Genomic DNA, 144,179 nt, shown 5'->3' with positions numbered 1-144,179 from the left:
GTCTCAAGACTACTGGGGTCGGGGAGTGGGGTGTGGTACTTTGAATGAGATGACCTCCATAGTCCAGGCATTTGAATACTTGGTCCTAGTTGGTGCCTCTTTGGGCTAGATTAGGAGATGTGGCTTGCTGGAGGAAGTGTGTCACTGGGGGTGGGTTTTGAGGTTTCAAAAGACCAGCACCATTTTGAGTTCTCTCTGCTTGTTGCTTGTGGTTAGATCTGTGTGCTCTCAGCTGCCTGACTACTGCCACTCTTTCCCACTGTGATGGGATGGAATCTTCTCCCTCTGGAACTGTAAGCCCCAACAAATCCTTTCTTTCCGTGTAAGTTGCCTTGGTCAAGGTAACCTATCACAGCAATAGAGGAAGAACTATGACAACTGTGTGTGTAATTAACAGGATCTGCATTTAATTGTTCTCCCAGGTTCCACCCATACTAAAAGGGAAAGGGACCATTCTGAAGACATGAAAGGCTGGGGTCCGGAGCGGGAGTCGTAAAGCTCTTCCTGCCGGACTCCACTTCTCTGTAGCTATTCTAAAGTTGATGTAGCAAGGTAAGTGGCAGGATAGTAGTTTCCTCACACCCAGGTGTTAGCAGATTCACAGGCACTGGCAAATCCCCGGACCTTGTATCATAACAGCGGTCGTCTACTTAGATAGATGGCTGGCAATTGGTAGTTAGCTCTGGTGTTTGCCATGTTTCCCGTGGAATTCATCTGTGAAAGTCTGGCCAGTGAGACACTGTCATTCAGGTCCTGGCCACATCTCTCACTCTTTGTTGTTACTGCTAGTTTGTTTATTTGGTTCTTGTTGCCTCTAGATGCTGTTTCTTCCACTGCTGCCACCACTAACTGTGGATGTGAGAGAATACTTCTGCACTGCTCTAAAGAGTTATTAACTTGGTAGTATTCAGTACCCATTTCCCTGTGTTTTTACTGTTTGGCATATGTGTTGGTCACAAGTCCCATACATATCTGCATTCAGGCAGCACTAGGCACAATAAGGAGTAAGCCCTTGTATCTCAGTGGCTTTGTACATCCATAGTCAATTTCTAGTTTATAGACTAGTCTCATGTGGATCTTTCTGAGGGGTGGCTCCCTTCCTTGTAGTGATTCAGGGGCTCAATAATCTACTCTGTCATCACCTAGCAATAGTGGTTCTCAAATTTTAGGGAACATGGGATTGTTATGAATGGCTTGCTAGATCCGGTTGCTGAACTCTGCCCTCAGAGTATTTGATTTAGTAAGTCTGGAGTGAGGCCTAGGGATGTGCATTTGTCTGCATTTGTCTTGAGAGGAAGCTTGCTGTCTAGTCCAGGCTGGCCTTGAACTCATGTTTCTCTTTCTTTCACCTCCCAACTGCCAGCATTGCAGGTGTGTGCACAAGTATACTAAACATGAGTGGATATTATGTTTTTGGACCCACATTGACAACCACTGTTCAGCACTTATTTTTCAAGCGTAAAAGTGAAAGTGTAAGCACAGGGAAGGCAGGCATGTATTCTTAAATGTAGAACTCACTCCTTTGCTAGCAGAAAGAATAGTCACATGCCATCTGAAAGTAACTGGAAATACGTGCACTCCTGTGTATCAATGTCAAATGTGTACTGTGCAAGTAGAGGGACACAAATTTTGATTGCACAGTTAGCTCTCTCTGTTTTTCCTCCTAAACTGGAGTTGTTGTGAATTTGCCAAGTCATGTGACCCAAAAGACTCAAGTGGATATTACTATCAAGGCTCAAGGCTCAAAGGTGGAACTATTCATCTTATGCCTGGAAATCCACAGCACAACAACTTCTAGACTGACTGTGAGCTGTCCTACTTAGCCTGAAACTATGGGCTTCTATACTCTGATTACAAGTTCTGAAGGGCATGTGTTTCTTGACTGTTAGAACAAGACCCACTAATTTCAGGACATAGCCTCAAACCAATAGCCAGACACATCCCCAAGAGCACATCAGAGTGGATACCCACCTTATGTAGCCAGGTCCCAGGTCCCAGCCACCCACACTTCTGATGCCATGCCAGGCAACAGTGACATGGTGGCCTTATGTTTATTTACTCTCAGCCTCCCATTCTTCTCTAGACCTGCTGAGCGCCTGGCTGAGCTTGGGAGACTAGACACCTTTGCCAAGATCCATCACATTACCAGTCCATTGTTGGTGACTCACATTTGCTTTTTCCTTGGAGGAAACAGGTCTCGATGAGCCTCTGCCTCTTGTTCCAACCTCTTTTTCTTCTTGATGAATGTCATTTATCACTCAAGTCCGTGGTCCCTGCATCGTAGAAAGTATGGAGATTGTCACTCATGGTGGAAGGGTTGCCAGCTTCCTAGGAGTGATAAACCAGCCAGGAATGAAAGGCAGGTGCATTTCCATTCCTCATGTGGAGAAAATATTAAAAGCATATAAGAATTGTAATGCCACGAGCATAATTAGGGCCACTGCTAGCAGGGATCCAGAATGTGAAAAAAGTCTAATTCAGGCTTAGAATTCATAGCACATAAGGTCAGGTAATGGCAAGACAGCTCTTCATTACTGTTCTTCATTATTTCATCGAGCGCAGTTTTTCAACTCAGCTATGTAACGCTGAGTCATGAGGCTCCCTGGAAAGCTTCAATTGATAGGTTTACAGGACCATAGAAACAGAGTGGAGGGGGAATGATTAACCATGGTGATTTGGCGGCCTTCCAGATACAAACTGATTATACCAGAAGGTTTGTTGCAACTTGTGTCATGTGGTCAGTGAAAATGACTCCTGGCGTCAGAAACCCTGGCTGTGGAGCTCAACATTGTCAGTTAGTGATGGGGTGGGGTGGTTAGCTTTCCTCTCTGAGCCTTACACTGCTAATCTTGGGGAGTTCCAAGGTCCCTATTTAGTTCTCATATCCTCTAGATTGGTTATATTTCAATTACAAATTTACAAATAACCTTACCTTTCCTGCTAGTATCTTCGAGCTAACAATCAGGTAGCTGCAGCCATGGTCCACTTTGTAGCTGAAATAAATAAGGCGCTCTTGTTGGTTATGGAGGTTTAAAATTAAATTTATTATCATTAATATTTATTATTATTATCATAGTGTGTTTGTGTGCTTTTTTTTGTGTGTGTGTGTGTTTATGTGTGTGTGTAAGCAGAAGTCAGAAAACAGCTTTTCAGTTCTCTCATTCTATTTAGGTTCTGGGGATTGAAATTAGGTTGTTAGCCTCGACAGCAAGTCCCTTTACCCACTGAGCCATCTTGGTGACCCCAGCATGGAGATTCAAATTAACATGACTGTTCAGTAAATGGCCAGAAGTATATAAAATGGAAGAATTTCACGAATGCTAAGAAAATGAAACAGATAGTGGTAATGAGACAGAAAAACTCATAATTAAAGGAATACTATCTTAGCCATTGTGAATGATGTTGGTAGAGGCAAACTTACAACATTAAAGGAAACACATCAGAAATGGATTGAATAATAAGGGCCAGTGAGATGGTTCCATGGGTAAAGCATGCACATACACAAATGCTAAATAAAAATAAGAAGCTATTCATAAGTTCACTTTGTGACAGGTGCTTTATAAACTTCCTTTCTAATTCTAACCTCAGCCCTTTTGTGATGGTTCTGAGGGATTCCTAGGTAGCTGGGAAGATACCATTTCTGCAAATGTCTGTGAGAGAGAACTGGCATGTGGTGGGTGGACTGAGTGAGGAAAGTACAAGTCTTCACTGTGGGCTGGGCCTCAAGCAATCAGCAGTGGCCCTGTAGAACAGAGTCAAAGGAAGGCAGATTCACTGTCTTTCTCTTCTGAGGCAGGATCCCCCTCTGCTCTTGGACATCAGACTCCATCTTTGGACTAGAAGGTTTGCATCAGCAGCCCTCCAGTCAGGCCCTTTGCTGTTAGGGTAAAGGTTACGTGATTGACTCCTTGGCTCTCAGGCCTTCGGACTCACTGAGGCTCTGATTTTCTAGCTTGTAGATGGCAAGCTACTTTCCCTAATAAGTCGTCTGTGTCTGTCTGTCTGTCTGTCTGTCTGTCTCTCTCTCTCTCTCTCTCTATATATATATATATATATATTTCTATCTCTATCATCTGTCTGTCTATCTATTGATCTCATTTATTGTTAGCATACTTGTAAAATAGTTTATTTTAGTTTCTAATGCCTCTACCTCCCTTCTCCTCCCCTATCCCTCTCAACCCTAGATAGGAGAGAAAGAAGGTTAGTGGAGAGAAGGGACATAGTTCTCTTTGGCTACTTCTTGCTGGTTAGGGTTGTTGGGTTCTCTGGGGGCAAGTCTAATCTTCGTTTCAGGATTTCTCTGATTTCTCATTAAACTGCAACAACAGCAATCAGGAACAGCGAGGGTGGAGGGACAGCAGTAGCCTTCTTTCATGGATCCCCATTTCTCTCTCTGGGCTCTGGCATTTATTCCCTCTCCAGAGTCCTCAGAATTAATCTGTCTGTCAAAGAGCCCCTCTCAGAGCTTGCACCAGGCAAATAGTTTGCTGCTATGGACAATCTGAATCAGCCCAGTATTCCACACCTGGGATTAAAACAAAACAGTGTTTACATAACATAACTGAGCTTTTATTTTATTTTGTAATTAATTAATTACAATTTATTCACTTTGTATCCCAGCTATAGTCCCCTCCCTCTTCTCTTCCCAGTAACACCCATCCTCCCTCTTCTTCCCTTATGCCCCTTCCTTAGTCCACTGATAGGGGAGGACCTCCTCCCCTTCTATCTGACCCTAGACTATCAGGTATCATCAGGACTGGCTGCATCATATTTCTCTGTGGCCTGGCAAGGCTGCACCCCCAGGGGGAAGTGATCAAAGAGCTTGCCACTGAGTTCATGTCACAGACAACCCCTGTTCCCATTACTAGGAAACCCACTTGGAAACTGAGCAGCATGGTCCTTGGTTGAAGTATAGGTCTCTGCAGACCCCTATGGGCCCAGTATTTTTTGGCTCTGTTGGTCTCCTTGTGGAGTACCTGCCCCCTTCAGGTCTTTCTATCTCCCTCTTCTTCCATAAGGTTTCCTGCACTTTGCCCAAAGTGTGGCTATGAGCCTCTGTATGTCCTTCGACATCCTGATGGGTAGAGGCTTTCACATGCCCCCTGTGGAAGACTCCTGTCCTGTTCCTTGTCTTCTCCTACTTTCGATGTCTATCCTGTTTGCCCTTCTGAGTCAGGTTTCAGCCTCTTCCCTATTGTCCTCCTTGTTTAGCTTCTTTAGGACTACAGATTTTAGTATGTTTATCCTATACTATATGGCTAATATCCACTTATAAGTGAGTATATGCCATATTTTTTTTTTCCTGCTTCTGGATTACCTTACTCAGGAGGGTAACTGAGCTTTTAAAGACACCAAAACTTTCACTACACTTTATACCCTTGCTGCTATTGTTTCTGTCTCTCTGGAAAGCTACTCTTCTTTGACGTGGATAGTATCACTCCAGTTTACAGATGGGAATGTTGAGGCTCAGATTGAATAATTGATACAGGACACCTAACTGCGAAATGGTGAGGAAACATCTCCCTGATGCTGGAGCCCCTAAACATTCCTTGTACTCTATTCTGTGTTTGATTAATGATAATTGCACTACTGGAGTGTCAGGGTTTCAACCTAAAGCACACTCCCATGCTCATATGTTTGTATATTTGATCTTCTGCTGCTGTTACCGTTTTGGGAGGTTTACAGTCTTTGGGATTGGGAACTTAGTTGGTGGACATGGGTCTCTTGGGGTAGGCCTTGAATATTATACCCACGTCTGGCTCATATATGTACTTTTTGCTTCCTGGTAGGTTACAGTGCAGGAGCCACTACCGATGATCTTAACACTGTGTCTTCCCTGCCATGATGGGCTGAAAGCCTCTGAAATTGTGTATATTAACAAACCCTCTCTTTGATGTTGCTTATGCCAGATGTTTTGTCACAGTGATAAAGAATATAACTAATATAGGAAGTAAAAGCATGAATATTTTTCAGGTAAAGAGCAGCGGAAGAGACACACAATCACGGAGCAGTTCCATCCAGCACGCTCACTGTGTTTGTCAGGCATTTTTAACACACTGTGTAATGCAACTTAGGGCAGTGGCTAGCTCTTATGATTACAGCATTTTAAACTACAGCCAAAAAAAAAAAATGTACACCAGTGTATTTTCTGTCAGAGATACTTAGGAATGAATCTCAGTATCATGGCCAGGGATCTCAGCAACTGGTGGGCTTCATATTTGCTTATATAAATAAAATTTTATTTCTAGTTCTGATCAAGATAACTCCAAATCCCGTTTTCCACAGTTATCTAGAAATAAACAAATATTTATTTGAATGACTAGATGAGCACACAGGAAATTGACAGAGCCTGTGAATGGAAAGAGATTTGAGAACTAGGACAGCCTGTGCATTGTATAATGGGCTGAGAGCGAGTCTGAAAGAGATGAGACACTGACTCAGAATTCTAAGGCTGTAGACAATTTAATATCCACTTTGGGGGCTGGTGGTCAAGAACTGATGCCTTGAGTTCATGGAGAGCCAAAGTTGGACCTAAAAGCCATACTGTCAAGATGGAATCCTCTATGTGAGGCTAGATGAGGAAAAATCTGCCCACTGACCCAGAAGGGCTTGTCTGTTTTGTCCTAGACTAAATGGAAAAAGAAAATCTTTTGAGAAAATTTTGACCTATATGGTATAAAGGTTTAGAATTGAATATATATTACTTGTGTGGTCTAGGAAGCCTCAAGCTAAGAAATTTTTATAAGACTTGATAAGGAATCCCCCCGCCCCCCGAGCTGGTCAGAAATAAACAAATGTCACAGAAAGACATCCCATCAATTAGGCTTTATAATGTTTCTACACATAAAACCATACTTACGGTGAGTGCATGATTCAAAACTATAAAATCAAAGAAGAAACAATCTATTATGAGCAAGAACAGCAGGATTAAATACCCAAGAACTTTAGATAACAACGTATTAGAGACCATAAAATGAACACATTTTGAAATGACTCAAGGCACAGATGTAGAAACATGAAAAATAGTACGATAAAGAACCAGTATGTGTGAAAAGACTAAATAAACATATAATCATCCCGATATAAACGCCCATGTATGTGTTAAATAGAAATTACTAAACCAGTGATGTTGGAGAATTACCTCGGATGTAGCACGTGGAAATAAACTTAAGAGAGGGAGGTAAAAGTTAAGGAGGATAGGCTGGACTTTCCCATATACAACTGATAATAATCCAGAGAAAAAGATCAGAAAGTATGTGGGGGAGGCAATAATGACATGAGGGTTGTCAGAACTGATGGACATGGATTCAAAATTCACTAACCCCCAACAGGAGAAACAGAAGTAAATATACTAGTTCACACATTTATTTGATTTTAGCATTCAGGAGGCTGAGGCAGGCAGATCTATGAGTTCAAAGCCAGCCTGATCTACATAGAGAATTTCAGGCCAGCCAGGATTACATAGTGAGACCATTTAAAAAATATTAAAACATAACCACATTATAGTAAAATTTCTCAAAGAAAGAACATTTTTAAAGCAATAGGAAAGAAGAGAGAGATTACTGGGGAATAGAGATATGGTTCAGAGGTTAGCAGTATGCAGTGTTCTTGCAGAGGACCCAAGTCTTTTTTGCAGTACCCCTGTCACGTGGATCACAATTGCCTGTAACTCCTATACTCATGTGCATATACAATACACACAGAGACATGATAAAAATAAATAAATCTCAGTTCTAGAGAGATGGCTCAGCAAGTAAGAATGTGCTTTGCTCTTGTAGAAGGCTGGGGTTTGGTTCCCAGCAAGCACATGCTGGCTAACAGCTATCTGTAACTCCAGTTCCAGAGGATCTGGCACCCCTTCTGGACTCCACATGCCCTGTATGTACAACACAAGAAAAATACCCATACACAGAAGATAAAAACTAATAAGTCTGTTACAAATTAAAAAAAAAAAAACCCGCCAAAGAACAAAAATAAACCAAAAAACTCAAAAAAAAAAAAAAGAAAAATAATGACATTACATTGGCAGATTTTTTTTTTACCAGTAATAATAAAATCCAGAAGAAGGAATGATATCTTCAAATTACAGAGTGAAAACAATTTACCTAGAATCGCATAAATTGTTACATGATTAGTCAAGAAAAAAGGTGAAATTAACACATTTTCAGACAGATAAGAACTGTCTGCCATTAGCAGATCATTGTTGACAAGACTCTTAAAAGTTGTACCCCATACAAAAAAAGAAATTGATCCCAGAAAGTGTGTGATGTGGGATGCTCTGTTAAATAAATAGATTGGTGAGCATAGATTTGTGAGATAATAGCAGTGCCATGTAATTTTTAGGATTAAAACAAGATGGTATTGAAATGGCACATGAACCCTGAATGGAGATCACTAGAACAAAAGTGCTCCAAGATCTTCCTTGAGTTGTATAACAAGAGAGAGAACACATTAAACTTTGCTATGCCAAATACGTATATGAAAAATATCAGGGTCACATTACAATGTGGAAATAAAGTGCATGATTTCCAATCCAGTAGAGGTGGTAGAAAATAAAGAAAGGCCAAGAGCAGTGGTTAACCTTGGCTGTCAACTTGACACACCTGAAAGGAGGGGTACCTCCATGAAGGAATTACCTCCATTGGATTGGCTCATGGCCATGTCTGTAGGGCACTGTTTTGATGAATGATTGATGGGAAAATGAGCAGCCCACTGTGGGTGGTGCTACTCCTGGGCAGGTGGCCCTGGGCTACAATGAAAAGCTGGCTCATTGTGAGCAGGGAAAGCAGGCCAGTAAGCAGCATTTCTCCTTGGCCTCTGCTTCAGTTCCTGTCTCCAGTCTTGAGCTCCTGCCCTGACTTCTCTTGATGAAGGATGGTAACTCATAAGTTGTTGGGTTTTTTTTTTTTTGTTGTTGTTGTTTTGTTTTGTTTCTTTTTTGTCATAGGGTTTTTATCACAGTAACAGAATGCAAACTAGGACATCAAGTAATCTATCAGAAGAAATAGAGAATTGAAAAAGAATGGCAAATAGGACAAGATAAGATAGCACATACAAACATAGTAAATCACAGGTGAAAATAAATGGGTTCAATACTCTAGTCACAGCTCATCACTTTGGGATATCCCTGGCAGGTTGATCTCTAGAGCCCAGGGGTTTGGGGCCAGTCTGGGCGACAAAGTGAGAGTCCATTAGGATAACATCACCACCCCCCCCGCATGTGGTGGTGCTCATCATCTCAGCTTGCTCACTGAGTACTGGAAGCTGAGGTAGGAGCATCACTTGAGTTCACAACTTCTCCACCCACTAGACCTGTATATAGGGATCCGGCATCACACAGCCAAACAAATGATCCTCCCCCCCCCCCCGAACCTCCAGTGATGAAGTATGTGAAAGAAAGAATGACTTCATGACTTAGTAAGTATAACACTTCCTAAAAATCTGAGTGACCTCTTTCTTCTAAGTTACTCTTAAGCAAAGTTCTATAAGGAGAAACGGAGTAGTAGGGTAGTAGGTCAAAAACAGAAGGGTATTAGAGCATGCCATGGTACTGTTATTCCCCATCTTCCTCCTCCCCCTCCTTGTCTTCATTCCTCTCCTCCTTAACATTAGTTAATACAAAGTGTAAAATAAGTTGGCTAAATGAGTTCCTCGTGCCAATTATATATCATAAATATAAGGGGATCAAACTTCCTACTGTGTACTTTCCTCTCTTTCGTTTTCTTAATACTATAGAATAGAGTACTTCCCTGGTGATTCATGTTTTGCTTTCTGGAGTTTCAGTTACCTGTGATCATTCATGTTCTGTAAACATATGGAAGTAATAGGAATGAGTAATTCACGGGTTGGAGATTTCATGTTATTCTGAGTAGCATGATGAAATCTGAGCCTCCCTTCTCCATCCTGATCAGTGTGAAAAGCATCCTTTTGGCTAGCATGTTCACACTGTGTGCACTATCTGCCCATTAATCATCAGTGGCTGCCTCAGCTATCAGATGGACCCTGATGATATTGTGATACTTGTGTTCAAGTGACCCTCACGTGCAGTGTCACAGTGCTTGCATCTTTCACCTTGTTTGATTTCATCGTGAAGGCCTTGCATCATCTTTATCTGAGGATGACAATAGTATAATGAGATATTTTGAGAGAAAGCTAAAGCCCTGCCACACAACTTTTATTTACTACAGTATACTATTTAATGTTTCCATTTCATTAAGCAGTATTAGTCTCTTTCTGTAGCTTGTTTAGAAGTGGCACACATGTTTAAAAAATAGAGTAAATGCATGGTGTGGGTCTGCCTGTAGTAGCACTCACCCATTTGTCCCTCTTGGATAAGGGGAGAGTCGTACAGCTAAAAGTAAATGAATGGATTAAATCAAATGAAGTGGAAACTGAAAATTTAATATCTGACAAAATAGAATATTCAAGGCAATAGCTCCCCAAATGACAAAGGAAGGTGGGGTATACTGGGGAAAGGAAACATAGATTCAGAATACATAATAATTAATACTTGTATTTATTTAACAATTTTTGAAGTGCTTATGATAGTGCGGGCATTGTTCTTGGTTGGAATAATACAACACAGACCAAAACAGAGGGAGACATGTCTCTTCATCACAATATACAGTCTATGCAATTATCAACATAGCTGCAAGTATTCAAGCAACAATGGACAGGACTGGAGAATGAAACAGATAAATCAGGAAGTGTAGATAGAGATGTTAAGAGTTCTTTCTCTCTCTCTCTCTGAAAACTAGTGAAAAACAAAGAAGAAAGAAATCAAGCTGCTTGAAATTTGGACCATCCAGTAATGAAATTTAGTGGATTTCACGAAAAGCTGACATATTTTTTGAATGCACATAATATATTTCAAAAATAAGAGACGGGAACACAACATACCATGAAGAGAACAAGAGTAAATTATAGAGACTCAATTTCACTTAGAGTTCAGGCTCTTTGCCTTTTAGTCCAGGCAGTTTTTTGGGGGAGATCTTTTGGAAGGCAAACCAGGAGAAGATGTAATGACTATTCTCTGCAAGCACTCTGCCTTCTTGGAGCACAAGCACAATCAAAAATGGTAAGAAACACAGCCTAGAGCCACAAACATGACTGTCTCTCTCTGATCACAGGGCCATAGCTTATGCTGATCCCTGCTTCTTTTCATCTCTCATTTTGCCCAGGCTATGAACTTCTCCTCAGATGAAATAAAGTGGCTTCCAGCCAGGAAGGAGAAGCTTTCTTCCCCAAGCCCTTGGATAGGCCTTCCACCTGTACTTGGCTCTCAGAGTGTTTGTTTGGAGTAACAGGAGTGGTCTTAGTTGAAGTAAGGTTTTCCTTTTCACTGAGTTGGACTCTGCCATTTCAGATGGAGATTCTCTGCTTGGTGGGATGGCCCCTGTCAGAAGCCACCCCCTCACCTACCAGCTGCCAAAGGCATCACTGGATTCTTACTTCCAGAGGTTAGATACCCCTAAGCTAAGACATCTCAGATGTCTATAGGAGGAAATCTGCCTTCAGAAAGGCCTCTTGCGGGGGCTTCTGCCTCCTTCTTGAAGCATTGACATCAAAGTTCATCTCCAGGCTGTGGCTGTGGTTTGGTGGCAGTGCAGGAGCAGTAGGGAGGGGGTTGGAGAGAGAGCTCCATGCTTCTACTTGTAGAGACCCCTACAGAAGTGAAGCATGCATGCGTTCTTGGCTGTGCCACAGAAAGGAAATTCAGAACAAGTCAGTATGAGGCAGAGTTAGAGTTTCGTAAGAAGAGATTTTAATTAAGATTTTAGGTAAGGAAAGGGCACTGTACACCCAACTATGGGCATGGCCTTTATGAGTTGCACTTCAGTATCTTAATAGTTATACCACATGATTTTTTTCTTGGCTTCTAATTTACATTGTCCAAAAGGTTTCTGAAATTTTGGTTTCTTGTTTTTTGTTTTTGTTTTTCCCCAGTAAATGAGCTCAGAGGTGTGATGGATAAGTAATATTACAGCTGGAAACTAAAAGCACCGGTCACAGGGTTAAAGAAGAGGCCAAAACATGCTTTTCATTGTAAAAAACTGTTCATAATCTTGTTTGTGACATTCTCTGAAAATTGCAGAAAGTTTACCTATGCTTAGGCAAGTCTAACATTATTCTTTGAAATCTCTCTGTGAACAAAATCTTGTCACTGTGTCAGCAGCTTTCAGAGAATGTGTCGTTAATTGTGCTGTAATTCTATCCGTCCGTTTGTCCGTCCACCCGCCCATCCATCCATCCATCTATCTATCTATCTATCATCTATCTATCTATCTATCTATCTATCATCTATCTATCTATCTATCTACCTACCTACCTATCTATCTTTGTGCATGTGCATGCCTGAGTACATGTATGTGCACCAAGTTGTACAGGTCAGAAGAGGCATCAGATTCTCGGGGACTGGAGTTACAGAAGGTTATGAGTTGCCATGTGGGTGCTTGGAGCTGAATTCGGGTTATCTGAAAGAGCAATAAATTCTCTTAACCACTGAACCATCTCTTCAGCCCCAGTATTCTGGAATTCTTGACTCTTAGCTGGTGAGAGGCTTCAACCAGACTCTGAGGGAAGAGATTCCTTTCCCTTTCCCCTTAATTTTCTCTATCTTTCTATCCTGCCCCAGTATAATATTTGCTTAGCATGCACTGACTCCTAGGTTCAACCACTGGTACTTAGAATACAATAAAATAAAATTTCACTCCAAGCATAAATTATTGTTCCATTTAGAGCATAAACTTGGACTTAAAAATAGCCCCCCATATCTATTTATTTTAATTTTGAACATTCTATCTCTGTTCCCCAAACCTAGTGTTGATAGCTATTTTAAGGTCATATCTGAGTGATTTTCTTCCCTTCATCTCAATTTTTTATCTTGAAAAAATTTCACAAATATGGAACCATTAAAAAATAAAAAAGTAACATGTTCCTCCTCACTTTCTTCATGGGAAACACATCAAACCAAGACAGAAACAAAACCCACAAAATGAAGCTGCAGCTGAAGCAGACAAACAAAAGTTCAAAATCGACAGGATGAATCCATGCTTATTCCTGGATAACCGCCTTTCAGATGTGCCGCTCAGTCCTCACCCACATACTTAAAAAAATAAATGAATCCTTTGATTGGCATTTGGAGTATTGGAATCTGAACCCAGGCTTTATTTTTAAAGCCTGTTCCCATTTGTATTCACGGGCAAGCTCTGCTCTCTGGCTCCATCCCTGCCTTTTGACATTTAGATGTTACCCATGGTAATAAGTGGGCCCAGATTTGCGCTCTGAGGTGGAGGTGGGTTACCTCGTCTTGGGTTATGGCTGGTGCTCTTTCACACATACCACTCTGTTACTTAATGGTATGGAGTAGTTAATTTAGTCTCACGGCTGAACACCTAAGGAAAAAGGTATTCAGTTGCTGTAGAAGCTTCTTGCAAGTGTTCCTGGAAGAATGGGCCTCAGCTAAAGCATCCATTTTCACAGCTGTTGAGCACTTACTGGGACCCGAGGTGTCTGTGTTTGTGGCCCTCAGCCTTCCTTGTGGTTGTGGGCAAAAATTTCTACGTCGTTCTCTCTTTCAATTTTTGTTTGGAGAGATGTCAAACCTTCAGAAAAACAGAAAGAGTAGGACGTTGCGCACCTATGTACACTACATCCTGCTTTATGAATTATAGTTTTGTAATGGTTGCTCATCTGTCTGTGTAATTGTTTATTTGTTTCCTAACCCACTAGGAAAAAAAAATTAACTCTAAGCAAATTGTATGGTAACGCTCAGGAGGCAGACAGGAATGAGACACCCCCACCCCGTGTCTCTCTCTGTCTGTGTGTGGTGGGGGCAAGGGTCAGTAGAGAGAAAGAGGGAGAGGTGAGGGAGAGGGAGGGAGAAAAAGAGAGAACAGGAGAATGAATTTACCAGGCATCATGCCATTTCTCATCTAAATATTGCAGCCTGAACTGAACCACAAGACCATTTTCACATGCAGGGAATTTATACCAATAAAAAAAAAATGCCCTGCTCACACTCCCATTTTGCCAATAGTTCCTACACTGACTGTTCATTTCCTAATTCGGAATGCAACCTAGGATCGATACTGCATTTACTTGTCGTGTCTTTCCAGCCTCCTTCAGTCTGTTTCCTCACACTCAGTATTCTCTCTCTGCCCCATCACCTGCTAACTCACGAGGGCACTGTGGGTGAGAGGTACAGTAAATGAATTGGAAGGCAGACAGCCCTGGGATCATTGCCCCCCACCGTTGCCCACATGCTGTCTAGAAACTCCCCAAATTTCCAGTAAGTTCTGAATAAACTTGAGGAGCCTGTTTTGTCCACCATTAAAATGGAGCCATTGCACTAAGCTTTCAGCGCTGGGGTAAAGAGTAATGGAGGTAACCCGGGTCAAGTTCTCTGTGCGTTCATCTTCAGAATCTATGTCTTGAGCATTCCTTCCGCTGTGCTACAAGGTGGAGATGAACAAGTGGACAGCACTGGGCTTGACTGCAGTTCTTGGACAGCTTAGTTACCGCTGGGTGGGGGACTCACATATACAATGACTATTTGTTCCAGTTAAGATGCTCTGGATGGGGCTGAAGAGACGGTTCAGTATTTGTTCTTACAGAGAGAGGGCCTGGGTTCAATTCCCAGTACCCATAGGGGGGTGCCTCAAAACAGCCTGCAACTCCAGTTCAAGGGGATCCACCGCCCTCTTCTGGACTCCACAGGCGCTGTATGCACCACATGGTGTATGGACATTCATGCAAGCAAAACACCCATACATACAAAAATTGAGATTAAGAAAAAAAAAGGCACTCTACCCAGGCCTGGTGGCACATGCCTTTAACTCCAGTACAGGGGAGGCAGAAGCAGGTAGATCTCCGAGTTTGACACTACAGAGTGAGGTCTAGGATAGCCATGACTTGACTGAGAAACCCAGTCTCGAAACCTGCCTCTGCCCCGCCACAGCCAAACCGTACTCTGTAGAGAAAGGCAGACCCCCTATCTCATTGATTTCAGTAACTTCAATGCTTCCTGCTGCACCTGAACACACACTAGCAAATACTGACTGGATTATTTTAGTAATGACTTTGAGGACTAGGACACTTCTTGGAAACTCTCATTCTCCTTGCTTCCCTAGTAGTATTCTGGAACGGAGTGAACTCTGGAATGGATCTCTTTTGAGGAACAGCCTGGCTTGCCAGGATTGAAAAGATATCCACCAGCGATTTCCAATGAAACCACAAATCGAGGCCCATGTTTTACTTATTAGTCAGCTAGCAAGTATTTTCTGAGAAATGCCTAAGTGTAAGATGCGGTAGAATGGGAAAGGCAAAGAAGTGGGAGGCTTGAAGGGGAGAGGAGAACTGGGATCACAGATCCCTGGAAAAAAGGCTGCAGGTCACTATGAAGAGCCTGATGGTGGTGAGGAAGGTGAATTCTTCAAGGGTTGACGGGTTTGAGTGGGGACAAAATGATCATTAGTTTGCCTAAGGGATGCTGTATGTGGGGTCGGGTGGGTAGTATAAGGAACTGTCTGAGCAAAGATGTGGAGCTGGGACTTCTAGTGAGTTAGGATACTAGGTGTGGGTCACCCATCTTGTCAAGTTCAAAGAATGTCACCCATGTACAAACAGATCTCTCTTCCATGACGCATGGGCAGTAGGTGCCAGATTACACAGAGTATCGTTAGATGCTCTGTGTAGGGGCTGGGGAAACAGCTCAGTGGTAGAGCCCTGGCTTCAAGCCCCAGCAATATAAACAACAACAACAAAAGCACGTAGTTGGGATGATGGCTAAAAGTGCTGGCCTTTGGGGGGAATTGAACGTAGGCCTGAAGTATGCTGGATGAGTCTTCTGTCACTGAACTCTAGTCTTAGGCTTCTTCTTGTTTGTTTTGACAGGGGCATCACTATGTAGACCAGACTGATCTTGAACTTGGGATCCTCCTGCCTCAACCTCCTGAATAGCTGAGATTACAGGCCTCTGTTGTCAGGCCCAGGTGAGAGAGAAAGAGAGAGAGAGAGAGAGAGAATGTTCTCTTTACAAAGAGACAGGTAAGATGGCTCTGGCAAGTTGAAACAGGCTTAGTTAGGCCACCTTGTGCAGTGGAGCAAAACATGTTGGTCCACAGCTGATTTACCTGTGTGACCCTAGGCAGGGTACTTAACTTCTCTGAGGTTCAGCTTCTTCCCTAGTAACCTGTAGAGGGTATCTTACCTGAGAGGCTGGTGGGTGGCATAAGTGTGGTCACATAATTGTAGGCAGTGTGAGAACCTACTAGTTTAATGAAATGCCACATCTTATCCACATACTGTATTTCCCAAGCGCGGGCCCCTGAGCTCAGCATCAGTACCCAGAGACACACAGGTCTCTAGCCGAGGAATTGGGCTCTTGTGCTCAGTTCCTCCATCAACAGCGGCTCTCTGCCTGAAAGCAGGTGGTCGGGAGAGGCAGACAAAGCCAGGCTGGAGAAGCAGCAGCAACTTGCTTCTGAACCAGCTGACAACCCCCCTCTTCCCTCGCAGCCTCACCCTAGGCCAGGATCGCTTGCTGGGAAGAGGATTAAATCAATGGCAATTCACATCTCTCCAGAAACCGGCTCCCTGATCCGAACTAATAAGCAAATCATTAGTGAATTAGGGCTGGGGAGGGCTCAGCGCAGCGTTCCTTATACTCCAGCTGTACGACAGGCGTCAAAACCCCAACCGTTTTCCTAGGCTACCTCAAAATGATCACACCACAGAGATTTGTGTGCGTGTTCGCTAAAACAATCACGCTACCCCCTTCCCCAACTCAGCCAGATCCCAGAACCCTCGGGGACCACTATAGGCAACCTGGACCTTTCTTCCTCTTATTGCAGCTTACCAGAGCCAATGGCACAAAACCTTTCCTCCCTTACCAGGCTGCAACTCCTGAGTGTTTTTTTTCTCTAATTTTTTTCTTTTTCTTTTTCTTTCTTTCTTTTTTTTTTTTTTTTTTTTGCATCAGTGAGGCCAACCAGAAGCCAAAATGTACCGCCCCCCCAGCCCTGGGCACAAACTTGGCCCCCTTGCTTATTTCCTGGTGAAAGCCCATTATCTCTCATTTACATCTAAACTAGCTTTTCATACTATTTTAAAGGCCGCTCCTCCCCTTCTGTAATCTCCCTGTGCATGAATTAAAAGTTGATTCTTGAAACACACAAATCTTGGGGGCAGTTTCTTTTTCCTTCTTATTTGCATACGCTGTTTTGGACTAACCCTTTTATTTCCTCCCAATTATGATTTCTGGTGTGTTTTCCAGAGCTTTACAACATGGCATCTGATTATACATACACAAAGCTTCAGAATAAAGCCCTGTTTTTCCCTTCATTAACGACACAAAGGATGGCTGTGCGATCCACACAGCACTTTGTGATTTAATACAGCTTACGCTCTAAATCGCACCCGGCTTGGGCAAAGCAGATTTGGGAGTGAATCATTTTCTTGCTGCCAGGAGCTCCCTTGCAGATTCCAGCAAATTCTTTCACCACACGGAATTAGCATTTGATTAAGCTCTGCAGACACGTTCAAACTTTTACCACTGAGTCCTGGCAGGGCTGTAGCAATCTGCCTAGAGAGGGAGAGGCATCTAGAACAGCCACCACTTCCTGGCCTGTCTCCTACAGATTGAGGGAGAGGGTACCTGAAAAGTGAGAGAATGCTGGGTGTGTGTGTGACTGATGGCGAGGGACATCAGGTGCCAACTTGAGTTGGGACCTTTCTTTCCTACACTAATTCTAGACAAGCTTTCTCACTCAATGTACTTTCCAACAGAGCACTCAGATAGTTGTGATTTCAGAACTCACAGAGGCAATGACTTTCAACTAGAACCTGCCTGGCCTCAGGTCTGAGGAAATGGGAAGACCCTTTCTCAGCATCCCTAGTAAGCTCCAAGGTCCTGTCGGCAGGGTTTGATATCTCTCTAGCCATCTCCACTTAGCTGAGCTAGATTTGCTTCTAGGAGTTAAGCCTCCCAGCAGCTTGGGTTAGAAAATCTCTTCTATTTCCATTATGCAAATATGAGAAGCGGAAGTTTATCAAACTGGGGCTTTGTATGTAGAAAGTGGGTGTGCCAGCATGGGGGGCTATAAAGGCTTTATTGTCACAACTTTGGGGTGATTGCTTCTCTTGCAAATGCCAGGAACACGACTGAATTATGCAGGTCTTCCAAACAGGTGGCAATAAAAACTTTACAATCTCCCACACCATCACATATTTTGTTTATGCCTCTTAGGTGTCTTATTTTGTTAGAGTTTTTTTTTTTTTTTTAACTCTTGTTACTATGGAAACAAAAATAGGTGGAGATGTTTCTGAGTACCTGTTTTGTTAGATGGAAGGGTACTCTGATTGATGGAATAAATGAGGTTTGGGGAGGGTGGGAACTGATTAGTTCTAGAACATCATAGCTGTTTAAATCCTTTCTTTGGGGAAGATAGGGAGTGAGGGGGAACATGTCCATTTCACAGATGGTGAAACAGAGGAATAAAACACATCTTTCTTGAAGTCAGCAAGCTTGCCACACCAGAAGGAAATAGTAAAATCGGCCAAGAAACTTTGTGTCTGGTTTTCCTAGGGCTTCAAAGCCAAAATTAGTGGTGCCCTTTTGGTAACCTGAGGTCAGGCTACAGTGACATCTGCTGGCAGAGACAGAAGTGACCCTAGCAGGATTTTCTGTTACAGGCAACTGCCAGGACAGAAACTTGTGGGTCTGTCTAAGTCTCCAGTGTGGGCTCCTAGATGGCTTGGTTGGGAAAGAGAGTTACACAACCCCCATTTGTCCTGATCAAGATAAATAAAAGCAGGCAGAGATGGTGAGTCGTGGGTGTCATGAGGACTTGGGGAGGGGGTTCCAGATCCCAGATTCCCTCCCTATTCTAGAAGGTTCAAGTCACCAGTGGGTGGAAGGAAGTATCCAAGATGGGTCTGTTGGTTCTTGTTGCCAACTAATGGGTTTTCTCACTTGGGATCCTGTCTCTTCTTTTGGAGAGGTTCCAACTCTTCTTTTTCACGAAAAAAAAAAAAAGGAGTAAAGGGGGCAGTTAAGAGGGTTCAGAGGAATCTGAATGATATTCATTGACATTGTTAGCAACTGCAGAGAATAGGAGAGGAGCCCCCAAAGGGAGAACATATCCCTTGGGGACACTCATGTAAACAATAGCATCCTCACTAGAATGAGAAGGCTGGTGGGAGAGCTCACTGATGTTAAGGAATATCTTAGTTCATCACCTCCTTGTGAACTTGAAAAACACCCTGGGTCTTAGCTTCCCCATTTGAGGAAGCATGAACATACTAGCGTCTTAGTTCTGACCATTGGAGATGTGATAATCTTCAGTATCTATAGACTAGAACACTCAACAAAGGGCTGTCAGACATTCCTATTTTCCTGGGATGTCCTACTTCATTGACATCCTTTTGTCTGTTTTGGATAACAGACATGTTAGGCCTAGGAAGCTCTGTCGAACCATGTTAGAGTCCTTTATAGCAGTGATTCACCAACAGTGTGCAGACCTGGGCTGGTTCAGCAGTAGCTTGGTGACAACCTAATGCAGAAATCAAGAATAAATATTTTAGAATTTGTACGCGTCAGAGCCAGTCTATTGAATCCAAATGCCGTTAAAAACTTTAGGCTTACAAATATGTGATACCCTTCCCATAATTCATTTTTTTGTTGTTGTTTTTGTATTTTATCAGAGATTTGTCTGTGGCAGCTGGGGAGAAAAACAAGAGCGAGCAGATCCTTCAGCACAAATAATTTCAGAACCACTGTTCTGTGGAGTCCTTCGGCTTTCTATAGCATCCCTGCCCCTGGGATGGCACTTGGGCAGCTAGGCACAGCTAGCTACTTTCTTGACCAATCAAATTATTAATAGGCATCTCTGCCAGCAAGGCCTGTTCCATGCTGCTGGCCGGGTTGGCCAAGGTTTATGAAGGATATCCATCCAATTGTTGGTGCTGACTCTAGTCTCTCAGGCTCACTGGGCCACACCTCCTCCCAAGGGAGCTCCTGAGATCTGTTCCATCCATCTTCACATGCTTTGAAGGCTGGGTGAGAGAATAAAAAAAAAAAGGCCTTCCCCCTGCTCCCTTTTCTTTCTGTCTGAAGTGAACCTGAGCAAATGGAAAGAGCTATTGAACAGGCAAATTAGCTTTCATGATCTAGTTCATTAGGCTGCGAATCCCTGGACCCGCCATCCATGGAAGCAATGTTTAGGCTTACTGTTCCTCTGTGTGCATCTGCTCCCTCCCCCTCTCTGTTAGACCCATTCCTGCAGACCTCTTTGCCCAGGTACCTTGCCCTGTAGTGCATTCTTTGTGCTGAACCTGCAAGGCTTTGGTGGAGAAATTAACCTTATAGCTTCCATGATCTTGTCTGTAATCTGGGGATTACAAAAATCTCCTTCATATGCTTGTCCTAGATTGAAAGAGATGATGCTGGGGAAAGGCATGGGGCGAGGACAGACCACATTATCTATTCTAGAGTTCTCAGCACTCTCCTTCCCCTTCTCACCCTAGAGGCTGGATCTTTAAGGGTTTTCCTACCCTGGCTTTGTGGATTTGCCCTTCTCTGGGAAAGGCCCATTTGCCGTGCTTCCCTGCTCCACTTCCACTTAGTGACTCAGATTAGTAGGCTGACCCAAGGTATTTTGTCTAGACAAATGGGTGCCGCCTTTTGGTACAGGTTGAGAGTGTTTGTGGATTTGTGTACATGGGTGGGTAGGTACCTTCCATTCCCTTGTCACGTGACCCAAGCTATCAATGCCAACAATAGCATTCCTTCCACTGAGCATTGCTAGCAAAGGCAGTTCAGTTGAGTGCACCCTCACACCACTTTAGTCACCCAACCTTTGGCTTCATTCAAACTATTGCATGACCTCACTTCCAAGGGGTTTCATTCAAACTTTTACATGACCTCATTTCCAACGCTGCCTGAAGCCACCGTATTTATCAAGTAGGCAGATAGTCTCTTTCCATCTATGTTGCTAATTTTATAAATAATATTCACATTTATTTTTTCTCCATTTCTATATTTACTGTCATTCCCACCCTCCCCCCTTTCTGATAGAACATCCTCCTCAGCTTTTTACCTTAGTCAGCCGGTTCGCACGATTCAACCATTAAAAAACAACCAAATAAATACAACCCAGAAGAGGAGTAGCAATAAATCAAGCCATTATATCAATTATTGTTATGATTGGAGTTCTCCAGAGCTGAAAGGCAATGCATATTTTAACACCTATTTAATGTCAAAATTGGTACTTTTAAAGCGCCTCTGCATTTTATTTGACTCTTCGCCCCCAGAAAAGTTCTTCAAGCCAGGGATCATTCTAGAAAGACCTGATATCCACTGAGTGGCTGCTAGACACTCAGCTCGCAACAGGAGGTCAGCTGCCATTTCCCCATGGTGCGCTAGAATTCACTGAAGGGTGGCGGCAAGCGCTGACTGCTTGCATCCTTTTAACTGTTAGTCATTTCTCCTGTTGCTGTGAGGAGACACCTGAGTAAAGCAGTGTAAAGAAGGGAGGGCTCATTTTGTCTCACCATGTGAGGGTTCAAGTCCATCACGGTGGGATGGCATGGTGGTGGCGCCTCACACAACGAGGCTGGTCCCAGTGCAACGGGAAGCAGGGAGTGATGAATACTAATGTTGAGTTCGCTTTCTCTGTAGTCCAGGACCCCACCTATCTCCAGGATGGGTTTTCCCCCTTCAGTGAAAGGTCTCTAGAAACACTTTCACAGACACACCCAGAGGTGTGTGTTGCCATGGTGATTCTAAATCCAGTCAAGTTGACAAAGAAGATTAACCAACGCACTTCCCAACCTCATGCCCCAGCATGCTTTGCAGCTGTGCCCTCTTTCAATAAAGCTTGGATGTTTACGGCCATACTCGGGATGTTTCAGGTACTACGGCTGCAAGACAAATTACTTTCAAACTTAGCAGCCGGAAACCATTTATTAAATCCTTACAGACATTGCTTGCTGGCGACTGAGACAGAAACCAACAGAAACGGCTTGTCTCTGCTTTAGGGTGCTTGGAGAGTCACCAGGAAGGCTCAGAGTCAGAGGGCTGAAGCTATTAGGAAACCTGGGGATGCCTAGTATCCTGTGGTTGAGTCTGGCTGCCAGCTGAGCTCTTAGTTGACATCTCAGGCAGCCCAGGCTTCCTCCTGAAGTGGTGATAGGGTTCCAAGGATGAGTGATGTAAGAGTCAGGCTACACAGTGTCACTTTCCTTTTATTTTGTTTGGCTTTTTTTGAGACAAGGCCTCTTTGTAGCCAAGATTGGCCTAGAACTCAAAATCCTCCTGTAGCAGACTCTCAAGAGCTGTGATTATTTGGGTCAAGGCCAGCTATGCAGGATCCTTTTCATGGAACATTCTTGGTAGGAATGGCTATGTAAAGTAGACTTCATCTTTATTTATTTATTTTTTTCATTTTTAGGTGTGTGTATGCGGATATACACGTACAGGCAAGCACAATGAGGTGGATGTGGAAGTCAAAGGACAACTTTTCTTCATCCAGCATGTGAGACCTGGTGTTGAACTCAGGTTGCCAGGCTTGGCTGCAAATGTCCCCCTATGGAGCCCCCTCATAGGCCCATGCCCTCCACCTTTTGATGGAAAGTGCAAGGTGCTAGAAGAGCATGAGACCTCTGCATGGATATTGTTGGAATAGAGACTTGAACTGTAACCCTGGCAGTATTCTACATGAAGAGAGTAGGCTTTAAACAAAACCATCCCTACAAAGTTTGGCTTCTTTCTCAATGTACATTGTTTTCTGACCAACAGTTTCCCTTGACTAGACACGTGGTTCTTTGGATTTTCCTCAGAGTATTTTGTTGTGACAGACAGCTGGGCCAGGAGAGCAAAGGAAAACCAGCTCCCACAAGTTCCTAGACCCCTTCCGCCCAACAGAAGTATAAAATGAGCTGTAAATATGAGTCATGTAAGTAATTTAAAATTTTCTGGTAGTTATCTTAAAAATAACAAGAAGCAGGTGACATTAATTATTAATATGTATAACACTATAGACTCAAGCTATTTTTCATTCCTTTTTTTTTTTGTATCTGGTCTGTGAAATTTGGTGTGTATTTTGGATTTATAGCATTCCCTGTTGGGGCTAGCCTCATTCCAAGCACTCAATAGCTGCTCGAGGCTGTTAACTGTAGCATATGACACTGCACACACCCAATATTGCCATCATCACAGAAACTAATATTTAAAGCCTAGTAAAATAGCCTAATGCCGGCAATCCCAGCACTTGGGAAGATAAGGCTGGAAGATTGCCACAAATTCTAGGCCAGTTTTGACAGCACAGTGAGTTCCAAGGTATCTTGGTCTATAGTATGAGACGCTGTCTCAAACGAACAAACAAACAAACAAACAAAAAACCCAAAAAAAAACCGAGATGGGGGTGGTGCAGCATGGACTGGTGAGATGACTTAGTGGGTAAAGGAACTTACCGCCACACCTGACAACCCCAGGACCCACATGATGGAAAGAGAGAACACAAGCTATTTTTCTTTTTTCTTTTCCCTTTCTTTCTTTCTTCCTTCCTTTCTTTCTTTCTTTCTTTCTTTCTTTCTTTCTTTCTTTCTTCCTTCCTTCCTTCCTTCCTTCCTTCCTTCCTTTCTTTCTTTCTTTCTTTCTCTCTCTCTCTCTCTCCCTTTTGTCTGTGAAATCTGGTATGTATTTTGCCCAATGTATTCCTTTTTGGGACTAACCTCATTTCAAGTAAAAGTTGTCTTCTGACCTCCACATGCATGTTGTGGCCTTGAATGCCCCTATACTTACACACGTACACACACACACACACACACACACACGTGCACACACATACTAAATAAATAATAGAAATTTTGCTTTTTTAGATTATTTTTATTATTTAGATTATTTTATTATTTTCAATTATTATATTATTATATAATAATATTTTAGATTATTTCTTTTATTATTTAATCTGAATTAGTGTTTTACCTGTATGTATGTATGTATGTGTATGCATGTATGTATGTATATCATGTATATGCTCAGTACTTGGCCAAGGTCAGAAGACATTGGATTCCCTGAGACTGGAGTGGCAGGTGGTTGTAAACAGCCAGGTGTGCTCTGGGAATCCAACCCAGGCCCTCTGCAAGAGTAACAAGTGATCTTACCTCCTGAGCCAACTCTCCAGCACCTTAAGACTAGAATACTTGTATTTGGTTAGCTCTGGTCCACAATGTATTTTCTATACCTGAAAGATGTAAGAAACAATCCTACATGTATTTGAGTGTCATATACAAGAGTTATCCCTAAGCAGTTGACTGTAAATTGAATTTTGTAGAGCTAAAGGATGCTTAAACACACTAGGAGCACTAACTGTACAAAAGAAACCTGGAGAAAATTGCAAAAGAAAGTCTTATTTGGAAAAAGCTTCAAGCTTACAGAGATGTTGGAGAGGAATGAGAGTACAAAGGATGCCCATCATCTTTTAGTCATAGTCACACCTTTGTCCCTTTTGCGACAGTTTTCACACTGTAGCCTAGACTGGTCCAGAACTCACTCTATAGTCAAGACCTGAAATTCACGGTGATCTTTCTGTGTTAGCCTTTTGAATATTGGGAATACAGGTGTGAACTGCCACACCTGGGTTCATATTCACATATTGCTATCATTGTGTATTTCATTTCATTATGCATCTTCTTTCTATATCTGTCTATGCACACACATGCCACATGTAAATGCACAGTCAATCTTCTGTATCCATGGATTCAAGCACTTGTAGGTTAACGTAGTTAGGAGCCTTGAGTGTCTATTTGAGTTGATAGAATGTCTTTCCGGCATGCACAAGGCTCTGGGTTCCATCCCCAGTCTGGTACGGTGATGCACATATGTAATCATAATACTTAAGAGATGGAGGCATGAGGATCAGAAATTCAAGGCTACCCTTGGTTACATAGTGAGTTCAAGGCTTTTTTGGACTACAGAAAACCCTGTCTCCGATGACAACAACAACCACAGTCACAACAACAACAACAACAAAACTCCCAAATGTAGTTAGCTAGAATGGTTGAGAGGGAGCCCTAAATGGTAAAAGTACATAACAACTGTTTACATAGCACTAATGCTGCCTTAGATATTATAAGCAGTATGGAGACAATTTAAAGTATAGATGGGCAGGCCACATGCAATCACTTTAGCATTTTATAAAAATTATTGAGACTCTTTCCAGATAAAACTGTTTTTCCACTTGCTCCAGTTTTCTTTTATATAGTTAGCCCTCCTGGCGTGTTTAATTTGCAGTCAACTGCTTGGAGCTAACCCTGACCTATGACACTCAAATCCATTTTGGATATTTTTCACATCTTTCAGGTATAACAAATACAGTGTGGACCAGAGCTGACCATTACAAGGTTTTCTAGTTTTGTATTTTCTTTTTAAAGAACAAATTATTTAATTTGGTGTGTGTGTGTGTGTGTGTGTGTGTGTATGTGAGTATGCGTATATGTATACACGTGTGTGTGCATGCACAGAATCCTGGGACCAATCCTCCACGGATCCCCAAAAATGACTGTATAAAATATTTTTCAAAATTGTTTTTTACATTGTTCCTGTTTTTATTAACTTGGATGGCTTTTAAACAAAAATAAAATTCTTTTTTTTTTTTTCATTTTTCTGGAGCCTGAGAAGTCCAAGGTCAGTACGTTAGCTTATCCAGTACTGACAATTTGCTTACCAGTTCCTAGAGGGCTGTAGTCTCTATTCTCATATGTACTTTGGGGTTCTTTTGGCCCTTTATAAACCAGAGTGCTAGAAGATTTGGTATCTGGTGAGGACCTACTTCTGGTTCACAGACAAATCTACTGTGTCCTATTCTGTCCTCACAGAAGTGACACATCCTCTTGCACTTTTTTCGAGACATGGTTTCTCTGTGTAACAGCTCTGACTGTCCTGGAGCTTGCTTTGTATACCAGGCTGGCCTTGAACGCTGAGATCCTCCTGCTTCTCTCAAGCATCTTTTATAAGGATATGCATCTCATTCATGAATTCCTGAAAGGCTCCATTCTAAGGGATTCATCTCTTCCCGAAGACCCTGGCTGCTAATACCATCACCTTGAGAGGTGGAATTTCAACATGAATTTACAGGGGGGACACGGGCATTCAGAGCACAGTTGTTGTTTGCTTCATGATTTTCCATTCTTAAATACGTCAGCCACAGTGTGGCTATCAGCTTCAGGAATTTTATCATCAATATAAGGTTTCATTTGGATTTAGAATTCATCTTGTAAATTTTATCAATTGCCCCGTGAGTATTTCCAATAGCCTTTCTCTGTGTATGGCGTAAGATACTGTCTAAGATCACATTTCCTATGTGGAGCATCACCAAGCCAACTCTTTTAAAGGGAAGAATTATTTATGAATCAAGTATTCCCTCGCTCTCTGTCCAGTGCATTTATTTTGTCAGTCTGAAGCTGGAATATATCGGATTGTCCTAAAGGCAGACCACTACTGTTTCTAGAAAACAGTACTGTTTCTAGTACGTGTGAGACAAGATGCTTCACCAGGACACCGAGCTATCTTTTTCCAGGTTGGGGTAAAAGCCTCAAACTCTAGTTCTAAGAAAATAGCCCCTAGGAATTCAGCCCTTCTAAACAGGGGTAGGGGGCGGGGGCAGGGGAAAGATGGGGATGGGTGGCACTGTTTTGCGAGGGGTTTGAAAGCTGATCATTTGCTGGAGGGATCAGGCCACAGTCCTGTTTTAGTTTCCCAACCACAGAGGCCCCCCCACGGGGTCTTGCTGATTGCTTTATCTTTCTCTGCCTCTCTGGGGACTTTCATGTATGCAGCCAGCCCACCAGGAAGGCACACAGCGGTTGCTTGGTGCTAGCTGCAAAGTCAGTGCTCCTACTCTGATTTAAGACCAGGCTCCTTCAGAAGTTCACATAACCCCCACTCCCATCTTCCACTCCCTATCCCCGACTCTCTAGATTTCAAAACCAGGCAAGAGTTCCCAAAACCTCCCTGGAGATCCAGGCCAGTTGTCTCGTTTGTTCAGTTACAGCAATAGACAGATTACAATGGAGGGAAATAGTAAATTAACCGTGACAGCCATTAATACGACTAGCTTGGTGGCAGCGACTGCGTTGGAAGATTGCAGATCCAATGGCTTTAACATGTTGGGAATGGGGGAATGGTACTGCCCCCATTGGCTCTTTAGTGGGCCTTGAACTTGCTGGAAAAGACCAGGCCTACACACAGGGCCCTGTAGCCATGGCAACAGGCTCTCTCTCAGCAAAAACACATAAAGATGATTCATTTTGTTTTCCTTTCCTTTCTTTCCACCCAAATTTTCATGTGGGTTGGAATCTATTTTTAATTTTTTTTTCCTTGGAGGAGAGGCTATTTTTGATTTTGTTACGTCCTTCCTGGGGACCTGCCAGGCCTCCATGTGAGTGGCCAAGGGATGTGGGCCCCACTGAGCCTGCAGTCTCAGAACTTCTCTAGGTTTTTTTTTCCTGGGTTTAAGGGAGAAAGGGATAAGGTGAGGTCCATGGAACATTGGTGCAGGGGTGGTCTTGGTATTCAAGCAGAGACCTTAAGAAAATGCCCTCCAACTCTTCTCCTCAAACTGGGGTTGCCCTTTCCAGTTTTCCAGTGAAGGGAGGCCTCCAGGACTCCCTAACAGTCTTGCCTTCAACACATCAGGCTCTTTTTTTCCAGCATGGAAAAAGGGGTGTGTGTGTGTGTGTGTGTGTGTGTGTGTGTGTGTGTGTTTGAGTGGACATGCCCATGTGTGTTTACATATGGAGACCGGCGTTGCTTTCTTCTGTTAGTTTTTGCCCTGTTTTGTTGAAGCAGATCTCTCACTGAACTCAGAGCTCACAATTTCAAGTTGACTTCTGGCTGGCCAGTGAGCCCCTGTAGGATCTGCCTGTGTCTGCCATCCCACCCCAGCTTTGGGGTTCCAAACCTGTTGTTGTGCCTAAGCTCTTAAAACAGACGCTGAGGCTCCAACCTCAGGTACTCGTGCTTACATGGCAAGCAATTTATGCATTGAGCCATCTCCCCAGCCTAAGAATGGATTTTCTCTGTTGATCGCTGAGGTATCTAGGTATGATAGAACCAACTGGCCTGTCTGTACCAGACCCCAGGTGAGTCAGGAATGTCATCCAGCTAACTGAGCAAGGGCAGAAACAATATGCACACTCCAGGGCTCCTTACAATCCTGCCTTCAACACATCAGGCCTCCAGGTCAAGTGCCTAAAGCTCTGGTGATCCCATTTCCCCCGTGTCTTTATTCACATTCCACCAGAAGCACGAAGAGGACCTGTTAGAGCAGTGGTTTTCAACCTTCCTAATGCTTTGACCTGTTAATACAGTTCCTCGTGCTGTGGTGATCCCTCAACAACCATAAAATTATTTTCGTTGCAGCCACTCAATTCAAGATGGCAGCTGCCACTAGCACCTGTTGGGATGCGGGGCCACCCCCAGGAACCTGAGAGACCCATAAAGGATTTGAGGAGAGACTCAGCAAAAGAGAATGAGCCTACAGACCGAGCAGTATCTCTAGAGCAATTTTTAAAAGGCAGATGGGAAGATGCTTTTAAAAACTGGTTTTATAGACTGTGGTGGGGGAAGGTGGCAGAACAGAGTAGTGTGTGAGGTGGAGAGAAGCAGAACCACAGAAGGAGCAGCTGGTCCTTGGGACAGGAGGCTTGTGCCACCGCTAGGATGGCCTGGTCTATTGTATGGAGCCGCTGCTGCTTCTACTGCTGATTATATGATTCACCTAGTGAGGAGCTATGGCGCTGCCCTCGAACTGCAAGCACAGTGGACAATGCCCAGAGTGATGCTGGGTTGCTGGTGCTGAGGGCAGGGTGTGCATAGCAGTCTGGAGCTTGCTGCCCCCTTAAGAGATCACCCTGCCTCTGAGCAGCAACAGGATATTTGAGATGAAGAACGGTTCCTTTTCTGAACTGAGCCTCCTTGAAGGACCTTTGTGGTTCGTGCTGCTGCCGGAGGCCATGTAGATGTCCATGGTTCGTGCTCGAAGCCATGTTGGTGTCCTTGGTATGTGCTGCCACCAGAGACCATGTTAGTGTCCATGTCCCATGCTGCCACCAGAAACCATGTGGAGGTCCATGCTCCGTGCTCCATGCTGATGCTGGTTGCTATGGGTAGGGAAGCTTTTGGTGACTGTGGATTACTGACTAAAAATGAGAGACATTGGGGAATGTCCCCCACCAAAAAATAAAAAAAAAAAAAGGAGAGAAACACTCCAGACAGGAAGCTATTGAAGAGATTCCTTTGGGATTGTGTTAGGGATACTGACGTGCAGCTCTTCACAGTTGATGGCTTCTGACAGGTTTGGGTTGGGGAAGGATTCAGTATTCTTTAAGGGGCTAGCCACTGAGATTTTTGACCTCGCTCCTAGGAGTAACACCAATTGGACTTGGTATGTTTTTCTTTTGGTGGGGGATACAAGGGTGGGTGGACCTGGGAGGAATGTGAAGTGAGTGTGACTAGGGTGCGCTGTATGAAATTCTCAAATAATTAATAAAAATATTATATCAGAAAATCATTTTCATTGTTACCTCATAACTGTAATTTTAGTACTGTTCTGAATCATAATGTAAATGTTTTTGGAGAGAGAGATTTGTCACAGGGAGAACCACTGTGTTAGGCAGCTAGGAGGATCTTGGACAACCGTAGAGCCACTTCACCAGGGCATCCAGTTGCATCCTGGGTAAATGTGGATGGTAAACACATCTTCTTTATTTCCGTTAACTTCCTAATGAGATTTCCCATTTCCTTCAATTATGAGCAGAGACTACAAACCGTGGAAGCCTTTTCAGAATCTGAGCCCAAGTCTCTAGTCAAATTCCCTGGTACTTCATCTCATATTACTCTGGTTACATAGACCACTAAATATCATTTTCACTTAACAGTTCTTTGAAATTACAGCAGTTATTAGGCTTGCCACTCTATCTTATTAATTACTGTGTTAATAAAGACACATATATATTACAATATCACAATGCTGTTTTTTTATTTTAATAACTGCATTTCAATATAATTGGGTTTTCTTTGTAATTGTGTTTTGTTTGTGCATTTACAAATCTTCATCTGAGATGCAGTCCATGGGTGCTATGGTTTGAATATGGTTTGTACCCTCTAAAACTCATGGTAAGATTCGATTACCATTGTAAGAGTACTGGGAGGTAGGGCCTGTCAAAGGGGATTAGGTTGTTAAAAGGATTGATGTCTTTATCATGAGAGTGGTTGCTATAAATACTTTGCTCTGTCTCTACTCTTTCAGCTTCCATTATGTCTGGACCCCTTCATTAGACACCATTATGCCCTTGAACTTCTCAGACTCCAGAACCACAAACCAAGATAAAGTACTTTCTTCTATAAATTACTAGTTCTCAGGTATTTTGTTATAGCAACAGAAAGTAGATTAGGACAAGAAACCTCACTAGATCATTAGACAAACCCATGGCACCAAGAGGTAAAAATCCTGGAAGCTTGTCCCAAATTGTCACACAGCTCATAAAGCTGATGGTAAAATCCCGATCTTGTGTACCTGACCTCAGCCCGTGTCTATTTGTCTGTAGCTTAGATTCTGGGTGGTAAGAATCCCTCTTCAGTCTACACGTTTAAAACTCTAGATTACTTTGTGCTGACAGAAACATTCTAGGTCTGTGCTGCCCAGTAGTCACCCATTGTAGGCAGCCACTGAGCCCTTGAAATTGTGTAATGTGACCAAAGAACTGAACTTTGGATACTGTTTTGTTTGAATTCGTTGAATTCGCCACCTATTAGTGGCTCCCATACAGGACAGTGTAGTTTTCTTCCAATGTTTGTCATACATGAGTGCGTTTCAGGGTAAAGTGGAAGGGCTGGACAAAGACTGAGACAGAATGCACAGGGCCTGTATGAGTCTGGACCAGGTCCTCTTTGTATATTATGACCTCCACGTTAGTGTTTGTATGGGGTTCCTGAGTGTGTGAATGAGTGGGTCTCTGTTTCTTGTACCTTCTGTTAGGCTCTTTTCCTTCTGTTTGTTTTGTTTTTCCAATTCTAATGTGTTAGTTTTTGTTTTATCTTTATTTTATTTTATTATTATACTAAAACAACCAACCAAATAAACTAAAAACTAAAAACAGTCCTTGCAAACATTAAGATCCGGTCCCCCAAACCAAACCAAGATAGAGAAAACAGCAAAGCAGTCTGATCTGAGCTCAAAAATCTGCCTGTCTGAGCTTGGTGTGTTGGAATACACCTTTAACCCTAGCACTCAGTAGGCAAAAGTAGATGAATCTCTAAGTTCGAGGCCAGCCTAGTCTACAGAGCAAGTTCCAGGTCAGCCAGGACTACACAGAGAAACCTTGTGTGGTGGTTTAAATAAAAATGGCTTCCATAGACCCATAGTAAGTGGTACTATCAAGAGCTGTAGCCTTGTTGGAGTAAGTGTGGCTTTGGTGGAGGAAATGTGTCACTAGGGGTTGGGCTTTGAGGTCTCAGAAGCTCAAGCCTGGCCAGTGTGTCACTGTCACTGGATATGCTGCCTACGTATCCAGATGTAGAACTCTCAGCTATCTGTTCATCACCATATCTGCGTGCATGCCAACATGTTTTCCACCGTGATGATAATGGACTAAACCTCTGAACTGTAAGCCAGCCCCAATTAAATGTTTATGAGTTGCCATAGTTATGGTGGTTTTTTTTTTTTTTTATCAGCAATAAAGCCCTAATTAAGACACCCTGTCTCAAAAAAAAAAAAAAAAAAGAATCTGTTTACTTAGGTTCCAGGTACTGTTGTCACCATCAAATGATCTCTCAGTGTACTGTTGCCATTTTGTGTCAGCTCATCCTTTGCTGTGGGGCTGTTCCCGTGCATTATAGTTGTTTAACATCATGCCCTCTCCAACTCTCATAACTCAAAATGTCTCCATATATTGTCAAATGTCCTCTGGGAAGAAAAATGTCGGCCAAGCCTCCATTTAAGAACTACTGGCTTATACACAGAGCAAAGCCTCATTTAGTTTTGTTTTACAGTGGGATCTGAATGTATTACTTTAGAAAACATAAACTGTCTTGAATTGAAATACGAACTTAATTTCTTCTTATGTTTGACTTCAAAAGTATCAAACAACAGCATATCATAAGGTTGGAGAGCTATTTTTTTTTTTTTTTTTTTTTTTTGCCTTTCAAAAAGAATTAGTCTTCTCTGTGACTGGGTATTCCAGGAGTGCTGTTTAGGTATGTTTTGTGCGGCTCTAATGCAATACCACAGACTGGCAAGTTATGAAGAATCAAAGTTTATGTGGCTCATGGATCTGGAGTATGGGTACTTCCAGAGTACAGCATCTGGTGAGAATCTTTGAGCGCACCCCAGAGACAAAGGGAATTGTGCTAAACTCATCCTTGCATAGCAAACTAGTCTCCAGTTAACTAACCCTATCCTCAGACAACAGCATTGATCCATTCATGAGGATTGAGTCTTTATGACTTAATCATCTCTTAGTTGTCTTATCTTTGTCTTTTATTTAAATTTTGAGACAGTCTCATGTTGCTCAGGCTAGCCTCTAATTCAATACATAACCTCGAATAACCTTGAACTTGTGATTCTACTGCCTCTGTTTTCCAAGTATTTCCAGCACACCCTGTTGTCTTGGGTATGAAAACCCAGGGCCAAAGTCTCGGCACTGGTGCTACATACCTTTAATCCCAGCACTCAGTAGGTAGAGACAGGTAAATCTCTGTGAGTTTGAGACCAGCCTGATCTGCAGAGTGAGCTCCAGGAAAGCCTGGTATATACAAAGAAATCATGTCACAAAAGAAGAAGAAGAAGACGAAGAGAAGAAAGAAAGAAACAAAATGAAAAGAAAACTCATATATTCAAGGCAAGGACTCAATCCCAGTTTTACCTTTTGATACTGCCCTACTTTGCTGGTTAGGGTCCCTCTTCTGTTTCCAGCTTTTCCTCCTTGCTTCTCAGTCATCCTTCCTTTGGGCCTCTACTTTCTTCCTTTTTGCCCTTTAGTCTCTTCACTGAGCCCCTTCTGCTCTTTCTGATCGCATCTTTTTTTTCCTGTGTGTCCCTTCCCTCTTCTCTTCACAGCACCCCCCATACCCTCCAACCCTATTCCTCCTCCTCAGCACAGCTCCACATGGAGAGTCTTGTTTTCCTAGCCTTCTCTGCTTTTATTTCTTACCTCTGCCTTTTCTGCCCTCCATCTGTGCTTCCTCCTCCTCTCTTTTGATCTCCAGTATCTCTTGAGCTGTCCAGGTTTGGCCTCTGGTCCCAAAGTTTCAGCCCTCTCTCACAGACTCAGCCCTGCTCTCTCCAATACCTCCCTTGCAAATCGGCAGCTCTTATCATGAGAAAGTGTGGCTTGGAATTGGAAGATTTTGTGAGCACTGAGAAGAAATAAACAGGCAAGGTTTGGTTGGCTCTGTGCCCGGAGTCACATCATGCCACCAAGCAGGAAAGGGCTGGGAATTTGTCAGGGCTTTTTTTAAATTAAGCATTTTGAAATTGTTGTCATTGTAGTTAGGGAAGGTAGGCAATAATCCATGTCAGTGGGACAACCGCACATGGCTTGGCATTTGTCCTGTGGAGAAGTCAAATATGTCAGATGCTGACATTCTCATATGGAGGTGACATTAAACAAACAAGATGGTGGGAAACTCTTTAAATCACCTGAAATATTGTGAACAGTCAATCAGTAGCTGTGACAAGCTAGGGCCACCCACTCTCTGTGACCATTGGGCTTGGCTTCTTACAGGAGCACTCTTGACAAGATCACTGCTGCTAATTTGGGCCACTACGTCTGTCTCCCCAGTTTGACTTTTCTACACTGTTGGTGAAGTTTTTTTTTTTAAATGACCTTTTAAAAGACCAGAGTGAAGACTATTTCAACCATGGCTGATTACTTGGAAATATTGGATTGTGGACCAATATTTCTGCTTTCAGCCACTTGTTTGGGTTGGTGTCAGAGGCATTAACTCATGAAAGTTCTGTTCCATTCTATTTAAATCCTTATTTATGAGAGTAAGGCTGGCTGGAGGAACCTACAGGAGGCTGGCTCCCAAAGGAGATCAGGAGCCATTGTGAAATGCCCTGCCCAGGGTATAAGCTTGATTCCTTCCAAGGCAAGAAAGAGAACTTAAATCCTATGTTCCTGGTAGACAGAGTAAAAATCTGGGGCTTTGAATCATGCTAAGTTCTAGGTCACTGATATTTAGAAAGTCATCTTTAAGGCTGAAGGTAAGCTTAGCTGCAGAATGCTTACCACTGTGAAAAAGGCTCTTCCTCCACTCCCAGCACCCAGAGCAAAAACCAAAGCCTCTTTTAGCCAGCTTTGTGTTGTGAAGGGGCTCTACTATAGAGTTCTGGTTGACCAAGAGTGGGCAGTAGTGTGGTAGAGAGAGAATGCCACACACCAAAATTGGTAGGGACAGCAGCTGGTACCAAATAAACTTTCTCTAGTATTCAAAAACACCACAGGAGCTAGCTGTTCTCCAGTGTGGAGCCAAGCATACTGAGCGGTACACCATTGTCTTCATGGAATTTGAGTGATGGGGCTGACTACTGAGGAGCCAAAGTAGTCTAAGAAGGGGCTGGGGAGGGAAAGGCAGAGACATGAAGTCAAGGACTGGCAGGAAGATACAGTGTAATGAATACCCGAAAAAGATGTCTTTGGGGAGGTGAAGCATATATTTAGGGTTCCTGGGATGGAACTCAGGTCATTAAGCTTAGCAGTGAGCACCTTTACCTGCTGAGCCATATCTACAGCCCTCACATACTGTTTAAAAAGAAGCGAACATTTGTATTTTAGGAAACAGAAAAATATAAGAAGCAAAGAATAAAGCCATCATTGTCACAAGTCACTTACAGTTTGATGAGTCCCACCTCGTAATACTGTCACATTGGAACCAGACACGGTGGCACATGCCTGTAATATTAATGACTCGGGAGGCTGGGGCAAGAAGATGGCAGTTTTGAGACCAGATTGAGCTACATATGTAGTGAGTCCAGGGCCAGAATGAGCAATATACTGAACCCCTGTCACAAAATAAAAATGAAAATGAATGGCACTGTACTTTAGAGGTATAGTGCTTGTCTATTGTACAGCAGGCCCTGGGTTCAAGCTTCAGTACTGCAGCAAAAAAGACAAGAACAGAACTAACAGAAAAACAAAAACAAAAACAAAAAATCTATCCACTGTCCATAAGGTTTCAATGTATGAAGTTGGGGGAACACATTTGGATCATAGTGGCATTCTGTTCACCTTTCAGATGGTAGTGTCTCAAATATTTTGGGAGACCTGGTCACATTTTCTATGGGTCTTTACCTTTGTCAGGACCATCAGCTGATCCTTATGTCCCAGAGGCCTAGTGAGCCTTCAGGTTTCTACTGTTCTCTTTTGGATGCATTCAAGTTTCTCAGCACTGATGGTCTGATGTACAAGGTTCTTGTTTCAACCAGCTAGTGCTGCATAGCAAGAAGCAAGCAATGTTCCAGAGAATGCAGAAGTGTGCTTGCTGGGACCAGCTCATCCAGGGTGAGCTTGGCTGGGAAATTCTGTGTGTCTTGACTGGAATTCCTTATATCTCTGGGGCAGCTGATCCAGGCTGGGCTCAGCTGGAGCCAAGCAGTCTGTACTAGGTGTCTTTCTTTTCTTCACGGGACCATTGGATTCGTGTGGTAGTCAGTTCTTTCTATCATGGTGACAAATTCCCAACAGAAGCAATTTAAGAGAGGAAAAGTTTATTTGGGTTCATGGTTTCATGGGTTTAAGTCCACAGGCAGTTGACACCATTGTTTCTGGAGCATGATGAGGCACAACACCACAGTAAAAGGGTGTGGCAGAACAGAGATGCTCACTTCATGGTGGCCAGGAAACAGAGAGATGGAATCGAGCCTCAGACAAAGTACCCTTTAAAGTTTCTGACCAACCTACTTTCTGCAACTGAGCATCACATCCAGAGTTTTTTTTTTTTATCACCTTTCCAAAGTGCCATGGATTTCTGAATCCATCGGTGGGTTCATTCACTGAAGAAGGCAGATCTTTCATGATCTAATCACTTCTCAGTGATTGACTCACCAGCTGGGAAGCAAACCTTCCACAGAAAATTTTTGTGGGGGACATTTCATAGTCAAGCCATCACAGCCAAGTTCAGAACTTCTTATTAAGATGGCAGATAACTAACTAGTCTAATTGTAGAAGTTTTTCTCTATCCTTTTGGTCCTGTCAAGATTTCTAGGATAAGTCATATAGCCAAAATCTATGGCCACTGTGGAGAGGGCAACCCTGACTCTCTGGTGGGAGAACTGTTAATGTCATGTGTCAAAGGGCATAAATAATGGAAGGCTGAAGAAATATGACCATGAGATGGTCAGTCCTGTTGACGCAACACAATAGAGACTCACCCAAGAACAGAGTTTCAGTTAGGGGTTGTTTAGTTCAGGTTGGCCTCTGGGCATGCCTGTGATTGCCTTAATGTGAGAGGACATAGCATGAAAGTGGTTGGCACCATTTCCAGGTTTTGGGCTCTAGACTTTAATAGTGGAGAGGGCTAGCTGAGCACAAAGCACGCATGCATTCATTTCTCTGTGTTTCACATCCCTGTGGATGTGATGTAACCAGCTGTTTCAAGTTCCTGCCTTGACTTTCTCAGTAATGATGGACTGCAGCCTGGGCTTGTGAGCTTTAGTCAGCTTTCTCCCTTGAAATTGCCTTTGGTGCTGTTGTTGTTAAGGTGTTTTATCGTAGCAACAGAAAGGAAACCAGGACAGACCACTAGTATCACTAACACAGGTTTATAGATTCCAAAATACCTGAATATTTTTCATTGACCTCAAGGAGCTAAGTGCAGACCGTTACATTTATCCCCATTCATTTTTTAAAAATGTCTTCTATTACCTGTAGTTTCCATTATGATGTCACCAGGGTTGCTTATTGGTGTTGAAGATAAAGATAAATACAGCCCCATGTCCTACTGTTGGAGACTGTTCTCTGTATTGTCAGGGATATGTTATTCCATTTCCCTTGTGATTTGTATATTTAAAACCCCCAATTCACCTAATTGACTCATCATCCAGTCTCCTTCATCTTGTCCCCAGGGATGTACAGAGAGGTGGGGCTTAGAGAGGATGCAGGATAGTAATGAGGCAAGCAGAGTGAGAGAGATCCCTAGATAGGGGTGTGTATGGCTGCATGAGTGTATAGGTGGGTATCTAGTCTTCAGGCTTGCACAAAAAGATGTATGACAGCCATGGGAAATGAGAGGCATAAGAGACAGGAGGACACAGAGAATCAGGATTCATATTATACATGGACTTGGATACCAGGATAAATAGTATCGAATTTTTCTGGTGAACTTTGCTTTTCAGAAACTTCTTCATCCTTTCTAGCTGGCTGGCTAGAGAACTTTGATCCTGAAGTGACACTAGAAGCCATTCATAGCAGAATAATATAATAGGAATACCCTGAGTCCTAATTATGTAAAATGCCCCAACAGTTGTGCCATGGCTATTATGGATTGCTTTTGCATTAGTGAGAAATTAAGTCCTTTCTGTGTTATGCTGAATGTATCTTATGCAGTCCTAGCTTCATACAAATGACCAAGAAACCAAGTGACTAGCTCCTTGGTTTTCTATTTTAGCTACTGAGGTTTGCCAAGAATCAAGGAAAACCATTCTCTGCTGTGGAGAGCCACAGAAGGGAGGAAATAGCAGTAGCTCCTGCTTTGAATACCACCAACAGGATTTTATGTGGGTGGGGCTGAAGAGATAGCTTAGCAGTAAAGAGCACTTGCTACTTGCAGAGGACCCAGGTTCAGTTAGTTCCTAGCACCAACATGGGGCTAACAACTGTCTGTAATTCTAGTTCTGGGATGTCTTAGCCTGTGCTGTGAAGAGACACCATGGTCAAGGCAAATCTCATAAAAGAGAACATTTAATTGGGCACTTGCTTACAGTTTCAGAGGGTCAGTTCACTATCATAATGGCAGGAAGCAGGGGGGCAAATATGATGTTGAAACAGTAGCTGAGAGCTACATCCTGACCCACAAGCAGAGGGGGCAGGGAGCCTAGTATAGGTTTTTGAAAACCTCAAAGCCCATCCCCAGAAATACACTTCCTCCAACAAGGCCACACCTACTTCAACAAGTCCACATCTCTTAATTCTTCTCAAATAGTATTACTCCCTGATAAACAACCATTCAAATACGTGAGCCTATTGGGGGCCATTCTTATTCAAACTACCACAAAGGGGATCTGAGTATGATATCCTTAGATCAATTAAATTTATGCTGCAAATGTACACACACACACACACACACACACACACCAGTGTTTTGTTATTATAAGCTATACCAGAGATAATCAATTTCTAAAGAGAAAAAGGTTATTTTGGCTCCTAGAGTTAGGGATTTCATTCAGAGTTTGGCCTGCTACTTTGGCCAGGGCAGTGTGCATCATGGAGTAGATGTGTGGTCTAGTAAAACCTCTCACCTCAAACCAAGGATTGACAAAAAGAAGAAGAAGAAGAAGAAGAAGAAGAAGAAGAAGAAGAAGAAGAAGAAGAAGAAGAAGAAGAAGAAGAAAGCATTGGAGGAGGAAGAGGAGGAAAAGGAAGAAAAGAAAGGGAAAAAGACCTATTATTCTCCAGAGTCATCTACCCAGTGACTCAAAAATCATTTAAGAGGCCCCACCTCCTAAAGGTTCTGTCCCTTTCTGATAATGCCACCTTGGTGATCAAGTTTGGGGGACATTTACAAGGCAAACTCTAGCAATGTGATTGTAGATTTGGAAGAACACTGCAGAAATTATTAATAGAGAGTAGCCATGAGCCCAAGAGAATGAGACAGGGGAAATATCTGTTGTTTATATTGAGTTTGGAATTTTCATCAGGATTAGCTGCTGATTTAAGCATCTTTAAAGTTAGCTTTTATTTTATGTGTATGAGTACTTTGTCTGTGGTGCCACATATGTGCAGTGTTCTCATAGATAAGAAGGGGGAGTTGGATCCCCTGAAACTGGAGTTATAGATTGCAAGCTGCCATGTGGATGGTGGGAATTAAACTCTGTCTTCACCTGGTGACTTTATAATTTAAAAAATACTAAAAGACAAAAAAGAAATGTCATCAGCAAGTGACTCAAGAGTATCAATCTATGTGAAGTTATTTCATTTGTACACACACACACACACACACACACAAAACACTCTGTTTTGTTACTTTTCTCTTGCTGTTAAGAGATACCATGACCAAGGCAACTTATAGAAGAGAGCATTTAATGGGGCTTATAGTTGCAGAGGGTTAGTTCATGACCATCATAGTGGGGATCTTGTTGGCAGGCAGGCAGCATGGCACTAGAGCACTAGCTGAGAGCTTACTTCCTGGTCTCCATGCAGGAGACAGAGAGCCAACTGAGAATGGCATGGACTTTTGAAACCTCAAAGACTGCCACCAGCAACACATCTCTTCTAACAAGTCTACCCCTCCTAATCCTTCTCAAACAGTTCCACTGACTGGAGACTAAGCAGTCAAACATATGCGCCTATGGGGGCCATTCTCATTAAAACCACTACAGTATTCAATTACTTCAGGATTTTTTGTCAGCATAAGTGCACTGAATTGAAGTTTTTCTATAGTAAGCATTTGTTGCATGTTAAAAACACTGCCTTTAAAGAAAAAAAATGCTTATTTACTTAGTTTCTGTATTAATTTCCCACCTACTTCCAAGAAATATTTCAAAGTCCTAAGGTAATGCATTAATTAAATGCTGCCAAGGCAGAATTTCCAGCCAAGTTAAGGAACCTGTATTACCACAGAGCTACATTTGCACATTTGGAAACTAAAACACCACCAAAAATATCTGACTGTAGCCAGAGTTCCTGGCTCAGCTTCACGGAACAGAGTTAATCTAGTTTGGGATCATGGTATCAGAATGCAGAGATGAAGATCTTTAACTGGAATTAAAAACAAAAACAAAAAACAAACAAAGAATCAAAGACTGGTTGCAGACACATGGCCGGCCACCAGAGCCTGAGAAGCCAAACTGAAGAGAATGGTGGCTTTGAATTTTAGTTCCAGGATCTGTTAAATCATTGCAGGTGCTAGTCTACACTAAAGTGTTCCAATTTGGACTCAGATGGCCATGGCTGGTTCTCCTGGATCCTGGATAACCATATAAGACAGTGTGGCATGTCACTGGCCTGTGCCATGTGGGCTACAGAGCTAGGCCTAGAACTTCTTCTCAGGCCATGAGAAATTCCAGCACGCTCCTGATTAACTACAGGCTCTTTCTACAGGGTATACGATGTGATGAAGACCTTGGTTTGAGACATTGTCACAACAGCCTGGGTGTGGGGGCTGTGGATGTGATGAGGACTTTGCAGCAAGACCTGTTGGAGCACAGAGGGGATGAGGCTAGGGGGTAACTGCCTTATAGAATTAACTTAAGGACAGTCTTGACATCAGGAACAGCCCTACTGCTTTAGTAACCCATATACTTATATAAAGACTTAAAGAACCGTGCCATTTCAACATGGTCACTGATTTCAGCGACTGACTGTCTGCAGTAAAGCTTTTTGGCTGGAAGCAGCATAGACCTGCTCACATTCGTTTAGTTAGAATGGCCTTTATTCAAAACACTCAAGGATAGCGTACAGGATGAGGAATAACCATTGAGAGGTTGGGGTTACTAAGAAACTGGTTAGGCTCCAGAACTGCTGACTTCTTTCTCTGTTCTGGGGTGACATAGTCTCTTCTCCATGTTCTTGCTTCCCTCCGGGTGGAGGGGGTCTTCTTTGCAGATGGGCTTCTTTTGTGTGTTACTCCATTAGGATTGATGAGCACCTCAGTTCAAGCAATCATGTCATACAGCTGAGATTTCTGTGTCTCCTAGTGCTATGGTCTGAATATATTCCCCACAATTCCTATATTGAAACTTAATAGCCAGTGTGATCAAATTAAGAAGTGAGTTTTTTTTTTTTTTTTTTTTTTTTTTTTTTTTTTTAGGAGGTGAGGACTCTGTCTCTTGGGGGTAGAGTTAGGTCTATTATAACAGAGCTTGAGGTGCTGAGGAGATGGTTTAATGAGTAAAAAAAAGCATTTGCTATGAAAGGAAGAGAACCTGAGCTCAAATCCCCAGCACTCGCATAAAAACTAATGCGTGCTGAAACTCCAGCGTTGAAGTGGTGCAAACAAGTGGATCCCAGGAGCTCCTTGGCTAGCCAGTCTAGCTGAAACAGTGAATTTCAGGGTCAATGGGAGATCCTCTTTCAGGAAAAAAAAAGGCTGTACGGAAAGAGCATACACAATGCACTCTAATGGTTTCCTTATGAGCACATTCCCACACATATAGCAACACACACACATACACACTACACATTCACACACACATACACCCCTACACACATAGCACCCACAGATACACACTACACACTCACCCCATATACACACCTAGCACATACCCACACATATAACGCACACACACATACACACTACACACTCTTACACCCGCACATACATACATACAGCACATACACATGACACACACACATATACACACTACATACTCTCACACTCACACATAGCACACACATACACACCTAACACACACACATACACACAATAAAAGTATCTTGGAGTGGCTTTATGGCTTTCTATTATGCAAGCCTCATGTTGGAAGCAGAGACTGGGTCTCAGAGAAATGGAATCTGTTGGCACCTTACTATTGCACTTTCTGTCCCTAGAACATTAAGAAAATAAAATTATATTCTTTATCAATAAACCAGTGGAACTTTTTTTTTTCTTATTGTTGTTGTCATTGTTACGGCAACACAAACAGGCTGACACTTGCTTTAAGGTTTTTGAGACCATGCTGATGATGGTTAATCTTGGTTGTCAACTTGTTTAGATTGGAAATCACCTAGGTGATTAGTAAAGCAAACCTCTGCCTGTGTTTTGGAGGACGTTTCCAGAGAACATGAACGGCAGCATCGATAAAGTGAGAGCTCAGAGGAACTAAATGAAGAAAGCCCACTTCAGGCATTCTCTCTCTCTCTCTCTCTCTCTCTCTCTCTCTCTCTCTCTCTCTCTCTCTCTCTCTCTCTTTCTCTCTCTCTCTCTCTTTTCTTGGCTGCTAAGCTGTGAGCTGCTCTATTCTGATGCGCTTTCTCCACAGTGATGAACGGAAACATCCAAAGCTGTGAACCTAAATAAATCCTTCTTCCATTAGTTGTTCATATTTGTCACAGCTATGCAAATTCTGCCACAGGAAATCGGTGTGAGACTATTCCTGATGATGTATAGTTAAGGAGTCTTCAGAAATTAGTTTGTATGAGGAATTTGGAAAAGATTGCAGAAGTGGACTAGACAAGCCTTAGAATGCTACAAACAGCATTTAATAGTTGATTTCTATGGGTGCTCAGAAGACCAGAATGCTAATAAGGTCATGGGCAGTAGACTGTGCTTACCAGGGTTCAGGTGGGAACAATGACTCTTTCACTGGCCTGGAGGCTGTTTGTCTGACTTTGTGTAGAAGAATTTGCCTACCTTTTGTTTGTGTCTGGAGACTTTGAAAGGCTGACTTTCAAAGTGATGAACAGAGGGTTGGAGGGCTAGCTCAGCAGTGAAGACTGCAGAGCATCAGAATTCAGTTCCCAGTATCCACACGAAATGTCTCGCAATAGGTTGGAACCCCAGCTATAGAGGTATCCGATATGTTCTTCTGGCCTTTTTGGGCAAGCACATGCATGCACGTGTGTACATACAACATACAGGTACACAAACATATGCACACATACACACACAAATAAAAATAAATCTTTTTTTAAAAAAGTGATGAATGGTCCAGAATGGTGGTGCATGCTTTTGATATCAGGACTCAGGAGGGAGAGGAAGGTAGCTTTTTATGAGTGTTAGGCCAGCCTGGTCTACATAATAAATTCTAGACCATTCAATGCTACATGGTGAGTCCCTGTCTCACTCACTCACTCACTCACTCACTCACTCACTCACTCAACATGATGAATGAATTAATCTGGTATAGAAAATTCCATGTAGCTCAGCATGCAGGTCATGGGATGGGCATAGCTAGTTGATTTTAGTCAGGTTATAGCAAGAATTAGAAGTAAAAAGCAGAGTGAAAAGATGTGAAAACTTATAGTGTGGTTTGGAGCTAAGAAAGTCCTGGCTTCTGAAGTTATTAGAGGCATTAAAAAGAATACAAGTATTTTGAACCAAGACACTGGGAAACATTGAGATCATTGGCTGGATGCAACCAGTCCTAGGTAGGATTGGATCTGGGATCAACTAAGAGAGATGCCTCTGGAAAGGTTTATGAAGGTGCTCTGGAGTTAGAGATTTGAGGTGCTGCTTTTGCCTTCCCACCTTTACTCCTTGCTGGTGAGTGTTTCTCCCCTGTTGCCGATGCTGCTGTTGCTGCTACCATCTCCTTCAGCCTGCCAATGTGGACTGAAGATCAGAGATGCTCCAGGAATCTCATGCCTTTAGTACCAGATCGGGAATGTTGAGGCATTCAGAGTCATGGAGTAAGTGGCTCGTGGGTTCCCAGGTTCTCCACTGTGCAGCTTGAAGCCACCGTTGCACTACCCAGCTCTAATCATGTAGGCCAATCCAATACCCCTCAACCTGGTTACATAAGTTAATCTATTTATTGTAGGCTAGAGATATTACAAATGAAAGTGCTTCCAGTAGTCTTTCAGTTTCTTCAGTCTTCTGATAGCAGACCCCACCAGCAGCTGTTTCCATACAGAAACCACAGTAACAGGTAGCCAATATCCATCTCTTCGTCTCAGTCTTGCCACGGAAGAACAAGAATAATTGTCATGCTGGCTAACTTCATTTTTCTTTACCATTTTCTGGAAGGAGGCACTGTATCTGCTCTCGTATTTACCCTCCTACTTGGTGCATTTAACCATGTGTCTGTGACCTAAGCCCAAATCCAAGCAGGCTAAATATCTTTCGTAATATATTCTATAAGTTCTGTTCCTCTAGAGAACTCTGAATAATATGATTGGTTTAAAAGTATGAACATGGGAATGGAGATACAGATCAGTTGTTAAGAGGATCAGAGTTCAGTTCCCACAACCCACATCAGGTGGCTCATCTCTACCTATCACTCCAGCTCCAGGGAAGCCTATGCCTCGGGTCTCTGTGCACACTTGCACTCACATGAACATAACCTCTACACAGAATAAACACATAAATTAAAACTAATGAAAGAAAATTCTGAAAATGAAATTATAAATACACTTGAACAACTTTTTCTTGTGAGCACTGTCTGGGAAGGGGACAGCTGCTTATGCAGTATCACCTAGGGAAGAGGATCTCCATGTCAAACCATCCATACAGTCAGAGTTTCTACAGATTGACTTCAGGGAGAGAGATTTAGAATTTGACCTTTTGAGTAGCGCTGGAACTTTTCAGACTGTGGTGATTCTTGGAGATGGACATGGGTCTTATGGGGTTCAGAGGTCAAATGCTTCAGTTTACGGAGATATGTTTGGGTATCCCATTGAGAAGGGCTGGACTTGTGATATTTACATTGTTTCTATGTCTGTCTCTGTCTGTTTCCCTCTCTCTCTCTCTCTCTCTCTCTCTCTCTCCCTCTCTCTGTGTATGTGTAGGACAAAAGGAAGCGTCAGTTATCATTCCCAAGGGACTGTCCACCTAGTCTTCCTCAGACAGAGTCTCTCATTGTCATGGAACTTGCTAAGTGAATTAGGCTGGCTGCCAATCCTCTACCTCACAGCCCTTTAGCCTACCATTTTGGTGCATTGTAGTCACATTGCTAATCCCTGGTTCTGACATTTATTTGCTTGATCGTTTGTCTGCCTACTGTGGGGCCTGGGAGTAGAAGCTATGGGTATGAATGATGAGTGACTGCTAAAAATTTCTATGCAAACACATCTGCAACTGGTCTAAGTGTAAAGAATAAGTGTCTGTGGGGGATCTCAGTCATAAATGGGTTACCCCTATGCCACTAAGGCTCAGGAAGCATTGTGGAAGAAGAGGAGAAAGATTGTAAGAGCCAGAGGTTAGGAGGGACTGGAGCTTTTGAAACAGTGTCTTCTGGGCATGACAAGACCCCTATATGCATGAACTCATAGCAGGTGTGGCTGCCTGCCGAAGGTCACATGAGTTAGCATTCCAGCTTGGATGGGGATGGCTCCACCAGGCCCTACCCCTAGTTGAGCAGTTATTGACAGCTGATGGCTGCTTAGGGGATGGGTAGTTATTTTTCTATAGGGGTGTGGTCCTTTGTGGTTGACCATGTTTCAGTAGATGGGCCCACACTATGGCATATATGAGTAGCATTGGACCTAATTGGACCTACTAGGTTGTTTTCAAAAAAAGGACATGAAGTTGGAAGGGGGAATATGGAATAGGAGTCATTAGGAGTTGGATGTGGGGAGTGGAAGATGACTGTAATGCAGATACATCATGTGTGTGTATGTGTGTGTGTGTGTGTGTATGTGATCCTCAAAGAAAAAAAAAGTGTGCAAACACTAGTTTTCCCTGTACCAGAGAAGTAGAGCAATACAACTGGCTAGGGACACAGTCTAGGGTGCAAATCACATGTGCCATGTTCTTTGATAGTCTGTCTTTGTCCCTTGGTGGGATGAGCCCAAGGCTTGTGTTCTACACTCTTCTCTGATGAGTCTGAACTTCAGTTAGCCACGGTGGTCATATATTGGCCTGTATTGGCTTTCTTCCTGCTCTCATTTTGGCCATTCATGAGCAGCTTATCTTGGGGCACTAATAACTCCCTAAAAATGACTTACACATGATGCTGGCCTAGTCTTCTGCTTTTAGGGCAACCTAGACTAAAGTCTAATTAGCTTTGACCAAGGTCTCTTGAATAGAAGGGACATCCTTAGAAGGAGATTGTGGGTAGAGTGGACATAGAAAGGTTGACTTCGCTCTTAAAAAGAAGCTGTGAGAAGGGGAGGTGGACTATCGGAACACAATATAAAGATTATTCCCACATGGGAGTTCACAGACCCAAGGGTGGGGCTCTGTGTTGGAAACCCTGTGGGTGGAGATCAAAGGCGAGGCAAATAGAAGTCATATTGTTGTAGCTGTATATTACAGGCTGCTGGGCCAGATGGGGGAGCTAATGATGGGCTCCTGACTGAGACCACACAATTGGCCCAGAGGCAAGAGGATTACAGATGGGAGCACCCCATACTATGTGGCTTGAGCAGAGCATACGCAAACCAGGCCTTGGCTTGCTTTCTTAATGGCCCATGAGGTATGGGATGGAGGTGTAACAAGGGGAATTGCTACTGTTGTGTTAAATCAAGCTAAGGTGAGACTGCTTGTTAAGGAGGTGAGATGGGATTTTGGAATCAGGTAAATCTGTTATCATACAATGAAGGTAACAGGTTTGGTCTGCTCTAGCTTCAAAAGGCTTAGAGCATTGGTTTGTAGGCTGGGAGTATAGTACACATACCATTAAGGAGAAATAACAGATCTTTTGCCTGTCCCCCTTTCCTGGGCCCTATGTCCCAGACTCTGAGGGGGGAGGTGAGAATCAAAAATGTTCAGTTTTTATAATGCAAGGGATCTCAGAAGACATTTTGAAAAAAGAATGCCCTAAAGAATAGGGAGGCCAGAACTCATGGCTTGAGACATTATTGAGACCGGGCCAAAGGTTGGAGGACTCAAAAATTACATTCCCAGTCAACTACCACAAAGGAGCCAAAAAAGAAGAGAAGAAGAACCAGATGAACCAGCTACAGTCACCCAGGGAAGAATTATTATGCAGAATATTTTGTAGAATAAAAAATGTAAATCACACAAAAATGATTCTGAGTAAGTAAATTGTTTGTTGCACAATCATGAGATCTTGAGTTTGATCACTGGAAACCATGTTTTTTTTTTTTTTTTTTTTTTTTTTTAATAGTCATGGTGGCATGTGCTTGTGATTCTAGCATTGAAGAAGTGGATAAGGTAGACCTTTGAGCTCCCTGGCCAACCAGTCTGGCTTAATTTAATTGGTGAGCACTGGATCAAAGACAAAGCCTGTCTTTTAAAAGAGTCGAGGTGGATAGCTCCTGAGGAATGACACCTTGGGGCCTCCACATGCATGGAGTGTGCACCTGCCCATACCGCCTCCCACACACAAATCATTGAAAAGAGGTGACAGATGGCTAATGATGAACAGGCAACAGTTGCAAAGAACTCTGAGAGTGGCCCCAGAAAGACCAAAGGGCCCTTTGAGCCTTACACCATGCCAAGGCTTTTTGAGTTATATTCTCCGCTTGAGGGTGTCTGCTCCCGGTTTTGGTGAGATGCTAGCAGATGACAGAGGAAGTGGCTCCCCTTCCTGTTTCCTATTGGTCTCTCAAGAATGACAATGGCCATTATTAGAAACGTCCTTCTGCACAAACTACTTTATTTAAATCTCACAACAGCCCTGCAAGGCAGACGTTCCTCAGACTAGTCATCTATCTGTTGCTCACAAGTGGAAGGAATCCCGCTCCAGTGAACTCGGGAAAAAAAAAAAAAAACAAAACAAAAAAAACAAAACAAAAAAAACAAACCAGAATTTATTTCTCCATGTACCTCAGAAGTGGAGTAATGATGTTGGTCATGGACATGATCTAGAATGCAAAGGACATGGGCCAGGTCCTTTCACATCCTCTTTCTGTGTCTCTTCTCTACGTGGGCCTCTCAGTCTTCTGGCAGACAGATTTCCTCCATATGCTGGCAAACACAGACAGCCAATGTCTGCTTTATATCTGTCTTATTCTGTCCTTAGGCTTAGGCCTTCTCTGCCAGTCTCAGCTGGAACAATCCCAGAGACAGCCCCCGGTTGGTCTACTTGGGCCATAATTCTATTCCTGAGGCAGAGTGCACAGGATTCTTTGGTTGGCAAGGCCCCAGGTCTGAGCGAAGGATATGAGGGAATGGGCTGGCAGAAGAAGGGAGTTTCATATGCGGCATCCCAGTTAATCTAAATCACAGCTAGAACTGTCTCATTGGCATCCCTATTTCACACATGTGGGAACAGAGCCTGGGGGAGACAAATCAATTGCCCAGCTGATGAGCAAGGCATGTTGTGAACACAGGACACAACCTGACATTTGCAGCCACCACACAGATCCCTCCTCTCCCTGCATACAGGGTTGGAAGACAATAGAGGTTAGAACTGGTTTTCTGTAAGATGGGAATAAAACCCAGGGTCTTGTGCATGCTAGGCAAGCATTCCACCACTGAGCTACAGTTCTAGTTCCACTGGCACTTATTTTTTAAAAGGATGTTTTAGAAGAAGTTAGTGATGCTCAGCTCCTTTTACTCATCCTCTAGCTATTGAGAATACTGGTTATAGACCCTGAACTGCCCCCTGCCCCCATCACCTGACCATTATTTTCTCAGTTTCACCAGAGCTTGGAAATACTACTACGATATGCCGGGGAGGCGTTTTCTCTCCTCATAGTGCCCAACAGCCAAAGGTTGCTGATATGGAAGTAGAGAGATCATACTCTACTTCCAGGTAGCTAGCCATTGGTAGCCATGGGACCCTCACATTCTACAGCACACCCACCATGGCCTCAAGCTGAAGTGAGCTTCCAACTGGATCCCTGTTTCTCTTGTGGTCTTCTCCCCTATGCTGCATCCCTCATTCCTTCTTAGGGCACATCTTCATTTATCCACTGCAAGAGAATCTCTGTCTCAGTTCCTGCATCAGGGGACTAAGACATATGTGGCAAGAGTTTGGCTCACAATCTGATTGACAGGTTAGGGACAGGAGCACAGCACAGTCAGGAAAGCAGGAAAGCTGAGGAGTGAGATGTTGCAAAAGGAGAAATGAATCAGGGCAGAGACTTTTTTTTTGAATTTTTCATTTTTGTGGTAAAATATACATGCCATCAGTTTTACATTTTAATCAACCTTACATGTCTAAGGTTGCAATGTTAAAGGGGGAATTGAACCTAGGGCCTCGTGCATGCTAGCCAAACATACTGCCATTGATCCACCCCAAACCCCAAGCTTTAATACTTCAAATCCATTAAGCACTCACTCTCTGCTTCCTTCTTACCTTACCCATTGCCACCCACAGCTCCACAATCTCTCTCTATGAATTTAAGTACTCTAGTGATCTCAGATATAAGTGGAATCACCTAAGACCTGTCCTTTTGCTCCTGGCTTCTTTTACAGTGTCGTCACTGTTTGCTCATGCTGTAGCTTGTACCAGCACTTCATTCTGCTTTGAGGCTGAGCAGAAACCCACTGCACAGTTCTTTGTGTCTCTAAGCAGTTTGAATTATGAATGCGGGTATACAAATATACCAATATCTGCTCAAACTCTCACTTTTCTTTTGGATATTGCAATAGTTTGCACGTGGACCATTCCTTAAATGACCACATGTTGTTAAATGCTTGGTTCCTATAGTGTCATTTTTGGGAGGTGGTGGAATTAGAAGGTGGGGCCTAGTGGGAGGTCCTTAAGGGCATTGGGGATGAACTGGTTATATATATATATATATATTTTTTTTTTCAGTCAATGTGACACAAGCTAGAGTCATCTGAGAAGAGAGAATCTAGTTGGAAAAAAATACTTTATTAGATTGCCCTGTAGGTAAGTAATTCTTGATTAATGATTACTGTGGGAGGTCCTATCCCACTAGGAGCAGTGCCCACCTTGAGCAGGCATGCCAGGATTGATAAGAAAGCAGGCTGAGCAAGCCGTGGGGAGTAAGCCAGTAAGCAGCACCCCTCCATGGCCTCTGCATCAGTTCCTACTTCTAGGTTCTTGCCTCGAGTTCCTACCCCATGTTTTCTTCATGATGGGCCATGATGGGAAAGTGTAAGCCAAATAAATCCTTCCCAGGTTGCTTTTGGCTATGCTGTTTATCACAACTAGAAAGCAAAGTCAGGTGAGAGGGGCCTGTGTGATTCTGGCTTTTCCTCTTTCTGTTTTGCTTCTGGCTTCCTCCAAACCTCCAGATGACAGTCACCATAACGGTGTGAGGTGGAACTGCCTTTGGAGGGAGTAGTCTGAGAAATTATTCTCAAGTGTTTGCAACAGTGCTGTGAGGGAAGGAGGACCGAAACAGGGTTATCACTAAGAGTACCTTAATGATGTCCAATAACAAGGACTCTGGACTCACCTCTACCTTCTCTATGGCCACAGATGCTGCAAGGGTGAAGTGCTTCACTGTCTTTATAGTATAGATTAAAAAAAATAGCATAACATGTACCCATTGCAGGGACACATAATTAGACAGATTTTAGTATATCCACAGCTTTCTGCAACCATCACCGGAGCTTTTTAGTTTTCAATTTTTGGTGTGTGTATGATGTCGGAGTGGGTGTGTTTACGTGTATACCTATTTGTGTGTATGAGTGTGAGTATGTGCATGCCACAGTGTATGTGTGGAGGTGAGAGGACAACCTCATGTGTTGGTTCCTGCTTTCTACCTTATTTAAGATAGAATCTCTTTGTTCGCTGCTATGTATGCTAGGCTAGCTAGTCCATGGGCTCCTGGGAATTCCCCTGTCGTTGTCTGCTATCTCTCTCTGTAGGTGCACTGGAAACACAGATACATGAGCCCACACAAATCTGGAAGTTTGAACTCAGGTAACAGGCAAGTGTTTCAGCCACTGAGACATCTTCCAGTCTCACGTTTTGAATATTTTATCATCTCAAGACCCTTTTGCTAACCTCCCCTATCATTTTCTGTTAGTCTCCTTCCTCCCAGGATTAAGGGGCCACGTGCTTTAGATTTTCCTTGCTCTTTCCCTAATCCCTTCCCGTTGGGGATATGGCCAGAACTCCACTGGGCTGAGAAGGAGGGTTTTGGTGACAGATTGCTGGATCCTCACAAGCAGTTCTGTTTGCCATTCTCTGTCTCCCCAGGCTGCTAGCCTGCAGGAAGCACCTGGGCACCTCGTGTTGAGTGTCTCTAAGTCCCTGGGCCTGCTTAGTCAGGGGGAACCTGAGGGTGAGCACAGCTGAGCGCTACGTGATTTCCTCCCACCTGTTGATTTGGTCTTATCCTCCAAAGCAGAATGAAGATATCAGAGGGTTTACTTGGGAGGAAGGCTCAGGAAACACAGTGAGAAACAAGATAAGGAGGGAAGAGAAGGAAGTCAAAATAATGGGGGAGGGGTGCCATCAAACCTCCCTCAGTAGACACTCTCAGAGACTTTGTGGAGCACGATTCAAAGTGGTGCTACCAAGAAAGAGACAGCCTTGTTGCCTGAGCTGTGCTCTGGAGCGTGCTGACAAGATGCAGACATGGGATGGGCATGCCGCTGTGGCCTGTGAATGCTCACAGGCAGAGACAGGGAGAGTAGTGGGTGTGCCACATCCATGAACACTGATGGCACCTGCTGCACTGTCCTTGACACTATGGAGGGGTGTGTCAGGCCTTTAGAGATGGTTCAGCAGGTAAAGGCACTTGCCACCAAAACCAACAAATTGTTTGGTTCTCAGAACCCACACGGCAGGACAGAACAGACTCACAGATTACCTCTGACCTCCTCTGACCTCCATGAGCATGCTGTGGCAAACACACACACACACACACACACACACACACAAATCTGAGGAAGCCCTATGTAGTGCAAAGGTGCTCTTTAGAGGATGGTGGAAGATGGGCAACCACAAGGATAACATACAAACCTGGGATCATTGTTGTGCACAGGCTCAAAACAATGAGAGGGTTTACCAGCTGCCAGATCCCAGGCTCAGAGGAGGTCTGCTGGTTAGTTTAATGTCAACTTGACACAAGATAGAGTCATTTTAGAAGAGGGAATCTCAATTGAGAAAATGTCTCCACAAGATTGGGTGCGTTTTTCTGGATTAGTGATTGATTTGGGAGGGCCTAGCTCACTGTGGGTGTTGCCATCCGGGGACTAGTGGTCCTGGGTTCTATAAGAAAGCAGGCTGAGCAAGCCATGAGGAGCAAGACAGTATGCAGAAATCCTCCTTGGTTTCTGCATCAACTCCGGCTTTCAGGCTCCTGAGTCCCTGATCTGACTTCCTTTGATAATGGACTGTGAGTGAAACAGCCCCCCACCCCCACCTGTTGCTGCTGCTGCCGCCACCACTGCCTTTTGGTTATTACAGCAACAGAAACTCTAAGATATGAGGGGTCTTTAGAGAAGAAGCCATCAGCATTGGCATAGAGTGAAGCTAGCTGGAGCCACCTGAAATGAAGAGAGGCAGGGGAAGGCATAAGTGCACTCTGCTCCCTCTTTTTGCCTCTAATCACTTTCTGGGACTCCTATTGGCTAGCTCTACCAAAACTATAGTGCATGGGGACAGTTAATGGAGCCTGATAAGTCAGCTGCTACAGCCTGAGCCAGAGGAAGGCAGAGAGTGATCTTGAGAAACATCAAGTTCAGATCCTTCCCTCCAGTTATCTAATAGACTTGGAGCTCCTTATATAGGCCAAGCTGGTCTTCGACTTGGGATCCTCCTGCCTCTGCCTCCTGAGTGCTGAGATGACAAGGGCTTCCTGTCACACTTGGTTTGGCTCTGATGCACAGAATGAATATTTGAACACTGGAAACCAGACTGCTGCTCAGGCTTACTGGATCTGGTGTTCTGTCCCTTCAAGGGGTGCTTCTCTGACACACTAAGTGTTGATGGCTTACTTTACTGCAAGGGGGACATTGATTTCCTAATTTTCCCAATGTTGGGGTGAGTAGTCGCTTTCTCTTCCACGTGTCCAAGTGTCGTGATGGAGAGAGGGGGTTCAACCAAGGTCTGGAGTGGTCTTGACAAGAAAGGGACGGAGAGGAATGTTTGGATCTGTAACTGTAACTTGAGGCAGGGTTTTGCTTACTTTTTTGAGTCCACTCCCCTCTCCATGACCACACTGCTCACTGTCTTTACATTTCCTCTCTCATCCAAGACTTTGCTAAGCTTCATCACTCACATCCTCTATCTGAGCCTGTGTTTTCTTGTTTTGCAGAACAGAACTCAGTACTGTTTCCTTCTTAACTGTTACCATTCCTTCATTTTAGACTGAACAGCTAGAGGTATATGAGCATTCTTGACTACTGTCTTCAACTTCTACTAGAACTGAACATGAATTTCACTTGTCCTATTTGCACGTTTTAGTTTAGTAGAGTCTGATTTCAGCAAGTCACCACGCTCTTTCGGAAGACAATGCAGAAGCACAGAAATACATGCATGCATAGCATTCTGACAGACTCATTCTGTTAGAGCAGTCTAGGAGACAACACCGGACATTAAATGAATTACCCTTCCAGCTTGGGGCAAGCTGGTATTTGATTAGTGTGTGTCTTCCATGGGTCCATGCAGAAGCCTGCTGAATAGGGCTGGGGTGGGGGGAAGCCCGGGAGGGGAGTTAGAAAGTGTGCGACTTCTTTTGATGTCAGGGGATTTTTCTCTAGCTCTCACCTCTCCCACCTGGCTCCAGCAGGGCGGGAAGACAAGGTCAGAGGGTGTCCAGAAAGGCACTTCCAACAAACCCAGAACCATCGCTCTTTAACACACTGCTTCCTCCGCTTCCCTCCACTGGTGCAGAAAACAGCAAGCATGCTGGAGGCTGGGCACAATCCCAGTCCCTGTGGCGGCTGGACGCTAGTGGACAGCGTGGTCTCTTGCTTACTGTGCAGGTTACCAGGGTACACATTTTATGATCACACGCTTCCTCTTTCTTCCTGCATTAAAATTTGATTCACCACCTGTCAGCTTGCTTATTAAGAATCTCCCAGGTGTTTCTTCCCTCCTCGCCTTGGCATCTGAGCTCTGGCCACTCTTTTCTCAGCAACCCTTTGTCCTGGTGCTAAAATGCCTCAGCTGGTTTTCAGAAAGCACAGCAGTGGGGCAGGGGTGGGTCTGGGTGGCAAAAGGTCACAGCATACAACATCCCCACCTTCCCTGGGAGCGTGGGTCTCACTCACTTTGCCCATCTCCTTTACCCTCCTCCCAGACAAATTGAGCCATCTCCCTGCCTGTGTTTACTCCCAGCTTCAAAAACCTTTCCTCTAATTCATTCCACATGTTAATTTCTTGGTCCTCCACCCGAGAGGCCAACCCTCAGGATTAACCCTCCATTTGCCATTCCAAGAAAGAACTTTATGTCTTCTGTGACCAGAGCTCGCTCTCTCTCTTTCTCTTTCTGTGTGTGTGTGCACATGTGTATACACACCAGACTACAACCTTTGATGTGTCATTAACCTTTGATGATGTCATCTTTATGCATACCTCCTACTTCCTTTGAGACAATAATCTCTCATTGCTTTGAAGTTCATCAATCAAGGTGGGCTGTCTGGTCAGTAAGCCCTCATGGACTCTCTCTTCTTTCTGCCTTCCCAGTGCTGATACTATAAGTGAATACCAAGCTGGCCTTTTTATGTAGGTGCTATGGGTGGAACTCAGGTCTTCATGCCTCTAAGACAAACACTTTACTGACTAAGCTAGCTTCTCAGACCAAAAGCAGAGTTTGTAACTGCTTCCCTGCCACAGCCATCTATGGAGGCCTGGGCCAGACTGTGCTGTCATTTCTAGCCAACTCTCAGGTGATGCTATCCAAAGATCACACTGGGCACAAGCTCCCTAAGGCTTTCAATACCTCCCCCTGCCCTGTGCTGGCCCCTTTCCTCCCCAAGTGCAGGGCACATCTGTGGTCAAAGAGATTCTACCAGTCACAGAGCATCCCAGGTATGTGTCCCATCTGCCTTGGCCTGATGAAGTTCATCAGCTTACAACAAATACTTTATAACTAAGAAATAGGAGCTGGCTATCTCCAAGCTATGAGTATGTGTTGGGGGAGATACTGCTCTTGCCCTCCTACCTTTCCAGGCTGTTCCATAAGAGAAAAAGGTGGGCATAGACAGGAGGAATAAAAAGAGGAGGAAGAAAGAAGAGGAGAAAAGAGGAGAGAGGAAAGTAGAGGGGAAGGAAGAGAAGAGGAGAGGAGAGAAGAGAAGAGAAAAGAAAGCCTACTGAGTGGGGATTGCTTAGAGGAATTGGCTTTCAGAAGCAAAGGAGTCTGGCTGGTTTCCAGGCAGTGAGATCAGACAAAGGACGCAGGCCTCCCTCCCTCCACATGACAGGTGTGCCCTAGGCAGGCACTAGACTCTGGGTGTGCCCTTTGCCCATTACTTAGGTAAACGAAGAAGAACTTGGAAGTTCACAGAATATCCAACCTCAGATATGCCCTAGGTAGTATGGAAGGACAGTCCTGTGGTGGAACTATGGCCATCCCCTGATGTTTTAGAAGAATCTACCTTTCCAAGCAAGCATCATGCCTTTCTTTCTCTCTCCATCTCTGTGAAGAGCTTGGCTTTAATTTAAATATTTTGCTCATTGAGCTCAGTGCTTGACCCTGGACAGATATTTACAAAGTCCTCGCATTGCAATTTCTAACTTCAACTATACTTTAACTAACCATCTCACTTGATTTTAAAATTATTTTTAAAAGAAGGAAGGAAGGAAAAAGGGAAGGAAGGAAGGAAGGAAGGAAGGAAGGAAGGAAAAATCTGCTTAGTTTTTGAGCTGTGTCCTTCCAGTGTGGTCTCAGTACCTGCAACATGGACACCCCCTGGGAAGTAGTGAAAAGTGGGGATTTCTGGTCCCAGCCCATACTTTTGGATTCAGATAGGAGGGTGGAGCCCCAGCAAGAAGCTTTCCGGGCATGCTCTGGGCAGCTGTTGGGGAAGCATGCCTACAGGGCAATGCAGAACCCACATGGGAGGGCTGTGTAATGTTCAAGTCTCGGGAGCTAGAGCCATGGGCAATCTTGTGGACACTGGTGTAGAAGACACACTACAATTCCAGATGCACATGCCTTAAAAACAGGTCCAGGCTACTGTAAGTTGGCAAAGGGTCCATACAAGAGAGCTCTCCATGGGAGAGGTACTCCTAGCTCCCACATTTATTGTCAGGAAACAGGTTGGGCTGTTGGGTACTAATAAGCTGTCTTGGTTCTTCTAACATGTTCGACATGATAAGAGCATGGAGGGATGAAATATCCGGAGTAGTTAAGTAATCAAGGCAGGAATAATTAGGTAGACTAAACCCCAACAGAAACAATCCATCTTTTGGAAAGAAATGACATTTTGAAAAATTTAGAAATCTTCATCAAGCTATTATTACTGCTGACATATAGAAGCACTTTACATTATGTTTTCTTTCCTTGCAACACGTGACACATAGGAGAGTAATTAAGGGATTTCAGTCTGTTCTGAGCATTTCATCTCAACGATGGTGACACTGGACACTGGGGACTAATATAAATAATTCATCAATTATCTTTCCTAAACAAATTGTCTATCTATTTAAAGACAGTAACAGTCTGAGACCAGGTATTTAAAAGCCTCATGCTAAATGTTCTGTGCCTTTTGTTTGTTTGTTTTGTTTTCTATCATTGGCTGAGTAGGGCGAGAAAAATGTGTCCCAGTTCAAAAGTTTGCAAGGGCTGTGGGGATCCTTTTCTCCCCTGTCTTCCTATTTCATCAGTTAAGATTCGTGAGGAACCTGCTGTATGAAATATGGGTGCTCTTACCCTGGGATGCAGGAGACAAGTACCCCTGATTATATCCCCTGTGAAAAATGGCCTTTGTCATCAGTGACTTGGAGAGGACACTGGTGTGCTGGGACTTACGGATTATCAAGGGGCATCCTGGTGAGAGATAAGACAGAGTGTTGGGCAGGGCTCCAGGAGTCCACAGTGTGACCTTGAACAAATGCATGGAATCTCAATGCCCTTGGTCCCCTTACGCCCGCAGTGAGTGGTGCAGGGAGGGTGTCATCAACTCCTAGATGTCCCTGTGTACCCTCCTCATTCAACAAGGATGGCGACTAGATGCTCAGATTAGCTACAAAATGACCCCCAAGAGAATAGTTGTTGAAACATAGTGTGTCCTTCTGGCCTGCATGTAGAAGAAGCAGACATTTGGGGGTTCTTGGTGATGCTCCCCCCTCACCTCTTTGAAAAGTTGCTCTGAGATTTTTCTTGGCTGAGGCCTTCTCTTCCCAACGGGGATGTAGACTGGCTGCATTATGATCCACCTGGCTTTAGGAAGCTGCCATCCGGGTAGCACATTTACTTCCTTCCAGTCGACACTGAGAGCAACTGGAGCGCAGAGTTGAAATGACTTCCCTCAAGTGCTGTGGGAATGCAGAGCAGAACAAACGGGGGGGGGGGGAGGGCTGTAGGCTTGGATTTCTCCACTTTCAGAGGCCAACTGCCAACTCCAGGTCCCTGCCTTGAGGTTCAGAGGATGTCACCCAAGGTCAGAAATTCTACTCTCCCAGGTGGCTCTTTATGGCAGCCTTTCCCCCTGGCAGAAGCATCTTGCTAAATCCCACATCAGCTGTCCACACGTCTGGTAATTTTCACAAGAGACTTAGTGGTCTCAGCCCACTTTTCAGCAAGATTTCATAGCACAAGACTGTCTCGAGGCCTCGAACTACCAGGAAGGGAAAAGTTTGCAAATCTGTGGTTTAGAGAACGATACCCTCAGAACAACAACTCAGATCTGAATTTACAGCCTGCAGATTTGCAGAGAAGGGGAATTCTAGCAAGATGGTAACTAATGGGGCTTTATCCCAAAGCCTAGTTTATTTCCTGCCCTTTGACTCCTTTGCTGCTGTGTCTTCAGCCACACAGCCTGTAACAGTAGAACAGATGCATACGTGAAGGGGATTATTTATTTATCTACTCATCTGTTCCACAAACACCTGATAAACAAAGACCACAGTCAGGTAGTGTTTATAGTCTTGAGAGTGATGGAGGAGTAAGATGTTGTCCCTGATGGGGAAACGGAATAGAGGGACACTATAAACCCTCAAAACCTTCCTGCAAAATTGTACTTCAAGGATCAAATCCCAGCCCGGAGACTGGCTTTTCTTGGCTTGCATAGCATTAAAAATGATATTTTGTTGGCCAGCAAGATTGCTCAGTGGGTAGAGGCTCTTGCCACCAAGCCTGGCAGCTTGAGTTCAATTCCCAGGGCCTGCATGGAAAGAGGGAACTGACTCCACACAAGTACCATGGCTCTTGTGTGCAGTCACACATACACATACATACACACAGAGAGACAAGCATGTGCATGCACGCACACACAAACTAGCCAATACACAGGTAAAATAAAAGCTAAATAATCCAACATTCATACATTGCAACAGCTCGTATAAGAGGGACTACAGAAGTAGTTGTCTTAGTAGAGTGCTTGTCTGGTATCCTTAAAGGCCTGCGTTCAACCCTGATCATCACATAAACCCAGAAAGGTGACACTTTCTCATATCACAGAGCTTGAGAGGTGGAGGCCACAGGTCCAGAAAGTCAAGGTCAGACAGCTCTAGACCTGATCTGGAGGCAACAGTAAACTAAAGGATGCCCAGAACACTCAAATTGTATACAAGCATAGACACCCTTGCTCACCAGCCCGGTCCAAGGCAGGAGCGTTTGCAGTTCATGGAGTTGAGGAGCACGGAAGGACAGACTCAGAACTGTTATCTCACCTAACTGGGTATCTTTGTGTTGTTGTCAGACTGAGTGAGCCCAGAAATTCTGCCAGCTCCTGCCTTCTTTCTCACTGCTGACTGTGGCTTTAGGTCCTTTAAGCCACACACTCACCCACACTTCTTAAAAAAGGGGCCTTGCTGTTTTATGCCTCTGTTCTCCTTGGTACCAGTAACTGTTGGCCACACAGGCAGATTTGAGTTTAAAGTAAAATGAATGAAAATATAATACAAGTTAAAATCCCATATTTTGTCACCCTCTCATCCTGGAGGGTGACACCCTCTCATCTTCTTCCAAATTGATTTTTCTGTATTCCCCTTCTTAGCATCATAAGAAAAAAAACCCTGATTTTTACATCAGTGGGTTAGTGGGGACTGTGTAATTCATGGCAAGTTTGTACCAGAACTTGGCCCAGGAGTAGATCTGTTAGCACATGCTAGATACTCAATAAATGTTTGGGGGATGAATGAGCAAGAGAGTGACTGGCACTGCAGACAGAGGGAAGGGTTAGGGCTTGTGGCCTGGGACCTAACCGACAGAAAGAGTGATGATGGAGAAGACACATACACAGAGATGATTGGTCCAATGGCCAAGAGCTAGAAAGCACGGTTGCCAGGGCTCAGACTTAGCGGTCCCAAAGGAGCACACAATGTTCCAGACCTGTCAGTAAGGCTAGAATGCTGGAGAACTCTTTTTACAAGCTCAGTCTTGGATAGCACATGCATTCACAACAATTTCCAGCTCAAGCGAGCTGTTACCGCAAACCTCTAAGAAGTCAGTGTCTCGCAACATTGAGCAATGAGCAGCAAGCCTTGTGGGGATGAACTCAGAGGAGTCCATGTTTATCAACTTGCCTTCCCCTCCCCCTCTCTTTTCTCTATTTCCTAGTTCGCCTGCCTGCCTGCCTCGTGGGCTCCCATCTGCCATCCCACTGCCTCTCACTTTCTCCCAGTCACAGGTAATTTATACCACCCCTGCCTACACTCAACGTGTCTGGGATTTTCAGGGCAAAGAATTAGAAACAGATAACACCGAGCAGAAACATCTATTAGAAAGGGGACTCATAATTAAAAATGATGAGGAACCGTGGGACAGCTGAGGGCCAGCAGCCATTGAGTTATTTTCTTTGTGGGAATGGAGTGTAAGTACTGGGTCTAAGGATTGGTGTCAGAGAAAGGGGACAACAGTGGGGGCTGTGACACAAAGGAAAACAGCCTGAAAGGTGGAAGGCAGCTCCTTGTGTTCTGCACACAGAGGGCTTTTTGTCTTGGAAAGGCACTTTTCTCAAATTTGGCCATAGATAAAAAGTAATTGGCTAGGGAGAGTCTTTCAGAGGCCCTCTATGGTAGGCTCCTGTCCTGTTTCTTGTTTTCTCCTACTTCCAATGTCCATCCCATTTTGCTAGGCCACAGAGGAGGACATTGCAGCCAGTCCTGATGAGACCTGATAAACTGGGGTCAGATGGAAGGAGAAGAGGGCCTCCCCTATCAGTGGACTTAGAGAGGGGCAGGGAGGAGATGAGGGAGGGAGGTTGGGATTAAGAGGGCATAAGGGAGGGGGCTACAGCTGGTAAAAAAATAAACTGTAATTAATATAAAAATAAAAATTTAATTAAAAAAAGTAATCGGCATTTCTCCTCAAATGCGATATGTGTTTTCAGTGGCTTCCCTGGGAATAGACTTTGAGATGGCGATGCCTTTTTATTAAAACACCTTTATTGAACTATGATTTGCATGCTAGAAAAATCCATTTGTTTTAAAGCATAGAGTCGGAAAATTTTCAGTAAATTTACTGAGGTATGGAAGCATCACCATGGTCTGTCCAACTTTAGAACATCCTCAAGAGGATCCCTGATGTTCTTAAGCAGCCACGGCCTCTTTCTACCCTCAAGTCCTCAGCAAACACCAACCTGTTTTCTTCAACTTCTCTATAGCTTTGCCTTTTCTGGATGTCTCAGGAAGATGGGAACGCATCGTATATGGTCTCTTGTCTGGCTGCATTTACCAAACATTATATTTTAAAGCTCACTGCAACATATATCACTACTTCATGCCTTTTTACTGTTGAATAATATTCCATTGTGTGCACAGGCTTCATTCTGTTTATCCATTTATCTGTTGGTGTATATTTCAGTTGCTTCTACTTTGGGGCTTTTGTGGATAATATTTTTAAGGACAGTCACATCCAAGTCTCTTGAGTATATACTTAGGAGTAGAATTCTTAGGTAGTAGGATAAATTTAGGGTTAGCTTAAAAATTGCCAAATGATTTTGCCAAAGTAATGATACCATTTTATATTCCCCACCAGCAATGTATGAGGAAGCCACTTTCTTCACAACCTCACCGATGCTGTTCCTGTCACACTTTAGAAAGTTTTAAAATGATTTCTTAATCTTTAATTTTATGTGCATTAGTGTTTGGCCTGCATGTATGTCTGTGTGAGGGCATTGAATCCCTTGGAACTGAAGTTATAGACAGTTGCGAGCTACCATGTGAGTACTGAGAACTGAATCCAGGGCCTGTGGAAAATCAGCCAGTGCTCCTAACTGCTAAGCCATCTCTCTAACCCCCATCCCTACCACCTTGTCAAACCTTTTGATTCTAGTGGTCTTAGATGAGTATAAAGCGCTGTTTGTGTGTTTGTATGTGACAACCTCAGGTGTCACATCTCAGGTGCTATCTATTTTTTAAAGTTTTTGAGACAGGATTTCTCTCTCTGTCTCTCTTTGTCTGTCTCTTTATCTGTATCTCTGTCTCCCCCTCTCTCCTGGAGGTTACCTAGAAGGATAAGGTGCATGTCCAGAGCTCCACACGAACTCACCTATTTCTGCCTTGCTTTGCCCTGGGATGACATGCATCAACACATCTGGCTTTTTTACATGGATTCTGGAAGTCAGACTGCATAGCAAGTACAATTTTCTGACAAAGCTGGCTCTGCAGTCCCAGCTTGTGGATTTTAGCTGTATTTCCCAGATAACTAAATGATGTCAAGTATCTTTTCTTATGTTCATTTGGCCCCTTAAATATTCTCTTTGAGGCAACACTTATTCAGTTTTTTTCTCCACTTAAAAAATTAACTTGTTTTGTCATTCTTGAAATTTAAGTTGCTCTCTCTCTCTCTCTCTCTCTAAAAGTTCTCTCTCTCTCTGTGTGGGTATGTGTGTGTGTATGCACGTACATGCATGAGAGAGAGAGAGAACACAAGACCTTTATATGATTTGTAATTCGCAGATATTTTGTTAGCCCATGGATTGTCTTTGTCATTTTCCTCCAGAGTGTGTTTGAAGTGCAAAAGATTTACTGTGATGTACTCCAGTTTACTAGTTTAGTATTGAGTGGATTGTACTTTCGGTGTCATAATTAAGAACTCTTTCCTTAATCCAAAGTCACAAGGATTTTCCTTATGCTTTTTCTTAAACATTTTTTATAATCTTTGATCTTATGTTTGGTCTGTGATCCGCTGTGGTTAATTTTTCTTTGTAGGTAAGGACCTACACCCACCCTTTTGCATGTGTCTAGCCAGTAGTCCCGTTACCTTTGAGTAGTCTTGACACCTAAGATGAAAAGGTGATAAATCATAACTATCAATATCATGATTCTTTCTGCATTCCAAAATTCATCGCATTGTTCTATATGTCTACACTTATAGATACCACACCATCTTGATGATTACAGCTTTGGAGTATATTTTTATAAATAAGATTTATTTACTTTAGTCTATGTGTATTAGTGCTTCACCTATGTATGTATGTATGTATGTATGTATGCCTTGTATGTGCCTGGTGACTGAAGAGGCCAGAAGAGGGTTTGAAATCCTTTGGAACTGGAGCTATCTACAGTCTATGAGTCACTATGTGGGTACTGGGACTTGAACCTGGGTCCTCTTGCAAGGGAAGCAAGTACTCTTAGTTGTTGCACTCTCTGTCCAGTGACAGAGTATGTTTTTTTTTTTTTGAGATTTAGTTTACTTTTAAATAATTACATTTCCTTGTGTGTGTATATGTTTGTGCACCAGTAAGTACATGTAAATGTAAGTGATGATAGAGACTGGAAAAGCCCCTCCCCCCACCGCTAGAGTTATAGGTAGGTGTGAACTAACAGGTGAGGCATTGTGGAAGTGAACTCTGGTCTTCTATAAGAGCCAAGTCATCTCTTGAGCTTCCAGTAGAATGTTTGAAACAAAAGAGCTATTGTTCTTTTCCAAGTTGTTTTGAATATTGGGGACAGGGCAGTTGGCTGTAGACAAGGGTAATGCCAAGGAAAGACCTAGCTCAGAGAGGTCAGTGATAACTCAAGGTGCTGAGATGAGAGCATTGGTCCTTACTTACACAGAACCCTGTCTGCTTGTATTGCTCAAATCCACCTGCTTCTTAGCAAAGTTGGATTCCATTTGGGAAGACTTTCTACAGGATTTTGAATAGCCTGATTTTTTGAGACACACACCACAGAAAGGTGAGGAGATTGTGTGGCCATTACTGATTCTTACCACTCCCTGCCCTGCTTATCCATTTCAGGGCCTCTCACACTCACCTCTATGCTGATCTTGCCAGATTTATTTTGGGGAGGGGGCGTGGGAAACCCATCATTTCCTGTGAATTGGAGCCTCTAGTTGCTCTTAGGCTATGGCAGCAATCTCCGTTAATCTATCATAAGACTGTGCATGAAAATGCCAAGGAGATTGGAGCAGAGAAATCTTTGAGCATTGGGTGCTCAGCTTTCTCACTCACCTCAGGAGGTTAGGATGGGCTGCTGCTGCTGACCCTGCTGCATGCCAAGTCTTTCATAGTCTGCATTCCCCTGCTGCTGACCTCCGTGCCACTGTTTACACTGGTTAGACAGACTTGGGGAGCTGTACTCAGTTATCTTCAATAGGAATGTGCAACCGGGTCACACAGAATCTAGAACAACCTCCCCTAGATCCAGAAATTCAGTGCAGCTACAGTTACTAGGGCTAAAATCAAAGTAAGCAACAACCACAACCCAAATCTGACCTTTACTTTTCAAACAATCACTGTTCTTAACCAATTGTCTCCTACAGGAAAAGTTCTGGAGAACCTAAAACCTGGGCTTCTTTGGTATCATGCACTTGTGATCCCAGCACAGGTGAACTGGACACAGGAAGATGTCTTTGGGCTTGCTGGCCAGCCAGTCTAGCCTGCTCAGTGAGTTCCAGGCTGGTAAGGAACCCTCTGTCAAATAAACAAAATGGATGGTGCTTGAGAAATTACCTCTGAGGTTGCTCTTTGGCTCAATACACATGCATGTATGTGCATACACACACACACACACACACACACACACACACACACACACACAGAAAGAAAGAGAGAGAAAGAAAGAAAGAAAGAGAGACAGAGAGAACTTTTAGACACAATCTCCACTTTTGAAAGCTGCCATTTACATTGGCAAATGATAAGCCACAAGATAATTCCAGCCAAGAGGGTTTAGAGAGACAGTATGACCCTCAAAGCTGAAATGTTACAATATAGTCAGGAAAACTCCAATAACTTCCATTAACAAAAAAAAAAAAAAACTGATTTAGCTATTAAGTGTCTGTGTATATGCTACAGCATATGTGTAGAGGCTACAGGGCAATTTGTGGGAGTCAGCTCCTTTCTTTCATCATGTGGGTCCTGGGCATTGGAGCTGGAACCCAGGTAATCATGAGGCTTGGTAGCAGGTCCCTACCTGCTGAGTTATTCCATCAGGATAAACTTCTGGTCTAAGAGATTAGTTAGTAATTGTTGCTGTAACAAACAAGTCCCAGGTCTAGTGCCTTTACACAAAGATTCTTACTGTCACAGATAAACTCAGGCTTAGCTCCATGGACACATGGGGCTACCATAGATGCTATTACATCATTTCCCCCCCACACTTCTCCTTCTTCAGACTGGTAGAGCCAACATACAGGTGGAATGTGGGCTATTAACTGTCCAGATATTTTCCCTAGTTGTAAAGATAGTCACTCTGTTCACAAATACCTGAGAGGCTCTGTAGCCTGAGGGCAGTTGACAACCAGTGGATTGATACAAGCCTGCAAAGACCTGTTTATTTGACTTCAGTTGGCCTTGTTCCAAGAGGTTATTCACTGGTGTTGGAGCCAGTCCCCAAGGGCTATCCGAGGCTAAACTTCAACTCAAGCTATCTATTCCCTTAGATTCTCCTCTTGTTTCAGTGGCCATTACTACTCCTTCACTGTTTTCATTTAGTACATCCTGTCAATAAAAGCCCTTGCAGGAAGCCTGCATCTCAAGTGTGGGACAAGGGCCTAGCACCTCCAGCTCCTATTGTGTTGTGGCTCTAGCATCTTCAAAATATGGTTTGAAGGTCACCCTGGGGTACCATCTAGGTAACAGAAAGTAAAGAAGAAGACAGGAGAGTAGAGACCTGATAGAAGCAGCTTAAGGGAGGAAGGATTCATTTTAGCTCATGGTTTCAGTTCATCATAGCAAGGAAGGTATGGTGGTGACAACACTGTCATGCTAACTCTCTCATCACCTTTACTCTACATGGTGGACGAAGGCATATGTCTCCTCAAGAAAACGAAAGGTTTTGAAATGAGCTTTAACCATACACCAAGACAGAAGAATTTGAGACAAGTTCTCATTCCGTCGCCTGACTGGCCTGGAACTCACGGTGCAGACAAGGCTGGCTTAAAACCTGGATTATTCCCCCTTCTTCTGCCTCTCACGTGCTGGGATAATTTGTATTCATCATCACACCTGACACAAAAGGACTTCTTTGGGCTTCTTTGGTATCATGCACTTGTGATCCCAGCACAGGTGAACTGGACACAGGAAGATGTCTTTGGGCTTGCTGGCCAGCCAGTCTAGCCTGCTCAGTGAGTTCCAGGCTGGTAAGGAACCCTTTGTCAAATAAACAAAATGGATGGTGCTTGAGAAATTACCTCTGAGGTTGCTCTTTGGCTCAATACACATGCATGTATGTGCATACACACACACACACACACACACAGAAAGAAAGAGAGAGAAAGAAAGAGAGAGAAACAGAGAGAACTTTTAGACACAATCTCCACTTTTGGAACCATTTCTGCCTGTCTTTGCTCTGTGGCACCAGATTGAAACAACCCTCAAGTAAAATTTTATAGCAAGGCCATGTTGATTTCGTTAGATCTTTCAAGGCAAGGGAAGGGCATTGCCGCTTATGTGCCTATCCAGTTCGTGGGACATAGAACATGGGGGCCATTATTTGGTGGGTAAAACCAGTGTTGATTGAGAATGGAATTCACTTCAGTCTGAGAATGTCCATGAAGATTTGCAAAGATGTAGAAAGGTGAGTGGTATCAGGCATAAATGGGGAATAATGATGTGGAAGAGATCTAGTTTTCAAACCCTACCTCCATAAGGATGGAAAGACTCCAGGCCCAAAGATACTCTTTTATGGTCCATCCGTCTTTTTCCTGATGGATCAAAGCCAGATCTACAAAACTCCAAATAAAGCGCCACCTCTGCCCCACCGACACAACAATCCTTGTTATTAGCAGTCGTAAATGTGACAAGATGGGTTGAGATTGAGTATTGCTATGTTTTTCAGGCTAGCCTCCAACTCTGCCTCAGCCTCCCAGGCCTTGTGCCACCAAGCCTGGCTTGCAAATGTTCTGATGGCATGCACGTTCCTCTCTGCTTTCTACCTTCCACCTCAGGTTGCCAAGGTGTCCTTCCTCCTTGGTCTTTTAGTCTCCCTGCCAGCTCATTAATTTCTAAGGCTGGATGTTTCCTGGCTTGACAATCAGCAGCCCCCTTGGCTGGGGGCTTGCCTGGCTCTCTTTAGTTGTTACAGTCCTTGTGTGGCTCACAGGGAACTCCCAAAGAAGTCATATTTGTAAGTATCTGCTGGAATGATTACAATGTGACCATATAGAAGTGAACAGAGCACAGTAATTAAAAACACTGCCTGGTCACCAACGGTGGCTTGGCCTTAATGAATCACATCAAGACAAGTTTCAAAGGGGGGTTGCCTTGGGAGCTGGGAGGATAGAAAGGAGCTGTATAGACTCTTAATGAAAACCAGGTGCTGTGGGTTTGAATCCACTGCTGTCTTCCTCAGCGTCTAATACTTAATTTTATGAAAGCCCCCACAGATGTCACCTTATTTGTCAGGGACAACTTGCTATCATTGGTGATGTCAGGCACTCAGATTTGCATGTCGGGCACTGGATCACAATTGTCTAACTATTGGCAAAATGTTTTGAATGCCAGTTTTGAAATTCCTACCGAACAAGTGTTGGCTGCCCTGGCAGAGCTGCTTCTGCCGTCTCAGAAACAGAGCAGTAAACAGGCAGCTTTCCCCCATTGCCAAGTGAAATACAACTTTGCTATCGAACTCTCTCGCTCTGCCTTTGGAAAAGCTGGGATTACATGTTCTTTTCTTCAGTGGATTAAAAAAAAAAAAGTAAGACATTGGCTTCAAATTCATTTCCAGAACTTTAAACTAAAATGAGCTTTCTTCCTAGGACATTATATTGAAAGACAGTGCAGCAGGCTGTCAGAGGCTAGAGCAGGAGAAGCCACAGGGTTTGTGCTCATGGTACACAGCAGAGGTGGACATGACCCCTGGAAAACATCTTTGTGTCTGGGGTTCCCCACTGGTATCCATCCAACCCACTACAGGTGACTTCATCCTGAGAGGCTTCATGGGCCTTTCTTGGGACAGTACAGTAAGTTAATGTTCCATGGGGAGTTCTAGAGAACCTGGTCCAATGTTCTTGCTTGGCCTCACTGAGCAAGTTTTCTGAAATTCTGAGTAAACACTTCTGCCAGAGAAGGGTTTGAGGAGGGAAGATAGGAGAGAGAAGGTTCTGTAAAATTGCATGGTCCTGGATAAAAGCATGTGTTGTTTCAAGCAAGTTCAAAGCTGCTTATATAAGGTTCGTTCTCATTCTGGGGCCATTTGAATAGCAGTCCCATAGAGTACCTAATGGGAACTTGCTTGCCTGAAAGAAGTCCCTGAAAAATCATCACTCACGAACCTTATTCCATTACTACAAAAGAAAAATGTGTAGGTGAATTGCTGTCCTTTGTTTAAGACCGTGGGCTTTGGGAGTCTGGGGGACACAGAGTTTGCTGGTGCCAGTTTTCCAGTGGTCACTGCCAACTCTACAGCTGGCCTTGTTCAGTGGCTCGTGAAACACTTTGCAAGCCTTGTTTTCTCTCCCCAGTGATGTCTGTGCCTATCACTCTCTACCAAGGGAGGAGCTATTTGTAAGGACAAAAGTTTCTGGGGGAATTAGAAAGCCTGAGAGAATAGAAGTGTGCCAGCCAGCTGCATTAAGATGGCAACTTTGAATTCCATGCTTTCATCTTTTTACTTCTAACGCCCTTCCTTGTACTCAGTGCCAAGGTGGCAACATTCAATGGTGATTTTCAAAAAGGCGCCAGGCTGCTACTCATTTGCAAACCATCATGTCTAATTTGCATAGCAGATCCAGGAGGCCCTAACTCTGCATATGGAAAGTGGAATACAGCATAAATGTGATAAACGGATGAGGTCAGTTGACGGCCAGTGTAGCCACAGCTGACCCATAGGTCCTGTGCACATGAACTACAGAGGTGGTTTGTCAATCAGCCAATTTTCTCTGGGAGCAGAGAAGCACTGTTCATGCTCACATATGGACTGGCTGGCAATCCCTACTGATAAATAGGCCGTCAAACAGTTCCTCCACTGGGTCAGGATAGCCTTGAAAACCCCAGGGGAAGATAAGTTTCTGCAGACCACCTGCATTCAATGAGCTCCTGTCAGAGAGCTTTTTGCCTGTGGACTCGGGTGGTCAATGGAAAGCCTGTCTCCTTGAACTTGATGACAAGTAGCCAGCAGCTCAACTGTTGAGAACAAGTTGCTGGAAGGAAGGATTCTGGGAGGCTTTCAGGCCTTCCTACCTGTCTTGTCTTTTAAGGGCCCTGCCATTCTGGGGGCAGTCAGTCGCCTGGGGTTGGTGGCCAGGCCTTGGCAGCTATATCTGGGGATACAGGAAGTCTGGGCTCCTGCTCAGTAGGTTAAACAATTGCCTTGGCAGCTGGCCACTTGCTTTTTTGTCTGCCACTCGAGTCTCTCTTTGGTCAGATACATGAATCCCCCTAGCTGACCCTCACCCCCTCAGGACACAGATCATCCATCATGGCAGTGCCATCTAGGGCAGTAGCAGGTGGCTTGTCATTTTTATCAGCGGAACTCAGGAAGTGAGGCAAAGGCGATGGGCCCGCTTCGGTGGATTAATATGATACAATGCGAGCACCTTTTGCAATTAGTTAATGGCTCAGCTATGTGGGGTAGGCTTCTTTGGCCTTCTGTCTCAGAATTAATAACCTAAGATGACAGATGGGAACCTAAAATGGCTTCAGAAAAGAAGACATGCCTGTGTGCAGGAGGAGGATGGGTGGAAACAGTAGTCCAACTTCTGGCGGCTGGGGTCGTGACAGGGAGGGAAAAGTAGCAAGTGGTTATTGAGCAAGGATGGGGTTGGGTCAAGGAAGTGGCTCATGTATGGCTGTACGGACTGAGATTTTACTAGGAGCTGCACTCAGATCAGGTGTGTGTGTGTGTGTGTGTAAGCATATGTATGTATGTGTATATATTCATGTTGATGACAATGTGTCTGTACACATAGAGGAGAATGTGGTGCTAATACGAGTGATGGCTACGTTTTAGTTGTGTACTATGTGTTGTTCATGGTCATGTATGTATGTATGTTTGCAGTTCATATTTATGTGTAGCATGAATGTCTGTGGATGTATGCATGCTCAGTTCTGTATGGACATACAGAGGATGAGCAGATTTCAATCTGTTGTTGAACTTACCAGGCAGGCCATTCTGTTAGCTTCTGGATGGCTTGGAGTTCAGGCGGCTAGGGCTGGTTCTAGGACTACACACCACAATGACCATTCTTTCTTTTTCAGTATTTTTCATTCTATTTCTTGCTGGACTGCTTTCATTCTACTGCTGCCCAAAGGTCTATCCATAGAGCATGAAAAGTTGGGGGTCTTCACAGCCTCCCAGTTTAGCAACTTGGAAGCAGAGCATCTATTTCTGTGGCTTGCAACATTTGCCAGTTTCTCTGAGGCACAGATATTCTCACCATGGTCCATTTCAAACCACTCTAAAGCAGCACATGTTTGGCTTTCCCAAGCTAGTAGGTGGCCTCCCACAAGCTGCTGTCCCTTGTCAGCACAGCCAATCTGATGCCCTTTCTTGCCACTAAGAGATAGCTCTTGTGCTGGATAATTCTTTTGTCAGCTTGATACAAGTTAGAGTCATATGGAAAGAGGGACCCTCGATTGAGAAAAATGCTACCATTAGATTGGCCTGTGGGCAAGACTGTGGGAAATCTTTTTGATTGACGATTGATGTGGGAGATCCCAGCCCTCTGCGGCTGGTACTACCCCTGGGATGGTAGTCTTGGATGTAAAATAAAGTACTCTGAGGAAACCATGAGGAGCAAGCCAGTAAGCAGCTCTTCTCTATGGCTTCTGAATCAGCTCCTGTCTTTAGGTTCCTGCCTTGAGTTCCTGTTCTGACTTATCTGAATGGTGCACTACAAGCTGTAAGATAAAAGAAGTCCTTCCATCCCCAAGTTGCTTTTGGTCATTCAGTTTATCACGATAATAGTATTCTTCTTTTTAAAATTTATTTAATTTATTTTATGTGCATTGGTGTAAAGATGTCAGGACTCGGAAGTTAGAGACAGTTGTGATCTGCCATGTGTTGCTGGAAATTGAACCTGGGTCCCTTGGAAGAGCTGACAGTTTCTTAACTACTGTGCCATCTCTTCAGCCCCAGACAATAATATTCTTTAATAGTGAGAGAAAGACTGCATCAGAGTGACGTTGAGCAGGGACAAGAAAGGTCAGATGCAAGCAGCTCTCTTCAAGATCTTGGCCCATTACAGCTCTGGGGAGGGGGCTTGGCTGGCCTGAGTTTTCCAGGGACCCAGCACTGTTCCATGTTCATGTTCCCTAAACCAAAGATGTCAGGGGAAGCCCCTGAATGTCAGTGCCAACTGCAGAGGGTCAATGTCAAATGACCAGGAATTGCCACCTGACCTCCTGACCTGAGTACAGAAGGTCAGGGGTAGGGGTGGAGGTGGTCCAGGAGGAGTGGTTGACTCCTTTTTTCCAGGCATCTAAGTATGGCTAAATGGGGAACATGTGTATGTGTGAGAGCTTGTTGGGCATTGGGAGTGACATCTGCAGAAATAGCCTGCTGGAGCTTCTCAAGATTAGGCAGAGGAGAAAGCCTGGGGAGAACAAAAACAGGATGGCAAAGATGAAAGGTGAGGACAAGGGGTGGCCAGGGTGCCGGGCAGGTTCATGACCATATGGTATGGCTGCAAGAGAGTGGGAGCTACTCTGGGGAGTTTGAGGGCTGTTGGTGGCAGAGCTGTCCTGTGGTGAAGTGGACCTGGTTAAATGTCCAGGAAGGAAGAGACGGGTAGTTGCTGACCAGAAGGCTTGTGTCAAGCTGATCTCCAGCACATGCTGATACCAGCCACAACAACATCATTTGGGAGCTAGTTAGAACTGTATACTCTCAGGCCTCACCTAGATCTAGAGCCACTTTGGGCAAGTGACCCAGCAATTGTTGTGTATCAAGCCCTTCAGCAAGTTCTGGAGTTTAATCAGTTATGAGACCCAATGTTGTCAAGAAGTAGCTGTTCGGGCACAGTGGGACATGACTGCAGTCCTAGTTATGGAGAGACAGCAGGATTTCTTGAGCCCGCAAATGTGAGGCCAGCAAGAAGTAAAGGAGCAGTGGAGATCCAGAAGTGTTTACAAAGGCAGTATTCTTGCTATAGTAATGTGCTGTTATCTTACTTGCCCTCTGAGAGCCACTTGTGGCCATTTTAGATCATGGCCATTTTAGTGCATAGATGAAGTTCTATGGACTGCCACACTGGGCTACCTTGATAGTTTTTAACTGGCCTTGGTCAATGGTTGGGCCGACTTTCAGTTGGCTTAAGCCAATAGTAGGAATGTCATTTGATTCATTTTTTCCAATGGGAGGGTGCATTTTCAGTTGATTTCGGGTAATAGGCGGTCTGAATTTCAGCTGTTTTTAACCAATGGCTGGGCTGACTTTCAATTGGCTTCAGTGAATGGCTGGACTTTCATTGGATTGGTTAACTATGAGTAAGAGACGAGAGACAATGGGAGCAAGAGGTCATGGTATTTTTTCTTTGCTCTCTTCCTGCTTTCCAACTTGCTAAGAAGAAAGCTACATACATTGTCTCCTCAGCTCCTAAGAGGTTCTACCATTCATTGAGCCTCCTAATTTCTTCACCTTGTTCCTGAAGATAGCAATGATTCTCCACCATCTTTAATTTCTGGGTGCCCCATCAATATCTTCTCATTTTTTTTCACCTTCTGGGACCTCTGTAAATGCATCTATCTTAAAAAACAAAACAAAACAAACAAACAACAGTGTATGCAATGCCTAAGAAATATCAGGTGGGACATAAGTAGATGCCACCTTCTAATGCATGTGCTGATGCTGTCACTGGCTGACGTTGGAGAAAGGACAGCTTCTTTGCTTCCTTTTGTGTTTTGAATGTAAAATGTTCCCCATGTGGTCCTGTAAATTTGGCCACCTGGACTCCATCTGAGGGTGCCAATTTTGAAGGTTGTTGAATCTTTAGGAGATGGAGCCTTGCCAGAGGAAGTGGGCCACGGAAGTCAGGCCTTGGGCTTTCATAGCCTAGCCCTATTTCCTGTCTGTCCTAGCTACAATATGATCAGCTGCCTCAGGCTGCCATGCTTTCTTGTCCATGATGGATAGACTGCATCATTTGGTACTGTGAGCCAAAATAAACCTTTGTTCCATTAAGTTGCTTCTTGTCAGTTCTTTGGTCACAAGAGCAAGGAAAAAAATAACTAATACAATGTTGCAGGAAAAGAGAAGGACTGTAAGTGCCCTGGTGTTCACCGCATGCTAGGAGAACTCAGGGTTGTTCTATGTTGGATATAAGTCACCACCTTCCCAGCCCTCCGTTGTAGGCACTGTCATTTTCAGTTTAACAGCAGTGGGGCCAATGCTCACCGTCTGTCAACTGGTAGGGACAGAACCTTGCTTTGAATGTCTGTCAGTGGAGTTCATGTACCTTTGCATTGCGTGCATTCAAGGGTACTTATATATAGATTATAACAAATATTTAGGTCCTTCCAATGTCAATATCGCAAGGAAGAGGTTTCTCTGAATTATTGGCCATGTGGCTTTTGCTGGTATTAGCTGATGAAGTGGGAAGAGCATGTGCATTGTGTTCTTTTAGGGACTGATCATCAAGTGGATCCGATGGGGTGGAGAGCATGACCACAGATAGGGAAGTTGAAATTTTCAAAAGTTAAGTCATGTGTCTAATAGCAGTTCTCCCCTTCAACCCTGTCTCTCGACTCTTCCCTATTTTCCTTAATCCCCTAGCTTTTATTTGTTTAGTGCTTACCTCTGCTCATACAATACTACTCCCTGAGTGAGGCCTGAAACATAGTAGATGCTCACTTAATAATTATTGTTAGTGCCAATGAAAGTGTACTACAGATCCGGGAATTTGCAAATCTGCGACTCTGGATCTCTGGGTTTGTACTTCACTGCAATCTCACCTTTCCTCAAATCGATACCTAGAAATCAATGCTTACTGAGCTCCTGCCATGCCTGGACTCTGCTATGTGCTTGCCTGAACACCCGAGACAAGTGCTCTTTGTGTTCTTCTGCGATTTCGCTTTTTCCCCAAAAACATTTTAGGGTTTGATTTTTTTTCCCATTTTGCCTCATTAATTTTAATCAGATTATGCGATTGTTGGCAAGTTATTCTGCTTTCGTTTTTCTCCCACAAAGGGTTTGGGGGGTTCTCCAGTCATCCTAATTCATTGTGAACCTACTATCTTAAAGAACCTACCATTTCTTTCTAAGGCAGTGCTGTGCTGGTTGCATAGCTGTAGCTATGGAGGGTAGGTAAATGCACAGAGTGGTAACCAGTATCTCTCTGAGCTCATGTCTGCGACCATGAGGCTCAAGGTTTTTGAGAATAGTTGCTTCCCTTCATATTTACAGAAGTGGCCACTGACCTTGACAAACTGCCGGAGGTATTCATTGATGGCCAGCTTACTTTGCTCAAGTGTCCAAGAGAGCAAGAACCTTGGCTGGGTGATATTGTTTTACAGAGGGGAGATGCTTGATAAATGCTGGTTGAAAGCAGATTCATGATTGTTGAATAATGACAGCAGCATTAGATTTGTGTGCCACCTTGACTTGCTAGGAGACAACTAAAACTCAGAGTGGGAGACTGGAGAGTTGCTTGCCTCCTGGGTGCTGTCTTCAGCTACAATCAAAGCACTATACATTTCAAATCTCAGCTGGGCATTTGAACAGAGAAATCTCTCCACAGACCTTCTGTTTGGGGATTCTGGTGTCAGGAGAATCTTCAAATGTCATTGGGTGGGAACTTGTGAACATGAGGCTCTCAGCTGGAGAAAAGACATCATTTTGGCAAGTCATGTTTAGAAATACCACTCCTTCTACCCTGGTCAAATACAGGACCAGGCTTGTGAGTACAGGGTTCCTGCTTTGGACTTGATGAATTTTCTGGGACACCCCACAGAATGGTCAACGTGCCACATGGCAGCACCATCCACAAAAGGCACAATCTGTCAGATTTGTATGTGGGAGATTTGGACCAGTCTTCTGGGAACATCTGGATAGCATCCTGGGAGTCAGGAATCAGAAAGCCTAGAGCTGAGCAGAGGGCTAAATCCTGGCGTCTGTAGCAACAATGAATTCCCCAGTGCTGCCTCACTCTTTTGGGGAGGAAAGAAACTTCAAGCCACCAAAGTTCTCTCCTGAGAACACTATGGAGATCCAGTACATTAAAGTCAGAATCCACAAGGTGATAGAATTTCAGTATAATTTCCCACCCTCCATCCCAGAGAGAGACAAACCTCAGACTCCTTTAAGCAGCAAAGACCCCTCCCATCTCTCACAGGGCATTCACAATACCGCCAATCATCCATTCAGTCAACATTTTCTGAGCTCTTTCCAGGTGACAAATGTGGGACGGGGTGACCAAAATGTAGTTTGTATCAATTAAACAAGATACTGGTGATTGTTAATTTTATGTGTCAACCTGACTGGGCCCTAGGGTGCTGAAATACTTGGTCAAACATTATTCTGAGTGTTTTCTGTGGGGTGCTTTTGGATGAAAATTAACATTTACATTAGGAGACTGAGTAAAGCAGTTGGCCCTCCCTCATCAAAGGAACTGAAGGCCTGAGGAGAAAAACAACAACAACGAAGGACGCTTCAACGAGCCACAGAGAATTCTACAGTGGACATACCTGTAGAAAGTATTATCCCCTAAACCCGACCTAGTAACTACTGCAGGGCCCATCTTGTATTACACTACTTCACCCCAACACACCTAACTGACCCAACGCTAAGATATCTCCCTCAAGCAGAGCTGGTTTATGTGTATACCAGTTTTTATGTGTGTGAGTATATGCGTGTGTGTGTGTGTGTGTGTGTGTGTGTGTATGGACCCAAGGTTGATGTCAGGAATCTTTCTTGATTCCAACCCACCTAACTCACTAGAGCAGGCTCTCTCACTAGTCAGCTTGTTACAGAGAACCCGCTCTCTGTCTCTGGAGGCTGAGATTAAGGTGGGCATGGGACCCATTCATGTATTTCCTCATTGTGGGGATCTGAACTCCAGTGCTCCTGCTTGAACCCACTAAGCCATTTCTACAGTACAGTTACAGAGTTTAAACCTAAGACAGGAGCAAACAGTAAGTCAGGTGGCAGAGACTTTAATAGGTAATGTTCAGGATCCCTGGTGACCATTTTTTTCTTTCCTGTAAAGAAAGTGGAGCTGTAGTAAGAGAGGGCAGTGAACGGAAATAAGAGTGCAGCCAAGGTGAAGGGAAGAGGGTCAAGTAGCTTTTTGTCCCAGCCATCCCTTGACCTAACAGTTTCTTTCACAAGACATTCTAGCACCTTTACCATAAACTCCCAGTTAGTTTTTATCACTTTCAACGTGTGTGTGTGTGTGTGTGTGTGTGTGTGTGTGTTTATTCTCAGAGGTAGCATTCATCAGGGAGCCATGCTGAGAGGAGATGAAACTAGCTTCATGGGTAGCCTTTAAAAAGAGCACTAAGCAATTTGGAAGCCACTCTTTTTTTCAAATCTCTTTTGAACATATTTGTACATGAACTGTGTGTGAGTTTGAGTGTGGTGTGTATGCCATTGTACAATAACGGTGGTTAGTAGGCAATCTCAGGTGTAGGCCCTTGCCTTCCGCCTTGTCTTGGTCATGGCTCTTTATGCCGTGAGAGCTTCCAGGGATTCTCCCGTCTCTACTTCCCATCTTTCCATAGAAGTGCTGGGTTTGCAGACATATACTACCACACTTGGCTTCGTGGAGGTTGTGGAGTTTCAAACTCAGGTCCTCATGCCTGCTTGAAAAACACTGTTACCCACTAAGCCATCTCCATATCCCTGCAATCGATTCTTAAAATGTCACTCGAGTCAGCCAGGTGTGATGGCACAGGCCTGTAATCACAGCACTCAGGAGGCAGAGGTAGGTGGATCTCTGTGAATTTGAGGTCAGATTGATCTATAGAGTTCCAGGACAGCCAACGCTACAAAATGAGACTGTCTTAACAAACAAACAAACAAACAAACAAATGTTACTTGGAGCATTATTATTATATTATATATTATATTATCACCTGAGAACTTGAAAAATAAATACTCTTATATTTATATTCTGGGTCTGTGGCTGAGGAATCTATTTAAACATGCCTTCTCCATGATTCTGAAACAACTCTAAAGTTCTCAAAACCATGCAGTATGAGAAGCAGTGCCCTGTATCCTTCCATCTCGGCAGTCAGCACAGCAACACACTTTCAAAGACCTTCAGTAGTGGCAGCTGGTGGTAATCCCCATCTGCTTTGTAAATGCAGAGGCCTTCTTCACCAGCCTCTGTGGTCTGGGGGAGGTGGCCATGTGGCGGTGCAGGCCTGCCCAATCGTAGCTCATGAACTTCCCCAAATATTAAAACTCTTGTGTGCATGGCTAATTGCTAACACATGTGACTCCATGTCAAAATAGTAACACTCTATGTGAACTCTGCTGTTTGCCTAGGAGTCTAACCTTGAACGAGCCTTCATTCTAACATATTGCTTTAAAGGGAGCACAAGCCTGTGGAGAGCAAGAGTGAGTTCATCTTTTTCTGACAGCAAGTGGAAAGGCTGTCCGTGGCACTAGAAGATGGAGCCAGCATGGAAACAAGTAGGGACTAGAGCCCCAGAGTTGGCGGATGGTAAAAGAGCTGGTGGAGGGAAAGTGAAGAGAAGAGAAAAGGAAGAAATATGTGATGGTATATTTGTGCTTGACCCAAGCTTCTTTACCCTTAGCTATACCCATCCTATAGCCCCCTTGTTGCAGAAAAGCCCTATGGTCTTTCCAACCAGACTCAGGGCAGAAACGCAACCTTCTGCACCTCTGACTTCCTGGGGGAAATTGCTGACTGTGGAATGGGTGAGGTGGGAGATGCGGACTTTTGGGTATATGTGTACAGTAGGTGGCAAAGAACCATAGCAGGGAGGCAAAGGCTTCTTCAAGGAGGAGCACCCTATTGACTTGGCCTTTAGCCAGGGGTATATGTTGCCTCAAGATGCTCTTGAACATATATGCCAGGAAGTCCCATTGTTCAAGGTCCAATAATGTGTGATCATGTTTGCTTGTGTGTGTGTGTGTGTGTGTGTTGATGTGTTTGTAAGTAGCTACATGTGTATATGTGTGCATGTACATGTGGAAGCGAGATGGCAACCTCAGTGTGTGTGTGTGTGTGTGTGTGTGTGTGTATTATGCTGTGTTTGTGTACATGTTTGTGCAAGAGTAGAGTCCAGGGGTCAAGGCCAGGTGTATTCTTTTATTGCTCTGTACCTTATTTTTTTAAAAAAGGTTTATACCTTTGTTGTCTCTCTCTGTGTGTCTCTCTCTCTGTGTGTGTGCAGATGTGTGTGTGTGTGTGTGTGTGTTTGTGTTATAGTGTATGAGTGGAAGTCAGAGGACAACTGTCAGAAATTTTTTTCTTCCACTATGAGGGTCCCTGGGATTGAACTCAGTTCTTCAGAACTGCACGTGATTGCCTTTTTATGTGGGCAGTAAGGACCAGAACTCAGTTCCTTATGCTCTCAAGGACATCATTTTACTTACTGAACTGTCTCCTCTGCCTTCACTCTGGTTTAATGAGACTGGATCTCTCATTGTGGTGATGCTCACTGATTAGGGCAGTCCGATGAGTGAGCCCCAGGGATCTGCCTGCTTGTTTCTACTGCCTCAGTGCTGGGATTCCAACTTTATGTCAGCATTTCTGTCTTTTTCTGTTGGGTTCTAGAGATTGAACTAAGGTTGTCCTGTTTGCAAGGCAACCCCTTTACCCCTGAGCCACCACCTCGGCTCCCTGTGAGTGCTCTACTAAAGTTTGCTGGGCTGTCATGGACATCTGTTTTATAGATTGACAATTTAGAATGACAACAGGATGGGCCTAGCACAGATGTTGGACTGGGTCGTGTGTGTGTTGGTCAAGATTTCGGGTTATATAGAGGAATTCTGAGCAATATGTATATTGTCCTGAACGGATGACCAATTTTCATCAGCTCTCAACGGGTCTGTGGCCTGATGAAAGCTTAAGATAGGGCTAATGAGAAGGCTCAGTGAGTAAAGGTCCTTTCTGTGAAGTCTGACAACCTGAGTTCAATCCCCAAAACCCATGCTAATGCAGAAGGGGAGAACTGACTCCACAAATGTTGTTCTATGACCTTCACATTCTTTCCATGGAACTTGTGCACCCACATACACACAGCATTCACACACACACACACGTGCACACACACATCATGCACACATACATAACACTCATGAGATTGGGAGTGTTGGCTAAAATTTAACAATAGCCAAAGCTTATGATACACTGTTGCTCCATGGTAGGAACTCAGGGACATGCCTTTTCTTTTCTGTATTCAAACGAAGCACAGGGTTTTCTCAGTAAAACTTTGACTTGGTCAATGGTGCAACCACAATGGTAGGAAAGAGATCTCTTGGTCCAGCTTTGTCCTCACCGGGCTCCTGAGCTTCCCCACATGTGAAAGGCCAATGTGCATGGCTAATTGTTAAAGCATGCAGTTCTGTGTCCAAATGGGAACACTTACTTTGTGAGCTCTGCTGTCTGGCTAGGGGTCTAACCTTGAACTCACTGGGGCTTAATGTCTGCCAAGGGCTTTCAATGAAAAGCAATATTTATGGAGGATTTCCTGAAGTGACAGTCCATAGATCCCACCCTATGAGATTTATCTTTGGATTAAGGCTGAGAGAGTTAAGTGAACCACTAAGGAAGAGTGGGCAAGAACAGATGGCCTGAGGTCAAGCTGTGGATCCATCCCCTGTAAGCTGCACTGGCTGGGCACCTGCCTTTAGCTACCAGTGCTTACTACTGTTATCCATAAAATGAATTCGATGGTAATACCTACTTCTGTATGCTAGATTACCTTCCAGTTCATCAGCCCACCTTGAACCCCTGCCCTTTGTCTTGGAACTTGGAAAAGCCTTCCCACTTTGAGCCAATTGATTTGCTCCACTCCTTAGACTCTGGGGCGGGGAGGGGGGGGTGGCTCTGTGACTTGTTCTGTTCACTGGGATGCTAGCAGGTAGGACACAAAACAGGAAACCTGTGCTGTGGGCATCACCGCCTGGCGCCTGTGCCATTGCCTTAGAGACACATGGGAGCAGAACTCAGTGGCCAGGATGTGACCAGCCCACACCACAGCCATAGAAGCATGAGCAGGCTCAGGCAAGGTCAGCAGCAAGAGCTGCCCAGCCCAGCTAGCTCAGACAGAAAACTCCATCAAAACTTTCGAAATAATTGCCAACTGTCATATGCCACTGAGGTTTTGAGATGCGTGGTTCAGGAGCAAAATCTCGTAGGTACGGCTTGGGTGGTGATATGACTGTTAAATGGGCTCTATCTAGCTCAGAAAGATCAGAACAGGGACTGTCCCATATGCTTACAACGTCCTGAGCATGGCACAGTTGTCTGCTTTGCATAAGTACAGCGTTTTCCTTGCATCTTCTGTGCACCTGTTGCAGGTGCCAAGATGATTAGATTCCACAGTTCTAACCCGGAGCTCAGGCTTGTGAACATTTCACCACCCCTCTTCTAGAGGCAGTTCCCTGCCCCCATCACTTTCTCTGGTTCCCGTCTCTTTGAAGCTGACATTCTTAGAATGGGCACTCCATGAAACCAGAGATTTTGCCTATCTTGCTGGCTGCTGTTTCTCTAGTATCCAAAACTGTTGCTGATACATAATGGGTTCTCAGTGGATATTGTTTGGGGGGCGGGAGTGGGGAGATTGCAGGTTCACTTGATCTCATCAGTTCTCTCCATTCCAGTGAACTCTGGCTAGCTCTTGCTCCTTTGTGTCGAACAAGTTTAAAGCTAATGGGTGCTAAGTCTAGAATCTGAAGTAACTGATAAAAACCTGTCAAACGGAATAAGCATTGGCAGCTACTGCCTTTCCCAGGAGCCATAGGCATTGGCAGGCAATCTTGTAAATGATGTTGAATGCTGGCTGAGGAACGTGAGCATGACAGAGTCTTATTTAAAATGGCCACCCATCAAGGATGCTTAGAACTTTACCCAGACCCTCTATTTGTGTTAACCAGACCCCTTCCCAGCCATTAGCTTAGAAATGCAAATACCCCTGTGAGACTTGCCATTTGGATACCATAACTGATTACTATGGGCATGTTTCTAGATGTTTCCTTTTCATAAGATTATAAAATTATATAATTCATTCTGAAAGCATTTCAGATGCCTTCTACCTGGGTGGCTACAAAAGCTGCAAAGCAATCCGGCCCTCAGGGAGCATTACACTGCTAAGAAAGGTGTGTATCATGTCACTCCAAAGGTGAACCTCTGCCTGGCTACAGATCCTTGGGCCCAGGAATACTCAGCAGGATTGTCATTGCTTTCTGCTATTGAAGTTTTGAGTCTAAGCTATCTAAACAGCAATTCGTAACTAATGATCCTACTTAACAACTCCCCTTTACTAGTTACTGATGATGTATAGAGTCTGGCTTGTGCATTGATATAATAATATGCATCCATTTACTAATTTTAATAGTTCAACTAAGAAGGCAGATATTCATCACTATTACATAAAGGGAGATATAATGCAGTTAAGTTACTTACCCAAGGCCACACTGCTAGTTAGTGAAAGGCCCCAGATGCAACTGTATGTTGTGTGCTTGTGTATGCACATGTGTGAAGCGGAGCAAGAGCCAACCTTGGCTTTTGTTCCTCAAGAGCCATTCATCTTGGCATTTTTTTTTGAGGCAGAGACTCTCACTGGCCTGGCCTAGGACTCCCCAAGTAGGCTAGTCTGACCAGCCAGTGAGGCCGTAGGCATCCACTTGTCTCTGCCTCCCAGGTGTTGAGATTATAAGTGTGCATCACCATGCCTGAGGCTGTAATGTGGGTTCTGAGGTTTGAACGCTGGTCCTCATGCTTACAAAGCCAGCATTTTCCTGACTGAGCACACCCCTCAGCCTCATCAGCGTCATGATTCTGGACTTCCACAGTGGTGTTTAGACCATGGCACCAATGCTGAGGTTTGAAGACAAATGCTGGGAGTACAGACCCAAGCCCTTTCCTTCTGGGGACCTGCGTCACGAGGGCAGAGGAGGCAGGGGTACTCCCTTGTCTGCTTCTCAGGACAGAACCTCACCATTGAGACACCCTGTGAGGGTTGCCTTCATTCGAAGGAAAATCAAAACCATCCATCTCATTTTCTCCTCTCAGTGACAAACATCTTTTCCTTCCTTCACTTGCTATGCATAATCAGCCCTACTCCAGAATGTCACCTAAGTATTCTCCAGTCCCTGGCTAGTTCTCTGGGTCCAGCACCCCTTAGCTGCCAATCCTTTGACAAGCTCCCTTCCACAACCCCCAATGGCTGTTAGGGTGATTTGTCAATAATAAATTCTGAAGCAAATTGAAATATTTTGAGACAGCATAAAAACAAATGGGAGAAAACGGTTCCCATCCTGAAATGCTGATTGAATCAAATATTGCAATATCGATTGTATGATACATTTTCATATTTAATTCAATGAAAACTGTGGGGTTCGAATGCTTTCCATTACCCTACAGAATTTTTTAGTTTGTTGGAGAATTTATTATTGGTTTGCCACCAAAATCGGATTACTATTGAATCAAAACCCTGCTATGTTATTCAATCAAAGACCGTGATTCTAACCTCAAGAGTCGATCATTACCACTTTTCCCAAAGTGTATTTCCCTTTCCATGTTTCACAGAAGAATGGCTATCACCAGTGTCTGGTCCACCTTCCACCTCATCCCACTTCAAATCTACCACTGAGAAAACTACACACACATACACACACACACACACATCCCACACATACACCCAACACTCCCAAACCTGGCTTTTCAATATCCACATCATTCTGGGTTTTTCTGGGAGTTTGAGTTTTTGCTACTTTCATTTATCATCTCCCTCTGGACTCTGGAACATGCGTGTGTCAGTCATTTGTGATGGGTAACTTACCAGAGGAAGTTAGTCCTTTCCGGGTGGAAACAGGACTTGATGCTTTCCCATGCCTCTTCAAAAGCTTTTTCTCATGATTGTGCATGCCACCTCTATCCTGTTATCATTCCCAACAGCCAGCACTTTTGTCACCTGTGTTGGGAGAGTGCTGGGAGTCCGTAAAAAGTAAGGGATGGCCTCTTTTCACTAACACTTCAGTTTCCTTGTTTCCTAGTTAGGACACCTTTGAAGACGATCCCTCTCCTCTGATTCTAGAAATCTCTTGTAAGACTGAACTCAAGGACCCCTTTGTGGTACTTTATTTGCTATTGTATTCTTGTCTCTTCCCCTCTCTTATAGCAATTCCCCAATTCCTGTTCAGGTATGGAATGTGTACATCCTAAGTGCACACAATGAGATTCTGACCCTTAATACCACAGAATGGAACTCTATTTGCCATTAAAGTCTTTAAAGACATAATCAGTTAAGATGATGCTATTTGGGTGGGCAGTAATTCAATAGGACTGGTGGTCTTGTAAAAGGAGTAAGCTGGACACAAACAGGCAGGAAGAAAGTGACACATGAGGTCATCAAGGATGGCCAGAGAACTACCAGGAGCTAGGGACAGTGAGTGTTCCCCCCTCTGTGCCCACAGAAGGAATCAAGTTTGCTGACCCTTTGATCTTGGACTTCTAGCCTGGCTTTGCAACAACCATTCGTGCTCTCCGAGCCTCTCACTTGTTAACAGGCAGCCCTGGAAAATGAATAGCATGTCCTCTTGCTGTTTCCTGGCAGAACTTAATAAAACGACTTTCGTGTGAATCCCAGTCTCAGAGCCTGCCATGGGAAAGCCACCAAAGCTGGGCTCCACTAAGTCCAGGCATCTCAGTGCCCAGAACTGTAGAGGCATGTTTACATGCCCAGTTGGGATTAGATTTTCAAAATGCAATTAAAACACTTCCGCCTAGACAAAATCCCCTTGCAGGCTAGAAGACGAGGGTCTGTGATGGTAGATGGCATTTAGTGGGGACATCCCCGTCACATAGGGCTCTCTGGCCTCCTCCTCCTCACACACATCTTTCTTCTGTGCCCCTCACAGCTGTGGCCCTGGCTGCTTCACTCAAAGTTGAATTGAGTGTCCCTGAAAAATATAGCGTAGCATCCTTTCCCTGCCTCGAGACACTAAACCAATAAATTATAAATCAGCCAGCAGCCCTGTGACATGAGGATGTAATGAGAAATGCAAAATAAGAAAAGACATGGGGAGGAGGACATGCTCCTCCCTTTCCCCCAGCTCAGCTTCCTTTGGGTTCAGAGAAAACAAAAGAGCTTGTACACACACACACACACACACACACACACACACACACACCTCCTCAGAGGCTGCTATCAGAAACCTGGGGACAAACCCAGGATAAACATAATTATTTGCTTCCTGGGACTTTAACAACTGCTGGGCCAAAGGACCAAATGGCTGTCCTGGGCCAAGTGTTTCTGGTGAATGGTCAGCTCAGCTCTGCCCTCTTCTACCTGCCCTTGACCAGCACCTCCTACTGAGGCAGCGCAGGGAGTCTTCCCACACACCTTCTGAAATGCTCAGTGGAAAGGGGCAACTCTCTCTCTGTTTGGGTGCAGAACCCAGCTGCTCTCCGCTCCCTGCTCTGTTTGTTTATTTATTCATTGCCTTGCTTCCATTTATTCAGCTGTTCAGTGACAGATAGAGGGGGTCTGGGAATGAATATTTTCTAGGTCTCTAGGGAGCAAAATGATGCTGCTAGAAATGCAGGAACAGTCTGCCTTCTTTCTCACCAGCCTCTGCCCGGTGGCCAGGTTTTTATCTACCTCCATCCCTAGGCCATCTGATCATTGCCACCTACCCTTTCCTTTTCACCTTCTGACCCCACAGTCAACAGACCTGCAGCCACTTGCCTGCTTGGAGCATGACATTCCCCTAAACTCCAAACTCCTTTGAAGGCTAAATCTAACTTGAACTGATGGGAGGATATTTAAGGCTGTATCCAGCCCCAGTTAATGAGACTGTCTGAGCCTTTTGCTGCAGAAATGTGAATGTGAGGTGCTGTCTCAGTCACTGCTGAAATTTCCTGCATTGTGTGCTAAGTGCACAGGACTGTCTTTCTAAAATATGAAAAATGGAGAACTCTGAAACCCAGCCATCCCCATAGCCTGGACAAGTGCCTGTGAACCCACGCTAGTTTCTGTATCTTGGGTGAATATCAAAGGCCAGAGGCAGAGCTGACAACTTTGAAAAACTCAAATGTTAACAAGGACCCTGCTTAGAGCATTCTTATCCTGATTTTCCAAATGAAGAGACAGAGGTCCAGAGAATTAATTAATTTGCTCTAGGTATCCAACTACTAATTGATGGAGACAGACATTGAACTTACCTGCATTTTACCCAGGTCTTTGACTTTTTGCATTATATATATGTGTGTGTGTGTGTGTGTGTGTGTGTGTGTGTATGTATGTATGTATATTATGTGTACATGTGTATCTCTGTGGTGTGTGTGTGTGTGTCTGAATGCAGGAGTCTACAGAGGCCTGAGCCATCAGATCCTCCAGAGGTGGAGCTGAAAAGTGGCTATGAACCACCTGATGTGGTTGCTGGGACTTGGACTCAGATCCTCTGCAAGACCAGTAAGTGCTCTTAACCATTGAGTCATCTCTCCACCCCAAACTTTAGCACTTTTAATCAATGTGTCAGTGACATCTTGGGTACCACTAGCATGTACTTGAACTTTGGTAACACTGAGGATGGATGTAAAAGGGTTGGGTGTTCCAATTTAGACCATGGGGGTAGGGGTAGGCATAGAGTGAACAGAGAAAGAGCATTCTTCCCTCCCTCCACCGAAGAAGGAAGAATTTGTTCCCATGGGGACCCACTGCTGTTTCACCTTCACAAGGGTCTGTAGGTCAAGGAGGATAAACATGTTTGGAGTTCTACAAGATTTCAGACATTTACTTCTCCTTTCCTTATTTGCCCTTTCCCTTTTGAACCCCATGCTGTCTTCCTCTGTCTTAGGGGGAAAATGTTTTGGGGAAATCTTCCTTCCAGTTACTTTTCACTGGCCAAAATCGTATTATCAAAGGAAAGGAAAACTGGGTGCATTCCTGAGCCCCTAAACTATTACCAAGAGAGACTAAAACATCACCAAATCCTATTAAAATGGATAATCTCAGTTTCTCTTATTAAGCATTCCAACTACCTAAGTCTTCATTAATTACCTTCCACTGTGGCTCCTTCCTCGAACTGCATCATAGGCAATATGTTCTTGACACTGACTCCCAAGGACAAAGCATACATCAGTACATGATGCTCAATTAATTCAAACTTAGTGACAGAAGAGAAAAGGCAAGTTCCTAGAAGTGGGGTCAGGATCTTGTGAGGTGCTCACCCTCACAACAGGCGGGGGCGGAGGGAGAGGTTTCAGGATCTCTCCAGAATAGATTTCCCTACCTGTTGACATTGGGCTTGGCTGTGTGGCTTGTTTGGTCCAGTGGAACAGAGGCAGGAGTGAGAGGGTGCTAGTTCAGAACCCAGGTCTCAAGGGCCACCATGTTCCTGCTGAGAAAGTGACTTTGTACTTTTGCTGTCTGTTCGGGATGGTGCTGGTCTAAGGAGAATGAGACGATGTGTGCAGTTCCTGGACCCACTTGGGAGCTGAAAATACAGCCATCTCTCAAGACTCATGATGTGGTGGGCAGTGGTGGTGCATGCCTAGGCAGAGGCAGGTGGATCTCTGTGAGTTCAAGGTCAGCCTGGTCTACAGAGCAAGTTCCAGGACAGCCAGGGACACACAGAGAAACTGTCTTGAAAATAAAAAAGAAAGAGAAAAAAAGAAAGAAAGAAGGAAGGAAGGAGAGAAAGAAAGGACTCATGATATGTATGGCTTATGATGAGGTTAACCTAATAAGCTTATGATAAGTTGAAAATATCATGAGCTGAAAATGAATTTATACTTTAGATACCCTCCCATTGTTTCCTGGGAGTGCGTGGTGTCCGGGAGCTGCCACTACCTACCATCTCAAAGCCTGGGAAAGATCAAAATATCCTTTCTACTGAATATGTATTGTGTTTGCACCATTGTAATGGAAAAAGAGCATTAAGTCAGGGACCACAGGTCTGGAGAAATGGCTAAATGGGTGAAAGCAATTCTTGTACAGGCACAAATTTCCAGCTCTCACATAAAGGGCTGGGCATAGCCACAGGCACCTACCTGTAAACTCAGTTCTGTGGGAGTTGCTGGAACTTGCTGGCCACCAACCTAGATCCAGATTCAGTGAGAGACCCTGCATCAAGGGAATAAGGTAAATACTGATGCATGTACCTATAACAAACATGCAAATACAACACACAAATGTACACACACACACACACCAATGCTACTGAGTTTTGAGATCATTTGTTACTTGACATGAGTATAGTATTAGCTGACTAATAATACCCAGTAGAATGAAACTGAGCCTGAATGGGTGCCCATCTACTACATCTGACATCTACTTGTAATAGTGCTGGGTACAGACAGCTGGTGCCATTTGAGTTACTCAGTCTGCTTAAGCCTAGTTACTCTGGAGAATCAGAACCAATCCTTTCTTAAGTCTGTGGTTTGGTTTGAGCCCCGAGTAGGTCTGGCTTAGTCTGATTTACTGCCCACTTCCTAATGCCTTCATACGCACTGGAATGTTGCACCTCAGTATTTGAACAGCATCTTTCATTTTTTAAATCCCTTTGATATAAATTGTTTACACTGCTAGCAAGGCCGAAGCTTATAATTCTTTCCATGTCCATAGCTCTTGCTTGGAAATTCCATCCAAAATGTCTTCCAGTCAGTGTCACAGGATGCTTCCAACCTTACATCTGTTGACTGGACCAAGGATGGATGCACACTTATTCCAGGGCAGCTGTGTCACAGACTAGCCAGTGGCCTATAAGATGGCCTTCTTCTAAAGCTTCACCAAACATGGACTACAGGTGAAAGCTTGCTTTCTCTGCAGTGGAAAGGATGTCACCATAAGAGTCTGTGGTTTATTAGGATCAATTTGTGCAGGGTGAACACAGGCTTTTGTAGTAATTTCTCCTTTCTGCCCTTTAAAGTGGTGGCTGCAGCAGCATCAAACATGTTAGAAAAGCAATGCTATCAGGTCCAGCCTCAACCTACACAATCAGACTTTGCACTTGAACCTGATTTCCCAGGGGAATTAGGCTATACTATAGCTTGAGAGATATTACTCATTGCTCAAAGACATAGGTCAAGTTCTCTCTCTTGATAACTTTTTAAATGATTCCCTTTATGGATTGAATTGTGTTCTCCCCCAAAAGACATGTTGAAGTCAGAATGTGACCTTATTTGGACATAGGTCATCGTCAATGTAATCAGTTGAGATGAGGTCATATTGGAGTAGAGAGGGGCTCTAACTCATATGACCGGTGGGAGTACAAGAGAGGACTAGATGTCACATGAGCATTTATACAGAGAGAGAACAGTCCTGTGATGATGGAGGCAGAGGTTTGGGTAATGCCTAGAGCAAGTAGGATCTGGGAGCAGCAGGGAAGCAAACCCTATCAGAGCTGCTGGAGGCAGCATGGCCCTGCTTAAACTTTGACTTGGGAGCTTGGAAATTCTGCTCCTCATATATGGAGAGAACAAGTTTTGTTTTGTTTGTTTGTTTCTTTTTTTTTTTTTTGAGACAGGTTTTTCTGTGTAGCCCTGGACTGGATTTGTAGACCAGGCTGGCCTCGAACTCACAGAGATCCGCCTGCCTCTGCCTCCTGAGTGCCGGGATTAAATGAGTTTTGATAGTCAGAAGTCACCTACTTTATGACTCTTTGCCCTGGGAAGGCAACACCTCTCCTGTCAAATAGTTGGGGGCGGGGCTTGACTTAGGTTCTCCTGTGGAATGCACAAAAAGGAAAGTGCAGAGGTGAAACAAGGAAAAGAAGAAAGGTGGTTTACCAGGAGGTTGTGGCTGTGGGCAGGCAGCTGGCACGCTTTGAGCTGTTAGCATATGTAGAGACTGCCTCAGAGTCATTCCACTTAGTATGTACCTACAACCCCTGTCCCCATTTACAGTGAGATATCCCTGAGGTCACTTATTGCCTCACACTCTAGAGATGAAACCTGCACATGACTGAAGAAGCTTTTCTGGTTAGAGGTTATGACCTGTGCAGAAGTGTAGTGAGTCAACTAATTCAGGCATCTGACTTACAGCTGCCATTTTGGTCTGCTCCTCTCTTCTTTCCTCTCTCTCTTTGTCTGTCTCTGTCTCTCTCTGTATCTCAGTCTGTTTCTCTCTGTCTCTTTTTCTCTCTCTGTCTCTGTCTCTCTCTCTCTCTCTCTCTCTCTCTCTCTGTATGGTTTGGTAGCAAGAGCCATTATCCACTGAGACATCTTGCTAGTGCCTCACCTTGCTTTTTGAGACAGAGTCTTTCACTGCCCTAGAACTCACCAAGTAGGCTAGAGTGGCTGGCCACTGACCCTCAGAGATCTGCCTGACTTTGCTTTACTGGTGCTGTGATTACAAATCATGCCTGGCTTTTGAACATGAATTCTGAGGACTAAACTCAGGTCCTCACGTTGCAAGGCTAACCCTCCTCAAACTGAGCTGTGTTTCCAGCCATCTTGCCATTCTTAATAATTTTATCTCTGAAATTGTATTTCATAAGTGGATGCTAATGGGATATTGGAGCACGCTCTGGGAGCATGAAGCCTCCCAGCTTCCCCAGGACAGGTTCTTGGCCACCTGCCCCACCATTCCCACCCTGTCGCTGCTGCTGATCACCCCTGGCAGGGGCTTGGCAGCCAAAATGGGAAGACTGGGCAGGTGCCAAGTTGTGGGCGGGGCTCCAAGGAGAGCCTGAGCCTGTCCTGCTCAGCTTCAAATAGCAAAGGAAAATCAGTAAGACAGGCCAAGTGAGAGATCGCCTCCCTGAAACAGGGAAAAGCCTTTGTCCTGTTTTTATGAATCACAGGTCTGTACTTTTCGTTTTGCACCACGCCCCACAAATTATGTTGCCTGGCTTGGCCTGGATTCTGGAGAAAGCTTGCAGATGAAGGAAGGAGAGAGGCAGGCAGTGCACACGGGGAGCTATTAGGCTGCAGGTGAACTCAAGTGTTCCACGGGGACACAAGGTAGGGTGTCAGTTGGTGGCTTCAGGGTCTTCCCCTTCTTGAAGCAGTTACTTACTCAACCTTGCCTGTGGTTGTTTTACGAGTATTTGTGTCTCCCAGTGTGATACTGAGTTCTGCCAGCACATTTGATCAGGCTTTGAATTACCTGTGAGCTCCCTGGGTACCTGGCCTCGTCACCTGCTCTGGATCAGTGAAAGAAACACTCTGGATGCCTACAAGAAAGATCACTGGGAAGCCCTGAAGACAATGCACCCCAATGAAAAATACCTGGTAAAATGTTGTTTCTTCCTTCTGCTGTAACCCAAGGCAAGAGCTTCCTAAGGCACGGATCAGGTGGGTGTCTGTCTGCCTGCCAGGTTGTTAGAGCAATGTTTGGCATTGAGGTGGCAGAGCCAGCCAGCTCTCAGCTAGAGGAGGGAGGGAGGAAGGGTAAAGTGCAGGTTAGTTAGGTCTCATGGGGAGCTGCTCAGTACAGCCTTCAGCTGGGACCCCCTAGTGTGAGTAGAGGACATGCAAATGCGGTGGGAAGGGTGTGTGATGGTGAGAAGTGAATATAGGAGGGAAGGGAAGGGAGTATGGGAAAGGTCTAATGGGGAGATGTGGGCTTGACCTGAGGCAGTGAAGAAGCCGTTGGTATTCCTGGGGCCACACAGTGGTTAGATTCCTGTGCCCTGGTGCCATTCAGGGCTGTCTGGACTTAGCCTGGACTTATGATCTAGCCAGCTCTGCCACTTCCTGAGGGCCAACTGTTGGAGGAAGAGGATGGGATGCTAATGTCTATATTATGGAAGTGTCATGATCGGTCCTCTTCCTCACATTGGGTGGGTTCTCACATAGTCACTCACATTAGACCCACTGATCAGCAGGAGGAGCAGAAAGCCACCAGGCCAAGAAAGTGGAGATTTGCGTCCAAATTTTCTCAGATCTGTTTGGGCAGAGAGTACCTTCCATTAATCAGGCTTCATTGTAGCTACTACACAAGCAGGAGGGTCAGGGTAGTTTGTCTGAGCAATGGCATTTACTGGCTGTATGTCATTGGAAAAGTTAGTCACTTTCTTTGTGCTTAGGTTTTCTTGACTATAAAGTAAAGGTAAGAATCATCCTATCTTAGCAAAATGGTGCAGGGTCTCTATTAGTTGTAGATGTTTTAGAACAGTAAGTCCTATTCAATGAGAGGTATTCACACTACATGGTTTCAGAGCTAGGCTGCTTGAGAGCCTTAGCCAAGACTTGCCTCAGAGGTGGCCTGGGAAAAGAATTTTGTTTATTTTCTTTTGCCTGGGAACCTGGGGTTTAAAGGTCCTGTACTTCACCAGGCAGAAGGCAAATGTAATAGGATGTCTCAGCATGCATTGATGCTTCCTACCACAAAGCAGCAGGGGACACAGCCATTGCTAAGTAAGCTTGAGTGAGACCAAGTCTTTGTGCCAATTCTGAGCTATTGCCGGAGGAGAGCGCTCCCAGAGGCCAGGTAGTAAAGGTTTTTGTTCATTACGTGAAGGAGGTTGTACTTTACCCTCAAGGCCATGGGGAAGCATTGAGATGATGGTCCCAAAATGTTGTTTATGAGGCTTGTTCACTTGTTCATTTGCCTAGGACTCAGTGAACACCAGCTCTATGCCTGCCATGGCTCTAGATCCTGGAGCAGTGAGCAAATAGGCACTCTTGGCATTTAAGGAGCTGATAGGCAGTGGGCTTAAGGGTGAGCAGGATTACGAAGCCTTTCAGAGACAGCAAGCTCTGGCCCTCAAGAGCTCTACTTCTGTATGAGGACCTGGTGGAGAAATACCAGCCCTCTGGATTCTTTGCATTTTTTCAAGTTGCCAGAGGTAAATAAAGCCTGTACTTATCATTTCAGAAATTTGGCTTAGAACCAGCTTTATTAAGAAGGCACTCTGGGTTACACCTCCACTCCATCCTAACAACTGCCTGACATTCTCTCTCAGTCACTAACCCCAACCCCAAGTGTTCCTGATAATCAGCACTGTCACAAAATGGTCACCAAAGGCCATTGGAAGTGGAAATCTAAAAGCCTTCTTATGGAAGAAAAAATGTCAGTGTTTGGGTGGGTTCTACAGGATACAGCTGCTGAAATGATTGTGGAAGATGCTTTAGACCATTAGTGGTCCCCAAGAAGAACTGAATAACACTGGATACAGAATACTCACCCTACAGTAGCACCTGGGTGATGGGGAAGAAGCAGGATTAGGCAGGGTGATTCCACAGGCAATATGGATCTAACAAAAAAGTTGCCTCCAGCCCCGCAGGAGCTGGGAGCAAAAGGTGATCATCAGAGGAGCCCCACATTGGGAGGAAATGGCCAGCCCTGAGTACTATGGCCTTATTCATTTACTGGTTGTTACGACCCTGAGAGAAATGGGACCTCAGCTCAAAAGCCGAGTCTTACTTCGTTGAAGCCAGCAGCTGCAGACTCTCAGGCAGCCACACTCGGAGCAGCTGGCACAAAGTGCTTTCCTTGAAGGAGCTCTGACTGATGCCTCTCCGTGTCTGTCACAAGAGCCAAAGGGTGTTCCTGGCACCCTGTGCATAATTAAGGCAAGGTGTCTCTGCCTTCAAGGCTCTCACTACCTTGCCACTTGTAAGTGTTCACAATCCTCCTGGAAGGGAAATCCAGGTGAGAAAACCCCAGATCCCAGTTTCTAAGAGGCTGAGCTGCTGTGTAGGAGGTTGTTCAATTTGCCTGGTACCCTGGGAATTTCCCCAAACAGACCAATGAGAATGATCCTTTACCAGCGACGAAGAAAACCTTTTCTATTTTCCTTTTTTTCTAATTTGGCGGAGAAGATGCAAATGGATATGGATCCCATCAAAATGCTCTCACCAATGATAGATAGCCCCTATTTTGTTTCACTCCCGTTTGGGTTGTTAGCATGGCAGCAATTAAACTTGACAAAATAGTGATTAAAAAACAATGAGAGGCAAATGTACCAGCGCACCAGCGCGCATCTAGACCATTCCGAAAATGATCTCTTAAGTGTTTGAAATCTGCTTTATTTTCCTACCGCAGGAATGAGTTTTCAAAAAACAGCACTTAGGAAGGGCAATTTGCCACAAGCATTCCACTGGCCCAACAAACAATATTTCTTTCTAATGGACTCTCCCCCTCCGAATTTAAGCTATAGTTCCCAAATCAGATTCATTATACAAAAGAAGGAACGAACCCCACGACATGCCCAGCAATGGAGCCTTTTCTTGCCGATTTTAATAATGCAAAAAGTAAATGAAACTTCTCAATGGAATGAGGCTTGCTGGCTTTCCAGAGCACCAGATGTTGGGCTGCCTTGGTCTGGGAGGTAATAGCCATCAGCAAGCCTAAAGTCTAGCTGGTATCAACTCCAAAGTCAACTGTTGCTGCCTTATGGGCAGGTCATTATCACACCTGGCTGTTCCTTCTAGGACTGAAGTGTGTAACTCATGTGGGACCTTTTAGAGAGAGAAATTAACAGCACAGGGCATTTTGCACTGTGGGCGTTTTGTTTGTTTGTTTTTGAAATCTTGATACATGTCTGACTTGAGCGCAGCAGCCTCGGTTGTGTCTTTCTGTTTCTGATGTGCAAGCAGCTTTCCAGGTCTAATTATAGATGTAGTCTGAGCATCCATGATCAATAGTTCTGAGAGTCCTCCCTCCTTAAGAGCTGTTTAGTTCTTGCTGATGGCTTGGCATTTCAACCTCGTGCTCTAAGTAGGGTTTTCATTCTCCCGAGCCCCATCAGCAAAGCCCAGGTTTCTCCCAGGGCGCCCTTTGAACTTTGCAGAGCTTGGATCAAGCCCCGCTGCAGGAGGGCCCCATCTGTAGGAGGTTACAACTAGCCTCACGATGTCCAGAAGATCTATAGCGGGAGGGAGACTAGGGTTCACAGTAAGGCGACAGGCAGAACCTGGACTGGTGTCGAACAACGTCTCCCTAGAGGCACCCTCTCCAAGAAGGGGCTGACGAGATGCCTAGCAGCAGAAATCTGTTTTGAGTGCAAGGCAGCAGTCCGTGTGCTCTTTCTCAATCCTCTTGGGTGGAGTTGGAAGGCGCTCACTTTGGAGCCCCAAAAAGCCTCTGTTTAAGGCTTCCGTTTAATGAGAGAGGCACAGCACAGAGGTAGCAGGGTAATGAAGAGGCAGAGCACAATTTGACCCTCAGGGCACAGGAAACTGCGGAGCCAAGAGGTACTTAATCATACGGTTTTAGGGGATGAGAACGAGTGGCTGCCCCTGGTGGCTCAGTGCCTCCTCCAAGCATGACCCCACCTGGGCTCTCTGTATGGGCTCTAGGTCCTCTTGCCAAGCTGGTGAGCTTTATAAGAAAGCTAAACTGGGCATATTGAGTACCCAGTGGAGAAAGGAGAGGACTCTGGAGGGTAATAACTGCTGCAAGCAAGGTGCTATCTCAGATGCTCTGTTGCTGGGAATTCAGTACTGGGAGAAGCCCTCATCTCCCCTATGCAGACATGGCAAGGTCGGGTGGGGGCGGAATACCCAGGGAGCACTTGAACAGCTTCCATGGCCACGGATCCAGCCCGCCTGTTTCCATAGAAACAGGCGCCAAGCTAGGAGCCTGCTGCTGGGAGCCAAGTCCCTGGCGGCTGTCAGGCTCAGCTGCTGGCTGCCCGCTGGGACATGGAAGTGCCCTTTTCCAAATCCCATTCCTTGCTGGCTCTGAGTCAGAGGGGTCTCCTGGCATTCACAGTGCTTGGATCCTGGATGGAAGACGAGAGGGAGGAGAAGAGAGGAGCGAATAAAAATATTTATGCTTAACAAACACTTTGATGTTTGAAGACTGTGTGTGCAAATGAGAACTGGGAACATCTTTGGTGAGGGGTTGCTGTTTCCAAGCAAATCTTCCAGAGCATACGTGTGCTCATGAAGTACCCCCACCCCACAAAGCCTCCCTTTCTGTCTTGATGGGTTTACCTTATTCTTACCACAGCAGAAAGTGTTGGCTGCTCTCGGGGAAAGTGTGGATAGTGATGGGTGAGTAGGTGGTGCCACCTCTGTATGCTTTGCTTGGCTCCCTTGTCAGTCCTGAGGTTGCCTGGGCTGGCTGTACAGAGGGTGCAGGAGGTAGCTGGAGCTTCTTGGACACTCTGGGCATGTTGGGAAACACATCCAGTTGCAGCTGTTGTATGGCTAGGGCCTCAGCAGACCCTCACACTGTGTGACTGTGATGGGACAACCCTTAGGTCTGATGTTTTACTGTTAGTGTGAGCAGAAAGCATCGTTCAGAAAAAACAAAACAAACAAATCAAACAAAAAAACCAAAAAACCAAAATGCTTGAAACTCTTGGCTGGGCTGACTTTTGTCTTCTGGTTAATGAACTTTGGAAGGGATGTGTGATAACAACTTGTATGGAGCCACAGTTGGAGCTGGCTTTGAGAAGTCAGTGAGGATACAATTTTGGGGGGTGGGGATGGTTGTTCTGGCTCCTTATTAGCATGTTGTAAACCACAAAACCAGTAGCTTAAAAAAACCTTTCATTTTTCTTATAAATAGACAATTTGTGCAGAGCTCTGTGGGGACAGATCTTTGTTTTGCTCAGAGTCAGCAGGATTGACTCAAAAGCTGAAGGCTGAATTATCTGGAGGCCTGTTTGCTCACATTTTTGGTGATTGATTCTGGCTATTGGTTATATATCTCAGTCTGGAAAAACTGGGACTCCTTTGGGATATTTTCATTTTTGTCTGCCTTAATTTAAAGTTTATTTTTAATTACTAAGTGGAAATTGGGTATATTTATGATATCCAATATACTGCCTTGATATATGTACACATTATTGTCTTCATCTGTTTGGTGTTGCTATAATAGAATGCCTGAGACTGAGCTATTCATAAAGTATAGAGATTTATTTCTTTTAGTTCTGCAGACCAAGAATTCCAAGGTTGAAGAATTTCAGTCTGGCAAGGACCTCCTTGCTGTGTATTTTAATGCTGTAAAGCAAAAGGACAAATGTGTGTGTCTGTGTGTGAGTGTGTGTGTATGTGTATGTGTATGTGTGTGTAACTTACTCTTATGGTAATAAACCCATTCTATAAATAACAATAGTAATCCAGTCATGACATCCTATTTTTTATCACTGTCTCATTGGTGATTAAGTTTTGAATTGGTGAACTTCGAGGGACATACTCTAACCATAGCAATTATAGGTTGTCTAAGTCAAAGTACTTAATGTATATATTACCCTCACATATTTATCATCTATTTTGCAGTGTGAATAATTAAAATCTACTCTCCTAGAAAACGTCAAATGTACAGCACATTGTCATTAGCTATAGTTACCACAATATACAACAGATCTCGCGAGCTTACTGTCTAACTGAAGTTGTGTATCCTTTGGTCCACATGCTCACATCCGCTCTGTATTTCATTGTGGTCTTTCCATGTGGTATGTGCAGCACGGACACCTCACTGGGTAGCAATCATTCTACATGCAGCTCTCAATTCAAAGGTCTGAATGTAGCACAGGCTGCATGGCCCTTTCCAGCTTGTCCTTAGAAGTCAGTCTAGTCACATAAATTGCTTGGTTTTCATGTCCCTTGAAGTTAAGAGATTTCATAAGACTTTATTCGGTTGGCTTGGAGGCCCCACTTGCCAGGGTCCAGGATCTCTGGGGATTTCTTTCTTTTTCCACGATACTTTATCACGAGTCCCCAGGACATCTCTCTCTCTCTCTCTCTCTCTCTCTGTGTGTGTGTGTGTGTGTGTGTGTGTGTAGGTCAGAGGTCAATGTCAAATGTCTTTTCAATTATTTTCTGCCTTATTTTACTGAACCTGGAACTCATAATTTTGTCTAGATTGACTGGCCAGCCTAGCCCTCTGGATTTTCATGTCTCCTCCTGAGCCCTCAGTTACTAGGGTTACTGGTCCATCCTGACTTTGTGTGCATGCTGGGAATGCAAACACAGGTTGTTATGTTTCCACATCAGGCATTGTACTCACGGAGCCATCTATCAGGCCCAGTTCTTAGGACTTCTGAAGACTAGAAACTAGAGGGAAGATGCACAGAGATGGCTAGTGGGTGGCTTGTTGTCAAAGATTCTTCCTCACACCGTTCACTCTCTCAAGATGCATGATGACTCCCAAGATTTTCATTGGCAGTCCTGGGGCCATGGATCTTGGAGTCCAGAGTCTAGGAGTTAAGCAATATTCCAATGAGAAAGTCTAATGTTCCAGGGCTCATGTGGGAGCTTGAAACTCGTTAACCCCAATGTCACTGTTTCAGTCTTAGATTCTCCCTCTAGTTCCCATCCCTTCCTAGTTCCTTCTAATGGTACCCTTAGATATTCTCCAGTCAGTTCCTGTGAACGCGAAGCTTCTTCATGCAGGTGCCTACCTTTGGCCAGATAGCATGAGGCACCTGCAGAGTAATTTTTGGAAAAAAAAAAAAAAAGGCAAAAAGACTCTCTGAAAAGGGGGCTGTCTGTGAAGCATGGTCCATCCAGATTTTTTTATAGGCTAGAGAAAACAAAGTTAAGAATAGGAGAGTGGGGCTACAGGTCAAAGAGATGCTAAACTCACGTTCATGCAAAATCAGTAAGCATGTCTGCAGATCTTTTTGACTTATTTCTGTCAAGTGCACAATGGAGAAAAGAAGTTCCAGTGGCAGGACGGGCTGGAAGAAGCCCTGGAGAGCCTTGGATCTCAGGCTGAGGAGGGTGTGCGGAGGCAGTCTCTGACCAGTTGCTAGGTAGATAAGTTAACCAGCAGCCTGAGCCTTAGCTTAGGTCTCTTGCAGCAAACCCAAGAGATGGACTCAGGTCCTGGAGTTTTCGTAGTTAATGGCAACAGGAGCTAATAGAGGGAATGGAGAAGCAAGACAGAGAAAAGAAGGCAGATGCAGAGGGCATTCCAGAACCAGCTGCTGCAGTGGCCACAGGAACTCAATCCTATGGAATGTTCTGGGAGACAATGTCTAGCGTGCAACTCAGTAATCACAACAGGGAGCTGGGGATATTGACACCCTCATCATTGTTGGAGGCTATTTTTCTGAGGGCACCATTTCCTTGACACTTCCAGTCTGTGGTTGGAAAAAAACCCTTCAGGAGTAGGAATGGGAATACTGGCAGTTGAAAGTCTTCCAGAGCTCAACAGACTGGAAAGGAGTGGGGGAATTAGGCATCAACTCCAACAACCTATACCATACTGGTCTCAGCTGGAGTTCATTAGGAGGTAGGAGACCCAGTGCATGAAGGGACACACAGGACAGAGGGACACCACTAACTGGGAGTTGAGAGAGTTAATAGTTAGGAGAGAAGGAAAAGGAGGTGACAGATGTGGGAGTGAGAGATTGGGGAGGGGTGCTCAACAGGGTTTGGCAATGGATCTCCCATGTACGCACGTAGGAGGCAAATTACCAGAGATAGACTATAAAACAATGCTCAACCACAGTAGCTACATTTTTAAACTTTTGGGAAAGCAATCAAATTCATCAGCAGTCCTGCTGGGCTCTTCACCATTCCAGCAGCTCAGCCAGGCACTCCAAGGTGCAGCGGTAGAAGATTATATGACTGAGAGACTGGCATCTTCTCAGGTGCGGCCACAGGCCTGGCTCATTCCAGACTGTTTCAAGCTGTGCCAGCTGGGGTGGGGGGTGGGGGAATAGGGCGGGAAGCCCTGGGTAATGCATTAGTGAGGAAATTCTAGAGCAGCTCACTAGCCTCAGTTTCCTCAGTTATGCTGTGGAAACAATTGGTATGCATTCTCCCGATTATACCTAGTTTTCCCTCAAGGATGCTGCATGTTTAGGAGCTGTTTCTCGCAAATGGATTCTGCTTCCACACCCTAACTCTTCGGAGTTCTGAGGCCTCTGTGGGCTATGCGTTCTGCCCCTGATGATGTCCTGCGTGCTTTCACTTTTCTGTACTGTCACCAAAAGCTCTGCTTCCCAGGGTCAGTGTTCTGCTTAAGCCCAGCCACTTCCCCCTGTATTAAAATCCAGATCTGAGTGTTTCTCCCAGCCTGGATGACATTCTCCTTGGGTAAAGCATGCTTGAAAGATCTGGTGTGGTAAACCAAATAGTAGTCCCCAAGAATATGCATGTTTTAGTCTTGAGATCTGTGATTTGGGTACTTGATAGCAGAAGGGACCTGCAGATGTGACTAGATAAGGCTCTTGAGATGGGGAGCTGATATAAAATTATCCAGGTGGGACTTCAAAAACAGAAAGAAAGAAAGATGGGATCTTACATAGCTCAGGCTGGACTTGAACTCACTAGTAACCAAGGATGACTTTGAACTTCTGTTTGCTCCTTCAGGGTGCACCAATTACAAACATGTACCACCATGCAGGCACTCTACCAAAATCTACAACCTTAGCTAGGAGTGGGCCTTTGTAAGAGGGGAGCAGAAAAACCAGAATACAGTGTGACGATGGCAGCAGAAAAGGACCTGTGACAATAGTATCATAGGTTAGAGTACAATGTGGGCCTGCTTGTGGATTGAAAGTGTCATATGCCCAAAGATGCCTGTCTTAAAAGTTTGGTCCCTAGTACAGCACTCTTGGGAGTTGAAGAAGAGTCTTTAAGAAGTGAAAACTAGTGGGAAATCCTTGGGGATTACAGGACCCTGGTCTTTTCCTCCTCTTCTTTTCTGCTTCATACTCCTTGCCATCACCATCTGTGACGCCCACTGGAGGCTCAAAGCAATGGGTCACCTGATCTTGAACGGGAACATTCTGAATTGCAAGGCACGATAAATCTTTTCTCTTTATAAGCGAATTAGCTCAGATATTTTGTCATGGTGATGGAAAGCTGACTAACACATGGGCCAAGAGCCAAAGTATTTGGGTGACCTCTGGCAGCTGGGAATGACAAAGAAACAGAATCTCTCCTGGAGTCTCCAGAAGCAACACAGCCCCTCCTCCTCCATCCATTTTGCTCTCCTGACATCTAGGAGCTAACATGTTTGTGTCACTTTAAAGCTCAAAGTCCAGACGAACATATTACAACAGCCAGAGGGATTCAACACTTTAAGAGCAGCCTGTAGCTAATGCCTGCTTCTGCACTCTACAAGTGAGGGTAACTCAGCCCTGGTCTATTCCCTTTCTCAGTTTCTTGTCATTGCTGCTCTAAGGGGCTTAATAATGTGCCCCCTTTCTTACCTCGTGTCACTTTTATTTTATTTTTTTACTTATTGTGTGTGGTCTATGTGTGTGCACAGACACGTGTGTGTATATGCACATGTGTGAGTATGGAAGACCAAGGTTAATGTCAGGTGTCTTTAGCCACTCTTTTTCTTTTGTGTTTTGAAACATGGCCTTTCATTGAATCTGGAGCTCATTGATTTTGCTACTAGACAGTGAGCTAGTGAGCGTCAATGATGCTACGTCTCTGTTTCTCTAGCACTGGGTTAAAGTGCCTGGCTTTTTATGTGGGTGCTGGAGGAATGAACTCAGGTCCTCGTGCTTGTATGCCAAGCACTTTACTGATTGAGCCATCCCCACCCCCTTAGTCATTTAAATGCTTCCCTGATGAAGAAGTCCTTTCCCAAAGAAATCACTTGTATTCGGATCTCTATTCAGGATCCCATTCTGGGAAAATTCATCCCACGACAGTCCACAGAGGACACTTCCTGTGGCCTAGGCTTGGGTCAGCTGCCTTTTATCTTGACAACTTTGTGAAGCGTGTTGTATTTCCATTTTCTGTGGGAGGAAGCTCAGAATCTGGGTTGAATCCTACAGCTGCCAAGTTGAACAGCCCAGATGTGAAATGAGGTATGCCAGAATCTCAAGCTGTGCCCTGTCTGCTGAGGGAATTTGCAAAACATCTGATGCTCAGGAGAGCTCATTTCAGGGACCCCTGGTTTATGTCTCAATTTCTTTTTTTTTTTTTTTTATGATCACCAAGGACCAGAGGCCCCTTTAGTCTCATCGCCACAACCAACAACCACAGAGTATTTGTGTGCTAGAGATGCTTCAACAAAAAGTACCACAGCTTGTGTGTAAATGTATTTCACAGTATTGGAGGCCAGAAGTACAAAATCAGGAGTTTGGTAGGGTTGGTTTCTTCTTGGCTATGAGAATCTGTTCTACGACTTTCTCTTTGGTTTGTACATGAACATCATTGTATTTTCTCATCATCTCCCCTGTAGGTGTATATCCGTGTATGAATTTTCCTATTTTGAAAGAGCAATAGCTATCCTGGATAAGCACCTATTTCATCTTCCCTTGATCATTGTCTTCGTTAGTGTTCTATTGCTGTAATGAAACACCATGCCCAAAAGCAACTCTGGGAGGGAAGGATTTATTTTTCTCACAGTTCCATGTCACTGTTCATCATTCAAAGCAATGCTCCTTCCTGGCTTGCTCCTCATGGCTTTGCCCAGTGTGCTTTTTTATAGACCCAGGACTATCAACCCAGGGGTGTCACCACCCACAATGGGCTGTTCCCCTCCCCCAACAATCACTCATTACAAAAATGCCTTACAGCCCAATCTTATGGAATCATTTTCTCAATTGAGGTTCCATCCTCTCAGCTGACTCTACCCTGTGTCAAGTTAATATAAAATAAAACTAGCCAGGACAACCATCAACAACGCTTTTTCCACATGTGGTCACATCCTAAGGTTCTGTGGTCAGCACTTTGACAGAAGGATTTGAGAAGGGCACAATTCACCCAAACAGCCTTTTAGAACATCCCTTGGGAATCCCATGCGTTTTATAGGATCTTGATCCCATTTTCTTTAGGGTTATACAATCCATAACTACTTAAAGATGTTTATTTTATATATATGTTTATTTATTTTATATACATGACTGTTTTGCCTACATGCTTCACATGCATGGCTGATGCTTTCAGGGACCAGAAAAGGGTATGGATTCCCTAAAACTGAAGTTACAGACAGTTGTAAATTTCCATGTGGATGCTGGGAATTGAGGATGGGTCCTCGGAAAGAGTAATAATTGCTTGCAACAATTGAGCTAGTGATCTAGCCTCAAGTATACCCTTTTTTTAAAAGGCAGAGTCAGATTATATAGCCTAGGTTGGCCTCTAACTTACTTTATAGCTCAGGATGCCTTCATATTTGTGCCAATTCTGTCTCTTCCTCTGGGTGCTGTGTTTATAGGCATGAGTTGCTACACCCAGGTTCACCTTTATTTTTTGTGGAGTTAAAATGTTGTGTCTACTCAGCTAATGGCTGATAGAAAGGCAGTGTGGTCATGAGCTGATGGCTTCCTGTGCAAGGGAAAGAGGTCAGATTGTCAGCCTCAGGCTGTGTCCCTCTAGGGCCTGAAGTAGACCAGTTCATTGAGATCTGCCTAAGGCCAGACAAACTGTCTTTCCTGTTTATCATAATGTCTCGACGCTGGCCCAGTGCCCAGTACCGAACAGGGCTCCAGTGAGTCTGTTGGTTGCTTTAAAGGATACTCTGGCCACTTGGTAAAGTCACATGAACCTTGGGGTATGTGGGCAGGACATGAGGTTGGTAAGGCAGCTAACCCTTGTAGTGGTTCTTGGTAACATAAAAAACAGGGGCATAGCTAGAGAAAGAAGACCTTTAGGGGGAAGGGAGGCAGGTAACGAACCAAGGGGGAACTGCAGTGGCAATTCCTCTTTGATTAGTTTTCTAGGGCTGCTTTATCAAATTACCACACACTGAGTGGCTGAAAACAACGGAAATTGATCATCTCCCAGGTCTGGAGGCCAGAAATAATGAGCTCAAGGTGAAGGTAAGGTTGCTTCCTCCTGGAGGCTTTGAAAAGGTTTATTTTCCAAACCTCTTTCCTGGCTTCTGGGGGCTGTTGGCAAACCTAGACATTCCTTCTGGTCTTGTTGCTGTCTCTCCCCTTAACTGTCTCTGCTTCCATTTTTACATTGTCTTTTCTCCTTTTCTTTTTTGAGGACTTGCCTTAATCCAGATGATTTTACCTTGAGATACTTAACATTTGCAAAGATCCCTTTCCCCCAGTAAGCTCACATTCATAGCCTCTGGGTGGAAGTATCTTTGTAGGGGTGGGTCACTATCCCACCTGGTATAGTTTTTATGCTGGTCCCAGGCCAAGATTCCTTCAACTTGGACTAAGGCCTATGGAAAGGTTGCTGGCCTGTGTCCTGAGAGTTCATTGTCTTACAAAGGGCACCAGTGGGCATCCCTGGTGCCCTCTCAAAAATGGGTCTTAGGTGAGGATGTGTTGCAGAGTCTCGTGTGGGGTGGAATTGGGAACCTAGGAGTACCTAGAACTGAGCCTCCAAGATAGGGCCCAAAACCTTGTGCTTTCTTCAAAGGCACCAAAGACAATAGCTAAGAAATTCCTGAGCAAACCTCAGATTCTTTTTTTTCCAAAGGAAATATCAATGAAGTAGTTGAAGGGCTGTAAATCAGAGAAGCATGTAAAAGGTTTAAGAGGGGAGACACTGGAGCTTCTGTGAGCAGGCTTCTTTGGTGAGAACCAATTTGTTGTTGATACCCAAGGACCCACTTAGAACAGTAGGTTAAAGGGGATGTAGACATGTGGTGGGGAAAGGCAATGTTTACTAGGGGCCTATGAGAGATTGTATCAGCACTCCATTTGGAAGGCTTAGTGATACTTGGTTTAGGAAGTTATCTGGGCATTATGACATAAGAAATCACACACAGAGACACAGATACACACACACACACACAAACACACACACACACACACAGTCACTTCTGTAAAGTGAATGCCTGCCCTCCCGTATGATTACAGGATAGCAGTGCCTATTTGGATTTCCTCCCAAATAGGTGACTAGCCCTGAATCCTTGTGCAGAACTGAATCTGTGGACTTCTTTGAAACACTTGTTCAGGGTGGCTTTGTAGCACAATGGTAGTTTGTCTGATTCCAAATGTCTGTGCAAGTAGGCCACACTAAGAATGATAAGAATGTTTACTTAAGAAGGGCAGCCAGAACTGTCATGGGAGGACAAAGTTGGAGGTCCTGAAGATCCCACAGAAGCTCCTTCGAATGATCCAAGATCTCAAGTCTTGGAAAGGCTCAAGATGCTGTCTGATGAGAAACTGCCAAGTCCAACTTTTGTACCCTTCTACCTCTTCTCTACTCCACTGATGGACACCACAGAAGTAGAAGTTGCTGTCAGGCAGAAAGAAAAAAAGTTACAGATTCCACCCTGAGTCCTCAAAAGCTGTTATTCAGTCACAGCCATGCTGATGTTGCCAGTGTATTACAGATGCAATGCCCAACCATGCCAGATGTTGTGGTTATTTGCCTGAGTTTAGTAAAACAGTTCCAAATGGGCTCTCTCTCTCTTTCTCTCTCTCTCTCTTTCTCTTTGTGTGTGTATGTGCATACAGCAGTGTCTTTGTAGAAAAATAATCAAAGTAGTCATGGGGCCTGTGAGTAAAGGAGCTCTTCCTGTTCTGAAATCATTTGACAGCCCCACAGAGAGTGTATGAGTGTCTTGAGGCTGCTGTAACAAATGGAAAAAAAAACTGGCTTCTTTTCTTGTTCTGGAAAACAGAAGGTAAGGAAGGAGGTGTTGGGGATATGATGTTTCATTGTGGAGATGCTTTGGGAAACCTGTTCTGGGCCTTTCTTCTTGTCAGCAGCCCTAGTGCCTAGTGTCTACCTGTGTTCATATAACCTTTCTCTGGATAACTGTGTCTACATTTCTCTCTTTACCTAATGTCTCCAGTCACTGAATTAAGCTCACTGTAAGTCCTGCAGAACTCATTTTAATTTGATTGCATCTGCAAAGATCCTATCAACATATCTTTGGAGGGACCATATTTCAACTCAGAGAGTCAAGTTAAACTTTCTTTTGATGTTAGGTCATAAAGACTTTTGGGGAATGTCTGATAGGCAACGTCCCCATGACCTTTCATTCCACCTTATAGAAGTGAATATTCCAAAATCCTTCCTCCTTATGGTGCTCAGTAGTTGCAGTCGCTGTCCACTGTCACTATCTGCCCTGCATCAGTCTCACATCTGCAGAACCCTCCTGCACCAGCCCCTTCTTGCTGGAAGAGTTGGTCATGTGGTTGGGGTCTGGCCATTTCTGTGATATTTTCCTGTAGTGACTAGAGTCCAACAGGGTTGCTTTAAGGGAACAATGTGGTTCACTGGAGGATTCCCCTGATACTTTAAGAAAACTGAAGCTCCTGAAGGAAGAGTCAATGGCAAATCTTAATGGATCCAATGATGCCAACTTCCAGGGTCCATGTGCCAGTGTGCTTTATGTGGACTGTGCTCCCCTCCCCCCAGAAGTTATGTAAAAATCCTAGTGGGAAAAGTTTCAGTAGTTTTAGTTTGATAAAGGATTTTCTTCTTGTTTGAAGTGGACTTATTTCAGGAGATAGGATTCTAGTGTTAGAAGCCATTCTGTTCAAGGAGATCATCAGTCAGGTGGGCCTTCTGGAAGGGGATCTGTCCCCTGATACACCCAGAATTTCTTCCAGTCTCTGATAGTCATTTGTGTGTGTGTGTGTGCACTGCTGCATCTCTCTATAATCTGGTTTGGTGTGAATTGTCACTTTCTGGGTATTTTCACAGAAGTTTGATTGAACAAACTTCCTATGGGATCTTAAAGAAGATGTACTGCTCTTTAGACGAATTAATTCCTGATTATGGAATTCCTGATTTGATTCAAACAATTTTAAAGTTAAATTGTTTTAGAATTTCTGAAACAATTTTAGAAAGTTTATGGCTGCAACGAATACCTTTGTGGACCTCCAAATGCCTTACTAGGAGACATGCTTGAGATAGAATTGTGTCTTCAAGATAAGCCTTCATTATGAATCTTGTTATACACCATAAATATACACAAATTGGTTTAAACTTGCCATGAACTCAAATTATAATGGGACTACCAAGCAATGTCTAATTAAGTACAAACCTTGATGTCATTATAAACAAACAGTTCTGTTGTAATTCCTTAAACCTTGTCACCTTATGGCATTATATATTGTCATTTTAAATTTGTTTTGTTTCTTAGAATGAAAGACAGATAAGATTATCGCCCCAAAGATCGATGAAAAAAATACATAGCCAAGTCAGTCTTAATTGAAAAGTCATATATTTTTGTAACTAACTTTTAGACTGTTAACCTTTAAGACTTGTCAACCTTTGTCACTCTGAAGTCACTATGAACTTATGTAATGGATACATAAATAAGAAATGTTTAGTTTTAAAACATGTAACCTGTTCTATTTTGTAATTCATCTGTTTTGTGATTAATTACCTTTTTGACTCCGAGGTACTTCCTTTTATGGGAGATTTATCTCAGAGATATTAAGGCTATACAGTAAATGGTGGCAAAACACTCACATACACACCTTTGGCAGAAGCCCGGGTGGAAGCCCATTGAATGAAAGATGGCTGGAATTCACTTCATCTGTGAGTTGTAAATATGTATATAGATATATGTTTACATGTAAATATGTACATCTGTCATTTGTTCATATGTTACATGAGAGTATGTCAGTTGTCTGTCTGTATGTAAGGAGCTCCTTTTGTATTGTCCATTGAATGTGTACATGAATATGTACAGGTCTATATGTCTGATTGTTTGTCTATGTGTATGTATGGGCTGATGCTACGGAACTGGCAGCCTAAACTCGCTGCATTTTCTGCAGAGGGCACACCAGCAGAAACCAACATCACCGTCATATGTAAGCTTGTGGGAATTCGTTGGAGTTAAAGTTCTTAACTTGATCTTTTCCCTTGAGCACGTGTGCGTGAATGGTCTTTGCTTACTTTCTCCCCCTTTTTCTTTTTCTTACCGATTTACAAACAAGTTAACAGAGATTCAGGATCTAGCTATCAGCCTAAGACAAGCAGGAAAAAAAGTTTACTTTAGCCTGTGGAGGCCTCCCAGTGGCTTGCCCCTGTGCAGGAGCTAATCTCAGATCAAAGAATCCCTTTTACAACCCCTTGCAGTTTTGGCTAGAAGCCAGCATTTTTACAGTCCTGGTTGCAGCCAAAAAAAAAAGGGTGACCAGTTTAGGTTTTCCTCCTCAGTAGTAACAGTGTAGCCAGTCCTTAGACCTAGAGAAGAAAACCTCCCTCCTCAATTTCTTCCTTTTTCTTTCAATCATCTTTCATGATTGGCTGCTGATAGATTGCTGATTGGTTGCCTGAGCCTAGGCAACCCAAGAGATAAAGCAAGGGAGTAAGTGAAGGGCAGGGGAACAACTCCACATCCGGGCCCAGATCCTACCCTGGACCTTGGAACCTTGCCAAAGCGGAGAGACACTTTGGCAGTGAGACCCTAGAAGACCTTAACATTCCAGAAAACTTACTGGCTACCAAAGCCACTCTAAAGAGAGCCAGGGTGGTGGCATACACCTGTGATCCTAGCACTCAGGGATGCAGAGGCAGGTGAATCTCTGTGAGTTTGAGCCCAACCTGATCTACAAAGAGAAACTAGGACAGCCAAGGCTACACAGAGAAACTGTGTTTCAAAAAATATTAAAGAATAAATTTCATAAAGCACAAAGGGTGACTTTTAGAAAGAAATTTATTATAGGGTCATAGGAGAGAGAGAGAGAGAGAGAGAGAGAGAGAGAGAGAGAGAGAGAGAGAGAGAGAGAGAGAATGGAGCTCCTATATAGCAGGTCCTTGGTAATGAGATATACTATCAAGATGCTAACTATTCTGGAGGCTTTGTAAATGACTTAAAGCAGAAACTGGGGTGATATAGTTGGGGGAGTGGTGATGAGCCGGTTAATCTAGTTGGCATAACCACAGGCATTCAGTTGCCTCCTTTCACATTTTGCCAAGTCCTCAAATGTAGCTTCTAGGTAGGGATAAGTGATAACAAAGAAGCAGGAACCAGGACTTTTTTTCTGACATCTGTGGCCTCCGTAAAGACAGTCTTGAGCTGCTGCTTTGGGGTCCCTGTCCTACCTGACTAACCCCATTTTTTGTTCTCATCATTAATCTCTGGAACATGAGTCTATTGTTTCATTTATAAGTAAGGTATCTGCAGATCATATTGTGATATAGTGAGCCTGCCATTCAGTGCTGGTGTCCTTATGAGAAGAAAAACTAGGAAAATTAGAGAGGGAAAAGGGCAGTAGAGACCAGAATCATGTGTCTACAAGGCAAAGAATGCAAGGGCAGCTGAATGACAAGAACAAGGAGTGTTTCAAGAGCCTTCCGAGGGAGCATGGACACACTGACAGGCACCTAGCTTGGACTTCTAGCCTCTTGCATGGGGAGAGAATCAATTCACATTGTTGTAAGCCACCCAGGCTGTGCTCACTGGTTACAGTGGCCATAGAATGCAAAAGCAGTTTTGTGCCAGTCTCATGTCTTCGTCTAAGACTTTACTACATTTGGTTCATTCGACATTGCAAATTTCCTCTCAGTGGAGAAGTTCCCCACACTGACCAGGACTCTTTGGACAACTATCCAGGATGTGCTTATAGGCCACATGTCTATGTACCTAGTTCCATCCTTCTCTTACGGTGAGAAAATGAGGTCTTGAACTTCTTTCTTTTCAGAGGCTCAAAAATAACCTCCAAAACTCAAAGGGAGTGAGTTTCAGGCACCTAGCTGCTGCATAACTTAGCCCTGCTTTTTTTTTTTTCCTTAGCCCCGACAGAACATACAGTCTTCCTTCCCTGGGTACAGGTGGCCCACCCACCTTTAAGAGTTGCCATGTGTGCCCAGTCCTGCTCATAGCTCTTCGTCTATCTGCAAGCTTTGCCCATACACCTTGAGAAGAACTTTTTTAATGGAAATTTCAAACGTATATTATTACATTTTCTGCTATTACAAAAAAAAAATATACCAGAAAGCTGGGTAAGAAATATATGACTTCTTTCTTTCCGATTACATTTATTTATTGGTTTTGGCAGGGGCTAGGACATGCATATCACAGTGCTCCTGTGAAAGTCAGAGGACAGCCCACGGGAGTCTGTTTTCTCCTTCTACCATGTGGGTCCTGGGGATAAACTCAGGTCACCAGTCTTGACAATCCACACCTTAGTCTGCTGAACCATCTCACTGTTCCAAAGAGGAGATTTTTTTTTTTAGCTTCTGTTTTTGGAGGTTCGTGGGTGTTGTGATAACTTTGGCTTGGGTTGGGTGTTGGCCTTGTGGTACGGCATCACAATGTGGGGGGTGGGTATAAGAGGGGGAAAGATAGGGAGCCAGACTGTGGCCCCAACTTGCCAGTTCATGACAAACAGTCTTGAAGAAACTTACTGGGGTACCATGATAACTATATTAATGCCTTCTGAAGTGTTCCCTTATTCTCCCATTAGGTCCCTCCTGTTAAAGGCCCTACCACCCCTTCCAGCATCACACTAGAGACCAAACTTCCAACACATACACCCTTGAGGGATAAGTATATTCAGACCTTATCTAAACCACAGCAAAGCTGTGCTTTTCACCCAACACTGAGCTATATCAATGGCCATCATATGGTCACTTGCTTTCATCTATATATATATATATTTTAATTTTATTTTTCTCATTAGTTACATTTTGTTAATTCTGTATCCCAGCTGTATCCCTCATTCCCTCCCCAATCCCACCCTTCCTCCCTCATCTCCTCCCTGCCCCTTTCCAAGTCCACTGATAGGGGAGGACCTCCTCCCCTTTCATATGACTCCCTTTTGTCAGGTATTTTTAGGACTGGCTGCAAAGTCCTCCTCTGTGGCCTAACAGTACTGCTCCTCCCTTGGGAGGTGAGGAGGTCAAAGAGCCAGTCATTGAGTTCCTGTTAGAAATAGTCCTTGTTCCCCTTACTATGGGAAACCAATTGATTACTGAGCTACCACGGGTCACATCCGAGCAGAGGTTCTAGGTTTTATCCTCTCATGGTCTTTGGTTGAGTGTCCATCTATATCTTATCAGCTCTTCCCTTCCCTACACAGGAAGCAGAGCAAATCGTACCATTACCTCATCATGCCCAGAGGTATTGTTGCATTTATATCTAAAAGATGAGTGACTGTCAAAAACATAACAAATACCATTATTATGTCAAAAATATTTAACAGTTCTTAAGTAGCAGCAAATATCCATTGGATGCTGAGATTTCCAATCATTTCATCAATAATAGTTTAAAAATATTTGTTATTTACTTTAAAATACTTAATATTTAAGTATATTTAAGTAATATTTTATTAAACATATATGTTATATTTGCTATAGCATTTATTGTTTTAAAAGTACATGTAGGCATGTGTATCTCTCTGTGCATGTGAAATGCAGGTTCTCTTGAAGGTAGGAATAGGGGGTCAGATCCCCTGGAGTTCTAGTTACAGGAGATTGTGAACTACTTGATGTGGGCGCTGAGAACTGAGGTTAGGTTCGCTGTAAGAGCAGTACCACTGAGCCATCTCTCCAGCCCCCAGTGTGATTATTTTTCAGTAGCTAGCCTGTATTGGCATCCAAGTAAGGATCCACAGATGAAACTGACTTTTCTAAGCTGTTCCTCTTCTTCCTTTGCCTCATTCTGAGGGAGGAAAACTAGGCTGTTTTTCCTGTGGAGTTTCCCAGTGTGGGTTTTTTTTTTTCCTTTTTTCTTTCCTGATCGCATCCTGCAATGTCATAACATGCATGGGGATGCTGGTGGAGGTGATGTGGTACTTCCAGGTGTCTGAATTTGATTTGCAGGGTCAGAATCTGGATGACTGGATGGCGCGCCTCCTCTGCATGTGGTTCTCTTTTTCCGTTGAGGATCACTGTCTACATCTATCAAACTTCCTTCACTCCCGAGGCTAGCACCCTATGGCAGAGACACACACAGCATCTTCCTTCAAAATAGACTCCAGCATTATTTAGGTGTTTTTTTTGTTTTTTTTTGTTTTTTGTTTTTTTTTACCCTCCACACATTGCACACCCTTGAAAGGACAGCTCTTCCTCATTGTATTTTCACAGCCTGGTACAGAATAGTGGTTCCATGAATATTTGTTGAATAAATGAGTTCTTTGGCTTTGGGAATCCTGCCTGGAAAATTCTGGAGAGGGGCCGGGACAGTAGTGAGCCCCAGAAAGAGGGCTGGGGTCTTTCAGGACTCTGGTTTTCTATGAAATGCTTTTTTGTTCGATAAGAACATACTCCCAGCACTCAGGGAGGCAGAGGCAGGAAGATTTCTTTGAGTTCAAGGCCAGCTTGGTCTACAAAGCCAAGGCTACACAGAGAAACCTGTCTCAAAGAAACTAAAAAAAAAAAAAAAAGGACATGCTTACTTCACAGTGTCAAACTCAACTTGCCCCTTTCAGCATTGGGTGGGTGGCACTGTAAGAAATGAAAATGAAACAACAACAACAAAACAAAACCCCAAACTCCTCTTGTTCTTTCACCCCTAACCTCAGAGACATATTATAGCTCATCTTTAATCACCACCTAAAATACAGGATTTTTACTTTCTGGATTAGAAAATATTTCCTTCCCAGAGAGACCTCATGTGCCTTCAGGGGAGCCTTTTCCTTCTCCCTTTGATCTTGCTACACCATTCTACTAGAATGGAGAAATTCAGGTTCGGGAAGAAAGTTCAGCTGCCCAGTTGTGCTGGGAGGGTACTTGGGCTGGCTGCTAAACATAAGCAAGGGGTAGATTTCTGGTCTCTTCCTGGGGACTCTTTGGAGGATGCAGCTGCAAAGCTTCGAGAACTCTTTTCCTCCTCCAGGGAAGGAGGAAAGTGACAACAGGACCTTCCCAAGTGGTCTGTGTATGTATTCCTGGGCAGCCTAAATGGAAAAGCCTGGAACACCCCTGCCACCGATCTCCAAGCCAACTGGAGGGGTCCAAAAGTTCCCAGCTTCCGGTGCTTGCAGTTCCAGGTATCCTGGTTGCCAGGCAGAGAAGGTCTGCAGAGAACACAGACTGAGCCAAGAATGTTGAGAGGGACTGCATTCCGACAGACAGCTGGCTGGCTTTGGCCACACGGCCTTAGGTTTTCTGAACAGTCAGCTCAGAGCCACCTCACACTCTTGAGGATGATGCCATGCCTTCCAGCATGAGTGGAAAGGAGTCTCTCACAGTTTGCTTATGGTATTGGTTTCCTTGGGGACCATGTTGGGGGATGTAGTGACTTTTTCTCCATCTTTTGTCTGTCTGTTTGGTTTAACATCAGTAACTTAAAAAAAAAAAAAAGGAATGGTACAATTTTAAGATTATGAAACTTTGAATTCAAAACCATCACTCCACAGCTGCTTCTGGTTCCTGGGAATGGTCCTCTGAATGAGACACCATGGGGAGGCATCTACTAGTTGCCAGGTGGCTTCTGTCACTCCAAAATACTTTGGGGGAGTGCATAGGCTGGAGAGGTGGCTCAGTGGTCAAGAGCACTGTCTGTTCTTGCAGAGGTCCAGAGTGGGGTTCCCAGCAGTTACATCAGGTGGCTCATGCCCAGGGTAGGGCACTCTCTTCTGGCCTCTAAGAATACTGCAATCATAGGCACAAACACACATACATACATACATACATACATACATACACAATTATAAACTCTGTAAAATATGTTTTTGGAACACAACTCATGGATGTACCTTTTGGAGCCTGGGCCATATCCTTTTAGGTGGCTTCAGAGTGAGTGGGTTTGGGCGGGCCCTATTTTGGTGATCAGGTCAGAGGCCCCATGTGGAATAGTGGTTTATGTGGCTGGTGATATTGCACTCAGCACCCCAATGAGCAGTTATAAAGGCACAGGATAAAAACATGATCGAACCTCTTTTAAGGTCAGAAATGATTCTGTAGGGTAAATCAGGTGAGCGAAAGGAGCCTGACCTTCTTGCATGGTTTGTCAGAGCTGGAAGGTATATTCAGAATGATGTACTAGTATGTCACCCTCTTGGCATGTCCCTGGTGTGTGTACTGCTGCAAGAGAGAGCACCACCTTACAAAGCTGATTTTCCAGGTCCTTGCATTGTTGGGACTCTGGGATCCTGAGCACAGTTTGCTCTGCTCCAGGTCTCCAATTGCTAGCCCAGTGCTCATGGCCAGTGCTCTCGTTTGTCTTCTTTCAAAGATCTGTGTGCAAGGTGTTTATTTGAAAAGAGGTCCCAGCAGCCCAGTAAGAGGGTACGGAAGTGAGACAGGAAAGGAAGGAAACCCTATAAACAGCTCGAGAAATGGGGAAGTGAGGCACAGATTTGCTGGGAAACTTGTGGAAAGCAGTGAGGACTGTAGGCCTGAGTTGCCCCCTAGCTAGGGGTTGGAAAGCTGGAGGAAGTATGTAGCAATTCCTGCCCTCCTGTCCCCCTGACCTTTGAGTGAGGGTGCTTCCTGTTGTGTAATCACTTCCAGGTTGCCTGCAGTATGGGATGAATATACTCCTGTCGCCAGAGGAATGCTAATTTTTTAAGAGATGAGAGGCTTCGGGTGAGCCCAGAACTTTTCCCAAAGGGGCAGTTCCTCTTGGCACCAGTGGGTAGAACCGTAAGACTAGAGGTGCCAAGCTCTGCAAACAATTAAATATTTGTTGACTGTATTTGTGGGGCGGCTGTGTTTTCAGTACTGGGAATAGTGACTTAAGGACATGTCAGTCAACAGGGACATGCTTTCCCATTTTTAATTCCACAAACATGGAGGTAGACAGATGCCAAACTTCCAATTTTGAACACGTGACTCAGGTTAGATGATTTGTAACTAGTCCTTGGGACACGACATTGGTCCCCATGACATCACCAGCTTCCATATATAATGCCTCGACCTGGAGAAGAGGCCAGGGTTGCTGTTTCAGCTCGCTGAACCTCCTCCTCTGGGAAATGAAGCAGTAATGTCACCTCCCAGGGTTATTCCTGACATCAAAGGATGTATGGTTGGTACAAGCAGGCAGCCACATATGTAGAGTGTGTTCTGTGTTCAGATCATCAGTCCCTGATTAACTAAACAGGCAGCAGAGTTGTACCGTGAGTTGGCCTCCATTCTGTATTTTGAGAAATAACAACGTACAAAACAGTTAAAATAATAATAACAAAATATCATTAAAGCTTATTTTCATGGGGCTTAATTTACAATAGCGACTGCATATAGTGAAACTAACTCAACCCAGGGATAGTGGGGAAAGGGAGGGAGGGATCATTTGGCAAAGTGCTCTCCTCATAAACAGAAGGACCTGACTTTGATCTCCAGATACGCCTTCCTCCCCAAAGCAATGGTGTGCTGTTGCCGTCTCGCAATTAGAATCTCAAGGTTGGAAGGAGACAGGCAGATTCCCTGGGCTCACATGCCATCTATCCTAGACGACTTGGTGAATTCCAGGCCAATAAGAGAATCTATTTTAGAAAACAAGGTGGATGGCAACTGAAGAATTCCACCTGAGGTTGTCCTCTAGTCTACACACATACATGGACCTGCACACAACTGTTCATCTGCACACACTCACAGAGGCACAAACTTTCAGCCCATTTTATAGTATGGTAGAAGGTGATAAATACCTTGGGAAAACCCAAGTCTGGGGAGGGAAAGGTGACATTAAGCTGACCTGAGGAGACAGAGAGAGAGAGACAAAGAGAGAGAGCAAGAGAGGGAGAAGCCACAGTGGCATTGGATTTACTTGAACAATGCAGGATGATGTTATCTCGAGATCTGTAACTCAAGCACACCTGCAAAGACCCTTCTTACACACACAACACACAAACACACACACATATGTATATGTAGAAGTATATGATGTATGTTTGTATGTATGTTTTAATGTATGTATGATCACCATTTAGCCCATGGCCCTAGGGCAACTGAAGAGGAGTGAGCCAGGCAAAATCCAGCTCTGAAAGGATCTTGATTTTAGTCTCTTGAAAAAGCTGGCCTCAGCCTCTGACCTGATGGCAGAAGACATTGCTTCAGCAGCCCACTCTACATTTAGCACTTCTGGCTGCCTGCTTCCATGTCTGTGGTAGCTTTCTCATTCTGCTTTTCTTTGCCAGCTCCAAAGACACATCAAATTGAGCTGGTGGAAGGCAAGGGCTTCTTAAGTGTGGTCAGAATGGTCAGAATCCTTGTCTCTGAAGGCCCACGGACTGATAGACCCTCTAGACCACTCACATAGAGTGTCTAGCCACTTCTGTGTGACCTGCTACTGAGTTGTGGGAGAGGAATTGTTGCCAGGCCCAGGATGGATGTGGTAAACTCTACCTTATGCCACCTCAACACTGGACTCAGGGGTTGGGTAAAGTTCGCAGTAGCTGTGGCTTCATTCAGAAGGTTAGCTGTGAGGCATTCTCCATCTGCAAAACTAAGAAAGAGGACAAGGAGGAGAAGGAAGACTTCTTGGCCACAAGGTTCTTAGACTGTCAGTTGTGATGATTAATCTTGTCTGTCAGTTTGGTTTCATAGAAAGACACATAGGAGATTATTGGAGTGTACCTCTGGGTGTTTGTGAGAGCCTTTCGTGAGACAATTGGATCACAGGGCTTTGACTAATCCATTGTTGAATTCTGAACTTAAATAGAGAACTGGGAGGCTCTAGCAAGGTGGAAGGTGGTGCCTAGCTGGAGAAAGTGGCAGAAAGGGTGAACCTTCAAAGGCTGCATCTTGGCTCTGGTCCCTTCCTGTTATTAATCTCGGCTTCCTGGCTCCCATGAGGTGATTCATCATGTCCTTCTTCCACGAGGTATTGCTTCACTTAGGCCAGCCAGCATGGACCAAAATCTCTGAGAGCACGAGGCAAAAGAAAGTCTTCATCTAACTTGTTTTTCTTGGCATTAGCCACAGTGACAAAAATCTAACACAGTGGAGAAGTGAAGCCTGCATCTGAGTCATGACAGTTGTCCCGTATTCCAAGAAAAACACTTTTCAAAATTTCTGGTGGATTCTCAAACTTACATGTAATGCCAGCTCCTGTGTAGACCATGATAAAGTTCAACATACAAATTGGGCACATTAAAAGGTTAGTAGCAATGACAATAAAATGGAATTATAACGATACAATGAAATAGTAGCCATGAATGCAATGTCTCTCACTCACGCACAACAACTCATGCAAATGTGAGATGATGCAAGACCTCTGTGACGAGACAAGGGAAGTGAGCAGCACTGTAACAGTGATATGGCATGAATCCACTGTTGAGGTTCTTCATTGATCTCCTGTGAGATGTTCTGGCCACTCTGAGGAGTCTCATGCCATACCGCTCCATTCTGCCGGAGATGATAATTGTCCCTCTTCATCTGGTGAATGCATACTTTATACACCACCCATTCATTACTCACTTAGTAATTGGTGCTGTTGGTTCTCAGTATAGATGCTTGTGTTCCAGGAAGCCAAAGAATGACACCTGATTTAAAGCTTAGGAGTCATTTCCGTCTGAAATTTTCTCTTTCATATTTCATATTTCATCGCATGGTTGACCTCGGGTGATGGTAAAACACGATCATGGACCAGTGGGGGACCACTGGGCATCACAAACACACACAGCAGGTGCTATTTATTTTCTGTTGGCTGCTTCTTGGCCTACCAGTCTTCATGGGCAGCTGTGGTGAATTATTCCAGCACATGGTCTGCTTACCATTTCAAGTGCTGTGGTTCTTGTCCTCACTACCTGAAGGCTTTGTAGGCATCAGGGGAGCGTGCCTGGGCCAATACTGGAACAAGCGGAAATTGCAGGCAGCTAGTTCCCCCGGATCACGGTTCAGGGAGGATAAACGATCCAGCTGCTTTGCCCTGTAGCCAACCTGAGCTTGGGGCCACAGGTCCCCAGGAGCTGAGCTCCAGCTTCCTGGTAGCTCACACACATGTGTGTATAAGTGTGTGTGTGTGTGTGTGTGTGTGTGTGTGTGCATATGTATATGTGTGTGTGTATCTGCTTTCCTTCCAGTTAAGTTTCATTCTCCCCAGTCCCTCACTGGGATTTCTGAATTCACCTTTCAAGTAAGCAAACACTTCCCTATCCTTTTACCATGCTTTGAGAAGTAGTGGACAAATCTACAAGTCCAGGCAAAGTGTCACAGACCCTCCAACTGCTTGCTAAAACACGAGAAAGGAGGCAAGAAGTCTGAGGAGGGATCTTGGAAGATGGTGAAAGTGTAATTTGCTATGAGTGCTGAAGGAAGTGTAGGAGTTGGAAATGGGAAGGATAATCCCAGAAACGCTAGTGTCAGGAGCCGAGAGTAGATGATGGCCTTTGTGGCTGGGAGAGCATTCAGCAGGGTAGGGCCCAGAGTGCAAGGAAAGTAAACTGTGAAGATATGGCTGGCATAGTAGGTGCAAGCAAGTTGTGACGAGCTTCCCAAGCCTAGGGAGAAGTTTTGCTCATTGCTCTGCAAGCCTCCTAGCTTGGTTCTAGAAACACCACAGGACACTGTGTGAAGACGCTTTAGCAGAGGTCAGGATGGAGGGAAGGATGAGTGTGCTCCCCTGAGCCTGGCTGTTGCTTCCTGAGGTCAAGGGTACACAAGGGAGCCGTACTTCTTTTCCCACTGTTTCTCTGTCTCCAACGTTTCTATCTTTTCAGTTCTGCAGCCCACAGTACCCTGGGTCCTGGCAGCAGAGTGAGACAGAACAAGGCTGCTTTTGTCTTTTGGACAGTTTTCCCTCTCTAGAATCCTTTCCTGGAGCAGTCTGCTCATCTTTCACTACTCCTCCTTCCCTGAGCCCAGTTTGTCTTCTTCTCCCTGTACCATTTACTTTTCGATGCACTCAGTGATACTAAAGAGCAATCCATGGATTGAAAACCATGTGTCAATGTACATCTCAAAAGAAGTAACTGAGGCTAGAGAGGTGGCTCAACACATGCTACTCTTACAAAGGACCTGTATTTAGTTCCCAGCAGCCACATGAAGGCTCACAGCTGTTTCATAATTCCAGTTCCAGGGATCCAATGCCCTCTACAGACCTCTGTGGACAACCCCCCCCACACATGTGCACATACGCATGCACGCACGCACACGCACACATACACACTCCACCAAGATATACACACAGACAAATCAGAAACAAGAAATCCAAACAAAATGAATTAAAAAAAGAAAGACATTGAAATTTGTGATTAGTTCAAGCTGTAAGACAACGTACTCATAAGTTCACTTATTCACTCACTCATTTAATTCAGTGAGTATATATAGCCCAGGTTGGCCTCCCTGGCAAGTGCTGGGATCACAGGTGCACTCCGCCCTCCTGGAGAAGGGCCCCATTTAAATGTGACATAAACTAGAAGTCTTTTTTTTTTCTCCCTGGAAGCTACACTAGGTCTCCCATTCCTGCTTTCTGGCTGGAGGTGTGGGATGTGCTTCTGTGCCAGGCTGATATGGTTGTGATGGCAGCTATGAATCCTGCCAGAGGACTGGAGGTGTATCTTCCCTGCTTCCTGCTTGAACTCCACTGAATAGGAAGCTCCAGGAAGGTTGGAAAAGTAGGCTCTCATCCTATTCTCCATTTATCCAGCTCTTTCCTCAGCTCTATGGCTGCTTCCTGCATTCTTTCTATGAGTTGGTTACTAGTATGCCCTCTTCCTATGCCTGAAGCCAAGCCAGGACACAGGAACCCTAAAGGCAGATGAAACCCTAAAGTCCTCCTTGCTTTTCAGAGATCCAACACAGATGATCCTTGCCTTGTGGTATGCTGTCATCATCATCATCATTTTCATCTTCTTTTTCTTCTTCTTCCTCTTCTTCCATGAAAAATGGAAAAAAGTTTTTTTTTTTTTTTTTAAAAAAGAGGGAGGGGGTTGGTGGCCACTGTGCCTTGTGTCTGAATTTCCCAGCAAAGTCACCTTTCCAGCGCTCACAGGCTCTCTGCCTCCACTCTCAGCAAACCATATGCTGTCGCTGCTGCTGGCCGCGTCCTGAGGATGGCTTTTTTCCCCTTCAGCAAGCCTCCAGAAATGTCACCGAAATTTATATGCTTATTCACAGAGCCGCTAAAGCAGAAAACCGGCTTTTCAGCTATTTTTGTTTTGCTTTGTAGATGGGAAGTGAGAAGCATAAATCTCTTCCTTGTTGGACTCGTGGGCCCCCCACTCTCTGTTTGGTATCAGATGCCAACGCCCTTGTTGTCATCTGCACAGAGGAGCAAGAAACTGACCCCAACTCAGCTGCAGCTGCTGCTACTCATGACCCAGGACATCAAGGGCCCCATCTTCAAATGATCCATGAGGGTGTTCTGGAGGGGAAAAGAGATTAATGATTGATCCAGTCTTTTCTGTGACAGTTGTCTCTCTGTGTGTAAGTGGGGGTCAGGGGACCACCAGGTCTAGTACACCAATTGGCCTTCTACAAAAATAAATGCTATTTCTCCCTTGCTCTCTCCTCCCCTCCCCTTTCCTCTTCTCTTTTCTCCTCCCCTCTTCCCTTCCCATCTCCTCCCAACCTCCTTCCCTTCCCCTTCCCTATGCCCTCTCTCCTCCATCATTTCCTTCCCCTCCCCTTTCCTCATCGTTTCTTTTCCTTTTTTGAGACAGAGTTTTGCTATATATCCCAACTTGGTTTTACACTGACTCTGTAGCTCAGGCTGTCCTTGAACTCTAAAATCTCCTGCTTTAGCTTCCTGAATTCCGTGGCTACAGGTGTCTATCACCATGCTTAGCTCGTCACTGCACTTCCATTATTGTTGCTGGCTGTGTAACAACTTCAAGGCTTTATTTTGCTCACGGTCTCATAGGCCAGGAACCCTGGAAGGACTCTGGAAACAGGCCCTAGTGGGCCCCAGGTCAAATCCTGGAGTCATCTGAAGGCTGTGATGTTGGGTGCATCCTCATCCATTGACATTCTGGCACAGTGTTCTTAGAAACACGCTGCTTGCATGGTTGGCACTAGAGTCTTTCAGGACAATGTTCTTGATAGTTAAGTGGGAGCTACCTGAACTACCCTCAGATGTCCCACAGTGTCACTTCTACTAAATTCCATGGCTTCCATGAGTCCCTCCGGTCTGCCCAGGTACAAAGAAAATAACTCTAGATATTCTCTAACCCAAGGCATCTGGGAGGGCAACGGGCAGGGGAAGGACCTGGGTGGTTTGGGCTTATCAGCCTGTTCGCCTTCAAAGGAACTCTGGATCACCCTGCAGCTTCTGTTACACAGAATGCATTCTAGAGGAACTGTTGCCATGGTGTCCAGATGTCAAGCCCATTTTGGTGAGAAGATCGTTGGTTGCTCATGTCAATCATTTCTGGCAGAAACAGCTCCTGGTAAATCTTCCCTGTTCTGGGCATTCAGAAGGCAAGGTGAGGTCAAGCTACTCTACTTGGGGAAGGGTAGGGATTGGGCCAGACTGACTCAGATCCATTCTACTCTGTTTCTAAAACAAGCACCTTGCTCTTGGATCTGACTTGGGAAAGAACATCCACTATTCATCTGATCCTAGCTTCTCCGCTTGCCTTCTCGGAGACACCAGCGACATCCTCACCCTACCTGGCTTCCTGCTGTCTGCCCAACCTCCACAGTCTTTCCCCCCCCTGAAACCTAAGCAGACGTTGAATATTCTTCCTCTGCACACAGCTCTCCTGTGATAATGAAGTGCTCTCAGAATCAAGGCCAGACCTCTTTCAAAATATTTATTTTTAATTCTTATTGGTAGATATGCATTACACACAGTACTGGGTTACATAAAGCCATTTTCATATAAGAACATACTGTGTATTGCCCATATTCTCCAATAACCCCTATTTCTATTCTCCCATTAGTCCTTTTTGTGCCCCCCCAGACACTTTCATTTTTATTTTCATATCATACATACATTTGTGATTTTATCTATATAAAATATAGGACCTACAAATAAGGAAAAAAACATTCAACACCCAGATTGTTTCTATATCATACCAGTTATGAATTATGCTGATGTGCAAGTGTCTCCTTGATATGTTGTTGATTTGGGGTCCTTCAGGTAAATACCCAGGAGTAGGGTAGCTAGGCCATATGATAGGTATATTTCCAGTTCTTTGTTTCTTTTGGTCAAGGGTAGAATCTTTGCAATGCCCAGAATCTAGCCTCTGTGACTATGCTGGCTTCATCTTCTATCGCCACACTCCACTATAGGCATGTTGCCTTTCTATGTACCTGAAACCAGAGCTGCTCACTTCCTGCCTCAATATCTTCGCACTTCCTGCTCCCTCTGCCTGTGGTACATTTCCTTCAGATCTAGTTGAATTAAAATCCCAGCTCCACCTCACCTCCCTCTCTTTGTCTCATGACACACTTGAATTTTCTCTGTAGCATCACCCCCATCTGTATTTATTAACTTTCCTGTTTTCTTAATTCTGGTTGAAAAGAGGCTGGTTCTGTGTGGTTAACTCTGGAAACTTTAGTGTCTTCAAGGAGGCTTCGCGTCTATTAAGTATTAGTAAATGTTGAATGAATGAATGAACAGACTCTGGTCCTAAGTTTTTATTTGTTTTATATTTAGTTTTTATCTATTATTATTGTACATGGTGGATGCACTCAAGGATAGGCACAGAGAAGCCAGTCAGTTCTTTCTTTCCACCATGGGACCTGTAGAATGGAACTCACATCCTCAGGCTTTTGAAATAAGTGATTTTGCCCTCTGAGCCACCTTGCTGGCCTAACCATTGGTTACTAGGCCAGTAGTGAGTTGGCCCTGTACATGTTAGAGGTGGTTTGTGTGTGTGTGTGTGTGTGTGGTAGTACAATGTGTGTGTGTGTGTGTGTGTGTGTGTATGTGTGTGTGTATCATGTTATGTTTATGTATGTACATGTCATAGCTCAGGCCCACATGGAGGTCAGAAGACAGCTTTTAGGAATCAGCTGTCTTCTTCCATTGTGGGTCCCAGGGACTGAACTCAGGTTGTCAACCTAGTTTAGTGAGTGCTTTTATCTTCTTAGACACCTGGATGGGCCCCCAACTCCCACCTTGAGAGAGAGTTGGCCTTGAACTTGCTATGTAGCCCAGTCTGTGTAGAAACATGAGATCCTCCTGCCTCAGCCTGTTGAATGTTGAAATTCCAAGCATGTCCCATCAAATCAGGTATGGTCCTATGTTTTGAGGCAAAAGTTATCATAACCTCTTGGCTTCTTTGGATGGGGCTCAACCAGCTTTTTCTGCAGAAGGCTAAAGAACAAACTGTCAGCTTCATAGGTCATCAGTCTCCACCACAGTTCCTTCACTCTGCTATTGTATCCTGGCAGCAACCAGAGCAAACACACAGGTGTAGCTCCTCTCCTGAGAACCTTGTTTGCAAAATAAGACAATGAGCTATGTTTGACCCATGAACCCATTACCAACCCTGCTTTAGCTGTAAACAGGTTCTCAACGCTAAAGCATGAGTTCTGCTTTCTAGTTGCAGCTTTTGAAGCACAGAGAAATTCAATAGTTGACCTGCAGCCATACACCATGCTCAGAGCAAAGGGTCAGGGGACCCAGGTTTCCTAGTTTTCCATTCAGGTCCCAGTTTACCTGAGCTTCTTCCAATGGACCATTTGGAAGCCCCACCCCACCCCCCATCCTTGGGATTCACTAAGAGGAGTCCATTAGCATCACAGAAAGCTCACATTAAGTGCTAATTGCATTAGGTGCCAATTGCACACACAGTCTTGGTGTGAAGAGATGGGAAAGGAAGGGAGAGGCTGAACAACTGGGACAGAGGCCTGGAGAAAAGCAGGCTTACGGCAGGCTAGGCCTACTCAGTTATGAAAGGCTGATTCTGAGAGGTCCTAGGGACTGAGGAAGGCCCAAGAGAAAGACGCTGGCACAGGTACAAGTTGAAGTGCCTGTTACCCTGGCTTAAGGAATGGATCCCTGAGCCAGGGGTAGTGAATGATGTGGACAGAGTCCTGCAGAGGTATCTAGAAGGTCTCCCTCATTATCTCCCTTCCCCAGTTCAGCACTTCAAGTGGCCATAGATGTTGGCTACACTGGGAAGAGGCAGGAACTAAGAGCTGAGGTCCTCAGGAAGGTTAATGTCTCTAGCCACAGCTGGGACAGCAGCCTTCTATTCCTTAGGGCTCTGTCCTCTATAACACAAAAGAGCTAGTTGGAAGTTGGAAAGCCCACAAGTCCTGAATGAAATTGTTCCATGGTACTTTTGCCTATGAGGTTAAGGCTTGGCTGTGACTGGTGGAAAATCTAAACTAACAATGGCATGAATCTAACATGAGGCAGAATCCAATTTCTCTGAATATGAAGTAGGAGCTACACAGTCTAACCCTCTTCAAGCTGGTCCACAAAGGAGATCCAAGGCTACTTCCCTCTTTTTGTTTCATCATCTTCAGCACAGTAGGTTCATGTCACCATCCAGAATGGCTGCTCAAGCTCCAGCCATTACCTTTGTGGTCAGACAACTGGTGCAAAGGAGGGAAGAACATAAAGGAGCTTGTTCCTAATTAAGGTCAGTTCTTGGCCAGCACATGTAGTCATGTACCTTCTAAGGAACGTGAGGAATGTAGTTTTAGTCACTGTGTTCTTTGGTCTGGCTAAATAGTTGGGAAGAAGGGGAGAACAGATACTGGGGGACATTAGCAATGCTTGGCTTACCATGATATATGCTTTGTCTGTGATAATTAGACTCTCAGGGAAACCTGTAGGTCCCCTTTGTGCCAGCACCCCACTTGGAGGATAGCTGGTACTACTCTATAATTCTTCAACATTTTTGTAGGTGTTTGCCTGTCCTTACCCAGCTTCCCTGAAGATCTGGGAGCAGCCTGAGGAGAGGTATCTTGTACTGTCCCTCTCTCCTCAGCCTTCAGCACTGAGATTCATGCATACTACAAACTCAATAAATGCTTGCTGCACAAACCCTTGGGAGTACTTATCATATACCTTAAGAATGTGCTGCATCTTGTGCGTGCCCCTCTTCATTCCACAATAACTCGCCTTATAAAGGTGTTAACTAATAACTTCAATCGGACTGCCTATCTCACTAAGGAGTCCTTGTGTTTTGAAAAGAGAAATGACAGCTGCTTGGTGGTTATGGATAGGCGAACGTTTGCTCATTTTTATCAAAGCTCTGTTGAATGTGGAATGTGGCTGGAGTGTATATAAATGTGAGTTATTGTACCACATGTTGTTGATGGCTGACAGAATCGCGAATGTAACCCAGAGCCTTTCTCTTGCTTGCATCAAGGAGGCACCAGCAAGGCCTTGAGCTACTGCCATTAACATTTACGGGGCTGAGAGAATGAAGGTTCATCCACCCCATCTCCCACCCCATCCCCCATCCCATCTCTTGGCCCCATGGCTGTCCCATCCTGTGGCTTTCTCCTCTGAGCTTGCAGATTGCAGACTCCTTTTGCTTGCCCAGTGGCAGAAACTCCAGCCCTTACTTCTAGGGAGGCATGAGCTTGTCTGGAGATGTCTGCTGGGGGCTGTTTGCAGCTGTGCTGGTGGAGTATCTAGACTCCTTCAGGTTCTAGTGGTAACTTTTAACACTCCATGCAGCAGGCACTGTCAGCACCTTGTCTGGGGGCCCTTTGATCTGGCTGGTGCTCCCATCTGTCTTAGAGCTCAGTTAGGAGTTGGTATGTACCAGCTCACGGCTGCCTTTGCCTCAGAAGATTGCCATTCTTGGATGGTTTCCACTTTACCTGAAGTTAGCTGAAAGATAACACGTGGCAGGGCAGTCTGGGCTGAAGGTGTGGCCAAAGGCCTCTGCCTGGAATACAGAAGGTTGTGCCCCTTGCTTCTAAGTGAGGGAGACAACCCAAGAGTGACTTTGAAGAGATGAGAAGTGGGGTTGGGTTAAGGTGGGATGAACGACTTTTCCATTTTCCTGGACTGTCCATTTTAAGGAAACGCTTTAGAACTGCTAGCCACTCCATGGCCATCAGCTTTAGCAGGGTCTGGGTCTCCTTTGTTTGCTTAATCCCCTCCAGCTGCTGCCACTTCTCACCAAGCTCCCCCACCCCCATCCCCGGGATCCCTCCCTCCATAAACCCTGTGCAAATGTGTTAGATTTCTGTCATTCAAAGTCTTCAAAGAAGTCAGCCAAAAGGAAGAGAACATGGTTCTGGCTGAGGGCCCCATGGCTCTCCAGTTTGGGGATTTGTGCTGAGGTGGAGCTTGAGTGTAGGGAGCATGTAGTGGGGAAAGCTGCCTACCTTGTGACTGCTAGAAAGCGAAAAGGTATTAAAATGATTTGGGTCCCCCAAGTCTCTTCAGGATTATATTCCCTAGTGAACCCACTTCCTCCCATTAGGCTCCACCTCCCGAAGTGTCCATCATCTCCCAGGATGCTACAAATGAGAGAGCTACTCACTTCTTGGTGGCCAAGAAACACATATGGCAGAAAAGACCAAATTTCCCTTGGTGAGCATGCGTCAAGTGACCCCTGATGACCTTTCACTAGGCTCCCCCCACTCAGAAAGGGTTTCTCTGTCTTACTGTCCTGAACGGACTTGCTTTGTAGACCAGGCTGGCCTAGATCTGCCTGCTTCTGCTTACCTGAGTGCTGGGATTACAGGTGTGTACTACTGTGCCTGGCTAGGCTCCACCTCTTGAAGGTCCCACTCCCTCCGAACCTTTAACACAGGGGCATTGTGACTGAGGTATGTGTATCAGCCCTGCTGCCAAGGAACCCAAGTGAAGCACCCACTGAGAGCTCCCTTTCTCTCTGAGTTGGTATAGTTCACACTTGGATGCTTAATCAGAAGTAGAGTGTCTTATCTTTGCTAATGGGGATCTCAGTTATAGCTAGAGGGGAGGGGAAAGTTTAGGAAGGGGAGGGGAGGAGAGGAGGAGAGGTGGAGGAGAGTTGAGGAGAGAGGAGAGCATTAGTTCCCAGTTTGGAATTCACACAACCTCAGCACAAATGCCTGGAGGAGTTAGGTCTTAAATTGCAGAATGAAATGGAATGAAAACTTGTGAAGTCCTTAGAGGCTTTTGTCAGGTCTTGTTCTGAGCTGTGACAGGAGTGGGTTGAAGAAAGGAAGGGTGTCCCGAAGGATGCTGAGAGGAGTGGAGGCAGGCAAGCTAGCTTGCACAGCAGTCATAAGGGGCTCCACACATCAGAAAAGTAGTTGATGGGGTTAAATGTGGATTAACAGCAATGTAGTAACTATTGTTGTGTCCTCTCTGAAGAAAAAAAACAAAACAAAAACAAAAAAACTCTGTGTGTTACCTCTGTCATGCAGGAGAGGCATTGGGCTGGTTATGACTGAGCCATTGGGGTGCAGTGTCAGTCCTCCCTGGGGAGAGATGTGCTTAGAGACAACTGACTGCATGCTCCTCAGCCCCTCCCCACTTTATCCTCAGGCAGCTTCAGAAACGTCTGAAATTGGACAAGGGATTGGGAGTGAGCATTGGCTAGGCAGGGCAAGACACCAAGTCCCACAGACCTCTTGAAGATACACACGAAGTCTTCCTGTGCAGGCAACACTCCCAAAGGGCACAGCTTTACAGTGGGCACAGCTTTCCAGTGGGCATTCTGCTCACAGGAAGCCTCTCCCATTGCATGTGCGGTGCTTGGATTTCCCTGGAGTGTGCGATATGGCTGCCTTGTCTACAAGCAAGCATGAGCATGGCTGCTGGCAACTCACTCCCAAGAAGAGGCAGAAGGTCTGGTCTTTGTATGTCAGTTCAGGGAGCATCCACTTGCTGAGGTGCATATTCCACACATCTAGGGTTCTTGTGCAGCCAGAAAAGAGCTTTTGTTGGTGGATCGTCTTTCCAGAGAGGTATGGGGATGTAAGGGACTATGAGGCTCCCCTTGGGTCCTCTTGGTCTGAGAACCTTGTGTAATGGAAATGCCTGTCAGGGAAGTGGTAGGAAGATGGAGGCTCTGAGCTCTGTGGGTGCCCTCTGGAGGCTGCATTGCCTTGCTTGGCGTACTTGTGTAGCACCCCTGCTCAAAGGCTCCCACCGGAGACATAGACAGGAGTCTGCTGTTTTGGAGGCTCACCCACCGGGCTTTGTTCGGAAACCCAGGCACTTGGTTCCTGAGTGTGATAGGTCCAACTGCTCAACAACAGGCAGAGGGAGTTTAATTTCCTTCGGTGTGGAATAAATCCTTTTCTCCCAGGGTCTGGGCTAAAAATGAACATTGAATTGGAGGGAGACAGAGATGTGAGGCAACTTTGTATGAAATACCATTAACAGAGCCCCACAGTCTGCCCCGACTGTGGCCACTTAGAGGCTATTCCAGCCCATCAGCTCATGTTCGCTATAGAGCATGTTATAACACAAGGGGTCAATAGATGGATTCAAGCTGAGAAATTAAAGGCTGAGAATGGCTTCCACGTAATAGCCCAGGCAGAGAGCATTCCAACTAATGTGCCTTCACTTTCCCTTTTAGGAGGAAAAAAACATTAATGTGAGATATATCTTCATCAGGTATAACATCCCAATGAAGAGTGTACATGTACCAAGCGCTCACTTGGTGACTTGTCACAAACTGAACACACCGGGGACCCACATCTGGAGCAAGCCAGCGAAATGGCTTAGCAGGTTAAGATGCTGGTTCCCAAGCCTGAGAACTTGGATTTGATCCTTGTGACCCACATGGTAGGAGGAGTGAACTGATGCTTCGGTGAAGTTGTCCTATGACTACCTCACTCACGCCGTGGTGCCCACATGAGTGTGAATGCACACACACACACACACACACACACACACACACACACTGTTGTGTGAGTGTAAAAAGGCACATTCCAGCATCAGGAAGTCAGAGACCCCTGGTGCCTTCTTTAATTCCCTACTATCTCAGAGATAAGTACTATCCTGACTCTGAATATCAAGATGCCTCAAGTTTCTCTGTTCTTAAATTTTCTCTCAGAATAGTCATGCAGTAGGTATGATTCTTTCCCTCGGCACAATGTGTGTGTGTGTGTGTGTGTGTGTGTGTGTGTGAGAGAGAGAGAGAGAGAGAGAGAGAGAGAGAGAGAGAGAGAGACAGAAACAGAGAGTGTTCTATCCGTTGATTCTTGGTCTCAGCATGATATGTGTGAGTATTATATTGTTGGTTTGATCCCTCTCACTGCATAGTGGGGTTCCCTTACCCATGCCCTGCTCACTGGTGTGGGAGTCAGCTGTTAGTCATCATTGGTTGAACATTCTTTGTTGGCTTTTTGCTAAGCACCCTCACACATTTCATGGAGTATATCTTTCAGGGTAGAGTGGCTAGGTCACAGGATCTGCTGACATGCAGCTTCAGCTCAATTTTTTTGGAATAAAAAAAAATCATTTAAACAGGATTTAGCACTAAGAAACATTCCAAACACAGAACATTACAGAAAGTAAGATGAGATACCCATGAGCTTGCCACAGAGGTTAGGCAGATAACATTTTGCTATGTTTCCTTCATTTCTTCCATATATTATATATTTTTTCTTTTCTGCTTGATTTTTTTTTTATAAATTACAGTTTATTCACTTTGTATCCCAGCCGTAACCTCCTGCTTCATCCCCCCCCAACCCATCCTCCCTTCCTCATCTCCTCATGCCCCTCCCCAAGTCCACTGATAGATGATGTCTTCCTTCCCTTCCATCTGACCCTAGCCTATCAGGTCTCATCAGGAGTGGCTGCATTGTCTTCCTCTGCGGCCTGGCAAGGCTGCTACCCCATCAGGGGGAGGTGATCAAAGAGCCAGCCACTGAGTTCATGTCAGAGACAGTCCCTGTTCCCATTACTAGGACACCCACTTAGAGACTGAGCTACCATGGGCTACATCTGTGCAGGGGTTCTAGGTTATCTCCATGCATGGTCCTTGATTGGAGTATCAGTCTCAGAAAAGACCCCTGGGCCCAGATTTTTTAGCTCTGTTGCTCTCTTTTTTTGGAGCTCCTGTCCCCTCCAGATCTTTCTATCTCCCCCTTCTTTCATAAGATTCCCTGCACTCTGCCCAAAGTTTGGCTATGAGTCTCAGCATCTGCTTTGATACCATGCTGGATAGAGTCTTTCAAAGGCGCTCTGTGGTAGGCTCCTGTCTTGTTTCCTGTTTTCTCCCTTTTCCTATGTCCATTCCATTTGTCTTTCTAAGTGAGAATTGAGCATCTTACCTAGAGTCCTCCTTTTTGCTTAGCTTATTTATGTGTACATATTTTATTATGTTTATCCTATATTATATGTCTAATATCCACTTATAAGTGAGTATATACCATGTGTGTCTTTATGCTTCTGGGATACCTCACTCAGGATGATCTTTTCTAGTTCCTAACATTTGCTTGCAGATTTCATGACTTCCTTGTTTTTAATTGCTGAGTAGTATTCCATTGTATAAATTCTGTAACCATTCCTCAGTTGAGGGGCATCTGGGTTGTTTCCTGATTCCGGCTATTACAAATAAAGCTGCTATGAACAGAGTTGAGCAAATGTGCTTGTTGTGTAGAGTATATTTTGGATATATGCCTAGGAGTGCTATCTCCATCCCTGATCTCAAGCTGTAAAACTGCATGGTACTGGCATAGAAACAGAATGGTAGATCAATGGAATCAAATAGAAGACCAGAAATAAACCCACACTCCTATGGATACTTAACTTTTGACAAATAAGCCAAAACCATACAATGGAAAAAAGAAAGCATCTTTTAAAATTTTTTTTTGTTAATTACACTTTATTCACTTTGTATTCCCCCTGTAGCTCCCTCCCTCCTCCTCCCCCAATCCATCCCTTCCTCCCCCCTCTCCACACATGCCCCTCCCCAAGTCCACTGGTAGTGGAGGGTTTCTTTTTCTTCCTTCTGATTCTAGTCTGTTAGATCTCATCAGGAGTGGCTGCATTGTCTTCCTCTGTGGCCTGGTAAGGCTGCTCCCCCCTTGGGGGGAGGTGATCAAAGAGCAGGCCAATCAGTTCATGTCAGAAGCAGTCCCTGTTCCCATTACTATGGAACCCACTTGGATACTGAACTGCCATGGGCTACATCTGTGCAGGGGTTCTAGGTTATCTCCATGAATGGTACTTGGTTGGAGTATGAGTCTCAGGAAAGACCCCTGTGCTCAAATTTTTTGGTTCTGTTGCTCTCCTTGTGGACACCCTGTCCTCTCCAGATCTTACTATTTCCGACTTCTTTCATTAGACTCCCTGCATTCTGCCCAAAGTTTGGCCATTAATTCTCATTATATGCTTTGATAGTCTGCAGGGCAGGGCCTTTCAGAGGCCCTCTCTGGGAGGCTCCTAACTTGTTTCTTGTTTTCTTCTTCTTCTGATGTCAATCCTCTTTGCCTTTCGGGATGGGGATTGAGCATTTTAGCCAGAGTCCTCTCTCTAGATTAGTTTTTTTTTTTTACGTGTACAGATTTTAGTAGGTTTATCCTATATTATATGTCTATATGAGCGAGTATATGAGTGTGTCTTTCTGCTTCTGGGACAGCTCACTCAGGATGATCCTTTCCACCATTTACCTGCAAATTTCATGATTTCCTTATTTTTCATTGCTGAGTAATATTCCATTGTATAGATGTACCACAGTTTCTGTATCCATTCTTCAGTTGAGGGGCATCTGGGTTGTTTCCAACTTCTGGCTATTGCAAATAAAGCTGCTACAAACATGGTTGAGCAAATGTCCTTATTTTATACTTGAGCCTCTTTCGGATATATGCCTAGGAGTGGTATAGCTAGATCTTGAGGAAGCGCCATTCCTAGTTGTCTGAGAAAACACCAGATTGATTTCCAGAGTGGTTGTACAAGTTTACATTCCCACCAGCAGTGGAGGAGGGTTCCCTTTTCTCCACAACCTCTCCAGCATGTGTTGTCACTTGAGTTTTTGATCTTGGCCATTCTGATGGGTGTAATGTGAAATCTCAGGGTCATTTTGATTTGCATTTCCCTGATGGCTAATGACGGTGATCATTTAAAAGAAAGCATCTTTAACAAATGGTGCTGGTCTAACTAGATGTCTACATGTAGAAAAATGCAAATAGATCCATATTTATTACCCTGCACAAAACTAAAGTCCAGGTGGATCAAAGACCTCAACATAAAATGCGACATAGAACACCTGTTAGAAGAAAAAGTGGGGAAACGCCTTGAACTCATTGGCACAGGAGACAACTTCCTGAACAGCACAGCAACAGCACAGGCCCTAAATTCAACAATCAATAAATGGACCTCATGAAACTGAAAAGCTTCTGTAAAGCAAAGGACACTGTCATCAGAACAAAGTGACTGCCTACGGATTGGGAAAGGATATTCACCAACCCTTTATCTGACAGAAGGCTAATATCCAGAATATATAAAGAACTCAAGAAGTTAAACAGCAATAGATCAAATAATCCAATTAAAAAATAGGTACAGAACTAAACCAAGAATTCTCAATAGAGGAATATGGAATGGCAGAGAAACACTTAAAGAAATGCTCAACATCCTTAGTCATCAGGGAAATGCAAATCAAAACAACCTTGAGATTTTACCTTACACCCATCAGAATGGCTAAGATAAAAAACTCAAGGGACAACACATGCTGGAGAGGATGTGGAGAAAGAGGAACCTTCCTCCATTGTTGGTGAGAATGTAAACTTGTACAGTCTCTTTGGAAATCAGTCTGGTGCTTTCTCAGACAATTAGGTATAGTGCCTCCTCAAGATCCAGCTATAGCATTCCATATATTTAAAGAGTCCAGATTTCCAAATGAAGCTAAGCTTCTCCATACCCCAAAGGTCCACATTGGCCAAGGGCTTGTATATCACTGGCTTCTACTTGCTAGCAATATGTTTACAGAACTCATGTGCCTCTATCTTGACCATGTTCAAGTTTCACAAGGGCTGGAACATCTTGATGGTATGGTTGCAACTTGACTTTATCTTCAACATTATATATTTTCAGCAGCACAGCATGAAAATCCCACGAGAGAAGGTTTATTTCTTTAACTGCAGTGGTGGACACCTATTGAGTGGTGGACACCTATTGATACAAATGGAGAAAACAGTACATGCTGGGATATGATTTTTATTCTACCTTTTAGCAGGCTAAGTGAGAAAGTGGTATACATGTGCTCTGGTACCTAGGTCCTGAAATGCCATGGATCTTAGAGACTGGCTTGATAGCCAGGCACATGCCTACTCAGTGAAGTTTGCAGTTAAAGAAAGATTTGTCCAAAGGATCCAGGCACTCACATCAGACCCTGGGTCTCAGAAAGAAGTCTAAGACCCAGCAACAAAGGCTTGTGGGATCCATTTTGGCCCTATCCTGACACTACTTCTGCTGCCCTGTGTCAGCAATACCCCACATTTATGCTTCTTCCTATACATATAGGCACCCATGACCCAGGCTCCTGGTTCTCGGCAGTAGTTGAGGTCCTGGGAGAACACAGTTAAAGCAGGCTTGTTCAGCAGGTTAATTGTCTTCCAGACAATCTCACTCAGCACAGGGACCAAACATAGTGCGTCTTCTGGGAACAGAGCCAGAATATAATGCTCACTGAGTTCTCCTTACCTCCTGGAGTATGGTCATGACAACTCACTCCTAGTCTTTTGCTGAGCAGTGTTCAGGAGCCTAGAGAATCGGGCAAGATCTATGCTTTCCAAAGGTAAGACCTTGCTAAGAGTACATCTATGCCTGGTCTTCTAACTATCAGTAGGCTGACGGGACTGGACAGCCAGACCCTATCCCCTCAGCCATAGCTAAGTTGTCTGGTAGGTGGAAGCAGGCTAATGCCAAATTTGTACAAGTATAGGTGCACAGAAACAGGGATTTTCAGTCAGCCACAGACATGGGGCAAGGAGTAGGTTCTAGCTTTAAGGGCCTTTGCAACCATCAAAATGCTTTCCCCAAACATTACTATCTCCCTAAAAATGTAGTGGAAGTGTCTAAGAGCTTTTTTGTTCCTCTTCCCACCCTTGCTTTCATCCCCTGGGCACCCTAGCTAGTCAACAAAACAAACACAAAGGCCCCAGCTTGGGCCTGGGGAGATTGCTTAGCCAAATTAGTGAGTTCCATGTTAAGTGAGAGATCCAATCTAAAAAATGAGGGGGAGAGTGACTGGGGAAAACACTAGACATCCGTCTTCCTAATTCTACAGGTAGGAGGCAGGGCCACCTCTGGCATGTGCTTTATGTTCTCAAATCTTTCCTGTGGGATGAGGCTGCTGTGTGGCTTTGAATTTGCACCCCATCCTGGCTTTCCTAGTGAGTGCAGACATTATTCCATTCCCCAGGAAAACACGTCCTGAATTTCTGAACTCGTGCCTCAGCACTTTTTAGGGAGAATGGGGTTGCAGACTCTCGTTTGCATACATCCGTCCTTCTTTCCCCTCCTTCACTGGGATAGATCGAGCATGTTGGTGGCCTGGAGCCAGATAGAGACCCGAGTTCTCTTTTGCCACCAGCTGGGTGATGTTCCTCAGGTTTTGTAGGCACCCTGTGCTCCATGGTACTCACATGACTAAAATTGCAAGCTGATGTGAATTTGGGGATGTGGTACTGAGGGGCTGCATGGCATGCATCCCCAGCATAACACCTGGGGGTATAAGAAGAATGTCACGTAGGAGCTGCTCATACATTTTCTACCTGTGTCTACCTTCCAGGGAGAGCAATTTAAGAACTCATGGTCAATGTCTATGCAATGATCAGCCAACATAGCAAGATTGCTCATGCTGAAACCATCTTAATGATAAAACAAGAGAAGGACAAATGCCAAGAAAATGAAATCTAGTGACCCTCCCCATAACTCACTTCTGGGAATGATTTTTTTATTTGTATTTTTCCCCCAATAAAAGTTTTAATTAAAAACTATCTGAACCCAGGGGACTTATGATAAATTTGAATGCAAAGCTCCTTGGAGAACATGTCTTGGCAAAATACACGAAACAGATTATTATTATTTATTATTATTTCCATTCCAAGAAATGGCAAACATTCTTCTACACTTTCCTTAATGATTTGTGGCTTCTGCAACTCTGGTGCCTGCTATAGGGAGTGGAGAGTGATGCCTTTTAGCTTTTAGAGATGCCCTGGGTTTGTGCTAATGGAGGAGAAGCAGGCATGCTCTGTGCAGCTGTCTCAGTTCCTCATTTATTACTGCCGTCCTCTGCCTTGCTAGGGCCTCTTCTGTTTCCAACCCAAATCATTCAGACCCCATTGTTTACCTCAGGAGAGGGATCAAGGTTACACCCACAGTAACACGGGGAACGGCGACCGTGGAGCTTGTCTCAGAGTTCAGCTCTGACTTCCTGGCTGCCTGCCAAATTATTCTCAGCCCTGGGAATTACCTTCCAGCCCTGGGAACTTGGGGCCTCTGTGCTGCCTGAAGAATGATTTATGTGCCTGAGACATCCCTTGTGTCTTTTCTCAGGGTTCTGAGTCCAGAGTCCCGATCGACGCGGTCAGACTGAGTCCCTGAGCACTGGGAATATTGAGGCAAAGAGTAGAGAGGAAGAGAGACAGAGGACGAAGAAAGATCAGAGTTGGGGGTGTCAATGACAGGGGTTGGATGAGGTGGTGTGAGAGGAGAAGATGAGAAGATATCAAAAAAAGGAAGAGAGGAAGGGGAGGGAAAGAGGAGGAAGAAGATAAAGAAGATGAAGACAATAAGTAGAGAAGAGGTGGGGTGTTAGGGTGCACACCTTTAATCCCAGCACTTGGGAGGCAGAGGCAGGCTCTGTAAGTTCAAGTCCAAAGAAAGTTGCAGAACAGCCAGGGACCCTAGAGAGTTGTCGGAGATCAGACTCTCTGCTTTCACTGCTGCATGCACAACTCCTCCCCATCCCCCTTCACTCAAGCCTGCCACCTCAGAGGAACTTCTAGACCATCTGAAGGCTTTAGGACTCTTGGGAAATTGGAAGATGGGGTTTGGGGTGCAGTTGATTTGTTAGAAGACTGTGGGCAGACCCCTGTACATAGGATGGCTGCTGAAAACCACCAAGCTCACTGTATTATTACTTGCCTCCATGCTCAGAACGTAATTCAGTATAGGTTTATTTGCTTCTTGCCCTGTTATTCTTTCTAAAGTTTTGCATGTGTTTGTGTGTGGTGCGCATGCATGTGTGCTCGTCTCCGTGTGCGTGCCTATGGATGTGCATGTGTGGAGGACAGATGTGGGTGCTGAGTGTCTTCTTTGACAGCTTTCTACAGTATATATTGAAGCAGAGTTTCACTTGACCCCAGAGTGCCAGTTCTGGGTGGTGGAGTGGGGTACTCTGTCTCCACATTTATATCAGTGTTGGGGACCTGAACCCCAGTCTTCTTGCTTACAAGTGTTTTGCCAACTGAGTCATTTCCTAGCTTTTCTCTCTCTCTCTTTTCATTCATTCATTCATTCATTCATTCATTCATTTTTATTGCTGTTTCCCCTGAAGAGTTCTCTGAGGAATGCCTCTGTTAGGAAATGCTCCTTGGGAAGGACTGAGTCCTGGGAACAAGAAACTCTGGAAAATGTCTAGTGCCTTCTCACCTTTTGCATAGACACAGTACATGTAATCTTCTTAAGGCTTTTAGATGTCAGTAATGTAACCTTTGGCTTCTGCCCTCCTGATCTTTCTCAAATGCAATGATCAGCATATCCTTCCCTGGTATCTACTTCCTGTCTCATCTGAGGAGTCATTGATGGAACACAAATGTCTTACTCAGGAAATAGAAGGCTCAAGGAAGATGGACAGCTGCACACAAATGTTCAAAGAGGACAGATATCACAGGAAGCTGAGTTCTAGTGCCAAGTAACACAGAAATAATTTTCTCAAAGAAGAACTGAGAAAGAGTGGCTCCCCTCCATGGTTAGGCAGGCCCCAAACCACTGTCATTAGGCTGGGCATGTCTCAGTTCAGGCTGGTTCTGTTCAATAAGGCAGGCGAAAAAGTTGACCAGGAGCTTCCAGATCCATACTTTCTCTGATTGACCATACTGGTCCTAAAGTCATTGGTCCCCAGTTAGACTAAGAGCTGCTTGAGCCATGGGTTATCCTCTACATTCCTGATAGTTTCTGCTCCATTTGGACTGGTGCTAGGCACTAAGAAGGCCACCAATAAAAAAAAATATTGGGTGACTATATGCACTGATGAATGAATACATTGTCTTCTGGGGCCCACTGGCATCATTGTACCTTGGCAGAGCTGAGGTGGAAGGCTTCTGCAAGACTATGCCTGTATAGATCCAATATGCACTTCAACCTGAGCATTACATGCTCAAGAGGCATGATATCCACAGGGCTGAATTCAGCAGAGTTCTTTGACCATCCTCTGAGGACTGCATGCCTATAGGACCATCTCCTTCAGGTATAGATCAAAGATTTGAGGTCTCCAGGCTAGTCAGTGATAAGGCTTTGGTGGGTTAAGGAAAGCCTGTTTCCAAAAGGACCCAGATTATTATTCCAGAAACACTCCATTCCTCAGATAGCCTTTGGGCCTGCCTGTAGCTCCATTGGGAGATGGAATAGAGACAGAAGAGAAAGGGAGAGATCTATGCAGATGGGAGGCAGTAAGAAGGACAACACATTTTAGGGACAGAAGAGCTCCCAATCCATGACTTCATTTTCCAGGCCTGCATAGATGAAATGGTGTCTCTGCTAGCTGAAGAGGGAAAGGGGGCAGAGAATAACCAAAGAAGCTTCCTGTTTCTCCCTGCCTCTCCCTGTCTATGTCTCTGTCTCTCTCTCTGTGTGAGTGGCATGAGCATCTGGTCTTCACTGCATGGAGGGATCTGGAATGTCTGTATGGGCCCCTCTGTTTTTTGTGGATGAACTTGCCACCATGAAATGGTTTGGGTTATAGTTCTCTCAGGCTGCATGCTGTCCATCCCTCTGACCTCATGGCAGTCATTGTTGTGTTCAGTAGATTGCTCATTTTCATGCCTCCTGTCTAGTCTAGAAGCTTTTCTGCCTACCTCAGCCATCCCTGAAAATTTTGGATCTATATAAAAAAATTATCTGGGGAATCTTATGGATTTGAAACAAACAAAAAATATCACTTATTTCCCTTCCTGTAATGTGTTGCTCCTATCTTACTAATTGGTTTTATTTTTTTCTAAAGTATTTCATATATCCCAGGCTAGCCTTGAACTCTCTGTAGCTGAAAATGAGCTTGAGTTTTTGATCCTTCTGCCTCTACATTCTCAGTGCTAAGATTTCAGGCCTGTGCTACCACACTTGGTTTATGCAGTGTTGGGGATTAAATCCAGGATTTGGTATATGCTAGGCAAGTGCTCTACCAACTGATCTACCTCTCTGGCTCCTCTTGCTAACTTTTTGAATAATCCCTGTAGTAAGTTGTACAACTGTTTCCAGTTATTTTCCCTTCCCTCTATCTATACCCATTGCCATTTCTCTCATCAGAGATTTTTTTTTTATCATCACCGCAGGGCTTGCTTGGGCAACTTGATGTGCCCTAGAATGTAGACAGAAGTGACAACTTATCAATTAGTTCTAAGCCTAAGCTACAAACATCACCTTGGGATAGCCTATCCCAGGGAGCCAGCTGTTCTCAGAAAAGTTAGAAGACATGTGTGAGAAGGTTTTTAATCCAATTCAGATTAGACCAACTGAGTTGCAGAAATACAGCTGGCTCTCAGACCTGTGAGCATGAGGGCAATGCTAATGGTCATACACTGCTGAACCCCGGGATGAACTAGCTGACTTAGACAACTAGTGCTTACTGTAATAAACTTCTCTGACAATTTGTCTGTAGCACATGCATTTTGTTTTCAGAGCAATAGTCATTGTAAAGAAGAACGAGAAAAAGAAAAAGAAATAGAGCATTGAAATGCTATGCCTATACTTCTCCTTATGAACCTGTGTTGTGGATGTAAACATGTTTTTGTTTTGATCCCAGGAATTGGATATGGAACTATTCAGATTGTCCTGGTTGAGTTTTGATGGCAGTTGGATGAGAAGAAGTTGGAGATATTCTGAAACGAAGATTGGACTTGTACCAAGGAACCCAATGATTCTAAACAGCAGGAAGTAGCTAAAGAGAACTCTGCCCCATCTCCTCACTAACCTCCTTTCTAGCCTACCCTGTATTGGGATATTGGAAGGAATTGGGAGTGGAGAAGGGAGGAAGAGGATTAAGAAACCCAAAATAAAATAGTGTAAAAAGTAATGCTAACAAGTAACAACCAGCGTGGAGCTTAGAATAATGAAAAATCTGGTTTCTAATGTTGTAAAGGAGACAGCAGGGTATGGAGAAATTAATATACTGTTTCAGGAGATGAGAAAAAGGTTTACCAAGGCTGCTACCACTGGTTTCTCTCTTCCTTTACTCCCAGAGGGGATTCTCTGCTTTTGTTTTCTTCTTCTTCTCTGTGTATTCCATTTTAACAAAGCTTGGGAGAATGGTAGAACAACTGGAAAAGTTACCTGTGAATATGGAGAGGTATAAGAAGCAAAAATTGGCTGAAATAAGAAAATCAGAAATGTCCCTCAATTCTCTCTTTTTTGAAAAGATTGCAGAGTTGGCTGTGCAGCTAGAGAGTTTTTGGGTAGAGATGGAAACGCTTGGGAAGTGAGTAGCGCCACTGAAAAAGGGAGTACAAAAGGTTTCAGACCTGGTAACTGAGAACTGAAGTTTCCCAACATTGCTGTCCTGCCCGGCTCCACAAACTTTTGGTGCCAAGTTTCCACAGCCCCTGTGTAAGGCAAGGGCTCATGAGGAGCAAAAAGCCGTACAGGGAGAAAGGGTTAAAGAGAAAAAGTCTGTTTCAAGAAAAAGAGGTTAATCTTGAGCAAACTGAGCGGCCAGAGGAGCAGCCTTGGGTTAACAAATTACCATCATTAACTTTTCCAGTAGCCACCAAAAGCCTTAGATATCAATGTGCTCAGTGCTTCAATTGCAGTAAATTTGGTCATGTGAAAAGAAATTGTGACCAAACTGCTAAAAGCCTCAGAGCTAAAAATGGCCAGTGCGTTAAATCTGAGGAATACGGTATTTTCCTCCAGAGACACCGAGGAGCCATTTCTGGTAGCAGTGGGTTTTTGGCAAGAACTAGAATTTGTAAACACTCTGATAAAAGGGGTCATTTAACTAGTGAATGCATGTCCAAGAGAGACTTACAAACTAACTTCTTGCTGTTAGGAAACAGCTTTGGACTCCTAGCTTGAGGCTCAACAGCAAAAAGTACAAGTCGCTCCAGAGAAGAACAGCCGAGATTGTCCAGGTTATAGCAGAAAGGATTGATCCAAAAAGGGTTTCATTTCTTGATCATCTCCTTTTAAGCAAACAACAGCATTTCTCATTCATATTAAAAGAAAGGCCATTTTTAAAATGGGGAAATGTTGTGGATGTAAACTTGTTTTTGTTTTGATCCCAGATGTAGGCTATGGGACTGATTCAGATTGTCTACAGTAACAAACTTTTTGCCTAGTGCAGGCTGTGAGAGTGGCCCTTTGCCAGCTGCAGATAGTTTAAATCTGAGGACGCTAAGAGGGAATAAAGGCCAGAGCCCAGGGAGTGTTGAGAGGGCTCAGAGAAATAAGATGTCTGTTGTTATCCACCCCTACTGTTACTGGTTGCTGTTTGATGCAGTTGGATGAGAAGAAGTTGGAGATATCCTGAAACAAAGATTAGACTTGCATCAAGGAAGCTGATGACCCTAACAAGCAGGAAGTAGCTAAAGAAAACTCTGCCCCATCTGCCCACTAACCTGCTTTCTCTCTTACCCAGTACTGGGTGTTAGAAAGGATTGGGGTTGAGAAGGGAGGAAGAGGATTAATTAACCCAAAATAAAATAGTATAAAAAGTAACGCTAAGAAATGTGTTTCTACTAAATGCTCCAGTCTGTCCAGGAATGTTGTTGTAATTTCAGAGGTTATGTTAAAAACTGGCTCAGGAGAGGAGCAGGCTAGCCTTTCGTACTTATAGTTGGGATCCTACCACCGAGGCTCAGTGCCTCATTTAGCCATTGAATTGTCTAGGTATGCTTGGGAAAAATACTTTTCTTTGCTAAGCTCTTCAGTTTTCGTACCAGTAAAACAGGCTTTGTCATTTTATATTTTTTTCATAGCATCATCTGAAGGTTTAAGTGAAAAAAACAAAAACAAAAAAGACAAAAAAAAGAACAACAACAACAAAAAAAAAAAACAAAAAACTATGTCAAGTGTTTAATGCAGTTCCCAGACATTGGCAAGACTTCCTGGAATCAGTTAGCTGGTGTTATTTTTATGGATTGTAACAGCAAAAGCACTGAGTGATACTTTACAGCAATTACTCATACTCTGTCTCAAATTTCCATCCATTTTCACTATTATACCTTTACTAAAGGAGTCTTTCCAAATTATACTTTTGTGCAGAAAAAAAATATATATATAGTATGCCATGATTATTGAATTGTGGCTCTGGTTCTTCCTTTAGCTTGCTGAGTGACCTTGAGGAAGGCTTCCTCATTGTCTGGATCTCAGGTCCCTTCCACAGTGAGAGATTAGGACTGAACTCATTTCCAAGGACCCTTGACATTCATCATTTTCCAAAGTTCCTTTGGAAAAGATCTGGAAGAGTTGAAAAGAGCTTTCACAAAGAAACCAGTTGTGTTTCTGGTATAGTAAGGAAAGAAGTTTTCTTCACTTGGAGAGTCAGGTATGGAACTGAATCCCGGAATGCTTGACCTGGAAGGATCTTAGAAAACTTCCGGTCCAATTATCTTACATTACAGAAGAGAAAGTGATATTCCAGCACTGCCAAATGGCTCAACTCAAGGGAACTTGTATATTCAAAAATACTTGTTGAACATCTTGGACTTTAGGTTCTGATTAGGTAGGGTGCCTCTCCACAGCCACCAGCCCTGGTTGGGGGAAAATGGTGAATGTATGTTTGTCATACCTGTGTATACAGATGGCTGTGTTGGTTACTAAGGAAGAGCCAAGAAGGGTGCCGAATATAACCTTAGGTATGGGAAAAATATAATAATAAGAGTTAAGTCATCTTCATTGTAAACCAGACACTCTTCTAACTCATCCAGTCTTCAAAATGACCCTGTAAGTCAGGTACTCTTATCATCATCCCAGTTGATTGAGAAAGATTTGTCACAGAAAAGTTACCTATTTTTTTTCTTCAGCAAATGGAAAAACTGAATTGTGAACTCAAGTCTTTTGAGCCCAGAATCTGTGCTCCTCATCACATTACCCTGACCTTCTGAGGACATCAACAGAGCTGTCACTGAATTGTAACAGTCTAGGAGAAAATACCTGGGCAGAGGGAATGCCACTGAAAGTGGAAATATCCTAGATGGGTGCATGGGTGTCATGTACCCATTTGGTTTCTGAGAGAGAGGGGGAAGTGGGAGGGGGAAAGAGGAGAATGTGCATGTGTCCATCTTGGTAAGGCTTAGGTATGTGTCAACCAATATGCTAATGGGTATACTTGTACTTGTGTGGTGTCTATGTATAGGTCTGTATGTGTTTGTCATCATGCCTATTTTAGTGACTGTGTCTGTTTGTGTATTTGTGTAGATATATCTGTTTTTGTATATCTATGCATATGCTGTTGTGTGTGAGTGAGTATGTGGGGGGGGTTGTAGGATATAGATGGGATAGACAAGTGGTCAGCGCTCAGATCATGAGAAGCTGTGGGACATAAACCCACAGAACCAAGATTAATTGTTCAAAGAACTGACACCATTTGCTCATTGGTAACACTCATTGAGTACCTACATATGTCAGGTACAGCTCCAGATGTCAGGGATGAAACAATGAATGCTCTGAAGGAAAATGTCTTTTAAAGGGAGAGGTGATGGAAGAGGTTATTTGGATAGAGTCCTGAATAAGTGAAATCTTAAGCCTAGGGTATTAGTGGGGGGAGCATTCAAGGTGAATGGAGCAGCAGTACAAAAGCCCCGAGGCAAATGTGATCTTGACATATTTAAGGCCTGCAAATTGGTCATGAGGCCTGGGGTGAGATGAAGAAGGGCAGAGAGAAGGGTGCTGAAATTGGGGTCATAGCTGGAGCCAATTCCTGCAAGGTTCTGCAGCCATGGTGAAGACTTTAGATTATATCCCTCGGGTAATAGGGAGATACTGAAGAAACACACACTCCTCGGGGTGAAATTGGAAAAAGTCTGGGTAGTCGTGCATTTAAGTTAGTGCTCCTTCTATGCTGCCATCTTGAGACTGAAAATGAAGATTGATTTTTCTTTCCAATGTCACATGCAATTCCTATTAAAAAAAAAAAAGCAACTCTGTGTTCATGACATTTTCACATCCCAATTGATTATTCCTGTGTTTTAAGTTCTTCCAGTATCATTAGGGCTGATCCCAATCAAGCAATCCATGTCTTAGAGCCCACTTAGGCTTTCAGTGGGAGGTGGAATCACAGCTTTCCAGACTGAAGGAGCAAACCCTGCATGAACAGGGTGTGGTGTCCTGTCACTCTACCAGCATGCCTTATCATCTCATTTAATCTATTCATGGGCCCTTAGAAAAATGTGATAGGCATATTTTATTCATAGGGAGCATGAGCTTTTGAAAGTTCACACAATTAGCCCAAAGTCACACAGCTACTTAGTGGCATCTCAGCTCCAAAGCACAAAAGCAATTTCTAAAAGGAGTTCATGATTTTGCTCCCAAGTGCACAATTGTGAGTAGTGTTCCTGGCATTAGTTGCTGGAGAATGTCCATGGGGTATGTGGATTTGGGCAGCCCATAAGCAGTGCATGTGGGGGGAATGTTGAGTTAGGATTCTAAACAGCACTGTCATGGTCTGTGTCAACGTTACTGTGCCATCTCTCTAAAAGGCTGGGCTGGACTAGACCCTAAGATAGCCATTGTTGCTTTAATAGCTTTTCCTCCCCAGTGTAAGTGGCCATGCACCTGGGGATCAGCAACAGGGAGACTCAAAACATCCGATTGAGCTCTAGAGAGGCCCAACTTAAATATGTGAGCATTGGAATCAAGTGGTGTTTTTGTTTTTAAAGTTCTGTAGTTGCTAAAGGTCTCTGTGAATGTGGCAAGCTAGCTCTTGGGTCTTAGTGGTTGGTGGGAGAAAAGAAGGCTGCCTCCTTGACCATGGGATCTGGATAGTGGGTCATGTTTTGAATTTATTGTCAGAACAGAAGGTGAGGCAAGGTGGGGTTGTAGTAAGTGGTTGTAAATTAGCACCATCTCCTCAGTCTGGCCTTTGGTTTCCTAACTGGAATTTTTTTGGAAGGACATTACTGAGCATGCATCAGGAATGTGTCATTGGGACCCTCAGTGCATCATTGAGTCAGGTGATGGTATTAGTAAAAATGTGAAGGGCCATGACTATAAAACAAGATAATTTCCAGAGTTGTCCTCTCAGGGACAGAACAATGTCAACCTTATCTAATCTAACTCAAGTCAGCCCTAATCCAACTACATCTAACTTCATCCAGTGTTAGTAAGCCAACACAACTCTGTCCAACTCAACTGAACCCAACCCAACAGAACACTATTTGAGAACCTGAGAAACTTGATGTTTAGCTACTATGATTATATAGCAATTGATTCTGCAACACTGGAAGTAGCTGATATGCTTCTTTTGGAACCTATAAGTCAGGAGACAGTGTTAGGGAAGATGAGAGGGGAATCAAAATCCTGACACAGAGGTGTCAGTCTTCCTGTGTTGTCCTTTTTTGGACAGATCAGTATCAGCCCAACCCAAACCTACCTAACCCTACCATCCTCACCCATGCTTAGTGAATTAGAATTTTCTTATGCTCCACTTTTTATGGATCAAACGTTGCATAAAGCATCTCAGGATGGCTTGTTTCTACCCCCAGTATCTGGTTGTTTGTTGAAGGTTTGAAGTTTGGCATCTGGGGATATCTGAGAGCAAATAAATTAACATCTCAGACAGTTGGTTCTGGCTGGTGGCCTTGGCTTGTTTCTTCCTGTCAGACTCTCCATGGGCCATTTTGGTTTACCCATAGCATGGTGCTTGGATTCTCAGAATGAACTTAAGGAGAGAAGCTAAATGGAAACTGGATCCTTTTTATGAACTGATCTTAGAAATCCCATCACAGAACCTGCTCTATAATGTACAAGTCACAATAATTATCATCCTTTTGTAGATTCTAGAGGAGGCTGCTTCTTTGAAAAGAGCATCAGTCACAGTGCCAGATGAGCATGGAGGATGAGATACGTAAGTTTTTGTGGTTACTACTGAAAAATACCATCCGCTACATGATCATGATCCATTTGAGCTGCTAAAACCAAGTACCAGAAAATGGAAAGATTACAAATAATACAAATTTGTTTCTTACAGTGCTGTAGGCTAGGAGGTCCAAGGTCAAGATGCCAGCAGATTCACTGTCTGCAGGAAGCTTTACAGTGCTAACGGCCTGCTTTCTGCAGCCACTGAATCTGCTGGCACCTTGACCTTGGATTCCACACCCTCTAAAAACGATAAGAAACAAATTTGTATTATTTGTAATCTTTCCACTGCCTACCACTCTTCTTTCTGGTCCCTGCGAGTGGTAAATGGGGGTGACACAACTGTAGGATTTTCCTTAAAAGGGCACTATGATGATTGATCTTGGCCTACTAAGCACTGACTATTATCCCTGTAGTTTTTCCAGGAAGGACTGTGGCCCTAAGGTGACCTTCCCTGCCTGTGAACTCTGGGTGGAAACAGTCTAGCCTGTTGGAAGTGAGGTTGATGCCCCTATTCAGCAGCTAGCAAATCGTCTTTAGAGGCCTTGCTCTCTCATGTCATAGCATGCACCTTCTCTTGGAAGGCTCGGTAAGCCAAGCCTCACATTCACTGACCTTGCTAGTTTCTTGGTAACACTCTTGCTGTTCACCGTTAACTATGCCATTTCATTTCATTTTGTCTTGTAATAGCGAATTTTCTAAATCCCAAAGTCCAGTTACTTTTGGCCTAAACATTTTTAAGTCAACCGTCAAGAGGAAGCCAGCCATACATTGCACATTTTGTTTAGAAGTCTCTCAAGTAAGTACCAAAGTCCATCACTCTCAAATTCTACTTCACACAAAACAAGAACATAAACTCAATTCATCCAACTTTTCACCCCCAACCTTTTGGCCGCTTTGTAACAAGGATTGCCTTTGCTCCATCATCCAAATAACATTGCCTTTGTTTCTAGTGGTGCTGTCAGGAGAATGGCATTTACCATCCATATTTCTAACATTCTACTTATAATTGCATAGGCATTCTCCATGAACCTGTAGTCTACTCGTTAGATGGCCTCTTTTCTCTCTGTGCCCTCACCAGAGTAGCATTCAATTCTTACACTCCTGTTTTTTTTTTTTTTTTTTGGTTTTTGTTTTGTTTTGTTTGGAACATAGGCTTTCTTCTAGTATGAACCTCAAAATCTTTCTAGTTCCAAAGGTGCTGCAGCCA

The sequence above is a fragment of the Meriones unguiculatus genome, chromosome X (assembly GCF_030254825.1).
Source record: "Meriones unguiculatus strain TT.TT164.6M chromosome X, Bangor_MerUng_6.1, whole genome shotgun sequence".
NCBI classification, from domain to species: domain Eukaryota; kingdom Metazoa; phylum Chordata; class Mammalia; order Rodentia; family Muridae; genus Meriones; species Meriones unguiculatus.
The sequence above is the reverse complement of the archived record's forward strand: the minus strand, read 5'-3'. Positions refer to the sequence as shown.